The sequence below is a fragment of the Poecilia reticulata genome, chromosome 16 (assembly GCF_904066995.2).
Source record: "Poecilia reticulata chromosome 16, P_reticulata-male-v2, whole genome shotgun sequence".
In the NCBI taxonomy this organism is placed as follows: domain Eukaryota; kingdom Metazoa; phylum Chordata; class Actinopteri; order Cyprinodontiformes; family Poeciliidae; genus Poecilia; species Poecilia reticulata.
Window position 1 is genome coordinate 14167636 of NC_088845.1, and position 115398 is coordinate 14283033.

The 115398-nt window shown below is 39.5% G+C and overlaps 10 protein-coding genes across 21 annotated transcripts; 6 read left to right on the plus strand and 4 right to left on the minus strand.

The window, feature by feature from the left end:
• Positions 1–10618: 10618 nt before the first annotated feature.
• Positions 10619–16852, minus strand: sbk3 (SH3 domain binding kinase family, member 3). Its single transcript, XM_008431506.3, has 4 exons — positions 16327–16852; positions 13952–14099; positions 13416–13618; positions 10619–11632 (listed from the first exon to the last, which is right to left on the minus strand). The coding sequence occupies exons 1-4, from the start codon at positions 16330–16332 to the stop codon at positions 10844–10846; spliced, it is 1146 nt and encodes a 381-aa protein (XP_008429728.1). The 5' UTR covers positions 16333–16852; the 3' UTR covers positions 10619–10843.
• A 3344-nt stretch (positions 16853–20196) lies between these two features.
• On the plus strand, positions 20197–38349 carry epn1a (epsin 1a). Of its 6 annotated transcripts, none has more exons than XM_008431511.3 (13): positions 20197–20297; positions 26806–26968; positions 27176–27277; positions 27437–27595; positions 28064–28192; positions 28894–29014; positions 29097–29248; positions 29424–29495; positions 31479–31568; positions 32532–32811; positions 35102–35266; positions 35451–35693; positions 36454–38349. In XM_008431511.3, the coding sequence occupies exons 3-13, from the start codon at positions 27209–27211 to the stop codon at positions 36918–36920; spliced, it is 1947 nt and encodes a 648-aa protein (XP_008429733.1). In that variant the 5' UTR covers positions 20197–20297; positions 26806–26968; positions 27176–27208; the 3' UTR covers positions 36921–38349. The 6 variants fall into 6 exon arrangements, with proteins under 6 accessions (XP_008429733.1, XP_008429735.1, XP_017165138.1 ...); XM_008431513.3 differs by having other exon boundaries at positions 31479–31562; XM_008431512.3 differs by lacking the exon at positions 20197–20297 and adding an exon at positions 20379–20519.
• Positions 38166–45538, minus strand: foxj2 (forkhead box J2). The gene is made up of 10 exons (XM_008431516.3): positions 45251–45538; positions 44593–44938; positions 44430–44504; positions 44223–44324; positions 41939–42055; positions 41411–41855; positions 41119–41325; positions 40884–40985; positions 39991–40323; positions 38166–38725 (listed from the first exon to the last, which is right to left on the minus strand). The coding sequence occupies exons 2-10, from the start codon at positions 44908–44910 to the stop codon at positions 38616–38618; spliced, it is 1809 nt and encodes a 602-aa protein (XP_008429738.1). The 5' UTR covers positions 44911–44938; positions 45251–45538; the 3' UTR covers positions 38166–38615.
• Positions 45539–45708: 170 nt separating this feature from the next.
• On the minus strand, positions 45709–49898 carry isoc2 (isochorismatase domain containing 2). 2 transcript variants are annotated; one of them, XM_008431520.2, is made up of 7 exons: positions 49759–49898; positions 49464–49561; positions 48750–48874; positions 48364–48576; positions 48135–48205; positions 47933–48050; positions 45709–45861 (listed from the first exon to the last, which is right to left on the minus strand). In XM_008431520.2, coding segments are annotated over exons 2-7 (594 nt in total). In that variant the 5' UTR covers positions 49465–49561; positions 49759–49898; the 3' UTR covers positions 45709–45795. The 2 variants fall into 2 exon arrangements, with proteins under 2 accessions (XP_008429742.1, XP_008429743.1); XM_008431521.1 differs by having other exon boundaries at positions 49707–49791.
• atg12 (ATG12 autophagy related 12 homolog (S. cerevisiae)) lies at positions 49831–52960 on the plus strand. Its single transcript, XM_008431517.3, has 4 exons — positions 49831–49987; positions 51135–51271; positions 51375–51437; positions 52829–52960. Exons 1-4 carry the CDS (start codon positions 49831–49833, stop codon positions 52886–52888), a joined length of 417 nt encoding a protein of 138 aa, XP_008429739.1. The 3' UTR covers positions 52889–52960.
• Positions 52961–53043: 83 nt separating this feature from the next.
• LOC103478051 (germ cell-specific gene 1-like protein) lies at positions 53044–62405 on the plus strand. 2 transcript variants are annotated; one of them, XM_008431523.3, is made up of 7 exons: positions 53044–53733; positions 55222–56182; positions 59043–59225; positions 59343–59390; positions 59475–59627; positions 60596–60707; positions 60802–62405. In XM_008431523.3, the coding sequence occupies exons 2-7, from the start codon at positions 55987–55989 to the stop codon at positions 61172–61174; spliced, it is 1065 nt and encodes a 354-aa protein (XP_008429745.1). In that variant the 5' UTR covers positions 53044–53733; positions 55222–55986; the 3' UTR covers positions 61175–62405. The 2 variants fall into 2 exon arrangements, with proteins under 2 accessions (XP_008429745.1, XP_008429746.1); XM_008431524.3 differs by having other exon boundaries at positions 53044–53541.
• Positions 62406–63040: 635 nt separating this feature from the next.
• Positions 63041–67978, minus strand: rcvrn2 (recoverin 2). Its single transcript, XM_008431522.2, has 4 exons — positions 67870–67978; positions 67235–67771; positions 65425–65536; positions 63041–63623 (listed from the first exon to the last, which is right to left on the minus strand). The coding sequence occupies exons 2-4, from the start codon at positions 67613–67615 to the stop codon at positions 63535–63537; spliced, it is 582 nt and encodes a 193-aa protein (XP_008429744.1). The 5' UTR covers positions 67616–67771; positions 67870–67978; the 3' UTR covers positions 63041–63534.
• A 10997-nt stretch (positions 67979–78975) lies between these two features.
• On the plus strand, positions 78976–93269 carry LOC103478052 (C-Jun-amino-terminal kinase-interacting protein 4). Of its 2 annotated transcripts, none has more exons than XM_081597556.1 (28): positions 78976–79118; positions 80548–80920; positions 81025–81219; positions 82321–82441; positions 83311–83381; positions 83829–83893; positions 84229–84298; positions 84658–84827; positions 84980–85242; positions 85539–85596; positions 85921–86073; positions 86178–86220; positions 86329–86453; positions 86580–86633; positions 87448–87588; positions 88149–88281; positions 88401–88487; positions 88559–88606; positions 88728–88869; positions 89004–89046; positions 89146–89226; positions 89334–89401; positions 89487–89635; positions 90295–90466; positions 90617–90730; positions 90802–90900; positions 91180–91269; positions 92986–93269. In XM_081597556.1, the coding sequence occupies exons 2-28, from the start codon at positions 80822–80824 to the stop codon at positions 93033–93035; spliced, it is 2904 nt and encodes a 967-aa protein (XP_081453682.1). In that variant the 5' UTR covers positions 78976–79118; positions 80548–80821; the 3' UTR covers positions 93036–93269. The 2 variants fall into 2 exon arrangements, with proteins under 2 accessions (XP_081453682.1, XP_008429747.1); XM_008431525.2 differs by lacking the exon at positions 92986–93269 and adding an exon at positions 91353–92191 and having other exon boundaries at positions 78977–79118.
• Positions 93270–96224: 2955 nt separating this feature from the next.
• On the plus strand, positions 96225–102038 carry ccdc106a (coiled-coil domain containing 106a). Its single transcript, XM_008431526.3, has 8 exons — positions 96225–96369; positions 96806–96875; positions 98196–98294; positions 98390–98611; positions 98738–98794; positions 98914–99189; positions 99904–100062; positions 100151–102038. Exons 1-8 carry the CDS (start codon positions 96367–96369, stop codon positions 100465–100467), a joined length of 1203 nt encoding a protein of 400 aa, XP_008429748.2. The 5' UTR covers positions 96225–96366; the 3' UTR covers positions 100468–102038.
• A 605-nt stretch (positions 102039–102643) lies between these two features.
• u2af2a (U2 small nuclear RNA auxiliary factor 2a) lies at positions 102644–111839 on the plus strand. 4 transcript variants are annotated; one of them, XM_008431527.3, is made up of 12 exons: positions 102645–103227; positions 104386–104527; positions 105906–105941; positions 106202–106305; positions 106613–106764; positions 106874–106990; positions 107074–107230; positions 107347–107426; positions 107592–107714; positions 107796–107882; positions 108953–109201; positions 109946–111839. In XM_008431527.3, exons 1-12 carry the CDS (start codon positions 103179–103181, stop codon positions 110078–110080), a joined length of 1431 nt encoding a protein of 476 aa, XP_008429749.1. In that variant the 5' UTR covers positions 102645–103178; the 3' UTR covers positions 110081–111839. The 4 variants fall into 4 exon arrangements, with proteins under 4 accessions (XP_008429751.1, XP_008429749.1, XP_008429750.1 ...); XM_008431528.3 differs by having other exon boundaries at positions 107074–107212; XM_008431529.3 differs by lacking the exon at positions 105906–105941 and having other exon boundaries at positions 102644–103227.
• Positions 111840–115398: the final 3559 nt, after the last annotated feature.

Here is a 115398-nt window from a genome sequence, read left to right on the forward strand (position 1 = left end):
GAATAAGGGAAGTTTATTATTCTGATATTCGAATAAAGGGACCCAAAACATTGAGTCAAATGTTTTGGGTGTACCTTAAGCTTCTCACAGTAGTTTGCTGGAAACTTGGCTCATTCCTCCAGACAGAACTGGTGCAATTGAGTCGGGTTTGTAGGCCAACTTGCTCACATGTCTTTTTATGTTGCTGCTTTGGAGAAATGGCTTCTTTCTCTGAGTTCAGTGTGACATGATCTACAATATGTCGACTTATATTCATCAAGTAGCTGAAGTTTTTTTTTCAGCTGTCAGGATTGCACAATGTGTTTGTGTAAAAATAAAGACAAAAACATTGGTATATTTCCTATCCTGTGATTTACGTGGGGATTGAAAACCCCAAATACTTGTGGGTGGATGTTGCCTGTTTTTGTGATACTTTGCACAGACAGTAGGTGGAGCAATGCACATATAAAATATATCTTGCTTTAAGGACTAGTCCATTCATGTTCAGTAGTCTTGCAACTTCCACATTTACTGCATCTTTGAAAGGAAAAACAAGAAATGAAAAAGGTTTCACATGCATGCTCACACCATGATCATTTCAGTTTTCAAACTCAGTTCACGTCTGATTTGGCAAGTAGAGAAATCTCACAAACCTGACATGTGTGCCTTGGTTTCTGCTGAAGTTGAAATTGTTAATTTTTTTGTGCTTCTCTTTGAGTGAGTTTTAGCTCATGATTAAGGATGTTCCATAAATTAGATTTGAACAGAATACCTGTGTACTACTGATTGACCCAGTCAAGAAAATGCGCCAACAGATAACCTGTTTTGTTTTGTGTTGTTGAATTTAGCTATCTGAAATATCCCACAGCCTCTGTGACACCATCTTCAGTCTTGCTACTTGCTTAGAAATGAAGTCCTGTCATATAAATGAACCACTTGCGTTGCTTGTGATGGACGCCTGCTGTATATTGTACATGTGAATTAGGACCAAGGGTGAAAATTTCAGCACTCTGAATGTGATACAATACTTTTGCCATGATGTCACCATCTTAATGTTTTTTTCATACTTCCAATCGACACCTGAACATCTGGGAATTAAATTCTTTATGCACAGTGTGTGAGGGACGTCAGGGGGTTAAATTATTAGCTGAATTAATAAACAAAATAATAATAAAAAATGGATGGACCAGCAGTCATTTGGAGCCTCTCCAAGCATCGGGAATGCAGAGTTGTATTAAATCCTCATCAGCGCAGATTAAGTGCCTGCATAGTTTAGCATGACAGTAAGGCACAACACTGCTAGCCTGCCACAACATTAAAGTAGCACAATGTTGCAGCAGAACTCTGTCATTAACATGTTAAATAAACTCTAAGTAAGTCAAATTTATTTATTTCTCATTAATCACAGACAGTAAAATCACAAAATGCTCCACAAAGACAAAATAAAATCAAGAATATATGAGAATATTGTGGCAGCTTGTAGGAGCAGAAGGTCAAATTACCAGGACAGGCTATTTTCTTAAAACTTTTATAAAATATATGTTTTTATACGTGTTAAAACTGTCACTATGTGGTGACAGTGTGGTATAAGAGGAAAAAAATCGATCTTCTCCGTCTTCTCCCAATGCTCCCAGTGCTGATTTCAGGAATACACAGCTTAATCAGGAACAACCAAGCAGGAGGAGGGTGTTAGCGTTGTCAATCCTCCTTGTGTACAAGCTGCTCACCCTTTCCTTTGCTGCGCTACAGCTAGTTCACCATAACAGAGCCTGCCGTGAATGCTCAGGCTAGTTAGCGTACGCATCGATGTTGGCGAATAAACAGTTTTTCTGTAACGGTAAGTTGTTTCTCCACTAGTGGAGCCGAGCTACGAGACTGATTGATAACACTAAGACCTTTCCTCACTCTGATTGGTTCTTTTTGACCAGGAGCTCCTCCTAGCAATTGCAGCACCAGGAAGAGGTGGAGAAGTTAGATTTGTTTTCACTGATTATCTGTCTCATTTTGTACTGCCGTGACACAGTGACAGCTTTTACAACTATGCAAAAATCATATGTTTTGTAAAAGTTACATGGCTGTAAAATACTGCTTGAAAGCCATGTATCTCTGTAGTATTTAACAACTATGCTGTTTTAATGTGAGGCACACAAGTGTGACTGAGGTCTAAACATTTGGATAACCGCCCATCTCCTTTTCCTGTAAGAAGCATTTAAAGAAAATCAACATAAACAGTTGAGTTTGGACTGAAACTTTTAATTGTGCTAGTTACGTAACAGTGTGATAACCAGGCTTTCAATCAGTCCAGTGACATGTGAAGAGAACCATAGCTGAAGCACAGACACAACTGTCACAGGAACATGTTCTCCTCCTCTTGATCTGTGCAGGATGTATTTTCATGTTTATGCAAGTCAAGCCAAGAATTTCAAACAGCAAAGCTCATATTTGTTCACTTATTCCAATTACAATTCAGTTATATAATTTTTATCGGCCTTGCTTATTTGTGTTGGTAGGCTTGGCATGTTGTTTTTTTAAAACACTGGTGGAAATGACACCGTGCTTATACTGCATTTCTAGATGGTTCCTGATCCATCATAAGCCGTGATAAGTTCCTCTGTCACTAGCTGGAGCCTCCTGGAACGTCCTCTTCTTGAGTGGACAAGTAACCTCGGTGTGATGACGCGCAAAAGGCATCCGTAGAGCAGCGGCAGTGGTGGGGACACGTTGGTTTTATCTGCAGAACGTGGTGAAAACATTCATACCATTTGAAATATTTCGCATTTTGTCACGTAACATCCACAGGCTTGAATATATTTTATGAGGGTCTTATGTCATAGATCAACAGAGAATAGCTCGGAACTGTGAGTGAAAGGAAAAGTGTGGTGTTCGTTTTTTATTTGCCTGTCTGCATCAACAATTTGTGGAAACTACTTTTGCTGCAGTTACCTGTGCAAGTCTGTTAGAATAACTACCAGATTTTCAGATCCAGAAGGCAGATTTTTATTTTTTTTGTGTGCATTCTTCTTTCCCAAATAGCTCAAGCTCCGTTAGACTGGATAAAGGTCTATTTTTAAATCTTAATTTTGATCATTGTGACTTACAAATACGCTTTGATGTAAACCATCTGTTTATATCAGACTGAATTTTTAGTGGTATTCTCGTACAGGAAGGTGAACCTCTGGCCCAGACTCATGTTGTTTGCAGTCTCTTTCAAGTTTTTCTTCAGGCTTTCTTCCAGGATTGGCATCTATTTAGTTTTTCCAGTGTAAAGCTAGTTTGCTTGGCCACCATGTCATCATTGGTGGAAATGCTAACTAGCCTTAACATTCATTTCAGGCTCCTTTCTCGTGAACCAGCCGTAGCGTAGCAGAGAGCAAGGGGAGGATGTGAGTAGAGTCTACACAAGTGTGATTGACAGCGCAAAGACTCTCCTCCTGGTTCTGAGTGGTTGATGTATTTTTTGTCTCATGCTTCCATATGAGGGCATATTGGCAGTTTTAGTAACCATGTTTAAAACATTTTGTTCATAAAAGTTGCACTCTGCAGCTTTAACAAGAGAAAACTCACAATGATTGCAGGTGAAACAGGACATAAAAGCTCTGGAACGGCCAGAGCAATGGACATAACGAGGAAAATGAAGTAAGGAACCAGTGGAGGACAATGAGAACCAAGAGACTCATAAATGATGGAGAGGTGGACCTGAAAAAGCAACTAGACGGATCAGTCAGAGGAAAATGAAAACAACTGGATGAGAGTGTGTGCAGAGAGGAATCAGAAGATAGAGGACGGGAGTGAAAGGGAGGAAACAGCAGACTGAGCTGAGGGAAGGTGAATAATAAGTACAAAGAGCTGAACTGGGACTAGAAAAGGTAAAAATAAAAGGGGGAAAAATAACACTGTTCAAAGAGAAAATAAATCCAAAAGGCCAAAAAACAAAACTAATAATGTGAGACAGTTCATTGTTGCAAGGCACTGTATTAATATTGTTCTATTATTTTTTCTAACAAAGTGCTTAAACCACCATACATGTAAAATTAGCTGTTCTTTAAGCTTTTCAGGCGTCAATTCACACGATGATGAAAGCGAGTGTAAGGCCACAGTTTCTGACCTTTTGCCTGAGAAACCCGGGTACAGCTGCTGCGGGACGGAAACCTGATCCGATTGGCTTCTGTGGACTCGACCAATATAAATATTGCCACACATACCCCTGAAGTTTGGGACGACTTCGCTAGCACTGGCTTCTGCTCTGGCTGCTTGGCTCAAGGGGAACACACTCATCATCCCCTTGACATATTGGGGCTACGCTGAATCTGGGGACAGCCAGTGGGGGGGCTCTAACAAGGTCGACCGGCTGACGCCGATGACAGCTTGACAGATGGGGGCAGACTAAGCAAAAGGAAGGTTGAGCAGAGGCAGGTGGGGTGAATCGGATCAACGTGCCGGCCCGCTCAAGGCGCTTCCACGTGAGAAACAAAAGGAGCCGAGACGGGTCGAAGAGAGAGACGAGTAAATGAGGCAGGTGGGGCAGCTAGGATGGATCAAACACGCATACCAGATTGTAAACAGCAGATAATTTCCCTACTTGTTTATTAGTCTAAAGGCATGTCGGGATGCACGCCAGCGCCGCATGCATCTCAACCTGAACCATTCTCACCCTGACACACGCCTTAACTTCCTCCTCTCTTCTGTAGTCCTGACATTTAGTTTAATGAGGTGCAGGAGTTCTGGTAAACAAAACCAGAAATTATCCATAGCTGTTAACCTCTGCATTTGACTAATAACTGAGTAGTTTTCCAGTTGCATTTCTCGTTTTGCGTCACAAGCAGGTGGGTGACAAAGAAGCTTCCTGACATTTTTCCTACATCTACTGAAATCCCGTTTTGCTGCTCTCTGAGTGTCATTTTCACGAGAGGTCCATATGAGATTCTTTTTGCCAAAATAAGTTTCGTTTTTGACAATTGTTTGGCTATTTTTATTTGCATCCATTCTACTGTTCATCTAAAACAAGCAAAGCATGCTTAAATTATTTACATAAATTCATTAAAAGCCAAAGAGCCTAAAAAGCACGAACTTTTACGATTAAGTGTTCCTCACACCAGCACCATGAGATCAGAGTCCTGTTGACATTACAAAAATAAATGCGAGTGTCTTTGGTGTCCTGTTAAGATTGTGTGTCCCTCATATTTGCGGACCTGGAAGAACATCCAAAAGTAAACCAAGCCACCGCTGCCCAGCATGGGCTTTTTGTTAGAGCTCCAGCAGTCCGAGTGACCCTGTAGCTGACCCTGTTTCTCCTGTTTTCCTAATCCCAGGCACTGTCTGTCCTGCTGGCATTCCAGCAGATTTGCACCTCGATCAGCATCTTTGCGTTGGCTCTCTGTGGCCCCTGCGGCTGACAGCATGTGTTTCCACTCGTCAGGCCGTGCTCCTCCTTTTACTCCACAACTCGGTGTCACACGAGCCTTGTTCCTTCTCGTTTTTCTCAGAAAACAGAGTATCTGTTACGGTGACCGTCGATTTGGGAGGTGCATAGCACCGCAAGCGTACACCCAACTGTTAACTGGGTCACGTTTTGTTATGTAAACAGATTTTTTTTTTTTCCCCAATAATTTGTGGAATTTTATGAGATACAAAGTTGTGTATATTTTATTCCAGTTTTGGACTGGAATAAAAATGGTTTTATTACAAAAACAACTAAAAGTGTGGCATGCTTTCTGTATTCAACTCCTTTATTCTAATAACACAAACTTATTTCTAACCTTCAGAAATAAATTAGTAAACAAAGTCAGTCGACCTGTGAAAATTGATCTCATTATGAATCCAGCTGTTCTGTGAAAGACTCAGAGGTTTGTTAACATCATTAAGACCAAAGAACATGAAGAGAGAGGTTAGAAAGAGAAAGTTGTGGAAAGACTTAAAACTGTATTTTTTGTCCATCTTCCAGATTCTCAGGAGGGAAAATCTGACTGGACAAACATTAGTTGTGTAAAATGAAAGAAACTAAAGACATAACATGTGGAAGAAGATGCTATGATCAGATCACTATAGCATCAGACATGCTATGTGCCACACAAAACTAACTGAAGAAACCATCCCCAGCATAAAATATGGTGGTGGTGGCAGCATCATGCTCAGGTGAAACATCTCTTCAGCAGGGAGCAGGACAGCTGGTCAGAGCTGATAGAAAGTTGATGGAGTTAAATACTGGAGAATCCTGGGAGAAAACATGGCAGAGGTTGTAAAAGAATTGAGATTGAGGCACATTTTCACTTTTGCACATGAAGTAGGAGCTACAATAGAATAGGGTAGAGCAGAGCTCTGTAGATTCTCAACTAAATCCAGTTGAGAATCTACAGGAAAACCTGAAAATTGATGCTCACAGACACTTCATATCCAAACTTACTGAAGCTATTTTGCACATCAGAACGGACAAAGATGCCAAATGTGCAAGTCTTCATGAATCATGTTCCAGTTGACCTGCAGCTGTAGGTGAATGTTGTTTTTCAGATTTACCTCAGGCGTGGTAAAATGCACGCCAGAGCTGTCAGTTTATGATTTCTAATAGAATAGAGTAGAATCTGTTATTGTCTTACGGTGGGGAAAGGAAGGTGTAACAGGATCAAAGTGACATAAGCAGTAGATTCATAAAAGTTCACACAAAGGTAAAAGTACAGGTCCTTCTCAAAAAATTAGCATATTGTGATAAAGTTCATTATTTTCCATAATGTAATGATAAAAACTAAACTGTCATATATTTTAGATTCATTGCACACCAACTGAAATATTTCAGGTCTTTTATTGTTTTAATACTGATGATTTTGGCATACAGCTCATGGAAACCCAAAATCCCCGTCTCAAAAAATTTGCATATTTCATCCGGCCAATAAAAGAAATGTGTTTTAATACCAAAAAAGTCAACCTTCAAATAATTATGTTCAGTTATGCACTCAATACTTGGTCAGGAATCCTTTTGCAGCCTTCAGTGCGGCGTGACATGGAGGCAATCAGCCTGTGGCTCTGCTGAGGTGTTATGGAGCCCAGGATGCTTCGATAGCCTTAAGCTCATCCAGAGTGTTGGGTCTTGCATCTTTCAACTTTCTCTTCAAAATATCCCACAGATTTTCTATGGGGTTCAGGTCAGGAGAGTTGGCAGGCCAATTGAGCACAGTAACACCGTGGTCAGTAATACCAGTGGTTTTGGCTCTGTGAGCAGGTGCCAGGTTGTGCTGAAAAATGAAATCTTCATCTTCATAAAGCTTTTCAGCAGATGGAAGCATGAAGTGCTCCAAAACCTCCTGATAGCTGCTGCATTGACCCTGCCCTTGATGAAACACAGTGGACCAACACCAGCAGCTGACATGGCTCCCCAGACCATCACTGACTGTGGCTACTTGACACTGGACTTCTGGCCTTTTGGCATTTCCTTCTCCCCAGTCTTCCTCCAGACTCTGGCACCTTGATTTCAGAATGACATGCAAAATTTGCTTTCATCTGAAAAAAGTACTTTGGACCACTGAGCAACAGTCCAGTGCTGCTTCTCTGTAGCCCAGGTCAGGCGCTTCAGCCGCTGTTTCTGGTTCAAAAGTGTCTTGACTTTGACCTGGGGAATGCAGCACTTGTAGCCCATTTCCTGCACACGCCTGTGCACGGTGGCTCTGGATGTTTCTACTCCAGACTCAGTCTACTGCTTCCCCCAAGGTCTGGAATCAGCCCTTCTCCACAATCTTCCTCAGGGTCCGGTCACCTCTTCTGGTTGTGCAGCGTTTTCTGCCACACTTTTCCTTCCCACAGAGGTGCCTTGATACAGCACTCTGGGAACAGCCTATTGGTTCAGAAATGTCTTTCTGTGTCTTACCCTCTTGCTTGAGGGTGTCAATGATGGCCTTCTGGACAGCAGTCAGGTCAGCAGTCTGACCCATGATTGCGGTTTTGAGTAATGAACCAGGCTGGGAGTTTTTAAAAGCCTCAGGAATCTTTTGCAGGTGTTTAGAGTTACTTTGTTGATTCAGATAATTAGGTTAACTGCTCGTTCAGAGACCCTTTTCATGATATGCAAATTTTTTGAGACAGGAATTTTGGGTTTTCATGAGCTGTATGCCAAAATCATCAGTATTAAAACAATAAAAGTCCTGAAATATTTCAGTTGGTGTGCAATGAATCTAAAATATATGACAGTTTAATTTTTATTATTACATTATGGAAAATAATGAACTTTATCACAATATGCTAATTTTTTGAGAAGGACCTGTACATAAAACTATGAAAAACAAAATTATGAATAATATAGTGCACAGTACTGAGCAGTTATCAGAAATGTCATACTCTGATACAAGGAATGAGAAGAATAATTTTAAAAAAATTACAAAAATCTGCAGGTGGATTTGTGCATTTAAAGAAACAGACTGTTTACAATTTGTGAAACTAAAACTGTGCAAACACCAGCAAGGATGAAGGCACTTATTGAGTTTGTTGGGAGCGGTGATGGCCATAGAGCCTGACAGATGCTGGGAGGAAGGATATCTGCTGTCACTCCTTTTTGCACTTAGGATTTGTCACGCAATTTGTCACGGAAGGAGCTCATTTAAAATCATTTTAATTCCACTTCTCAAATATGCACCTCTTTGTGTCTATCATTTGAAGTACAATACACTGACATCTTTACACAAAATGTGTAAAGATCAGCTAACACACTGTTTTCAATGTTCACTCTGCACTTTAAAGACAGACCTGCAGAGGTTGAAGGTTTGAGAGGAAGACAACACACAGAAAGAAGGTCAGAGGCAAAATGTGAGAAACATCAAATATCTGTGTCAGAAAGAAAAGAAAATCTGCATAAGATCTGGAAGTTACAGCATAACAGAGGTCAAGGGAAGGGTGACGATTTGAGTATTCTACCAGATTGTGTTGCTGCAAGCTTCTGGACACCGAGAAGGCCTCGCTTCTGCATTCGCAGGCCTGCAGTGTGCAGATAGTCAGAGAAGTGATGATGTGCACACCGTGTGAAGAGACGGGCCTGAGATCTATTTATAAATCCATCTGGAGTGGCCCTTAGCAGGAGTTAGCAGACCTCATTGGCACACACACACACTGCACATTAACAGTTCCTACTAGCAGGGAACCACTCCAAACTGAAATGGTGATATTATTCACGTTGCTTAATGGAATGTAAGGCTAAATTTAATTCAGTTCCTTCTAAAGCAGTTAATCGTTTATTGTGTTTAGTGCCAAAATAATGTGGATTTGCAGCTAATATTCAAGCATGGCGAATGTGGGGTTTGCAAGAGTTCAAGTCATTCAATTTCTGTGTCTCTAAATGTTAGGATTTCAGCCAGCCTGTCTGTATTTATCACTCATTTTTTAAATCAAAATATCAAAAAGTGAAGTTTAACACAGGGGACTTTAAGCTTTGAAATGGATTGAAATAAGTATCTTGGCTGTTTGTTTACAGCTAGCTATGAATCACATTAGCAGCACACAGATTTGGACGAAACGCAAGATGGTAATAATATCATGCTGTATTGTTCACTCCAATTTTAGATGTGCCTTTGCTGTTGAGCTGCACCTGTTGCTCCATCAAATCCAAGATTTCACCAGCCTCCACCGATGTGCAGTTTGTAAGAAACTAGACTTTATGTTTTATCCATATACAGTATGTGCAAATATATATTTGATTCATTTATTGACCTGAAGATTAAATGTTAACACTGCTGTAGAAATGCTGAATTGTAGCAAAATGGTCCAGGGTTCGAATCCCAATCAAGGCTTTTCCGTGGGGTGCTTGCATGTTTTATTTCTGCAGAGTTCTTAGTTGCTCCCAAAATGCCCCTGCTTATTTATAACATCGAACATTTTCACATTTTGTCAGGTTGCAACTATAGTTCAAGGTTTTTTATTTGGATATGATGTGTTAGATCAACACAAAGTAGTGCACATCCCAGAAATGGAGTCAGTTGTTTGTAAAACCGCCAGGTTTGTGTATCTACAAATGGAAATCTTTGTTTTATGCAAAAGGGCACAAATTGAGTCATATTGGATGGAGATCATCTGTGATCATCAATTTAAAGTCTTGTCTTATACTTTTTATATCTTAGCTTTGACTAGGCCATTCTGGCAAATCAATATGCTTTGATCCACACTGTCCCTTTGCAACTTTCCATTCCCAAAATGTGCTTGTACTCAATGCATCAGCTCATCAACTCCGGCCAGCTGGCCTGAAGGGAATCGTTTCCACAGAATGATGCTGCCACCGTCATGAGTCACAGTGAAATAGTGTGTTGTGTCGGGTGATATGAGGTCCAATCGAAAAAAACTAAATGTTTCGCATGTAGATATAAAAATGCAATATTTTGATCTCATCTGACCAGATGAGCTGGGGTGCTCACTGCATGTTTGTGTGAAGCATTAAGAGGATTTCTTGTAGTTTTTTTTTCATCAGTTAAAGATCAGTGGAGTGCTCTACAAATACTTTTTTTTTTTATTGACAGACTCCCCTAACCGGAGCGGTGGATCTCTGCATCTCCTCCAGAGCTATTCTGTGCCTCTCGGCTGCTTCTTTGAATAACTCCACTGTGCAAAGGTTTATCCGAGTAGATCAACTGTGGTGGTTTATGATGAATATTGAGACCATGAAAGGTGAAAGAAATTCTTGAAGAATAATTTTTTATTAAAACGCTTTTACCAGAGCTGTTTGTACGCAACACAAAAGAGCTGATCATCTGACCAAATTCAAATCCTTCCTAGGCAATTCATTCACAAGAACACACACAAAACAAACCAACATTATTTATAGCAGTGAATGAAGGATATTTACAGACATGTGTAAAAAGCAGCACCTTGTACATTTGAATCGAAGCATCATCTACAAAACTCATCTCTCTCCTCTTCCTTCTCTGAGGAGCTCCTCCTCCACGCCTCCTCTTTCTCTTATGCTCCTGGCCTCCTTCTCGGCCTCCTCCGTCCTCCTCTGCTCCTCTCTCGCGGTCTCCATGAGCCAAGGCCCGCCCAGGTAGCTGAGGATCTCCTCCGGGCTCCCTCTCTGTCTGGGGTCGGGATGAAGAAGCTCCTTTAAAAGAGTCATCGCTAGCGGGCTGAGGCCCTCAAACTGTGAGGGAGGAGGGTTGCTTTTCTGCTTCTGCTCCATGATTTGGTAACTGTCAGCCTCCTGAATACACCCCGCTTCGTCCTCGTCTTTTTCAGCCTGGCGGTCAAACCACGCCTTGTATTTGCGGTAGCCGGGGTCGTCGTGCGTGCTCTCCTCCCAGGGGAAGCAGCCGGTCAGCAGGCAGTAGACGAGCACGCCAAGGGCCCAGCTGTCAATAGCGGGCTGCACTGTTACCCAGATGTCCTCCAGCTGCGCCTCCACCTCTTCCACCTCCATCCCCTCCCCGATCCTCCTCTCCATCTCTTTCTCAAGCGCCTTTTCGGGCTCGACCTCAGGGGTGCAAAACGGAGACTCGTACCAAACGGCTCGGACCGTGGTGCCGATGGCTCGGGTCAGGCCAAAGTCGCCCAGTTTGACCCAGCGACAGGACCTGTCGCACAGGAAGATGTTCTCGGGCTTGATGTCGCGGTGAACGAACCCCAGGGAGTGAAGATGTGTGACAGCGCCGCTCAGCTGGGACATCACCCTCTGGACGCAGTCCTCGTCCACACCGGCCTGAAGCACACAGAGCATCCTGATCATCTACTCTGCAAAATCTAATTAGTTCAAATTATGCAAACTCATTGTCTGACAAAAAAAAAATAAGCATAAGATTAATGGGTAAGAAAATCAAATTTATTTTAAGTAAGCAGTACTAAATCAAGTAATTCAACTGAGGAGGAAAAATAATAAGTACGTGTAACTTGTCCTCTTTATCTCCCTTTTTTTTTTTTTTAAATCGTGGTTTTATTGGCTCTCGTGACCTTTATTTGAGAGAGGTCAGATAAGAAAGTGGTTAATGAGAGAGAGGGAAGCCATGAGCCATCAGGCCGGGAATCGAACCTGTGACGGCCATGTGGAGGACTAAGGTATATTAGTCTATTAGTATATTATAAAAGGTATATATATATGTGGGTTGTGCTTTACTCCTGCACCACCACAACACTTTGTCCCACTTCACTGAATTACTAATTACATCAAATATTTGAAATACACAAAATATACAAAAGATATATAACTCTGGCTCCAGAAAAGAAAAGAAAAACTCAACTAAAGCATTTGTACTGGTCTTGGATTCATGTACTATTGAGTACTTTCCAATACAGAAAAAAAAAAAATCGCCACAATTATCAAAAACGTACTTTTTCTAAATGAATCCAGCTCAAGTAGAGCGAGTTAGAAAGACCTTTAAAACACAAATTCCACTAATAGTGACTGTTAATAGAAATTTGATAGCAACTTATTTGAGTCAACTTATTATTCTCAAATAAATAAAAGTTTGCATTTACAGTGTTCACTGTAAAACATTTGAAGGTGGTTTTACTGGAAACTGAAATCAACAAGAAAATTGCTTTGGTTTAAACTCAAAAACTAAAGTTCATAAAGTTGGTTTAGCAACAACAGATAGGGTCAGTATCTAAAACTTGCTAAACTTATTTGACTTAAAGGGTAGAAGGTCATAGACACAACTAAATGCAGCTACTCTAATCAGAGTAGCTGTCTGACATAAAAGTACAAAGACGTAAGAAGCAAAGAAAATATTAGCTACTTCAGTTGGTGATATTTTATTGACATTAAACCTCAGTTAAATGATTGTATTCCCTCTCTGTTATTTTGGGATCTGATGATTACACTAACAGATTTTACACATTATACTTTTTCCAGCTCTGTCATTGGCAACTGAGTAACATAATCTACACCCCCCAGACCGAACGGGACAGATAGCTGCCCAGTCCAAATAGGACAGGGTTAAAAGATTTCAGCTGCATGAGACTAGAGCCACAAAAAAAAAACAAAAAAAAACATGGAGAGCCTCTCTGATTAGCATTAGTTTGATTCTCACTACTCTTCCAAATGAGAACCACAGTGTTGAACTCACATGGGGGTTTTTTTCCTAGTATTTTGGCAAAACATGGACCTTTCTCCTCAAGGGTGGACGATAGTGATCTGACAAGTCTTGGAGCTCCTCAGCGGCGCCTCAGCGAGAATCAGATCTACGTCACTAGAGCAGCCGGTGACGCTCTTGGAAATCCCTGCTCACCTAAAGCAAGCTGTCCTTTGTCTTATCTGCTCTCTGCTGTGTTACTGGCAGAGGCACAAACACAAGAATAGGTGTACTGAGGGGGATCTTATCAGACTTGTCTCAAGTTTTTACTGGCATAATAAAGAACTCAGAGCGAGTGGATCAGCAGAGAAAACAGCTGATGTGCGGCGTAACCATGACGGCTGCTGTATGTCTTGCCGTGCAGATTTGGAAAATATGGATTTTTACGATATGTTCTCTGGGCTTCAAACTGACCTCTGACACAACAACGCTGTAGAGGTCCCCGTACAGACAGGCCTGCTGGGCAAAAACATAGTAGGACGGCGTGGAGAAGAAGATGCCAAGGGCCCTGGTCAGAGAGGGATGGGTGCAGTAAGCGAGGGAGAGGTTGTATTCCCGCAGGAAAGAGGTGAGCGAGGTGGACTTCCGCGGGAAGAACTTCAGAGCCATCGGAGTTCCTGGTGGGAATTAAAGCAATGTTGAAGGTTTTAAATTGAAGTGGACTATTTAAAACCTGTCATCATTTATGCATCGCAAGTGCTGCCCATCACTGACACTGTTAACAAATATAATCCCCCCTCCCGCCCCCCTCAGAGCAACTTTGCCTCACAGCTTTGCTCCAGCTGCTGCAACTCTACCCGGAGGAATGCTTCAGAGACATTCATTACAGTTACAGAAGCACTAAAGATTAAATGGACTCCAGCAAAGGCTGACCAAACACACATACTGTCTCAATTAGAGAGACAACAACCCCATGGCTGTACTTTACACTCTTACGGTCATGCACTGACCTCTCTTCCTGTGCAATGACAGCATGACCTTTCCATACGATCCCTCTCCCAGGAGCTTCAGCACCTGAAAGTGCTTCGACACCTTCAGACTGGGCAGGGACTGTGCTGACAGGAAACATAGCTCGTCGAGTTCCTTGGCTGCCTCGGCCTGGAGGGTCGCATGCAAACAGACACACAAATCCAGATTCTGTGTCAGAGCTGTGAGAGGGCGAGGATATGATTCTGTAGCATCCAGAGAAATTAGATCTACAGTTTGATCAGCATTTGATGATAGACAGTGTAAGAAAAATGAAGTGCGACTCCACGGCTGCACATTCTGGAGCACGGCACGAACCTGCAAACACGACAAGACCTGGGAAACATAAGTCTCACGTGTCTTATTGATTGCAAAGCAAAATCCTTATTCATTTCTCCGGCTGCAGGCTGAAAACGATCCCCGACTATAGCGCCTGGCAGAAAGATTAATGGAACATACTGTGTTATTTTATTCCTTTCCGCTAATCTAGTTGGATCTTCCCTGATGTTTACAATAGGCAAGACTAATTCCTGTCATGTCTCTTTAGGACAATCAGACCATTTGGCTCTGTCATTCAGCCGCTGCGTCCATCATCAGTCTTTGTCTCATCCCCGGTGGTTTCCTTTGAAGTAGAGCCTCCGCACAACATAAACCGGGTGTCAACAGCTTAGAAATCCAGCTTAACACAAAATATGAGGTGATCAAAGGTGGCTGGCATGTTTTTACTCGTGACCTTTCACATGTTGTGTAACCAAGCGACGAATCTTCAATACACCGTTGCTTATATAGCTGTGGAAATAATTATCGCCCAGGTATCAATCAGTAAGTCCCGTTTTAGCTCAATCGGTGCAATGAAGGTGGCTGCAGAAGAAGGTCAGTTGATGCAAAATGACACTGAAGGTTTACTTTGTGATTTCTGAGGAACCGTTCGAAACGAGTTGCTGGGCACAGCAAAAGTACTGAATATTGAAGTTTTTCAACATTGGAACCGCAGACTTCACTGCATCTTAAAGTTGGGATTATACATGAATGAAAATGAGTGTGAATTAGTAGAAGGAAAAGAGCACATGGTTTCCAATTTCTCTTTTTTTGTCCCAATTTACTCTGATGCTTCTAAATAACCTAAATAAACATTCAGAAGTCACTTGGTTAGTCAATAAGGTCCACCTGTGTGTTGAGGTTATGAAGAACGACTGGGACATTTTTTTTTTCCCCAAGTCTTTCTCTGGATTCTCAATTGGATTTAAGTCTGAAATTTGACTCACTAACACATAAATCAGCTTCAATTGTAGCTCTGGTGGTATGTTCAGGGTTGCTGTCTGTCCTTAGGGGGACATTACGGGGGACATGTCCTGTTTCTTCCTGTAAGGAGCCTCATCTATCTTTCCATCAACTTCAACCAGCTGCCACCACCATGCTCAATCACTTCAAATATCTATTAAAACACACTGAGCTTTGAGGTTTTAATGTGTCAAAATATAGAAAAGTTCAAGTAAAACTTTAACAAGAAACTGTACATCAGCTTTTTGTTACGTCAGAAGTAAATGAAAAGATCAGATGCAAAGCTTCAACCAGTTTGAGAGACAAATATCGCCTTGATATGATCAAATGTGCCAGGAATTATGCATCTCCCGAACGTTTTTCAGACTTTCAAGATGTTATAAAAACAATACTTTTACAACTTACTAATGGTTAGAAAGGAAAATATAAAACAGATACATGAGACTTAACTTTAAACAAGAATTTCAGATTGTGTTCATTTATTAATTCATATATTTAAACAGGCGTAGAATTAAACTGTTCTTGAATACATATCGATTTTAGATCATTTTCATCAAACTATAAATATGGGTTGGAGCTGTCTGCTTATATTGCATTCATCATTTGCTCTTTATTTCTTTCATAGCAGTAGAAAAAGTTGTTCTGTAACTTTTTGGTTGATTTAAAGTAGATCAAACTTTAGTTTGCAGCTCATTTTTGCTTTTGTATCTGAGCTGGTGCAGAATAAGCATACAGTTTTATGAGGAGGACTTATATTAGTTATTAAATGTATAATATTTGTCACCAATTAACAAGTGCTAAAGGATTTTAATACCATTCCTGATGGAGCTAGTGCTTTTAACACAGTTGGAAGAAGCATTAAACATCTAAAGCATCTAGCTGGAACATTAAAATACTTTTTGGTAGTAAGTAGCAATCAGCGCAACGCCTGCATGTTGTCTTGGTGCACAGCTGCAAAACCACTCTGCACAACGAACATGCATAGCAAAACACACATATATGCAAAATGTCTAATCTTTTTTGCATTAGTGTTTACACAGTTTGACACAAACAGACGAGAAGGATCTTTAATACTTACTGTCATTTCTGGTTCTCTGTTCAGGATCTTTGTTCAGATTGTCTCGACTATTTTCATCATCAAAACGAGACTTTTCTAACCTTTGTATTCAATGCTGGAAATATGTAGTACGTCTGCTGCTAAACTGGCATTTAAACTGGAATTAAAGCTTGTATTTTAGGCTTAGCTCTGTTGATCCACGCAGCTGCCTTGCAGATACGCTCTTAGATGTTTATGGAAACCCAGACATTGGCCGTGTGCATCTCCCCTGGGGATATACACAGTCCAAACTCTCCCTCTCTCTCTTTTCCCACTCCTGTGTCAAAACTCCCCTCCACCCACACACACACACACACACGCGGACACACACACACACTTTCTCTCCTGTGTTATTCTGGCAAACATACGACAACCAGCTACAAAGTATTCCAAACGTCTCCTTCACAGTCTCTGCTAGCCCCCCCTCCCACACTCACTGCGTTGCACTGATTTTACTGGATCCATCATCTTGCAGACCGTCTCCCGTTTTCCTTCATTCCAGCTGTCACTCACGTTGTGCCCTTCTGCACCCTGCCCCTCCTCCCTTATTTCCACGTCTCTTTACAACCTTGTCAGTAACTGTGTGTCAGTGAAATTCCCCATGCTGTCTAGGATTCCTGTTATAGTCAGCGGGTATGCTGGAATGGCTGGAAGAGGCCATCAAGCTAGTTCTCTGATCCCTGAATAATTACTGGGATTATGTTATAGCATGTAAACCTCTTTATTGCCTATTAGAGCAATCACTATTGATCATTTTCTTGTTTTTATTTATTAAATATTAATATCACAAGTATCTGTTTGTGTTTTTCTTTAGTATAATAATAATAGTTAAACTTTTTTTTATTTGTGATTAAAACGTAAATAAATGTGATGTATGTATGTAATAGTATGGGTCATGTGTATTTGTCATAATGGCTAAGATCATATACTGTTACAGAAACAGTGAATGAAATCAACAAAGATCAATTTACAGCCAGCAGCACTGAATAAACTGAATTTTAACAGTTTAAAACCAGAAACTAAATAGTCTTTCGAATGTGTTTCGTATTATTAAATAAATAAATTAAATAAATATTTTTTAGCCATGTATTAAAGCCTGTTTTATCTTATTTCTGCATTCATGTCATGACATTGTATCTTTATCAAGTCATCTTCAAGGAAAAGTTTTATACTTTTTGTTTTATACATTTGGTGTCAATTTCTATCTGTTTCTCTATTTCTTCCTTTATTATTTACTTTTTCTTCTTTTTTTTTGCATAAATCTTGCCTGTCTTTTTTGCATTTTGTTTGCATTTTATTTCCTGTCAGCTCAAACTGACGTGGCTAACAGCTGACAGCGTAAAACCCAGCTTTGTCAAACCCAACTTCATACTTAGTTAGCACCGGCTGCAGGTCAGACCTCTCCTGCAGCTCCCCACGGCTTTAACACCCACCTCTTCTTTCCGTCCACCCCGGTAAAGTTCACTCATACGTACAAGCTACAGTACTATTATTGCCACCGGCCTGACGGCTGCGCATTATGTAACCCAAACACAGGCTGCTATCACAGGAGTCTGTCTCTGCTCGGGTTTCTAGCAGCACGTCTGTGTGTGTTCATGTTCATGCTTGCACTATAGAGTCATTTGGCCCCTGTTGTGACAACCGGTCTTTACTGCTCCAAAACTAAACCCCACCTTTCCCCATTAATACAAGTTGAGCCGAACACAGTTGCTTCCATTCATGAAATCTGACATTTGTACTGATTATATAAATATACACACTGCACACAGATGGGTAATGAGTCACAGAGGGATTTCCACATCTATGCCACAAGGATTGTCTTTGTTGTCGGTCATAGAAGGTTATATAGTGTGGATATCTTTTCGCTTTTGTAACCAAAGTGTAATAAAGGGTTAAAAAATGCAAAATGTGTAACACGTGGGATGACTTTCCATAACACAAATCAGTTCAAACAAGATGTGGTGTCTCATTTTGTCTTTTGCATTTGAAATACGTTCACACACGTGCAAAAGTCAGGTCAACCCTTATTTCTTCACTTTTCTTGTTCATTTTTAAACTGGTGTAATAGGTAGTTTTTCTTAGGACTTTGGCTGCTTCCCACCTCACAGCAGTGATTTTTTTTTTTACTTCTAGTCTCAGCAGAGAAATTATTTTTAATTAGCTCTTTCCGTGTTGGTTTACAAGATGACTGTCAAAACGTCACATTTTGTCCCAATTTCCTTTGTGATACTGCTGAAAAATCTCAAAGACAACACATTACAACTGAGATCAAGTATTTTAGCCCAATCAAGGTAATTATCAAACAGCAATCTGGCACTATAGGTGACACCGCTGAAGAGAATCTCTCAAAATGTTCCCTCTATTCTAAGTCTCCTCGACTGGTTGGCACCCAGTTTTCCTGCATTTAATGATAGGATGACTGAAATGACGCTTTTTAATCCTGGTGGTCCCAGTTCTGCTCCCACTGAGCTCTCCTTCATCATCACCAGCCAATGCAATCATCAAATTCTGTTTTTTCATGTCATGCTCCTGACTAAAATTAAGTCTGTCTTGACAGAGAGAGACAGTAAATAAGTGCTTATATAACACCCTGTTGTAATTCTCTCTTAATTGGCATCAGCCCTTCTAGCTAGAACAAAATGCTGCTACAAGATTTTTAACTGAGAACACACAACTCCGGTTTTAGCCTCTTTTGATTGTCCATTCACAATGTGTTTTAAAATTCTTGTAATTGCTTTTAAGTGTTTAAATTACATTGTCACTTCCCCATGCTTTTTCTTCTTTATAGCCCGTCACCAGGCATGGAATCAAGGCTGTTCCTCCAAAATCAAGACCGACACCACACAGTTCTCTGCTACAGTGTTTTTTTGTTTTGTTTTGTTTTTTTTGTCTGTCCTCTCCAATTTCATGTTGCTGTTAAATTACAGCACTTTGTTCAGCTGTAATTGCTCTTTTGAAATGTGCTTTGGAAATAAAATGGTATGGTATGGTATGGTATGGTATGGTATGGTATGGTATGGTATGGTATGGTATGGTATGGTATGGTATGGTATGGTATGGTATGGTATGGTATGGTATGGTAAAATTGGTACAGTTCTGTACTTTTCTTGGGCCATGCTGAAATGTTTGCATCACTAAACATTCAGCAGAAGAAACAAAAGCATTCAGATTTGCTACATAAAAGGAGAGTCTTCATCCCAGATGCAGAACAGGAGTCCATGTTGTTCTGATTTAAAGGGCTCACGTTGCTTTTCTGGCGATCACTGACAGGAATCAGACAATCATGGTTTAATTTGAAGCTACAAGTAGCTGAACACTGCCCCTCTGTGGACGAATTGAGCTAATGCACTTCTGAAAAAAAAAATCAAAGATAACGGTGACACAATTTACGATGGTAATTTTGGCTGGATTTAATTAAATATGTGTCACTGTTGTTTATACGTGCATTTAGTCTTTTGTTTGTCTAGTGTTTTACTTGAGAAACTACTGAGGTTGGTCTGTTGATAAGTTTTCTTGTCTCTTGTCTCAAAAAACTGGAACCTTGAATTGATAAAGAAGAATAAACACAATGGAGTACACATTTATAGCAAAAACTGTAGTTTCTGTTTACTTTTTGACTTCATTATTATGTCAAAAACAATAAAGTCCAGGCTTTTCATATAAAATAAAGATGCAAAACAAACCAAAACAAAGAGGAGTTCTTAAGATCCTTACAAAGATTAATAATATTAGAAGTACCTTAATGTGACTTTGAAGACTACAGACTTGTGAGTAAATATTTGCGTAGTTCTGCTTTAGTACTTTAATTTTAGCGTGTTTTAAATAATACTGAATTATTCATGAGCTCTACTACCATAGCAGGAAAACACAGCGACAGGGGGTGCGGTCTTTCCTGTAGGCGAGAACGGAAGCGGAAATTCGGCCATCTCCTCGTACATTCAGGCTTCAACAGGGTCAGTTCACACTTCATTTATATATATATTGTCGTTTGTTGTCAACATTCCGTGTGATTTTGTGCTTTGGGTGAGGGTAGTCAACACTGTCCTGAAGCAGGACGTGTCTTTGCCATCTAAATCCCGTCCAGAGGGAGCAATTATGCTGCAAGTTGCGAACTAGCATTAGATGCTAGCCAGATAGCTAGCAGCAAGTGATTTCTTTATCAGTCAAACTGACAGGTAACCTTAACCCTTGTTTATAGAGAGGGGTAATTCACTGTCATGAGTGGGATAGCTATTTTTGCTCTATGTTCCGTTGCCTACTTATTAGGGCATTTTTGGTCCCGGCTTGTACATTTCATTTCCCTTAAAAAGCCAGACTATGGAGGGAAACTGCTAGTCAACAGTTTCGATTAGCTTTGTGGGAAGAGTTGCTTGCTTCGGGGACCGTTAGTGGGCTGGTTTATTTCACTCTTTCTTTGTTCAGCATAGAGACTCAGAGGTGCAGTAATGCTCGTTTAATGCGAGTTTATGCCCATGAACTTGATTATTGTTGCATTACCCATTACTAACCTCTCGTTAGCCTCTCAGCTTGGTTGCTGTGACAGGGAGCAAGTGTAGATGTGTGTGTGACTGGGCAACCAACCGTTGTTTGGTTTATCTCTGGGTACGTTTACTGGGCGGGGTACTTTATTACCTGATATAATGCACTGAAAGCAATAAAATGGTGCACGTTTAGCCTTAGCACGTTGCTCTCGATGAATTATATGAATTAAGCTTTAAAACAAAATCTGTTTATAGGCATGGTTTTGTAGTGCCAAACTTGAACTTTTCAAATGATGCATTCCTGTAATGTGGCAAGGTGTGGTGGTCACAGGTTAAGAAGTAGGGCAGCACAGCATGTAGCTTTTATTGTAATTGCAGTTGCAGTTTCAGCTTGGTTGATATTGATATCACAAAGGACAGCTTGGACCGTGTTAGAGAATGATGGGCACCAACAATTTTTACAAGATTGGTTGGTAGCGTTGTTACCTTGAAGCAAGTCCTGTCTGTCCTGTCCTGTGTTCAAGTCCTGAGAAGTCTTTCTCCTCTCCATGTAGTCCAGCTTCGTCCAAAACATAACTGTGAGGTTCCTTGGTCTCTCTAAATTGACATTGGGCATCAGTGTGTGCTGCCATGGTTGTTTGTCCTGGGTACCCGCAAGGATAAGTTTGTACACACAAGATAGATTGTTTTGACTAGACCAGCACAATGTATTAAATGTCAGTCACATTTCAATTTCATTATATGATGTGTCCCAACCACAGAGGACTATACTAGTTGCAATATTTGGTGGGCTACAAGATTATATGTGCCGTATGTTCAAACTGGGCTTGCCAGCAACCTATTCAGCCACTTTGATGAGTTTGAATTGTATTTTATGTTCACACGCCTGGTCTAGATATTTTTAGATCTTGATGTTGAAGCTTCATAGAGTGTTGTGGGGGATACTGGAGTGTTGGGAAAAATAATTGAGGAAAAAACCATTATCAAAATTGACAAAATAATAGTCAGCTATAATAATATACGATTCATTTTTGCAGCCCTAGTTCTGACCAGTTGTTGGAAGGTTTTAAAGACAACTATTAATCGTTATCGGCCAGTGAAAGCCATATTGGTGCATCTCTGACAATTGTTAATTGCCTTGATTTTATGTTCTGCATGGAAAGAATATATTTGATAATATTTCAGAGAAGCATTGAGGTGTTTTCTCATTAAGATAGCATATTGCCATGAAACTATTTTTTTATTCAATTCAAATATCAAATTATGTGAAGATGGAATTCATGTTATCTTTTTTTACCAGTTGTCTGCATAAGCTACTCACAATCTGTGTTTGCAGTGAACCCAAAGCCAACAGGCATTAACACTTTAATTATCACAATATTACTGTGGCAAAATTAAGTAACCACATTCTTTCCTTATATCATGTAGTCATTAGGGATGTGCAACATGTATTGTTATCACAATACTTATTGTGACAACTTCTTTGCAATCTTTTCTAGGTAACTGGTTGTGACTGCAGGTCACACAAATACTGCTTTTAAAAAACATACCCATTTTAAAATATGCGTCTTCAGGACACCACTTACATTAGGAAGTGTATTTTTTAACGCTTAACTGCATAGCCTCAGCATTTAATCATATTTTCAGACATGACTAATCGTTAGGGGTGCAACAGTATTATATTATCCACCAATCTTATTTACCTTTGCAGAAGTCTGAAAATGAACCTCTGTCCAGTTTTGTTAGGCTGTAAAAGACGACTGACTGTCAGACCTGCCCACCAGGTCACGTCTGCACATGTGCGGTTAGCAATAGTCACCTTTCCGTTGCCATCTTGGTGAACCTTATAACACTTGACAGTGTCTGCTATAGCTGTATAGTAGAGGGTAGTCTGTGTTGTTTTCTCCTTTTACAGTCTAGACAGCAACACACAGCTGCTCACAGACAGGCCTAATGGGCTTTAGGCTAATTATGTTCAGGAAATAATAAAAAAAAAGATGCTAGTTGTCTATGCTTTTTATCTTGCAGTTTTTCAAATGGTTAAAAAAATTTACTTTTCAAAAATCAATAGCTGCAACAAGCAGTGATTTTCACTCTGACTGGACATTATAAAACAGCCAACAGACTCAACATGATGTCACAAAAGCATTTTTAGTTTCTTGATATTGAAGGTATGATGGTTGCAACAAAGTTATGGTTTTAAACCATAACCAAGCACACATCAAGTTGTTTTAATTGTCACCTTCTCCATTTATAAGAGAGTATAAAGAGAAGGCAGAGGAGTTGTGATGATATACTAAATGTAGCACCGGCGGTGAATTTCCTCTTTGTTGCTTCTCTGTTTTACAGGTTTTTTTGGAAGCATACGTGCATTTCTTTAATAAGTTGTGGGCTATGTTGACTGAAATAGTAACTCTATGGCAATAAATAAAAAATAACAATGATGGATAAATTAAGTACAGGTGGCTGAGTAATCCTGAGTTTAGTCTACATTGAGTTTGGAAATGTACAGGAGCCTCATTTACATAACAACTTGGCATGAAATTAACAGCTAAAGTTTTCTGTCAATATTTGTGATATTTAATGCTGTAAAAAATCAACATCAGGTTACCAGGAAGTTGCTTCTCTGTAACGTCACTAGATTCAAGAGCCACAGTCTACCTGAAGGTAAAGGTATGAGCTAAAGAGAGTTAAAATATTGCCACCAGTGAATAAGATAAGTGAGTAAAAGGTTTGCTGTGCCTGTTGATCGTAAATGCAAAGTACGGGGGCAAAGTCTGTTGTTTCCTATGAAATACAGAACTTTTCCCTGCCATGTAATATCAGAATAAAGACTCAGTAGCTGTGAGATGAAGATCTGTGTATTGCTCTAGTAGGGAGCAGCAGTATTTGACTGTAGTCAATGTAACCTGATAGTTACTCAAGGTGTCAGGGACAGTGCTGACGTCTGACTGGGACACAAAGGACATGTTATGTCTCTTATCGTAGATTATTCTGGATAGATGAACTTTGTTATAGAGCTTCACTGATTTTTGCAACAGTAGTTTTGTGTGCAACTTTAAATATTAATTTCTTGTTCTGTACGACGTTGTTTTAACTTGCCAAAACCTTGTTTGAACCAAGTAAAGCGGGTTTTTTTGTATCAGATTTGATCTTTCCTGACCTCAAAAGCAAAGCGTCTCAGTAACTTATAAACCAACTCTAAAGAATATCAGGTCTTGTTTGAGAAAGCAGTTTAGTCTATACATCCTCTATCTATTTCAGTGAACATTTTGTAGAGACTACTCTGCATGTGTATTTGTGTCAAAGTGCAGCAGAATAACAAGGTTTTCCTAGAACATGAAGGAATATAAAGAACACCCTTGTGCCTTGGTTACCTGGCAATGCTTAGCTGCATAATTATAGGAAGATGTTCATTAAATTACTAGTTTGAAGGGAGTTAAGAGAGCAGCTGAGCACAGTATATATATTTTCACAGCACTTTGAAAAACATTAGTAAAAATCTGAATATGTTGTCAGGGAAATGACCACTGTAAGGGAGTTTTTAGAAAGTCTTTGGTTTCTTGCACTTTTTTGCTACTTTTTTGCCATAAGCTTTCTGATTCGTGAGAAACTGCAGATTGTGGCAGTGAAAGGATGCATCCGGTCAGCAACAACTGCTTGGCCTGCTCTGTTAGCAATATCGTACGTGCGATGTTCAGGAGTCGGTGTGGGATCGACCAATTATGGTGCAGATGTCATTCATTTGGTGTCATTAAGATAAGGCCTGATGTTTGTGTCCAACTTAGAGTCTGGCATCAATTTAGCATCCAGTCTAGAGCAGTGGAGTCCAAAGGTTAGATCTCAAGGGTCCCATTTATTGTTATACCCCGAAATGAAATCCAGAATAACTGTTTGCCTTGAAAAGTTCATTGTTGTTAATGAAGCTTGATGTATTTTACTCTGAATATAAATAAAGCTGTTCTGTGGAGACTTTTGTTTGAGAACATTAGTGATTGAATGGCATCATGAAGACAAAGGTCCCTCCAGATAAGTCGGGGATTAAGATGTAGAGACTATTTAAACTGGGTTAGGTTATAAAACAATACACCAACCTTTGAACATGGCAAAGAGCAAGTTTTGGTTCCATTTTCTAAAAGAGGAAAGACTGTGACACAGCTGCAAACTTACCAGGACATGTCCACCTACAAAAAGTACGACAGACTGGACAAGGAGATAAATATTCAGAAAAATCAGATAAGAAGCCCATGGTAACTTGACCTTTTTGGTTTACGTGCAAAACATTGTGTGTGGCAAAAAAAATTAAAAAAACTAAGACGACATGTTGGTGGGACTGTCATACTCTGGGAAGCACCGTCTTCTGCAGGAATAAGATCCTGGTTAGTTCAAGGGGAGGTGGGTGGAGCTAAACAGGGCAGTCCTGGAAAAACACATGTTAGAAGCTGGAAAGGATTGAGACTAGGGCAGGGTTCACCTTCCTGCAAGACAGCAACACTAAACATTCAGCTCGAGCTACGATAGAAGGCTGTTCAGGTGACACAGTCAAAATCCAGATTTAAATCCAGTTCAGAATCTAAACCAGGGCTTGAAACGTGCGTTCACAGATGATCCGTTTCCAGTCCGAATTGGCTTGAACTCTTTTGCAAAGAAGAATGGACAGAATGAATGTACGCTGCACTTTAAAGATTTTTGTTTGCGCAAACCGTATATCATCGTTTTCACTTCACTTCCCAATATAATCCATCAAAGCTTGTACTTGTAATGTGACGTTCAAGGGGTTTGAGAAATTTTGCACAGCAGTGTGGTAGGCAAATAAAGTGGACCAGAAAATAATTTTACCACTCGGTTTTTCTGTGTAGTGTAGTGACTGACATGTTTTAAAAATGTAATTCCTTTAAAACAATTCTGCACACTTTAACATCATTCTATTATCAACATATTAGGCTTATTTTAGGACAACAAACGCATATAATTCATTTATCTAGCTAAATGTGCTCTCTTGCTAAAAGCTCATGGGTTTCTGGTCATTTGCAGGGAATGTAGTGATAAGGGGTATTATTACCTGGAGTTAAACAAATAGGTTGGTTGCAGAGTTCAAAGTTCAGATAATTATCAAACTGACTGAAGCACACAATGTTTTGTACTTTTACTTTCATGTACCAGTACACCTCTAGGTACTTATTGCTTACATCTTAATCTGCATTTACTTTTAAGAAAATCTTTGTGTTTTATCTGTCAAATTGATTTTAAACTGCCTTTTAAACTTAGTTTGCAAATAGTGCAAACAGTAGATCTAAATGTAGGTATTTGTGTTATTGATTATGTGTTTTAGCATTTCATTTTTAGTAGCTTATTACTGTATTCTTCATACCTTGTGTGTATATCTATTTTAGCTATCAATAACCTGGGTTCTATTAAAGGTCCTAAAAGTCCTATTGCATCGATAGGCGTGGGTGGTAAACAAAAGTGTGGACAAATTCATAATAATAATCTACAAGAAGCATATTTGGACTCTGTTTTAAAGATTTCAGTGAAATGTGTTGATTCTTTTACGTTGACTTTGATGGTAAAATGTTGAACTGGTAAAACTAGAAATAACAATTGGTTAATGTTTTGTATTTCTTGAAATGGTTAAAACTTCAGTTCATTCTGCAAGGCAATGCTCCAACAAATGTTAGATTTTTCTTCATTTTAGTTTCCACTTCTTTTTAAGAATTGTGAATTGACTGTTTTTTTATTGCTGACAATTAGGGAAAATTTATCTCCTCTGGAGCAGAATATTTGAACTAAACGAAGAAATCTTTCTTTCTCTGTTGACCATGTGTGGGTCAGGAACAAATCATGTGATGTTCTCAAGATGAATATGTGCTTTGTATTCTATAATGGTTATTTAAAGTTAGTTATGACATAAGATCTTCCCTGTTTGTGCTGCATATCTTTTACTCACTTCACTTCAGTTTTCATTTTTATTTTCCTGCAGTTTCCGTCGTCCATCATCTGTGGTTTTCAGACCCAATGTCGTCACGGGAAGAAAAAGATAAACTGAGACAAAACGCTCCATGAATGAGTGGTGGCCAAGGTTGAGAAACAGAAGTTTACAAAGAGGGAGACCCTTTCTTCACTTCACTTCTTGAGAAACAGATGTATGTGGTCTTTTGTTCTGTTGAAGACAAATTTTCATACAAATGCTGTCTTGGATTATGTCCATTTTAAGATCTGCCAATCTTTCTGTCTCTTACATATTTCGACGATCATTTTCTCTCTTCTTCCTTTTTGCTGTTGGATATTATTTAAAAATATGTTGCCTTATCATCTTTAATCTTTTAAATCTTGCATATCTTTATGTGCAGATTGATACTGAAGTCTGTGGCTAGACAGTTGCCATGTCGACCTCTTCGCTACGGCGACAAGTAAAGAACATCGTCCACAACTATTCAGAGGCTGAAATCAAGGTTACATTTTTTCGCTTTATCTGGTTTTTCTTTTTGTTTTTTCCCTTCAGTTGAGGCTATCCTGCATTCGTTATTTTGTGTGCATTAGACATGTATGCAGTCACACAGACCTTGAGTAGAGGGCAATTTAAGTTTATCCCCTCCTGTGCTGTTATCCAGGTTAGAGAGGCAACATCCAATGACCCATGGGGCCCCAGCAGCTCTCTTATGTCAGAGATAGCAGATCTGACCTACAATGTTGTGGCCTTCTCAGAAATCATGAGCATGGTGTGGAAACGACTAAATGACCATGGAAAGAACTGGAGACATGTATACAAGGTATGCAACGTCATGTTAAAGATAGTAATCATCTTAAGTCTCATTTGGAGATTCACCAGTTAAAAACTAGAGGCCAGCATCTGATTGCTTACTTTCCCAAAGATTTGACCTGTTGGTCGTCATTTGATCTGGTTCTGACGTCTAATAAGAACGCATGCGAGCAGCATTCAAATGTACCTGCCTTATTGGTTGATAGTCATTTGTTTTAGGAGTAGAGGAAATGCCACAGCATGTGCAAGACAACAGTTACAGTAATCACAGGTTTTGCTATTCTATAAGACAAAGTGATAGCAGTTAAGATTGTAAGTTCAGTTTTGTATATACATTTTGACCTTTCACTCCCTTTTTAACTTTATCACTGGTGTTTGTAAATGTGTTTTTTTTTTTTTTTTTTTTTTTTTTTTTTTGGATATGAAGCATCTTTTGTTCCGTTACCTTTTTGTCTTTATGCTTTTTTCCCTTTATCAGGCTATGACTCTTATGGAGTATCTGATCAAGACAGGCTCAGAGCGCGTAGCTCAACAGTGTCGGGAAAACATTTATGCAGTCCAGACCCTGAAGGATTTTCAGTACATAGACAGGGACGGCAAAGACCAGGTAACCAAACATGACCATCCTCGCAAAGCTGAAAAGAAAAGTTGACATGTTTGATCTCCTTTTGTTGACTGCAGGCAAACTTTGACTTGCTTCTTGGTTCATTGAAGGGCAGTTTGTGCTATATTGTTTCTGACCTCTCTCACAACCTCACATAGCCAGTTGGTTGCTGGTAATGAGTAATTTAGAAAAGTTAATGATTTAGAGTGCAACTATTGTATTAGGCAAAAAAAATCTTGTTTTACATAAAATTGTATGTTTTACATACATGAGAATTTTTCTGAAATGTTCATTTGTTTCAGTAACTCACTTTACTGCAGTAAAACACATACAGATTAATTACAGACACTGACATTTGCAAGCCTTTACTTCTGTTAATCATGCTGATTTTCTGCTTACAGCTATTGAAAACATGCCGTTTAAGATTAGAATATTACAACAGACCAATAAAAAGAGGCATTTGTGACACAGATGATTGGTTGGTTAAATGTATGTTTAAAAAGTGTTGAAGGTTATTTTCTGTCTGAAAAACCAAAATCCCAATCCAATACAACTGAAGTCTGAGCGTTTTGCCATTTTATCGTGATACGGCCACAAAGTCTGTCTACTTTTCCATATACAGTCAAGATGTTGGCACTTTTTGCATCCATCTAATCAATGTCAAGGTAACAAACACCTTTCATCTGTGCCTTTAATTTGTCCAGGGCCTGAATGTGAGAGAGAAAGCTAAGCAGCTGGTGACGTTGTTAAAAGATGAAGAGAAACTAAGAGAAGAAAGGATCCACGCCCTTAAAACCAAAGAGAAAATGGCACAGACCACCAGTGGTGAGACAGCTGAATTAGATACAAATAAGCCACTCCTGAATGAGGGAATCGTTTCATCGTTGCGTATTTGTCTCTCCTGCAGCCTCATCGGCCCCCTCAGCGCCCAGCCTTGGGGGCAGCTTGTCCATGGGCTCTCATTCTGGAGATCCTGACCAAGCATGGCCACAAAGCTCTGGAGAGGAAGACCTGCAGCTTCAGTTGGCGCTGGCCATGAGTAAAGAGGAGGCAGAGCAGGTAACTTAGCGTGGTTCAACCCGACCAGACGGGGTTCTTTACGCTGCGCTCTACCTAACCTGTTTCCAGTTGCAACACAGGAGCAGCAGCACACACAAAGGAATATTAAGGATCGTGTTCCCTGCTGCTGTACACCTAGCTTTGCTCTCACAATTTAACTGCTGACCTCCCCCAGACTAGCGCGGACCCTCTGGAGGATGCAGAGCTTCGCTATGCAATCACACTCAGCAAAGAGATTCACCAAAAGGTCAGGGGCAAGGAGTGTGCTGAGCTGACTGGGGAGCCAGTCATCAACTATTTGTCTTTCTGTCAGATGGAATTTCTCCACTCAATGCTAAATATTGATTAATCAAGAAAATGAATTAATGCTCATGTGATTTGTGGCATTTTGCTGCCTACACACATTTTCATCAGACTATCAAAATTCTATTGAGATAACTCAGTTTGCTGTTGCTTTCTGTTTTTACAGCGCGTGCATTCATAGAGTACATGTAAAGACCTGATTCCAATCATTTTAATGAGATGCAGTGCTTTCAAAAAGTGTTTACCCCTTTTATAACTTCTGTTTTTGCTTTTTTGCCACTCTTAAATGCTTCAAACCTATTTTATGTCAGACATAACCAGAGTAAAAAAAATGCAGTTTTGAACTGATCTTAGAAATGAAAGAAAAAAGCTTTCCGAATCAGCTTAGTACTATGTGAAAAAGTTCCTCTAAAACCAATAAAAAGCTGTATCGATGACTGCTAGAACTGACAATTAGTCTTATACATTTTCAGCTGCCAGGAGAGTTGTTAACACGATTGGTGCTGTATCATCTAAAGTGGATTATGCTTGTTGTGATCAGCATTGGTTTTGGCCCTGGAACTTTGCTTGAAGTGACATCTTATTGTCATAAACACTGACCTTAGCTGAAGCAAACAAAGCCTAGAGTTCTTGAGTTATTTTGTGTAAAGTCGTTGATACGTTCTTAGAATAATTTTTATTGGCCGGTGACTCTTTGGAAGGCTAACGGTGGTTCACAAGAGTCTCGAAGCCTTAAAACAGCTTGCTAATCCTTTCCAGACTGAAAGGTGTCAGTGATTTGTTTCTTTTGCTCCACATGTGTTTTCAGGTCCTGTTTGAGTGGTTTCTTGACCTTTCTACAGGTCAGGTAATAATCAGGCCTGGATGTGACTAGTGACATTCAACCGCAAAATGTGACTAAGTGTTTTTGTCTCAAACAGAGCCGAGTTGGTTTGGATAGTTTTGTTTTATTTTTTCATTTAAATGAAATAACTGCTTTAAAACCGGTTTGATCTGATGCTTTTAAATACAACAAACAAGCAAAACCAGAATAGATCTGTGAAGGGGAAATGCATTTTCACTGCACTGTATATTAAACATGAGCTTTCAAGCAGTTGATCAACCATGATTAAAGTGTTATATATGCATGGCAGAGACAAATATTTTTCCATAATAATAACCTAAGCGTGGATTGTAAGTATTGATCCCTCTTCCTTCCAGCATGCATCTAACTGTTGCGTTGGTTTCAAATAAGCTTCTTCTGTCCTGCTGCACTTTTTGTGAAGTTGACACCTTTGTTGCTGTTTGTGTGCAAAACAATTTGTCTGATCAATGGTTAAATCATGTATGTAGCTTATTACTAATGCTATAAGAGCTTTAAGGAGATTTTGGACATGATTTCATTGTTGTTTTTACTTAAAGTTGTTTTAAGTGGAAAGTGTTTGATACGGTCCATTTATTCAGGGTTTAGTTGTTCCGCTGTGTTATAACCAGTCTTTCATGTAATACTGTAGCATGAGAGATAGCATTTTGTAAGAATGTCTTATGCTCATATGCAGGCTGTTGGATGTTAATAGTTGGGTACATTTCTCTTCTGTTAGCTATATCATAGAGTAAATTTTAAAGAGTCTCGACTTTATTCAGCCTGTTCCTGGTAAGATTGCCAAGCAGGAGCAACGTAAGCAAGTACAACACATGCATAACTATCCTGCAGCTAGGATATTCTGGAAAACACAGTTCTGGTTTGGCTGATTGAAGCGCATAAACTCTGATCATTCATGGTCTTTAGGATTATTTTTATTATTATTATTATTTTTTAGGATTATTTTTCACAAATTCAGATTTCTTCTGTTGAGTTGTAAATGGATCAAGTGTCTGATTTCATGTTGTTTTATTAAGTTACTAACATCAGTCTGTGTGTGTGCATGTGTGTGTGTGCGATTGGCAGGAGGAGCGGCTGCGGAGAGGCGACGACCTGAGACTGCAGATGGCCATTGAGGAGAGCAAGAGAGAGAAACCAAAACCAGAAGATGTGCGTGTCAGTATACTGACCTGTATAGCCATACAGTTTTGCATCTCTCAATTAGAAACCTTTGTTTTTGGTGGACATAATAACCATTGATATATTAAATGTCCTCCAAACAAATTCAAACCTTTACATTACAAAAATTCTAAATCTTACAAAGTATTTCTGGTTTAGTTTCTCATGAAAATAAGGCAAAACTAACAAACAAGATATACGAGCTTGTTTAGAGTCAATAATACTTTCTACTTAAAACAAGCTTCTATATCTTGCTGGAAAGTTACCTGAAAGGTAGTATACTTGAACTAGACCAAAAGTACTAGCTAAGATTTTGTGTTTTTGCTGTTTCAGCGTTTTCACTTTTTTTTTTACCAGTTCAAACAAAAACTTTAATATATTTATTTGTGATTTTTGTGACTGACAGGTTTGTGATTTTCAAAATGTTTTAGTAATAAAAATCTGATGAGTGCTGATCCCTAATTAACATCCCCAAATCACTGAATTAGTAAATGGAGACCAGCTGTGTTTAATTAAAGCCTCAGAAAGAGAGCACTTTAGTGAATAAACGACACCATGAAGGCCAAGAAATACAGCAGATAAATCGAGGTTAAAAAGTTGTGAAGACATTTAGATCAAGCTTATTTTATAGAACTATGTCACAGGATTTGAACATGTCACGGAGCTCTATTCAGTTTATTTTATGAAATCAGAGAGCATGCTTTGCAAACCCACAAAAATATGGCCATTATCCCAAGTTGATAGGCTTTAATCAGAGAAGCAACCAAGAGTCCCATGGCTTTTCGGATGAAGTATGTGGGTATAATGTGGGTGGAGTGGCTTCAAGCCCACATTCCATGTTGGGTCCTTAGAGTTGATCATGAAGCGTAAAGAACAGAGCAAAAGGACGATCTGAAAGCGGTGTAAGTTTCACATCCTATCGCTGTAGTAACATTATTCCATTTTCTGTTCCCTGTTCAGAGTGCGCTCATGGAGCTGAGTGCAGTGGACCCCTGGGGGGCTCCTGCTAACGCCACTGTGAGCTCTGCCGGCCCCTCCCCTCCCCTCACACTGTCCGGCCCCTCCGCCTCCGGTCCATGGGGTCCAGCCCCCGCAGATCCATGGGGAGTAGCTTCGCCCACGTCCCCTACAAGCACTGACCCCTGGGGTGGAGGAACCGCGCCCACTGTAGCCCCTCCTCCAGACCCCTGGGGGGAGACATCCCACAAGGTTAACAACGTCGACCCCTGGGGAAACTCAGGTACGCTGCCACAGCTCTTGGTTGTTGTCACATCAGCTCAGTGGATAAAGGTCAGAGCTTTAAAACAGAAGTCTGTTTCTGACTCGAAGAGGATGTGAACGCCAAAACCTTTGCTTGTTTCAAACCTCATATTCTCTGTTCAAAATGTGTGTATTTACATCCAGTCATGTCATAATCCTTTCATAATTGATCTTCTCATCCACCTAAGGGGCGTTTCGACCGCAGGAACCTTTTCCAGGAACCAGAGTCTTTACTGGGGTCCTTCCTTTACGTGCCCAGGAAGTTAAACAGAGTTCTGGGGTAAAAAACAGCCCTGCTAGAGGTGTAGCACATTAAGACTGCTCTGAAGCCTCAGGGTGGGGTTTGTGGTGGAGGGTTCTCTACACATTTCTAATTGGTTGAGTGTTCTCAGCATTTTGCTTCTGCCTTTCTGTCTCAGGCATCTCAACTGCAGGTCATTCTGTTCTCTTAATGTCAAATTGTAGCAGAGAACCTTGAGTTTTTTTTCTGCAAAAGAAACATTTAGGCAGCTCCAATCTGCTGAGGAAACGACTCTCAGTGGCAGCTCCAGCTACAGTACAAACTTTTAAGACTAACGGGAGAAAACATGAAATCAGAACAATAAAAGGCTGCTTCACAAAAGGTTGAACTATGAGGAACTACGGAAATCGCTTTAAGCTCAGCTGAAGTGATTATCTGTGCACCAGGTTTAAAACGAGACCTCTCCAAAGAGCAAAGAAACATTTAGCTCAGAACAGTCGCATTTAAATACGCAAAACAACCACATATTGATTACAACTTGAAGCATGAAAACACTGATGCACGCTGCCTCTGTGAGTGTGTTCATTTTATGCAGCCCTTTTCTGTCCTCTGGGTGAGAGTACAAACATACACAGTTCATCCCTGCAGGTTCGGTGCTCTGTCAGCACAAGTGTTTCGTCTACAAATATGCTGCAAATACTCATGAAACGTTCAGACGACCCTCTAGTATGGATGCTTGAAAAGCGCTGCAGTCTGAAGCTCCCCCTGCTGACTTTCTTCAGTTTTGACCTGCAGAGAGGAAAAGACTCTGACAAAAATATCAGGAAAAAGTAACAAAATGAAGCTTTGTTTGTTTGTTTATAGTTAAGCCCAAGGTAATTCACATCTCTGGCAGATTTGTGCTGACTGAAATGGACCAGGGTTTTTACAAAATACCAGTAGAAACATGCAAAAAAAAATCTGCAATTCATTTGTTCTAATGGCAGTACATTGAGGGTGTAAAGATCTTATTTTAGATGAAAACGGATAAAACATTTTTTAAAATATTGCTCCGTTGATAAATGTCTGTCTCAATAGCTGTCAGAAACAAATTTACTGTTGGAATGATAATTATTAAGATTAGCTGTAATTTAGGGCCTTAATGTTTGAGGTTGCTTCCTGCCGTCTTCATAACTGAGCCAAATGAAAGATGTTAAAATTGGACCAATTTTGAGTTCTCGACAGAGCTTTTGTTGCAGCAATTTGAATAAACTGAAGGCTTAATATTTAATATTTCTGATGATGATAAAGAACTGATATATGGAGGTCAAAGAATTAACTCCAAGAAACTTGATGAATGCATGATTTAAGCTGCGTGTCCTGGTGAAAGATGACACCAAGTTTCTTTACAATATTGTTGGAGGGCTAATTAATGCCAACCAGAGCAAGTGACTGAGCACTTTGAAGTTAAATGTGGAAAGTTAAACGTCATCCAGGTTTGTTTTCCAGAGACGCCTGACTGGATTCATCAGGCTTTCTGGGTAAATATGGACGAGAATCAACAGCATAAGAGTGGACATAAAGTAATAAAAATATGGGTCATATCAGGGCAGCTTTGGTCGAAACTCCCCTCTGTGTGCTTTGGTTTTGTCTGAAAAAAAAGCAGGCATGTTGAGTCCGTTCTCCCTCTGTGTCTAAACCAGGGACTTTTATCCTCTTGTTTCTACTCAGGGACTGGCTGCGTCTCAAATGGAGCACTGTCTCTTCTGTTGCCCGTTTTTTGGCTTCTATTTTTTATTTTTAAATGTTTGAGGTTGCTTCCTGCTGTCTCTCCTTCACCTCCACTGAGCTCGAATTGAGTCACAGCAACAAATGCAGCTGACCTCTTCTGACCTCAGTCAGGACGTTTGTGGGGTGGAGAGGTTAAGGAGAGAGAAGTGCTTCTGTTTGAACCCGGCTCAGCTTCCACCTCCCTCCATGCTGTGGGTCGTTACCTGTATGGTGTTGTGTTAACCCCTCCCTCCCCTGCATCTCCCCTCCTCCCCTGTAGCCGTGACCCCACCCAGTGCTGACCCCTGGGGCTCCCCAGTGCCACCCAGCACGTCCTCCTCAGGGGGACCGGTGGACCCCTGGGCAAAGGATGGGCCTGTCCCCGCCTCTGACCCTATCACCTCCGACATCTGGAGTGGCTCCGCCAAACACACTAATGGCACAGGTACATTCACACCTGAACCTACACGGACTCACACACACACACTCAGGTGCAGAATCTCAGTAACCCCACCCACATTTCACCCTCTTGTAGTGTGTGTGAGTGTGATTCATTACATTCAGCTTGCTTTGTTTTTGTGCGTCTCGTTTACACACACACGCACACACGCCTCCCTTTTCACTCTCAGGGGATCCAGAGCGAAGAGGCTCTTCAACAACGGGCTGCGACAGCACGGGCTCGCCGGTGCCCTTTGACCTGTCGTCACTCGGCTCTTCGCTCCCCGTCCGAAAGACTCCGGAGTCGTTTCTCGGCCCCAATGCGGCGCTCGTTGACCTCGATTCCCTGGTGTCGTCAAAACCCAAACCCAAACAGCCGCCACCTCCTTCCATCTCGGCCTCTTCGTCGAACAACCCCTTCCTTCAGAACACAGGTGAGAAACCAGCTGCACCACAGGCGCGTCTCAGATCAATATGCTCTTTATCTCTCGTTTCAGAAAGTCGAGCTTGTATATTCAGGTTGTTCGCAGATCCTTAAAAAGTCTGAAATTATCGTATCTAAAATTAAGGCTTTAAAGTGTACTTTTGAAAAGATTTTTCTTGACAATCCTCTCAAGATTGCAGTTATCCTTGCTCCTGGCAAACCTTTTCCTTCCACTAAACTTCTTCCTGTTAACAACCAGCGTCTTCAGGAAGACTTTGAATCCTTGTACAGAAATGCAAGTCACTTTTTTCTGTTAAGATGCTACAATATTTAGATGTGTTAATCCACCACTTATTAAATTTAGGAATATGTCCAGCTGATAAATCGGCCTTGATTTTTGTAATTGTATGGGGATCAACGATTGGCCAATACTTACATGTGAAGCCCATCTTTTCCATCTGCCTCTGCAAAGGTCTAAAAATCAACCACTGTCCTCTTTGGCTCTCCAGTGAGACGTTTGACTGTTTGTAACAACAGTCACCTCACTGTTACCAACTCAGTGACTGTCTTTTTATATTTAGCAACATTACTAAATATAAAAATGGTCTGTAATGTAAACCTGTAAATCAAAATCAGCAGGTCGAGCATCTTAATGATTGGTAATCGGTGATCAGCCAGAAATCTGCAATCGCTGCACCCCTATTTAAAGAATTTTCTGGTTGAATATTGCAGACTTTGTTAATAATAAACCTGTTATCTCTGCACTGCAGGCTCGTCTCCTGTCCCCGGCATGGCCGTGACTCCAGGCAGCACCATCTCCAGCAGAGGCGTTTCACCAACACCCGTCTCTTCCAACCCGTTCGGCGTGGCCCCATCCATGACCTCAATCTCCCCCCAGCCTTCGTCCCTCGGCCTGAGCGGCCTGCGTACCAGTCCTGTGCCTCCCAATCCCATGCTGGGCATGGTCCAACCAGGAATGGGTCTGGGGCCGATGAGCGTAGGAATGGGGCCCCCCGGGATGGGCCTGGGCATGATGCAAGCCAGCCCTATGGGGATGCCGTTCAGCGGGCTTTCCCCGATGGGACCCCCGGGCTCTGCCCTCTTGGGGCCCGGAGCTATGCCGCCTCCTCAGCAGATTTTGGGTGGGCCCACAGGAGCAGGAGGAATGATGGGAGCAGGAGGCTCCATGGGTGGCGGAGGAACGGCGGGAGCAAGCACCAATCCGTTTCTTCTTTGAGGACGTGTCACCACTACTTTGCTCACCTTTCTGCCTCAGCTGTCGTACCTGCTTCCCCCTTCATTCATTCATTCATTCATTCATCGACACCCCCCAAAACCCTCCCAACACCAGATTTATCCACAAAGAAAAACGTCTACATTAAAAAGAACAAAAATTTTGTTTATTTTCCTTTAAAGGCATAATTTCATTTCAGATTATTCTTCCATTTTTTTTTGTCCCTTTCATTTCAAAATTTATGTCAAATAGAAGTATTTATTTCCAATCTGTTTCTGTTCTGTACTTTCTGTTTCTGTCCAGTCTTTTGTTGGGTTGTGATGAACGGTGAGTCAGTGAGAGCAGGGAGTTTTTTTTTCTTTTTTCTTTTTTCCCAGTAGTGTCACTCTCTACTCATAGTACTACTGCACACGAGAGGGAGCCGGAGGAAGAGGTCACACAGCCACTAACGAACTGAGCAGAGAAACTGTCGTACCTGCTGCCTCTTCCTCCCTCTGTCCCTCCGTCTAGAGCGAAGACAAACACTGAATCACTGAAATGAAACGAGTGCATGAAGGATGATTTTTAAACGGAGCCCCAGACTGAGATAAAAAAAAAAAAACCTGCATTAACATTTCGGTCACAATGTGGTCAAACTGTTTCAACCAGTTCACTTTTAATTTAATTTAATGTTAAGTGTAATTTATTTTTTTTTTCCAATACCTGGGAACAAATAAACAAGGAAGATCATGCGATGATGCCATTTAAATCAGATGCTTATATATATTTTTTTCTTTCCCTACTGTTGTAGAAAAAAAAAAAAAGTTCTGACATGTGGTCTGATGGCAGGAAAAACAAAACCGAGTGTGTGTTTGCGGCCGAGGGCGAATGAGAACACAAATGCTTATTTATCAGATGCCAGTTTTGTGTTTGTTTCAGTACTTTGTCCCATTTCTCCTCGTGTCTGATCTCATTTCAGCGAGACTGAATGGAAAAAAAAAAAAAAAAAAAAGCATTTCTGAAAAGGATCACCTGTGATGATATGTAAGGTTGGATTTTAAATGAGGTATTTTATGGGTCATGTGATTTCTCTGCCAATCTTTTATTTTGAATCACCTATTTCAGCTGGGATGCCTGGAGTTCAGGCGGCCCAAAGCAACACTGTCCTCGTGTTTCATCCCCTTTTTTTTCTTTGTAAAGGGAGTTTCAGCCGATGCTTCTTCAAAGAGACAATTATTTTGTTGAGTGAACGGAGACAACACAGGGACATGAAGACATGCTCCATACTGCTCTTTTAATTTAGCTGGATGAATTTATTATTTTATATCAAGAGAAGTATCTTTTATTGGGTAAGTTTGACTTTTGTGTGGTGTCAACTGTGAACATTCACATTTGAAAAGAAAAATGGAGAGAAAAAAATACAGAAATTTATGAAATAAAACAAAAACAGGGAGTGTGTGTGACTGTTTTTCATGACTTCTGTATTTTTTGGGAGGAAAAAAAATCAAACATATGAAGCCACTTTCCCACAAAAGCTAAACAATACAATATTGCAGCCTATGACTTTAAATGAAGACAAACATAAAACTCTTGAGATTCAGTCATTAGTGATGAACCTGATCCCAGACTTGCTGTCAGGGGAATCAGGAAGTGAAGTTTTTTGCTGAAATATTTGTTTGTTTTTTTTGTTTTTTTTTATCCATCATAAGGAAACGAGGCTCAAAGGATGAGAGAGTCCCAGTCAAAGTCATCCTGGAACTCCTCACTGTTGCTGTGCAGGTTCTTCAGAATAGGACGCTGTCGTGGCGCCACAGGCTGAGGATGGATCCCTGCCGAGACGCAAAAGGGAAACATGAACTGAAAGTTTAGACCTCAAAGGAAGTGAGAGATTAAAAAAAAAAAGATTTCTAATTAACTTCCCATTTTCAATTGTCGCAGTGACAAACTGCCTTTCAGGTTTCACAAGGCCAAAATAGCAAAAGGGATGGATGCATTAACACTTCCAGAAACCTTCAAAAAGTTAATTCATTTGGGCAATTCGATGTCATTTCACACATTTTGATGCATTTATTTCTTTTCAAATAATGAGTCAGTTGATGAAAACCTCAAACACTGTTTCTCAGAAACTGGGCAGATTAAAAAATATGTATATTTAATACAGTTATGGAGAAGACTGCCAGATTCAGCAACGCCACAAAAAGGTAAGATGGATTTATCCAAGGATATTAGGAGAAAGTTGAGTGGAAGAAAACAATATGGAAGAAAGCAGAGTTATAAACATCTCCCCTTTCTTTGCAACATTGAAATTTGAAAAAATTGGTAAATAATTAAAGGTTCATGTGTTCACGCTGTGCGTATTTAAAACATACTTGATCAGTCATACACTAAATGGCTACACTTTGTGTATTTCCTTGAGGGGTAAAATGCTAAAGCTCATGGAGACATATAAACATAAAGTGTCCTTAAAATGAACGATGTTCATAATCCAAAATATTTTTCCAAAAAAGTGCAACACCTTCTAACCTTTTGCTCTTTATAGTATTGAGTTGGAGTGAAAGTGTAGATTCTCTTCATTCTGTTGGAATTTTACAGTGAATACAACTTAAATTATACATTGACCGAAGGAAAAAATCTGCCTGTGTTTGGATCTATGAACTGCTTACGAAGAGTAATGTGGGAGTGAGAATGGTTTGTTGGGAAAGGTTTGTAACTCTTGAGTCCTTAGCAACAGCATAGCAACACGGTTCGGATATATTTTTGTCAACAATTTTCTTAAAACAAATTGTAATTTTAGACCAAAAGGTAAAATATGTTTGGCGTAATTGATTGATAGCTTGAATAACTTCTCCATCTGAAAATATATGGAAGTACTTTGGTTTCAAAGACCACATCGACTGAGAAGGTTCTTTATATTGGAAAATTTTCTGAATAAAAGTTAGGAAATGTGTGAAGTCTGAATGGTTGAAATAGGAAGAGAGGGAAAAAAAAGCAAATGTTTTACATTATGTGTGTAAAAAAAAAAAAAAAAAGGTGATAAAAGGTCAAGATTTCCTTGAAGTTTCCCTAAAATCAGTTTAAAATGCCTGCTGCTCACCAGCTGCGTTCGCCAGATGTGGTCTCTGTAGAGCGGGCCCCTGCATGGGTGGGGGTCTCCGGGGTAGCTGTGTGCCATTGGTGGGAGGCAGAGTGCTGGGGTAGGGCAGGGGAGAGGGGTGAGTGAGGCTGGTGAGGGTCGGAGGAGGGTTGGACGTCAGCGGCGAGGGCTGCAGGAAGTGAGGTGCACCGTGGGTGACTGGGGAGTTGTTTCCAGGGCTGATCATGCCTTTCTGAGAAAAGAAGCGGTTCAGAGAGTCGCAGAGGGAGGTGAAGAGGCCGGGGTCGAGGGCCCAGTCGCACAGCTCAGCCTGCTTCATGCTCTCCAGCAGGTCTGGGACGCAGAAAATAAAGACGCCTTTGTTAAAATACAGAAGATCCGGTGACTTTTACCTCAATAAGTACAACGAAGCCTTTGATTCAATTTCTGAAATGAATCGACTGTTCATAACAGAAAGGAATAATCTATAAAATCTCATATCCTGTATTCAGTTATGTATACTTGAATCACCATTGGGGGGGGAGAGAGTACTTCAAGGAATAGTTTTACTATAACCTGCATTATAGCATCATTGCTCTTACTTGAGTAAAATGTGTAAGTACTCTCCTCACCTCTGGCCATAATCACCAAATTAACATAAATAAACTCTTTAAACTTACTGCTGTATGTGATGCTCTATGCGTTCAGTTTATGAAATGAATTACAAAAAAAATATCCTTTTAATTACATCTTGATTGGTGTCAGGGAAACAGGAAGTGGGCATTGACAAGAGAACATTTGGAGGCAGATGTCCTAGAACCTCATTATGTAACTCAAAACCTCTTCCATGACAAGAGGGGACAAAAATGTTGTGAACTGGCCCTTTACATCCGATTGTGGCGAGCAGCACAGACCTGGGTGACTGGACAGGTCTATGTTTGCCCAGTCCAGATTGCTGGCGATGCGGAAGCTCTCCTTCAGCGAATCTGTGTTGCTGAACCAATCTGCTGGCACCGCTGCAGGGGAGAAGGGAGGCAAGAAGGGGGGGTAAACGTTTAAAAAAAATGTAAATACTTTTTGTTTTAGTCACGTTGCAGGTTTTATTGCCGGTAGATAATCTCTGGGTCGAGATGTTAACGTGAGACTCACTGAGTTGCGAAACGCGCTCTGACTCTGCGGGGTGTGGAGCCTGCACGGCCGCCGCGGCTGCTGCGGCCGGTGGACCTGCAACCGGTTGCTGACCTGCAACTGGCGGTGCAGTCAGCGCAGGCACGGGGTGAGGGGAGAACGGCGGCAGCGTTGGGGTGTGAAGAGGAGTAGTGTCGTTACTGGGAACAAGCAGGGGAGCGATGTCCGCTTCAAGGGAAAAGAAAACAAGTGATTCCTCCGAGTCGCTCGTGTGTGTGGCGGTTGTGCGTCTTGAACGGGCCTGCATACTCACAGATGGAGCCTCCCCTCTCACGCATCGTCTTGAAAAGGGACTTGAAGGAGGCGTACAGGTCCGGTATGTTCAGATCCTCGAAGGAGAAGCGCAGAGGAGGGTCGGCGGTGTGGTGCCCCGAAGCCGCTGCCGGAGGTGGGGCTGCGGCGGGGCAGGAGGAGCTGGGAACGGACACGCTGCAAATGGGCGTAGAGCTGGAAGTGCAGGAAAAAGTGGGAACGGGTAGAGGACCCGAGTTGGCGGGAAAGGACAGGGCTGAGTTAGAGTAAGAGGGAGCAGCTGCAGACGCTGCAGGGACAGAAAAGGTGGAGCCGGGCGGGAGGGGAGGAGGGAAGGAATTGATGGATGACATGGGGGCTGCTGGCGGGAGCTCAGCTGATTGGGAAACAGATAAATGGGAGCCAGGCAGAGCGGAGGCATGGGCTGACATGTAGGGCGACGGTTCCTGCGAAGACGAAGATTAGACTTCTAAGTAAAACCCGTCAAACGTGGCTGTAATATTAGCTGGGAGGGAGTGAGTGAGTCTACCTCGTGTGGGGGAGGAGACGGAGGGCGCTGGGTGGGTCTGACTGGGGACGCGTTGAACTGCAGGTCCAGGTGGGGAGAGGGCCCTCTCACCGCTGCCGCCTTTGCAGGTGGAGGAATCTGTACAAAAGCACAGAATAAGCCTTTAAAGCATTGACAAGAAGAGGAAATCCCACAGGAATGCAGCATTACGGCAAGCACAGAGCGAAACAAAAACAACAACAGAGTCGAGTCTGCGCTCCGGTCCTACACCCACGCTCTGAACGCACAGCAGAAAACTGTGACTAACCTCCAAAACCTGTTCACAGGCCGACGATCTCACATTAAAAAAGCACAGGAATATTATTTCACACTAGGAAAAGTGAAGGAAAAGCTCTTAAAGTGCATCTCTGAGAAGCAGTGAGTGTCACCAGACACAGACACACACCTGCAGTTTTTTTACTAAAGTCTCATAAGTTTTAAATCAAAAGAAAATGTTTCTTTTGCCTGATTTTATTCCGTAATTTGTTCTTCATAAAAATTACCTTCAGTATGTCCTCTAAAATATCAATATTCTGCATGACTTTGTATTGTGATCTGTCTGATGACGCAATTTTTAAGTATTTGAGTGACCTTTGCACCAAATACTTTTTTTACTCTAACTGGAGTGATTTCTACGTTTTACTCTTACTTGAGTAAAACCGTGTTGAAGTAGCGCTACTCTTACATGAGTAAATTTTTTTAGCTCATCATCAGTGTCAAGTAAAATTGTACAATTATCCCAGTCCAAGAAGGAAGCTACACAAAGACTGAGCCCTGCTATCTATTTCAGCCACTTGTTTCCAGGACCTTCTAGTCATGATCCATATCTATTGACCACAGGCGAAGGTCGGAACAAAGACGGACCGGTAAACTGAGAGGTTCACTAATTAACTCAGCTCTATTTCACCACAACAGACTGTAGCAGCGTCCGCATTACAGCGGACGAACAATCAACCTGTTAATGCAATTCCCGCTACCAGGTACAGTGACCCAGGCCCTCTGATACTTTGAGGCAGAGGCTGACCTCTGACCCAATGGGAGCAGTTCGCCTTCCTCTGGTTAAGAGCAGTGACTGCAGGATTAGAGACGACGGTCTCTTTTCAGACCGTGACGTGATGAAGGGGTTTGAGTTCAGGGTTCAGACTCACAACTGCTCACCACTGAGCACCTGGTAGTTGAGAGTTTAAACCAGTAAAATTTATTTATTTTTTTGTTCTTATCTTGGTGAATAGATGAAGTAGTCTCCCTTTAAATGATTAGATCGTCACTCAACTTTTCAGCCTGGGAAGAAGGAAGACTTGAATAGGAAGTGAGTGCGACTCCTTGGTCTGCAAAGTCTGTCCATATAAGCATATAACCATATAAGCTTTATCTTGTGTGTGCAAAAGTCTTGAGTCAGTTTTCTGAGATGGTAATCATAAACGTTCTTTAGTCTTTGGCTTTTTTACTCATATAATTAAGCAAAAATAAAACAACTACTGCATTTATTCCTTTATATGTGACCACATCTTGAACCAGAAGGCAGCTGAATGGCATCGTAGCCACAGAAACACTAGAGGACTAAACTAGACTCAGAAAAGAAAAACAATGAAAGACCTTCACGAAGCCTTTTGAAACCTGAGCAGAAAAATAAAGGATTTTGTTCCACTTTTAACACATCTATGAAATTGGTCTGCAAAACACGAGCAATTAAAAAGGTCTTTCAATTTAATGGTATTGGTTAAAAAAAGACATTCCAAATCATTGTGGGTTTCTGTAAGGTCTTACGGACGCAGGTGTCAAACTCAAGGCCCGGGGGCCGAATCTGGCCCGTGGGATCTTTTAATGTGGCCCACTTAGAATCCGGAGTCACATTAAGAACCACATATAGAAGCCTTCAAAAACAGTTTTGTGCTTAATAATTTTTTTTTCAATCAAATCAAAAGTAGTTTCAATTTCTTTTGTGCCAAATGACATCAACATGAAAATATGTTTAATACGGTCTAATTTTAAGCAGTAGTCATCAAATGTTATTTCTTAATATGCTATGTTTGATAATAAGTGCGTTGTTAACACATCATGGCACAACCGGCCCTTTGAGAACATTCATGGTCTTGATACGACCCAAATAAAAATGTGTTTGACACCCCTGTGATAATGGGCTTGGCAAAGAAAGGTTTAGACATTATTACAGCCCAAAAATGAAAAAAAAAAAAAAAAAAAATTATATAAATGTATGAATAAAACATGAGTAATGTATGGATGGAATAATTAAGATCAACCATACATGCTGAAGCTCCTCTTCCTCTTCCTCCTCAGGATAGGGGCGCTTTGGAGCCCGTGCGGGACTCATGGACTCTGGAGGCCCATCCATCGTCCAATAGGAGCCCTGGAAACACAGGATTAGTTTGTTTTTTTTTCAAACCCATTTCTTTATCCAATAAGATGAACATTCCAACATAAGCATGCTAAGCGACAGCATCGAAGAGCCCACCTTGCCGGGGTCATTCTGTGGCCGAGGAACTTTCCTGAAGCATTTGTTCAGGGACAGATTGTGTCTGATGGAGTTCTGTTGAGATCAAGAGGATTCAAGTTATAGCCAATACAGTTATGATAATGTTACACTTTAGTATCACGTGTACAGAGGCAGAGCTTGCCTTCCATCCTCGGCCGGCTCGGCTGTAATAAGGGAAAGTGTTGCTTATCCAGGTGTAGATGTCGTTCAAGCTCAGCTTCCTCTCTGGTGCAGCTGCTATCGCCATGGCTATGAGGGTGGCGTAGCTGTGGGGGGGTTTCCCTTTACAGTTTGATGGCGAGGGGCTCGGCACTGACGGCACAAAGTCGCCCCTCTCCCTCCCTCTGTCTCTCCTTCTCTCCCTCTCCCCTCCTCTCTCTTTCCCCGAGCGCAGGCTGCTGACTCCCAGTTTGGGCAGCCAGTCAATGCTGGTGAGACTGGAGTCCAAGTCAGAAGACATTTCTTTTCTTATTTCTTCTGTCCAGGATCTGGAGGACCAAAGCACACAGAACTGGATTAACATTCCCTACAAAGTTTTTAGTTTTGTTTTGAACAAACAGTGACCGGTCCCAGAGGAGATGCCCGTCAGCCTGAACTATGAGCGACTCGGCTGCTCTGTTCCTGTTCGTCCTGCCAGCGTCTCTTACAAAACAGTTTAGCTCACACACAAGACACACTGTGCCGCTCTGAGAACTTTTCCACCAACAAGCAAAGACACGGCGAGCGTATGCAATCATGCAAGCGTTCCACCTCCACCTCTGCTTGTTGTTTTTTGAAAGGAGAAGGCCGACTTTGCTTACCTTTCTTTGGTCACTCGAGGCCCAGGGCCTTGAGAAGTGTTAATATTTTATGCTGTCATCAGCCGTGCACGTCTGCTGTCAAACTGGCGCCTTCTCTCCACCGTCGGATCTCCCTCCTCAGCGCAGCAGCGTCCTCTGGGAAACCGATCCCACCTTCCGTTTGAGAAAGTTTGTGTAACTTTGAAGAAATATACACAAAATACTAATCGGAGAGCTTCCTTTTTCTCTCTTTCTGCCCTTCCCCTCCCTTTCTGACTTTACCAGAAAGACGTCACTCACTCCTCCCCCGGTGTGAGCTCACTTTCTGCTCCCGCCTCTGGGAGAAGGTCCCTCCTCCCGGGCCCGTCAGGTTTGCATTGCAAAGAAACACGTGAACTTTCCACCACACCAAGTCAACACATCACATATGTGGAGGTCGGGCAGAATGAGACAAGGACAAAAACCACAGGACAGAGGGGTTAAAGCAAAAGCAACGCTTTATTGAAGTCCCTGTGTTAAAAGGCAGAGGGTTGTACAGTGGAACGCAGCAACATGAGGTGATCTCTCTACAGAGCGCTGAAGAAGGCGAGGAGGCCGGTGTCAGGAGACGGCTGGGCCAGGAGCTTCTGGATCTGCCAACAAAGATCAACATTTGTTATTTGAACATAGTCATAAATAATCCAGCTTGTATATATATATATAAAAAATTGTCTAAAGAAATATTGAAACTGTTATTCTCTGGATATTGATTTTTCAGTTTTTAGTTTTTACGTATCAGGAGATCAAAGATCTCTCCATTACCAGGCTGTAAAATGACCATTAAGTGTAAAAAAAACCCCACCGTCCTCTTACTTATTAAGCAAAGATGAAGTAAATGTAGAAAAGCAGTGAGTGAAAACCTCAACTGCTTATTACATTTAGCAGCAGTCACTTGCAGGAGTTGTTTTCTATTGGATTTTTTTAGGGTTAATCTCTCACATTCTCAAGGAGGAATCTTTGGTCTCTTCCTGTTTATGTAACAGGAAGAGACATAAACAGGTTTCAATCATGCAAGTTTGATTGAAACTTGCATGACCCAGTTACAATCAAGCTTTAGCTGAAGGAGCGATGACCTCAGATTTGACTCCAGAATACATGGAGAGTTTATGGATGGAGAGTTTATGGATGACTCAATGACTGTCCAGGTCATGATGATATGGGCAAAATAAGCCCATATCATCATACCTCCACCACTGTGCTTATAAGTTGATATAAAGCTTTTGAGCTTATGTTCTGTGTTTGGATTTTTTTCGACATCCTCATTTTGGTCTCAGCTGACCCAAAAACATAGTTTCAGAACTCTTGTTGTTCAATGAGATGCAACTTTGCAAACCTCTTATTTAACAGTAAAGATGTTTTTTACCGGCAATCCTGCCAAGTAAGCCACTCTTTTTTTATCTTTACTGTCATAAACAATTAGCAAAAGTCTATAAGTGTGATGTGGAGCTCGTGGGTTTTTACAATCTTTATGCTCCAAATGGCTAAATATCTACCTTTTATAGATAGAGCTACAGAGGTTTTTTTTTTCTTTATGTGGCTTTTCCATTATAGTTTTGTTTTTGTCTGATATCTTTGGGATCTGTTGTGTGCTTTTTATGGACTCAAAGTTTGATTTAAATAACTTTGGATCCTAGTAAAGACCAAAGAAATCTTAATATGTCCTGATGAATAAAAGTCCAGAATTGAAACAATTTGCACTTTGTTCATATCGTGGCTTTATAAACTGAATTTAATATGAACTGGTGAGAACACATCTCATCATACATTCACTGACTTTCTATTGATCCTAATATCAGTTTTAGTTTTTTCTTGTTTAGGGTAGAGATCACTAATGAGCAGCTCCATAAACCATCCACTGTGGCTCTTAACTTTGGTCAAAAATGCTAAAGAATTAGTGTTTTACATGGTAAAGCTAATTTTTAAAATCCAGTTTTCGTGTAATATATGAAAGGATTTTCCATTAAGAATGACACTAGTAGTGTAAGGACGAACATTGTTTTCTGGCTGCAAAGTATGTGGGTCTTTTTTAAATTTTTAAAGTTTAGGCTCCCTTGAGAAATAAGGTCAGTTTCTTTTTGTGTAAAAGTTTGATGATTTTCTTTATCTTAAAACTTAAAAAATTTTGTTTTCTCATTAAAAAAAAAAACAACAAAAAAAACTTACTAAAGTAGATTTTGTTACAATAATCCAATTTGTTTCATGTAGCTTTTTTGGGGGGTCTAAACAAATTTTCTTTTGCTGGAAAAAAGACAAAAATGGCTCTCAAGGTTGTAAAAGGCTGCTGCCCCCAGTTTAGAGTTTTACATAGTTTAGCTTTGATTTGTTTATCTGCTCTTAACATTTACACACATTGAAAGCCATATAATCCTCCATTCAGTTTATTTTTGTGGATATCCTTCGGTCCAAACAAAAACTGAATTTTGTCCATTTTGGTGACTTCCTGAAATTAATCATTTAACTGACACGTCATTTTTTTTGTCCTGACATTTGATTTACACAGACCTAAAGTAGCTTTAGTGTTTTCACGCAAGTTTTTCTCTTTTTTTTTTATCCTTTATTCCTATTCTTTTGCATGCTGGATACGATTTCTTTGAATGAAGTTATACATTAATATCCAGCTGTTTGGCTTAAATGTGAAGCATGATGAGCAGATGTAATCAGGACCTCCTTAAAGTTGGGGTGCTTGGCGTCCTGAACGAGCTGCAGCAGGACGGCCTCTGTGGTGGTGAGGTAAGCCCCGCTTTGCTTCATTCGGGACAAAGCGAACAACCGATCCGTCTGGCTGCGGAGTGAAGCATAAGGATTAGACTAAATATTGTTTGCAAATACAGAATGCAAGTGGAAAAAAAGTTAAATCGACAGATACCTCCTGGAGGAAACGGCATCAGCCACAATATGGACCTCCATTCCCTTCTCAATAAGGTCATATGTAGTACACTGAGCAAAAGGTAAGGAGGGAAGAATTTTTAATACTTGAATCTAAAAATATAACTGGCATAATCATTCCTTTCAGGTAGGTTTCATCATTATCAACATTAACAATAAGCCTAACGTCCGTAGTCTAAATATGATGCACAAACAAAAATATTAATTACAGCAATGCAGGCATGTGCTTCTATTCCACACAGGATGGCTTGTTTAGGGTTCCCCAGAGTCTTTAGCTCCTTCTCCACTTCTTCTATCATCATAGTGAAAGAGGTCTTAGCATGAGCGGTCAGATCCCCTGCCCCCAGCTCCGGCACGGTGGGTCCCAGGCCTTTTGGGTACTGCTCTGTCAAGATGGTGGGGATGCCCAGAATACGACTGGCCTGCAGGAGCAGTTCAAGGTTAGAGGCGACACATGACTACAAATTAACAAAAAATAACAGCAATAACTCTTTGAAGAATTATGAATTAACAACAACGTTTAATTTCCCTTTGGGATCAATAAATTACTTTTGAATTTGAATTGAACTAAAATGAGTAGATGAGTATTAACGACCTGGAGGACCCGGGCTGCGTTGCTAACGATGTTGGTGAACTGGAAGATGTTTGGTCTGAACTTCTCCTGCATGTCACACAGCAAGAGGACAGCATCCTTGGTGGAGAGCCTTCCTACGTTTGCCACTGCAACAAAGACATCGCAAACTAAGAAATATAACATCTGGCAACAGCATCAGTTCACAACCAAACAAATGTCAGGGTATTTGTTGGAAGTGTACATGTTGAGGCAGCATGAAGTAGTGTATAGCTGTGAAATGAAAGGAAAATCGTTCAAAATGTTCATGTTTTAATTTTTCAGATAAAAATCTAATAAGCACTTGTATTTGGTCCCCCTGAGTTAATACTTTCTAGAAGCATCTGTGGCTCTAGTTGCAGCTGCAGCAACCCTTTTGGATTTCTATCAGTTTGTACATTCAGAGACTGACAGTTTTGCTCTGTTTATGTTCATAAGCAGAAATGTTCTCAGTCAGCTCTGAGAAAAGACTTATACCAAAATTAATGCAAGGTCGTAGTTCTTGTTCTACAAAGTAGCCACGTGTAGCTGTCTGCAAATATTGTTTTTAAAGAACTAAATACTATAGTTTTTAACTCAAATACTGTGTGTATAACTTTTGATTTTTTTTTTCAGTGCGTCATTGCATAACCAAAGAAAAGAAGCGACAAAAGAGCAGCTGTGATCCTAAAATGACTTATCAAAGGTAATGTGACTTACTGTTTCTGTCCTGATGTGAGCAGAATGAGTGGCAGGTTCAAGGGGACAGTAAAAACATTAACTACCAGGTTAAAGTATTATTTCCCCTGTGACGCGTCCTGAAGGGAAATATTTACAAATTAGTTGCAAGGAAAAGTGGAAGAAATTGAACGCTGAACATAAATAGCCGATAATGCTAACCGAAGAATGAAAAACGTCTGTAAAACAGACATGTAACATACAAATAAAATATCCGAAACTAACCACGATTATCGGGGAAATACACGGAACACCGAGACTCTACAATAAGCCCCACCTTTTCAAATAATAATGGCAAATAGAATTGCCTATTGCTCAGATTGACGTCTCTTTCAACCAATAGCAGGGAATGTTTTCTGCAACTAGGTTTGCTGAGCTGAGTGAAACCATAGTACAGAGTTGTCCGCTAAAGATGTCCGACAATGCTGAGTCTCCAACAGAAACACAGAAAGAAGAACTACATTCACCGTCAGAAAACTCCGCGACTAGTGAAGAGAAGAAAAAAAGTAAGAATGCCGAACAGATTTGACGCGAGTTACAAACAAGTGCTTATTTGTTTTTGATGTCTTGCTAATGCTAACGGAAGTGTTTTTCGAGTGGATGACGTAGATGATAATTGAAAGAAGTTTCAACCAATAGGAAGAATGCATTTATACTGTTCAGCCAATGAGCTGCGATATTTTAAACACGTGACAATTTTAGTTGAGGAGGAAAGCTAATGCTATTGCTAGTAAAGGCATAGCATTTAGTTCTCCATATTCTGTAAATATAACGTTGGATTTGTATTTCTTTGTATACTTCCAATGTAGTTTATGGCAGTTTATATGATCTTAATATTTCCTGTATGTACGTAATGTCATAATTTGTAAAATAAGATTAAAAACGTCCTGTTCTGGGTGGCTCCTCATCAATGTATTGAACACTGACATACTTTTCCTCATTCTTGTCAGCCCTTAACATAGGACTGACAATCCTGTATTTATGGTTGTCAGTTCTAAATACCTCTATAGCTGTCGTCGGCTGTGGTATTTATTTCCAATTACATAGTGATTGGTCTAATTTCAATCAATTTCGCAATGAAGTATTTAAAGGGGAAAAAAAGACATATATAGCAGTGGTGCCCAAAGTCGGACCTCGAGGGCCGTCATCCTGCATGTTTTAGTTCTCTCCCTGGTTTAACGCACCTGGATTCAATGATGGCTTATTAGAAGGCCTAAGAAGAACATTGACATGCTGAGAAGGTTGTTTCTACCACCAGAGAGAGAACAAAAACATGTAAGATGCCGGCCCTTGAGGACCGACCTTGGTCACCCCTGATAGTAGGGCTCTTGAGTGTCTGCAGCAGGGGTGGCCAAGTCCAGTCCTTGAGAGCTGACGTCCTGCAACTTTTAGATGCATCTCTGCTCCAACAACCCTGAATCAAATGGCTAAATTCATTCACCACCAGCCATTCAGCCCTGCAGAGACCTAGTAACAAACTGTTCTTTTCCTTCAGGTGTGTTGGAGAAGGGATGCAAGTTGACATCCACCCCTAAACATTACTGGCCTTGCAGGGGTGTTTCCTGCTTTTCCCCGTCATACGTTTCTCGTAAACACTGTGTTGCAACAGAAACTGGTTTCATTAGATGTTTTTTTTTCTTTCTACTTTTGCAGTTGATGTGCTGTTGAAGGCTGTGGGAGACACTCCTATAATGAAAACAAAGAAGTGGGCAGTGGACAGGGGGAGGACGGTACAGTCCCTCGCTCAGTTCATTTCTCGCTTCCTCAAACTTGATGCCAACGAACAACTGGTGAGGATGAACTTTCTATTTGGAAATATATTTGGAAAAATTTGTAAGAAATCGACTGCTTCTGCTCTGTGAAGTCCTCACTCAGGCTGTTTGCTTTTTTCAGTTCATTTATGTTCATCAGTCATTTGCACCATCGCCAGATCAGGAAGTGGGAGTCCTCTTTGATGTGAGTTTATAAACGCATATAATACATTATTGTGGTATTTTTAACGTTTAACTTTAAATATATTTTATTGAAACAGAATACATGCAGCTAATTTCTTTATTCTTTTTCTATAGAACATTACAATATATAAACAAACAGTACCTCAGCAGAAGGATTTTTATTTCTCCTGTTTATTTAAAGTGTTTGGTAATATTCTGATTTACAATTAGGATATTGTAGAAAATATTGCAATCATTGCAGAGTGGGATTCCAGAGAGAAAAAAATTAAAATAATTTATAGATGCAGTACTTTCTGATTTTTATTGGAGTTGCGGTCTGGCTGCAGGGAGGAAACTGTGACGGATTATTGTGGCCATTGTAGATCAGGAAAAAAAATTATGTAGCCATGAAGAAGTACATTTTTGCCAGAATTTCCATATTAACATATTTATAAGAAAATATATATATATATATATATATATATATATATATATATTTTCTGATGCCAAGTCACAAGTTTTCAAGAAATGATAGTTTTCCTTGAATAAAGACATAAATTAACTGTATTAAGACAAAGATATTCTCTGACGTTGTAAAGTCAGACATTTGTAAGGGTGAAATTAATGTCGTTTGGAAAAAATTGACTACTCTGATTATTTTTTTTGAATGTACAATGACCCTAATACTCTGTGGTAGAAAACTGAATAAAAGAGGCAAATAAATGAATAAATAAAAAATAGGTTTCAGCTTAAAAAAGAAATTACCCCCATAGACTTTTTAAAATATTTTAACATTTTTTATTTTTTATTTTACAAAGAATTTACACAACATACTTATACACATTTTTTTTTTTACTTTGCGTATTTTGCTGGAACTCTTTTCACTTTGACATTAATGGGGGTTTTTTTGTCAAAAAAGCAGCATTTTGTTGGTCATGGTTTATTTAATAAAAAGTAATAAAAAGTATAAAGCATCCAAGTGGGTGAAAGTTTTGTAGGCAGTGCTCATTTCCCTCTTTTGGCCCTTCAGTATCAGTACAATGACAGAATCCCACTTTTCTGAGTTGACCAGCAGAGGGCGCTTGAAGAGGGACACTTTATAGACCAAAGCTTAAAATCCTCAGCCGGTTCTTTCAGAAGGTGACAGGGAAGGAACAAAAACACAAAGGAGCATTGATTTCCCCTTTCAGCTGCTAAACGTGTTCTTTTTCTCTCAGATATTCAAATTCAAAAATACTTTATTACTCCCAAAGGGAAATTAAATGTTGTTGTAGCTCATTAATTCCGATTCTTCAAAGAGTTTTTGAAGATGGTGATTCTTTACATTTTCATTGACATACAGTTTTGTTATTTTTTTTTAATTCTCTGTCACTGATCTTATTTTGCATTTGTCTTTTCCTCTGTCTCTCCTAGTGCTTCGGCAGCGACGGGAAGCTAGTTCTGCATTATTGTAAATCTCAAGCATGGGGTTAACTTCTTCTTTCGATATTTACTGTCTTTCATTTTGTATGTAAATACACTGTAAATAAATAATTGTAAACATTTTTCTACGGCCTAGTTTCTGTTTTCTTCCAACAGAAGTAAATGCTGATTATTTTCATTCGGTTTGGGACATATTCAGAAAGATTAAAAAAGCTTAAGTCTGGACTGTTTACTGCAGGTGTTTATAACAAATGTTCAAGTCAACGGTGCTTTAATTAGTCACTGGGTTTAGGGGGTAAATCATCTTAATTATTTTCCCTAGTAAAGTCATTTGCAAACTGCTTTCTGTAGTTACTTAGGTCATCCTTCAAACAAAAAAAAATCAAGTGAAGGAATCTGTAAGATGGCAAACACTTTCTCACAGTGCTGTAACTCAGAAACTCAGGCTGGTGATTAAGTTGTGACAGACGTTTAGAAAGGAAGCACCTCTGAAATTAGACCAACATGAAGAGAGGAGGCACCACAGCAACAGATGGATGCGGCGGGATTATGCAAGTCAGGATGCGTATGTGGCATAAACTCCAGAGAAAGGGAGTAGATTGGTGATTGGCGTGGAGGCAGATGCGCTGTCTCTCCATCGGCTCACATCTACGTCCATCCGCTGGACCGGAGGCTTCACAGGAGAGGAGAGTGGAGCCGGGGAGGTAAGCAACAGCGAGGGTCAGTAACTGAGGCGATAGATGAAGAGTGTTACAGAGGCAGTTCACCATGGAGGATTTAAGTTTAAGTTCCTAAGGAGCTTTTTGATCAAGAAATCTTTAACAAGAAGAGTCCAAGAAGTGACGGATTAAGTTTTTTCTTTTTTTTTTTATATCAAGAAGCAAAAACGATTTTGGGTAGGTACATTTAACATTAGAAAAATATGTACTAAATCATTAAGAAATTACTGTTATAGACTTTTTGTTTTTGAGGGAGGAGGAGCATCTTAAAGCATTCTAAAAAAAAAAAAAAAGAAGTTACACCTATTGGTAGATTTCTCATAATTCCTCAAATTGTATTCAGTTATAAATGCAAATATAAATTTAATGATGTCTTATCAAGACAAGAAGCCATGTCTATTTATTTTTCTCACCAATCTTAAGATGAATGATTTAAAATTATTCACTTTAAATGGTAGACATAAAGCTAGAAATAAACCACTTGAATGCTTGATTTTAATAAAAATTACTTTATAGAGACAAAAAAGAATAAACTTCTTTTTTTTGTACACAAAAGATTTGCTCTTAGGATTTAAGCTGTTACCAATCATAAGCTCATGTCTTCATTCAGTCAAGCCACTAAAAAAAAGCATCACCTGCACCTCCTGTAGTTTGTCAGCTGTGCTAGTGAAGGAGAGGCCAAGCCCAGTCCTCAGTAACTACTATCCTGCAACTTTCAAATGGACCCTTGCTTCAGCACACATGAATCAAATGGGTTCAACTCTGCAGAGACCTGATGACAAATCATTTATTACATTTTGGTGTGTTGGAGCAGGGAAAAGTTTCAGCAAAGCAGCTCTTGAGGCCTGAACTTGGCCACCCCAGTCATTGTATATTACTTAATTTTTAAATAGCCTCTTACCAGTTGGACAGGTACTAATATTGCTGAAACATTTTCACATTTTGCTGCAAACCTTTGTATATTTTGTTGGGATCTTAAGTGAAAAACCCAGAGTAGTGCTAAATTGTGAAATGGACCGTGCATTGGGGTTCAAAGCTTCTTACATATAAAAAATTGAAAAGTGTGACGCACTATGCTCACGAGTCAATTGGTAGGACCATACTTGTAGCTACAAGTATTTTCTGGTAGATCTCTACATGCTCTGCACTCCTAGAGATGAAAATCGTAACCTGCTACTCTGCAGAATATCTCATGCTAGGTTGGATCTCAAGCATCTGTGAACAGATATTTAGAATCTTGTCCCAGAATTTTAGCTTGTCAGCAATGGCTGTCAGAGTAAATATGCATTTCAAATTTTATTCATAAATAATTTTGAATGATATATAATGTTTTCCTTTCATAATTAGGCACAATTATTACATAAAATCCCAATAAGACATATAAAAGCTGTGTTATGTGATGAAGCTGTGACGAATATAAACACTTCTGCAAGGCACAATAAATGTTTTAAAGTACTTAAAAGGCTTGTGTAACATTTATTGAAGCAGTGTTTTATTTTAGCTGAGCACAGCAGAACTACAACTGCTGCAATAAAGCATTAGTAGCTGCTAAGTGTCCCCACTGCACATCTTGGACTGTGTTTCAGCCAATGAAATAGTCTTGATTAACGGTGCTAAATTTAATTAATTATTTTTTTGTTTGTTTACCGTTTTCTTTCCTTTCAGGGGCCGTGGACTGACAGAGAGGCCCTGCTAGAGAGACAACATGGTCACACTAAAATACAACTAACACAGAGAGATTAAAGCAGATTTCCCAAGATTATCTTGAGGGGGAAAAAAGGCGTTTAAATCTGTGTCTCATCCATAGAGTCACAAAAAAGAAATATTTTGTAATGTGCCCTGGTGTCTAGTCCTAAAATTTCAGCTGGAGCCACCTTAGGAGGCATAATGATATTATTGACAGTCAAGTCACTTCATAAAATCTTCCCATAAACAAGTAAAGGAGTTGTTTTTTTTTTTCTTTTGAGCTGAAAGAGCATTCATCAAGGATAAATGTTGCCATATGTTGTTAATGTTTCTTGACAGATAAAGAAGCCTACTTAGCTTGCAGAATGTATTATATAACACTAAAGTCCCCTTTGCCTTTCTGATGCTGCCCAGTCACTGATCTAATACCACCTCAGACAGAAGTTAAGGTCAGGGGATTTCTGGACACTTCAGTTCCCAAGAAGACCAGTAAAAACTTGCTCTTTCTTTACATATGAATCAGCCTCAGAGTATCTTATTCTGCTGCCGACTCCTTTTTGAAATCACAGATGTTGCCATCTAGCTCTGCTTGCTGTGTTTGTTCATCTGTCAGGTCAGATAAAGCATCGGCCCCGACCTGTCCGATCTGTTACTGCCCCTCTCCTACTTGCCTTTAATTCCTCTGTGTTGTGTCCACCTTTTGCTGTCCCATCTCCCCCTGCCTCCCTCCTCCGTCTCGTGGCCATGCTCGAGCGTCTGTCCCGCCGCTCTCGATCCATGCTTTCCCTGACGTTAACCTCTTTGGCTCTGGCCCTGTCCATCCTGGCTCTCTGCACCTCCTACTGGTGTGAGGGCACCCACAAGGTGGTCAAGCCTCTCTGCCTGTCGCCTGTCAAAATGAAGAACTGTGGTCAGAACAACAGTGAGCCTTACACAACAGGTAATAGATGCTGCACATATTGTTTTATTGTGTTATTAAATGTAATGTGTGTTGCAGCTTTCATTGATATTATAGGAATGCAGGCAGTTTCTAACAGATATTTAAGCAAAAAAAACTTTGTGACAGTTTTACATCATTTTCCTACTTTAACACAAAAGCAACAAAAACAGATGTATTAAATTATCCACTAACATTTCATGAATCCTTTAATTTATTTTCTAGTCCATAAAACACTTCACATTTATGTTTAAATGTTTAAAGGGAATCCATTATGCAAAATTGTTTTTTTTCTTTTTTTTTTTACTTCTATTTGGGTCTCAACTGCTTCTAAAAACAGCCCAAGCATAAGAAAGAAAAAAAGAAATCCATTCAGCTGTTTTCTGGCAATAAGTTAATGTTTTTTGGTGTCTGGAAAATGAGCTGTTTCAAAAACCTCCCGTCACCTAGCAACCAAAGCCGCTCCAGCATGTTTGGTCAGCTGGTTTTACCTCTGTGTGTGCTGCTGGAAAAGACACATGTTCTGCTGTTGACTTACCATTCAGAAGCTTGCTGCATTCTTGTTGGTTGCGCAGGAGGCTCTACTTTTGCTTTTCAAAGATGTACTGTTGTATTGTTGCACATCTGTTTGCAGCCATTTTCACGTGTGAGCATAATCGTTGAGTTGGGGTGGGGGGCGTGGCCAGCAGCAATCTATTTGGATTTAAAGTGACAGATGTTCCTTTCAGAACGAGCTGATCTGAAAGGAGCTCAAAACGGACAGAACTGACCAGAATCTAATCTCATTAGCTAAAAATGATTTTGTGCAAAATGTAATGAACTTTTGTGTAGCTCAACCTATCCCAAAACACACAATCAAACATAGATCAATAAATACAGGAATAGACTGATTAAACACAGGTTGTATTGGTAACAAATTTCATACTAAGTATATAATTAAATTTTGACTTTATGACTTATTGTTTGCTCAAAATATCATTCATCCATGTATCAATCCATCTTTTTATTGTTCCCATTACTGAACACTTTGAGATTTTGCAATGTGAAGTGCATTGCAAATGAAAGTATATATATATATATTTTTTTTTATGTCTCTTCAGTCATGATTCAAATTCAATGAAAAAGCTTCAAGAAAGTACAGTTCATGTTTGAGTATCTGTGTTAAATGAGATCCTCCGAAAGCTTTTCATAAATGCCTGACCCGGAGTTATTCACCAAAAACCCTCATCTTGAATTTCAGATCAGCTTATTGAGTGGTGATGAACTTTTGATGAATCTGTCTGTCTTTAAACCACCTCTGCGTAACAAGCTGTACCTCGAAATAATCCGGATAGATCATCGGTCCTGTACAGACAGTGATTTTTCTCGTTTTAATCTCTTTTGTCAGAAGGTGAGTTCCAGGGCGGGGTTAATTGGGATTTAGTAAAAGTCTTCGGGTTGTGATGACGCTTTCTAAACATTTACTTGTCCACTGAGGGCACGATGATGCCGCCTGCTCTCAGTGGTTTGTGTTAAGCTTGATCCACAATGAGATTACTTTGATCACTACTTGTTTTATTTGTGTAGAGAGATCTGCCTTTATTGACGCACACCGTTATGAAAACCTCTTCAGAAAAGGCACATGGCGCAATGAAGTACGAGTTAACAGGGATGCATGTGACTGCGTTGTTCATGTGGATGCTTGGATAAGTTACAGTTGTTATGTCTTTAGGTGTTTCTGTGTTGTTTGGACAGAGTTATTGGGAGGGTTTTCATGGGACTTTGGTTGTTGTTGTAGATCTTGAGATGCCTTGTATCCCTGTCCCTTGAGGTATTTTTGGGTACCAAAGACTGTTTTGAAAGCTAGCTGGATGTGCAATATGAGCATGCTGTGTCCTCATCCCCATCAGAAGGTCGAATTTGTTCCTGATTCAAGGTGGACTCCACCAAACTGCCCCTCGTTACCAATCCTCTATGGTAACGAGGGGCCTTCTTTGAGCGGAGGACTTCGTTTGAAAACTTTGGAGTCTTGCCTTTGCTTCTAGCAGATTATTTGTTGGTTCTTCAGGCCATGTCCTTCAATGTGGACTGGAGTGGTTCACGAAAAAGTACAAAGTTATCTCAGTCAGAAGTCATGGTTCTTAGCTACAAACACGTGAACCTCTTTCTCTGAATTGTGGTCTCTGCCTTAAGCGAAAGAGTTCAAGTCCCTTGGTGCCACAAATAAATAACACAACATAACATCACATTACAATATAACAAATATAAGCAGATGAAAAACTTTTGCAAATCAAATTTGTTTAATATGAAACTTATACTCAAAGTAGGATGTAATAATAAATGTCAGAACAGTGTAAACTATTTGCAGTTTATAGGTGTTTACTGTTCTTGTTCTATCTCCAAATGTCCCAGAAGGCTCAGCAGAGAGAAAATAACATTCAATGCTCATGTATAAACAAGAAGTCTCACTTTAACATAAAGTATAGGTGTGTCTGATTTTTGCTTGTTCTTCATTCAGTGAAGGTACTCGGAGTGGGCAGAGTATCCAGACATTTTATTCAAGAGTATCGATACTTCGTAATCATTTTACTTAAGTAAAAGTAAAATATGCAGTAAAGCTGTAAAACTTCAGTAAAATCTGTTGTTGCTCGATTTTTTTTTAAGTGTTGCTGAGGAATGAATGTTTTGACTTTTTTAGCATGACAGTTTTTCTCCATTAGTTTGCTGTTTATGTGTCCAAATGTAGAGTATGGTCAAGATAATATGACCTTTATTTTACCATGCTGCACCTAAAAGATTAGGAAGATAGATTCTTTATGAGGTGCAAATGCTAACAAGGTGGAAAAGTAAACCTAAAAAGCTTAATTTGTCTCCTGTCACACAGAGAGCCCCACACAAAACCCTTTCAACCGCACATTGTCTCCGGCCAGAAGAGATGAGCTGGACAAGATCAGACAAAGACAACTGGCCAATGCTGTACACTACATCTGGGAGACAGGGGAGGACAAGTTTGCCTTCAGATATTTCCACACAGGCTTCTGGGAAAGCTGTGAAAAGCAGAATGATGGTGAGACCAAGACGCACATTTTGGCCAAGTCATATTAGCTCATCTTGTAGAGTGAAGCTGGTGTGTTAGCTGTTAAAGATCTTTATGATCATCTAAGTCTGCACATGCTGTCGGCAGGAGAGGTGTGTCGCAGCTTTATCGACTTAACTCCAGGCGAAACACAAGGTGAGCGGTGTTATAGAAATTTATTTCATGCAATATATGCCGTTTCATCTAATACTTCTTTACATTTGTTCCCACATGTTGCAGGTGTGCTTTGGCTGTCGGTTATTTCTGAGTTTACATATATCGGCCTGCTGGGGATGGGCTTCTTACTGATGTGCCTGGAAGTCATGTGCTCCCACAAAGAGATGCACGCACTAAAAATCAATGCCTTCGCAGCTATTTGTACTGTGCTATCAGGTGGGGGTGCAGCTTGGATTACAGCGCCAACCTCAAGTGTTGGACCCTGGTAAAGATGTGGAAACAGTCTTGAAATAAATTCCTCTTTTGCCGCAGGAAGATAATCTCACACTGAAATTTTCAGAGAAGTGCAACACTTGAGGAGGAAGGAAGTAAAAGAATCTGCAAAACTCCACTTTAGAAAATCACTGCCATCTTAGGGTCGCCAATCTGCTTAACCACTGGACACTACTTACGTGCCAACTTGATTATTTAGGACACATAACAGGGAAAAGCCTCTATTATCACACTATCACAATTTTAGTTTGATAAAAGCTACTGAGCTAGTGCAACGGGCTTTGATCAAATGAGAGTAAAACCGCTGTCACATTGATTCATATTTGCCATGTAAGGCCTACTGGAGACAGGAAATTTGTTTACCATCAAAAGTTGTGTCACTTTGAGATGTGGGTTTTGTCACTTTTGTTGGATTAGAGACGTTGGTCGTTTGGGATTAAGAGCGTAGACTTTACAGTGTTCTTCTGTGTCTGGATGGGATACTATACTTTGGTCATGATGTCACTGTTTTGTTGAACTTCAGGCCACTTGGAGGTGACATTTTAACGCTATAGAAATGCTCCAAAGTGCTCAAGTAATTATTAGCTCAATCAGTTGCAAAGTGGGTCAAGCTTTAGCTTTGCTTAAATTTTTCATGCTCTGCCACGCGAAGAAGGTGAGAGTTATTAACGTGTCGTTGCTGCAATATTTCAGTTGCAGCTGCTTTATCTGATGATCCTTCAGCAGTGGCATACATGTACAATAGAGTACCACAAAGTTAACAATGAAATCACTGCCTGAATTCAGTGAGAGGTTGTGTTACTGCAGTTAAACATGAATTTATTTGGAGGCTTTTTGCACACCTTTTCCCTGGGCACTGTAGTGTTTGAACGGCAGTCCTAGTTTTTCATTTTGGTTTGCTTCCTGCGTAGGTCTTCTTGGGATGGTAGCACATATGATGTTCACCACAGTATTTCAGATGACAGTCATCGTGGGCCCTAAAGACTGGAGGCCTCAGTCCTGGGATTACGGCTGGTCGTTTGCGTATGTTGCTGCTAATCAAAAACAGAATTCAAACTCAAAGTTATATACGTGCTCTAAAGTTTTTGGTCGCTTATCTTTGAATCGTATTTTTCAGTCTTGCCTGGGTATCCTTTAGCTGCTGCATGGGGGCTGCTGTCGTCACACTCAACTCCTACACCAAGACCATCATTGAGATCCGCCGCAGGCAAAGACTCCGCTTGGACGAAGCAAGAGCCGCTGCTCGGGCCCCGTCGTACGACGAGGTGGTTCCAGGAGGAGGGCTGTACTCCGTCAGCGGCCTGCTGCACTGTCCGGATGGGATGATCGACGTGGCATGGGCCCCGAATGGCAGCGTGGTCGGAGTGGGAAATGGGGACGTGCCGACACTGGTTTTAGTGGGAGGCTGTGGCCCGGAGGGGTGTGAGGACTGCGAGCGTGAGAGGGACCAGATGGGCGTGGCCTTGGATCGGATTGATTCACCTTGTTAAGGAGGGCCAGCTATTCACATAAACTGAAAGGGGGAAAAAAAAAAAGAAATGAAAAATAAAACACTGCATTGTTGCAGTGATCAGAGATGCTGGTTTGCTTTGACTTTTGATTCCTTGGAACACATTTATGAGTGTTCCAATGAAATTGCTAAACAGAAGTGGAAAGTGGGTGTTGAATCGAGTCACCAGCTGATTTAAAATGGAGGCTCCTTGCATTATGACTTGCACTGAGAGAAACATCCAACCTTCACTCTGCATCAGCCTGTGATGTCTGCTGTGTGACTGCAAGTAGCAACTGACTGCTTGTTACCAAGATTCAGTTATATTTGGAGTTTGAAAAGGTCTATCGTTGCAGTAGACCGCTCCCAGTTCTTAAGTTTTGACACAAAGATGCTTAATAAGATGGTTAATAAACAAAGAAAAGATGCTGCAATAGAGGCAGCAGCTGACAAAAGGAAGCAGTGGAAAATGATTCCACCATAAATATCCCATTTTAATTGTATTAAGTTATTGTTTCTTCATATTCAAAAAAAGACTTAAGTGGGTCTCACAGGCTGTAAATGACGCCCACTCAGTTAACTCATATCAAGACGTGAAGACTTTGAAGCATGCACCGCATGCAAATCTGCATGTTATGTGTTTCTGTGCCTGATGATAGCAAAGCAAATGTATGTTTCTACATGTAAAAATGCTCAAATGTTTACCTTACTTTATTGGTTACAATGGACACCCATCCATTCGCAGCTCAGTGTTGGCAAATTCACATATTCGCAAATATTTTGTGGAATGTGACTCAAAATTATTAGTGGAATTAACTTTTTGCTGCGTAATATTAAAGATATTAAAAAACAGAGATTGGGAAGATAAAACACCTAGGCACAGTACCACCTGACACTACTGGATGATGTTTGCAAAGTAGTCAATCCTTGTCGCTGATTGGCTGAACTCCTAAGAGCGGAAACATGGAATACTGAAAATATTTGTTTTTGTGAACGTGCCAAGATTGTTCTGACTGTGTGCTTTAATGCATATTTTGGAATATTTGGAGTTTGAACAATTAAAATACGCGATTATAAGCATTTTAGAGAGGAACTCAAATATTTGCAGATTTAGGTGATTTTGGCACCAGCGGTCCGCTACATACCTTAAAGTCAGCAATTTATGTCACACTTTTGTCTCAACAGTATATAGAATATTTTACATTCTATATATATAAACTTGATTCTTGTTTTCTCGGCGTCTGCTTTATCTGATGACAAACGTATGTTAAATGATGAACCTTCAACCAAAAGAGCCACCAAATACAGTTTTTGTGTGAAGATGAGCAGACAGATCCACAGAGATAAAATGATTACAGAGATTTTGGGAAAAGTCTGCTCTCATGTTGAACAGAAGATTATGTGTAAACCATTAATCCTGAGTTGGACGGAGCAGAGAAGAGACATGCCGAGGGGACAGAGAGGAGCCAGTTGTTGGGGGTCAGAATGAAAGTTGGAAAGAAATTCTGTCAGACTCTTCAAAAAGAGACCGACTGCATGCACTCTGGTCCCAGCTTCACCGTAACGTCAAATAAATCCAGGTTTTACACACGTGCTTGCAAAACTTACTGAGTTTAACAAAAGATTATGTAGGCATTAATTCACAGAGCTAGATAAAATGGCCTAAATGTACCTTCAATATCTGTAGGTTACACTTTTGAGATTATCCAGGATTTACTGTTGGGGATTATACAATTGAAAACTAAAAGAAAAAAAAAAAACTAAAGCGCCATTTTTGTCGGCCACAAGAATAATGGCATAAAGTAAGTTTCTGGGTCAAAAAGGAGATTAGTGGAACAGATAAATAAATTGATTTCCAAACAACAGATGTATGAGAAAACCTTTAATTTATTGTTCAGTGAATAAAGTACAACACTTCAGAGCTAAAATCTCAATCAAGATATTTCAAGTCTGTAAAAAAAAAACTACTAACAATTAGGTTTTGTATTCCTAACATGTTGTTCTGCAGAACCAATTTATTTTTTTAAATACTTTTAAAATTCACCAGTAGTACAATATAGCCGATGCATACTGCTATTGTAACTCCATTAGCTTATATGTAGTTATGATGTTTTTGGGGGACTGTGATAATTATTCCATAACTTGCTTATACTAGGTTCTGTTATATTGAAATTTGTTCACAGACAGTAAAACCACAAAAAAAAAAAATCAAAAACTTTCTTTAAAGTTACAATGGAGCAGAAATGAGTATTTACAAAGACGGACGAGTGACGTGAACGACAGCGTCTGATGGGAGGAGGAGAAAACGTACAGGAGCTTCAGAAGTGAAAGACAGGAAGAGAGGGAAAAGTAGGAAGAACTTCATTGTTTCGGGGGTTCGTACTGAATGAGACGCATTGCATTCTCGTTTTCAATCACTCCCTTGATGAACTCTCCTTCAGCCAGTCGCTCTGTGATGGAGTGAAAAAAAGAACGTGGAAGAAAACAGTGAACAGAGGAATGAAAGAGAAGCACAGAGAAGGTTGAATAAGGACTCTATAAATCCGCTCTTATCTCTTGCATTTGTCAGAGAGACAGTTGCATGCAATGATAGTGTCACTTAAGGTTTTGCATGACTAAGGGATTTTACACGCATAATGAAGGTCTTATGGTTTAAGTGTGGATGTTCTCCAAGTGGATCTACGTCAGGTTATTTTCATTTATTTTAAATAATAAATTCAAGGTGGGTTTTTTTGTTTTTACATCAATTTAAGAAACCAAGTATTCCTAAAACTGTATATGTTTTCAATTATAGAATATCTTTATTTTTTTATGCAAAATAAATCTTTCAGAAAGCTGAACAGGATGAGTATTTTAAATCACTTTTGGTTTAACATGTTTTACTTCGTATACATATAACTTGACAACTCAAGCAACTAAGTTTTAAGAGCAAAAAATAAATCTGCTCTTATTCTTAAAACAGATATGTCTTAGTTACATGTAAAAAAAAAAAGTAAAATAAGCATCATGTTCAATCTATTTTATATAGAGCAAAAATATTTTTAGGAATTAAATCTAGAAGATTTTATACAAAAAAACTAAATATTTCATATGAGATAAATATATTATTAAAAACATAAAAGTATTAGTTGTAAATGTACAAATATTAGAAACTAATTAAAGTTTGAAATAAGTCATAAAATTAGTTTTTAACAATCAGAAAAAAAAATTTTTATTTGTAACATTGATTTTGTGTGCAGTAAAGCCTTTTAAATCTACGAATAGCCATACAAATTGTAATCTACAAGTATAGTAAAACAGGCTTTGTAAATGTAAAATATTTGACTAATTTGTTTTGTTTGTTTCCCCATACTTTAAACCACAGAACCATTATACATGTAGCGAACATATGTATGAAGCAAAACTTTATTAAGCACAAGATGTTTCTAAGCAGTCCAACTACAAAAATTGTAACTGTGATGTAAAAGACAAAATGTTTTATAAAAATGTGTCAGATAATCTAGTTTAAGAAAAACTTTTAAAATGACACACTGCAGGGGCCTGAGTTATATGTGTCAGAATCCAAAATGTAATGAAATATATAACAGTTTCAACCCTCCTGAGCATTTACTTTCACCAAAAAAGTGTAAAACTTAATATAGTTTTGAATATTATATATTTATGTAGTTTTAAAACACAGCTCACATCAAAAAATAATTACAATGAATCTATTTAAAAACTTTTCTTGAGATTGTTAATTATTTATTGTTGTTTTTTTTGCTTTTAATTTAATAAATTTTGAGGAAACATGAATGTAGATAATACTTTGAAGGCAAATAACATTTTTATTTTTTAAATAATTACAACAAAACAAGATCGTGCTAAATTATTTTGTTTTTCTACAAAATCCTCACGAGTAGACATTTTGCAAATGTAGTTTTTATTACTTTAAGGGAATTAGTTCAGTTTATTAGTTCAATTCAGAAATTCAGATTATTTTTTTTAGAGAAAAATGTTGATCAAAGTAATATTTTCTCTTTGTCACTAAACTCTTACAGCTTTATTTAAAATACACTGAACCTCACTTAAACAGAAAATCATAATTATTTTAGAAGGACAATTTTTAATTTAATGCCACAGCAAACCCAATGTATAAAAGATTACAAATGTGTTTTAATATGGAGCAAAAACTGTGAAAGATTTTTATTTCTAAAAATGCCCCTTGCTGAACATTGCAGGGGTAGAACGTGGCGTTCGTGTGACGCCTCTCACCATTGTCTTTCTTGTCAAAGTAAGCCCACAGCTTGTTGGCTCTCTTCTCGGGTGTGTTCTCATCCTCTGGGAGCTTCTTCTGCTCGTCCTCGGGGATCAGCTTAAAGATGGCCTGAGAGGCGGGGGTTGGGTGGAGAAAAAGAAAAACAGGATGAAAGTACCACCACACTCCTCCTCAGCTGCACTGAACATGCACAAATCACAGAAATGAGTGAAAAACGATGCATGTCGAGTTGTGAACGCTTTAGAAAACTAAATAAATTCACGTTGTTTGTTTGTGCCGTGAGTTTGAGTCTTTGGTTTCAAATTTCCCCTACAGCAGATATTCTGGAAGAATTTAAATAAAATTTAAAAAAAATTCTATACAAAAACAAAAGTTTGCAGCTCATGTCAAAAATAATGACAAGTCCTCAACTGAAGAGTGCAAACCAGTCAATCTGCAACGAGCCACTTAGAGTGAAGGGGGCTGAAAAAGACTAAAACTCTGTGTACTTCAGGTTCAGGTCTTTAAATGTGTGTCCCACTTAGAGAGGATGCTCTCATCTCCCAACATTTAAGACACATAGATTAACATGGATTAGTGCCAAGACTCAATCTGCCAACCAAAGGACCGTAAAGTCAACTCTTTCTCTTACTGCACTTTACATCAGCCTCGCTGCACCGATCATGTGGTCTGCATAGCGCAAATAGTGTAGTTAGAAGACGTGGCTATCTATTCATAATCTTGTTATCTCCGTCTAGATAACAAGGTTGTGAGGATGCAGTCATTTATAAACATAGAAAGGAGCTGTGCCAAAGCGGCTTATCGAGCTCAAATAAAGTCTGCTGTTTATGGCATTTATTCTGCCCAGATGAGGCGTTTGTTTCGTCTTTAATTTCAAATCCAAATTAAAACCAGGTTTTTAAGAAAATTGTTGAATATAGTTTTTGTTCCTAGACAAGTATTTTTTTTATTTTTTTTAAATTCAAGACAGACTTGAAAATAATCTGTTGTTCAAGGCTGCTTCTTAGTTTTGTTAATAATTTCTATAAGTTTCTTTGAGTCTTGCAAAAGTTTTTAAAATGCAGCTATTTCACATAGTGACGGTAAACATGACTCTTTGTTGGACTGAAGCCAGTTGGCCAGGACATAAATCCCATTACAATTCAAGCTGGATTCTCGGCTGATCTTCCTAAACCTCTTACAAATCTGTATCATTTGTCTTAAAACAGAATATGCAGACTGATGCTATGAAAACAATGTGTGGTATTTGGCTTGGTGCAGCAGAGTCCAACACCTGTCAAGTAAAAGATTAGACCAAAGATGATTGACGGTCTCCCTATCAGAGGTAGAGCTTGAAAACACCCCCCTTGCTACTGTCTGACTCTGTCTCTACTGTCTGATGGCTAAACCAATAATCAGAGAGATTATCAGGAGGTCAAAATGACAAGCTAATTGGAATGACAATCAAGACTCAGACCTACATGCGATGACAAGGGTTGATTATTTCCATTTGTAGGCAACAACAGCTATGATGGATCAAACAGAAGACAAGCAAAACGAGAAAACCCAAGCTACTCAAAGTTTACATTTAACAAGCACGTAATGTAAAATGTTAATCCCTTAAGTCTCACTGTCACAAAACTAATGTAAAACTGTTGAGTTGGATTACATAATACCAGCTAGAACTCACAATTTGAGAGTTGTCTAATAACCAGTTTGAGAGAGAAGTAAACAGGGAGCCAGGTTTTCTCCTAGCACACACAGTGGTCATCTCTAAGCGAAGCCAGCCTTCCTAGTACATCGACCCTTCTCTAAAGCTGACCTCACCTGGCAGATTTCCTTCACCTCCGACTTGTTTATGTACCCATTTTTGTCCACGTCGAACAAAGAGAAGGCCCACTCAAGTTTCCTGGTGGTCTTCCCGCTGGAGGTCATGTGCAGGGCAATGATATACTCCTTGAAGTCTAACGTGCCGTCGTCGTTGGTGTCGAAGGAGCGGAACACATGCCGTGCGTAGCACTTGGCATCGGTTTCGGGGAAGAACCGGGTGTAGATCTCCTCAAACTCCTCCGGCGAGATGCGTCCCGTGGGACACTGCTTCTGAAAGTTCTCATACCACTGGCAGATTTCCATCTCCGTGAATTTGGTGGTGAGCTTGAGATCCTCCAGGATCTCCTTCGATATCGCGCTGCTGGTGGCATTTCCCATGGCAGTTGCTTTCAGACTCTTGGTCAGCTGTCAGTTTTGTGCTTCTTCTCTCAGTCCTTCAGATGCTTTTTCTCTCTCTTGTCCAAAACAACTGACTCGAAATGTGTTTTCTCTCACTTGTTTGAGTTTTCTTGATGTCAAATGCCAAACAGAGTCCTGCAAGACATTGTAGATATGCCGTACAGATATTTACAATTCCATCTACTACATAAGTACCATTATGGTGTTGATCGAAGCTGCACAGAAAGTCTTACCTGGGGTTTGAGTGAGCAGCAGATAATGGCTGAACAACTGACTGTTTGTCTCGACTGCCGAACGGTAAGAGATAAGGATGGTGAAGGGAAACACCCCTCCAGGAGGTGACTAGGTTAATTCTGTTAATGCGGGATTTAGAGTGGATGAGTGTTTGACCAAAATGAACCCACTATCCTAATGATCTCTGTTAGATCTGGAAATCTAGAAGGATCTACAACATCCACAAGAGTTCAAAGTGATGCCATGTGTTACCGCACCCAAGAAGTTATTTAAGAGCCCAAGGTTTTGTCTTGTTGTTGCAAAGAAGTTGGATGTTTTGACATGTCTGCCACATAATATCATTAACAGATCTAGAGAATAAGAAGGAACTTAATGACACACGGAACGAGGCTGAAAACCGATGCTAGATGGCTGTTGATTTGTGGATGTTACAGCAGGATCTCTGCATTTTCTGGTTTTGTGCCCTAGAATAGCAAAACCAGTAAATGGGTGTAGACCAGGACTCCCAACCCAGCCTGAGTGCCTCATCACCCACAATCAAGGCTCACATCACCAACCACATCTTCATGGACTGTTTTCTAGTTTACCCACTTCATTTTATCCTGACAGAATGAGCTAAGAACTACTCCTGAACATTATTGCTGGTCATCAGCGCTTTGCACCATCAGATTATCTCTAAATTTATGCTTTTTGGCAATGCGAACGGAGAAATATTTACAGCATAAACAAGGTACAGAAAAGCAGCTGGTCTCTAATTAGACTGAGGGGAAGTGGAAAACAGTCCCGAGGCCTGACAAATAATCCATCTATCCAATTTCCAAAATACGCTTTGCTCTGATCTTGACTGCTGTCGTCCAAAAGGTGGCATACTCTCAACTCCATCACATGAATACTTGCTCCCCACAACCAGTTCACCAGTTATCCTAACAAGCACTTCTTTAACTCTGGGAGAAAGCCAGATTACCTGGTGAAACCCAAACAGACACAGTGACAAAACAGAGGCATCACACAGAAAGGCTTAAGCCAACATTTGAACCTGTGACATTCCTGCTGTGAGGAATCTAATGTGTGTTAAAGTTTTATTTTTCAATCATGATTCTTCTTAAATGAAGAGTAGAGAAACTATCTGGATCAGGTACAATAAAGCTTAATGATAGTGGTGTCTGTAAAACATTCAATTATGAAAACTAACATTACAATGATGTGATGGTAACATTGGTTAAGAGTAGTGCATACTAGAGGTGTGCCGATCGATCGGCCACCGATCATAATCGGCCGATTTCCGTGAAAAAGTGTATGATCGGTGATCGCCGATCACCGTCTCTTGTTGCCGATCACACAAACTGATCACCTGCATCTGTTGAATCGCTGCTACGCGCTACAGGTAGTAATATTTCACAGACGGAGCGCCGCTTCTGCTCCACCTGGTAATGAACTCTCACACCGAACCTCTGCTTAAAGCTGCAGCATCTAACTTAAGAAAATACATTTTACATACGTATTAAAACTTTTGCTGTCCTAACATGAGACAAACAATCTCTGAAAAAATAATCGACCTCCTCTGCCTCCTCCCTTTTCTGCATAATTACTCCGCTCAGTCAGAAACAGCCAATCAGAACTAGCAGTAATCAGCTAGCCGCCATGCTATCAGGAAGTTTTCATTCAGTAACTCTGGATTGTTTATTGTAATGGAACCTGTATTTGCCTTTGAATGTTAAGTTTTATACTTGAAACTTTTGGCAATGTTGAGAGGTTTTATTTTGACTTTATTGCATTATTTAGCCTCTTCAGGGCCTTCATATGTTTTCAGTCTGTTAGAGATAGTATTACCAATAGCAGGACAATTTGCACAATGCCTGTTTTATTTTTTTTCTTGGAAAAAATTATTGTCTAAATTAAGGTGAATTCATGGTTCCTTTTTTCACATAATGTAACCGGTAGTGCTTGTGATTAAAAAAATTCTAATTATGTGATCGGTATCGGTGATCGGCCCTCATGGGTGATCAGAATCGGAATTGGCAGGAAAAAACCTGATTGGCACATCTCTAGTGCATACTGCCATCAAATATCTTCTTCATTTAAGTTTTCAATGCCAAGGTGCAGCTACCTGTGCAGTTCAAAAGTATTCACAAACTTCAATGTTTTTTATTGGGATTCTAAGTGATTGACTATTACAAAGAAGGTAGTGAATATCTAAAATAAAATATATATATATATACACAGTTTTAAAATCTGTTGTATCTGATGCCTCCTAAACTGATAATAAAATCCAGAAGCCACATAACTTGTTAGCAGATTTCACCTCTAATTTAGCTTAGCGTAAATAAAGTTGTTTTGTGAATGTCTCAGAGGCTTGTTGGTGAACATTAGTGAACATCAGCACCTTGAAGACCAGGCAGATAGTTCAGGAAAGTTGCAGAGAAGCTTTAGATAGAGATTTAGATAATAAAACAATACCCCAGGCACTAAACATATCCAGCACCCAGAAATTGGAAGACTAATACAAATACCTACTAAGATATAGTTGCTCATAAAAATGTACAGGCCAGGCAACGAGAGCTTTAATCAGATCTTTCTGTGAAAGAAAGCAATCAAAAGTCCAGGTTTCAGTTTGCTGCATATAGAGAGCAGCAACGTGGAAGAAGGTGCTATGATGAAACCAAAATTAAGCCTTTTGATCTGCATACAAAACGTTGTGAATAGACAAAAACCTACAATGACTACACACCACCCTGAACACACTACCCCCATGGGACAACATGGTGGTGGCAGAATTATGCTATGGCAATGACTTTCTTCATCTGAGGAATGGAAGCGAGCCAAAAATGGATGGAAGCCATTTTTAGACTAGAGTTTTAGTCTAAAAATGTTAGTGTGTTAGAGTGTCCCAGTCAAAGTCCAGATCTAAATCCAATTGAGAATATGTGGCAAAGACTGGAAATTGACACTCACATATGCTCTCCATTCTATCTGATTGAAGATATTTCCTGAAGAACAATGGGCAAAATTTTCAAAGTTCAACTGTGACCTGCCCCACAGTGAAACATAGTGGTGGCAGCATTATTCTGTGGGGATGCATTTCCGCAGGAGGAACAAGAAAATCTGACATAATGAAATAAAAAATACACAGAAGACTAGGGTTGTAGTGAAGTATGATGAAAAAATAATGCATATTGTGTTTTTTTCCAATACTGTGCTAAATTGCTGTACTTGCAGCCCAGGCCAGTCACACTCAATCTTTTCTTTTTACTACATTATAACATAAAATATAATAGAGAGCCAAACAGCATTAGAATCCATCAAGAAACAATTTTTTTTCTTAAACAAGAGAAAATGCTTTATTTATTCAGTTTTGTCATTTAATACATTGCAAAGATGTTGAATTAGAAATAGATCTTTTTGTACGACACAATTCCTAAGCTTTAACATTTACTTTCTCTTCATGCTGTTTTTGAAATATGTGCAGATTCCTGCTTTGTGACTCTAAAATAATTACAGACACTGTAGCATCATGTCTCTATTACCAGGGTGATAAATTACAATTTAGAACCCATAATTTAGAACCCTCAGTTTACAAGCACTTGAGTCCCACAAAATCTCAAACTTAATCTACAGCTCATAAACCGACTGACAGCCGACATGCAACTGGACGAACTGTGAATCAGCCTCAGGCAACGTTTCAAAGCTAGCCTTAAGGTCCTCAGCATCCTGTATGCCAATTCAGCGAGCTCTGCCACCTAAATCCAGACAACCATCTGTCCAGTCAGTTTGACTCTCTGGCTCACCTCTAACTCCAATCCCACCTACACCCCTCAAATTACAGACAGTGCGACTGACGTCCTTCCTGTCCTACATGAGCAACTATGGCGCCCGTTTTAGTCTGAGCTGTCTGTCTTCCAGTTGGATTTACTGAAGTGAGCTGGATGCTGGAATGCGATCTCTGATTTTCCTACAGTCTAAAATTACGTTTGTGGCAGCAGCATGGCAAATCATTTTACATTCACTGGTGAAAACAACTTTACACAACAATTTAACAGAGTGCAAATGCGCTGTTTTTAGCTTGTATTTTCAACCAGATTGAGAAGACACCACACTTACAGTGATTTAATTGACCATCAGGAGGGCGGCCATCTTTGATACATTTGCTACATCAGATTTGAGTCAGATAACGATATCATGTGATCCTAATTGTTGATTTAAGACTAATCCCAAATGAAAACTGTGGAGTGCTATGCTACACGTAAAAAAAACAACAACAAAAACCGAGATAAAAATATTAAAGTACAGCAATATGCGAAAGTATAGCTACCCTAAAAACCATACTTTTGGTTTTGATGGGTGTTTTTCTCCAGGAATATGCTGAGAGCAACTATTGGATTACTCCTGCCCTGTCCTCTACCATTAGCCAATTACCATCATCCTGTAAGTGCTACAGCCAAAAGAATTACCCCCCTCCTCTCACACAAAACAATCCCTAACATGTGACCTGAACTATAGCATGGACTAATTGCCAGTGCTAAAACGGGCAAAGATTTGCGGCTACTTTTAAAATGCTTTTTTTTTCCAACTGTGATGATGCATGCAACATTTAGGATATAGCTTACGTCTTAGCAGAAGCGACTCACGCCAGCAGGCAAGGTGGTGTAATTATTTTTTAAATCAATGTGTTTTTTATTATTAAAATGAATATATGCTGATTCTGCAAGGTGTGTACATAAATCGCACATGTTCAAGTTTATAGGGAGTGAACGTCAAACTGAGAACACCTAAGGAGATCTATTTGGCTCATGGCAACAACCTTATTGGCTGGGCAGGATTATACCCTATTAATGGACTGTGCTGAGCTTTACTTGTGCTACAGTTTCAGCGGTGAAATGTCAGCCTGAAATCTGCATTACTCCGTTTTGCTCAGGTGTTTCCATACTCTCGCCAGGAGCTTATATGCCATATTATTTTGGCCTTCTATAGACATATTTGAATTGTCCTTTTTTTTCATTCTTTTTAAGCACAAAATGCATACGTTTGTGGCACCAGCTTCAATTACTTTTTAAAACAAGAGTTGGGTGACCAAGTTTGAATTTATTTATTAAGCAGTAATGATGGTTCTAGAATGTATTTTATCCTGACAAGGTTAAAGCCAATTAGCTTCTCGATAGTAGAGCTGGTGGTAACTGTTTGACGGCATAAAAAGGATTTGTTTGACAACATTCACTGGATTGATTAATACTCCTAACAATGGGAAGACCTAAGTAGCATAGTGGCTTTAATCAAGTTAGGAGAGTGATTTGGAGCTCGATCGATCGATCGATCCATCGATCCATCGATCCATCCATCCATCCATCCATCCATCCATCCATCCATCCATCCATCCATCCATCCATCCATCCATCCATCCATCCATCCATCCATTAGCTGTACACCCTTGTCCCTAATGGGGTTGGGAGGTGATGGTGCCTATCTCCAGTGAACGTTCCGGGCGAGAGGCGGGGTCACCCTGGACAGGTCGCCAGTCTGTCACAGGGCAACACAGAGACAGACAGGACAAAAAACCATGGACAAACACACTCACACCTAGAGAGAATTTAGAGAGACCAGTTAACTTGACAGTCATGTTTTCGGACTGTGGGAGGAAGCCGGAGTACTCGGAGAAAACCCACACATGCACAGGGAGAACATGCAAACTCCATGCAGAAATACCCCAGGCCGGGAATCAAACCCAAGGCAACAGTGCTACCAACTGTGCCACTGTGCAGCCCGTGATTTACAGCTGTCACTAAATAACTGCAGATTCCAAGATCGTCATACCAAAGAATAAGTTATTTTGGATCTGCAACTCCTATGAGACTAACAGGAATGAAGGCGCAAACTCACCTTGATAAAAATAAATTTCATATATATGAACAGAACTGGAACATTGGTGCACCATGTTAGTCTTTAGGGAAGTCTTTTTTTCCCATCCCCATCAAATAAGACTTACATAAATAAAGGTTAAGACTTGTGGGCGTCTGGCAAGCAAGATTATTTCATATATCCTAATGACCTAACAGTCAGTTATATAGCTCACCTGAGCTACAAATGAACTACAAATCCCATAATGCAACACAACAGCTACTCCACGCTGTTGATTGTGGTGCCTGCCTTTAAGCTGCTCAAACGCTTTGCATGTGTGGTCACTCCACATGCAAAGAACATTTTTAGAAAATGACAACATCTGTGAGTGTCCACAGCTCAAACAGTGCCAAGTGCAACATAAAATGACTTATGATATATGATATATGTTGATGTAAAAAACTTATTGCTACATTTCTTTATTTATTATATCGTATTCTGCTTTTCCTATACACATAATATACCAAACATATTCCAAAGAATAAGTTTAATCATTATACCAAACACATTCATTTAGTATGATCATCTTGTCCACCTAACTCTGACACATTTCTCTTTATTTCCCTGTAGTTGTAAATCACATTAAAACGTATAAATTTGATCCTACTTAAAACTGCTTCGATTTGTCTTGAATTAATAATGGGAACAAATGGAATTTTTAAAAGAAAATATTATCCAGATCCCCCTTCTCCCTTAACACTTGAGAGGAGTTTTAGATGTATTGTTGGAATATCTGTATGTCAACTATTGGCGTAAAAGGCAGAGTGAGAATGCTGAGCTGGACAATGCTTTGGGAAAAGAAAACTTCTTTCTTAACCAATACAATGCCTTGGTTGGACCTGACTCGTATCTTAAGCTGAAAGAAAAAGAAAAAGAGGAAGGGAGTTGTTTCTAGATAAATATCTGTTAATGGGTCATAATGACAGGTAATGACAGACGAGAGCTTCCTAGGAAAACAAGGAAGTAGAGGAATAAACAAACTACAGCTACAATCTTGATTACTTTGTCCACAGTTTTGTCCAAGAACCCAAGTAGGGAATATTTGTGCAGACTTGGGGCTTGGAGAGAACATCGGCAGCAGCAACCGCAGGCTTTCATTTATTACTAGTCTATATATTAAAAGTATTTTTAGTGTTAATTATATGGGAACTTTATCGCGTAGCTTCCACTGACTTCTGCACTCCCAGATCAACACTGAGGTAAGTAGAGATTAGCTTTTTATGGACTATAAAACTTAGCTGTTTCCTTAAGATTTTTTTATTATTATTATTTTGGGTCTGGATTTTGGAATAATAAAAAAAAAGTGAGTTTCCAGATTAACTAACTCACACTTCTCAACTGAAACCAATACATCAAGAAAATGTAAAGCCAGAATTAAGATTTGGACATTTAAGTGTTTGCATTTTTATTAATTAAGTAGCATCAGATCTCAATTAAAGCTCGAGATGTTTTCTTTTTGTTCTCGCATTTTTTTTTTTAAATCTACCAAAAATGTAAATGTTAGTTGAGTTCCAAGATGTCTGAAGAATGCCAAATACGTTTGTCCACCGTCTCAACAAATGTTACAAAAGCAGCAGTAAAGAATAACAATCTACTTCATATTATTAATTTACTTTAAACATTTTCTCTTATATTTAAAAGGCATATTATAGCTTTAAGAAAGAGCCATAACTCTCACCTGTGAACGCAAACAATAATATGCACTTACAGTTTCTTCCAAAATTATTGACACCTCTTAGGCCTTTCATATCTTGTTATAACCAAACATCATTTAATTTATTGTAATTTGATGCGATGAACCAACACAAAGTAATTTTTACTTGTGTACTGGAAGGAAAATGACTCAAGGTTTTCAGATTTTTGACAAATATTTGAATTCAGACCTTTTTAGTGTGATACCCTTAAACAAAATCCAGTGCATCCAGTTACCTCCAGAAGTCCCCTATTTGGCTAAATGAGTCCTGATTTGTATACTTTAATCTCTGTAGGAATAAAGCTTCTGTGAAGGCTTTATTCCTACTGAGACCATTATGGAGACCAAGGAACACAGCAGGTATAAAGTTGTGAAGAAGTTTAAAGCAGCGCTAGGTTATAAATAAAACATATCCCACAATTCGGACGTCTCAAAGATAACAGTTTGATCCATCGGCTTAGTGGGAACAGTGCTGCAAAACTGGATTGAACTTTTTTTATTTATTTTATTATGTATACTGTACACCATTGTACCTTTGAGGCAGGTTTCTTTTGAAAAATGTTATCCCAAAAAATAAAGACTAAGTAAAAACTTCAAGTTAGTGTAGGAGCATTAATCAAAAAAGCAGCCATGGCATCTCAGGAGGAACTGCAGAGATCCACAGTTCAGGTAGAAGAGTCTGCCAAAAGGACAGATATTAATTGGGCATTTCACAAATATGGTCCACATAGAAGATTGAAAGAAGTTATGTTCCCACTTGCATCTTGCCAGGTCATGTAAAGTGCAGTTTGAAGAAATGTAAGCAGAAATTGAAAAGAGAAAAGTGGATAAGAAGTTGTTTTTTACATGACTCTGCTTTGTGAAATAGGTGCAGGACAGAAGAAGAGGTTCCAGTGAGATCCATCTCATCTGCCTTGAAATTGATTAAAAAAAAAAAAAATCAGCCATGGCAGCCAAGATGGAGACCCTCAATCCTTCAGCTTTACCAGATATTCCTCCAAACGTCTCCTACCAATGTCAGCCTGAAACTGTTACCTTTTCAAGTGGAGTGGTCTCGGTGGCGGGCATCACTGTGGTGACTGGGGGCGTTGAACTCTCTTGTAGGTCCTGCATCCTGGCCTTCGGCTTTTGGGGAACTCTCATCGGATTGAGCTGCTTGGCCGTGGGGCTCTGGGACCAGCTGGCTCAGCTTAAAGACAGGACCTCAACCTTGCTGGGCTTTGGACTGGTGATACTTGTGTTCAGTTTTTTGGTGATGGCCAGCGTGCTCATATTTCACCTCCTGACGAAGAAGAAGAGAGGCATCAGACGAGAAGAAAAAAGGGAAGGAAACCAAGTTTTGGTTGAGGAAGGTGAAGTTATAAAAAAAGTCACTGTATAAAGCAGCACTTTGGCGGAAATTGTTGTGAGCTTATCAAATTCCTCTGTGTAATTTTCCTGCTCCAAATATGGAGCATTTTTAACACACATTAGCAGCACACCACACTTCCTGTTTGGTCATATAGGCAGCTCTGCCTTTGCCACCCAGATCCTACACTTATCTCACTGGGAAGTCAAAATAAACACAAAACGATACTCTGTTGTTGTTCTGATAAACTCTATAGAGGTTTTATAAATCTCAACAAATTTATATTAACCTTTGCTTTGGCCAATTTAAGTATTTTAGATTAAAAGACGCAATTAAATACAGTCCAGAGTTCTTAAGTGAGTTTAATTTGCCAACAATATTGCAAAGCCATTTGCTTATCACAGTGGCGGCCAATTCCCATGAAAACATTTTGCAGATCAGTAATACAAAAGTTGTTCAGGCTGCACCTAAAATAATAACTTAACTGCTGATGACACCCCAATATAGCTGCACTGCTTTCATACTAATTAAACATATACATTTATTTTACTCAATTTTAATTTTATTTACTTTAAGGTCATGTTAAACAGAAAATATAAAATATTTTTAATGCATAAAAGGGTTTGTTATTTGCATGGAATAAAATAGTTAGAATTTGTGTTTAGTCCTATTTCACAATATGATGGTATCTTATGCAGTATTGCATTTTGTTGTGTAAGACTTTAAGCACTTCCTGCTGCAAACTCGAATTATAGTGTGTTATAAACTTAAAACAGTTCTTCTTTTTCCTTGTGAGAACGCCAGCTATGTTGTGTTTGGAAACGTCACATGTAAAATGTTCTCCACAACAATGGCACCAAATATGGAGTAGGCAATGAATTATCTGATATGTTCATTTGTTTTTACATTTGCTTTAAGATTTTTATTTGTCTGTCTAAAACAATGTTCTTTTTTATACCTCATTATGTTTAGGTTTATAAAGTTTTAAAGAATATTTCTTCTGAGTTGCACATTTTTAATCATTGGTTAAATTTTTTTACAATGCAAAAGCTTATGTATCAGTATAGAGACAAAAAAAGAATGAAGATGTTATAATGTAATGTATGATATACAGTATAAATTTGTCAAAGCATGTACGAGTGATGTAACAGTAAAATGTCAGAATGAAGGTAAAAGTGTGGTCTTTAGCATTCATTTAACATCTAGATTGTGATGTTTAAATTCTTAACCTTAGCATTACTTAAAAAAACTTATGTGGATGGGTTTGAATTTGGCGATTTGGAGCAATGCACAGTAACCCCACAGGACTGAGCAAGGCAAATGGTCTGTGGGTCTGTACATCTAATCAATGATAGTGATTGATTTTTAAAACAAAAATCAAATTATCAGCTTATCGGTAAATATAATTAACACTAGTAAAACTTTAAGTATATTCTTTCTGTAAAAGTTTGCATATTAAAGTCGAGATAATATACTCTGCACCATATTTGTCACTAAAAGAAACAAATTTTCAATTAGAAACAGTTCTTTCTCTTTAAAAGGAAAATAATTGTTAAAACAATATAAAGACAATACTCGTATATAATGAATTTCTTAACATTAATTAAAACTAAATATCTTTCATCGTTTAAATCATGGCAAAAAGCAGAAGTTAGAAGTTACATGCAGCAAGGAGATTGTCAGATAAAAAATGCGCTGGTATCGCCCCCTGCTGGAGGAAAAACAAACTTCATCTTCTAATTTGCAGTGGATGTTTCTTCACATTCTATATGTATAGTAATATATATTTTGCTAAATTGTTTTATAGAGACTTTAAGTGTGATGTAATGTTGAAAATTTTGCAAAAATAACGCTACAGAGCTCCTTACTGAGACACACATTCAAAATTGCACACACCTGAATATTTGCACCAGCGCCGTTCCAACTGAACATGACACGGGAAAACTCGTTTATTCTCATGCATGTAAGATATTTCAGCAGGTATGAGGCTTGGGAAGGCTTCACCAGGATCACCTGACAACCCGCTGTAACCTACTCAAGTCACGTGTCATCGTTCAAGTTTCAGGAAACCTTTTTTTTCTTTCCGAAAACAAAACTACACATATCCCGCCCCTTTTCCAATCCCATTGGATACGGGCCACAGTGTCGGGGCTCTGATTGGACAGTCAGAAGACATGTCTGCGCACGTAAAATATTGGACAACAACCCCCTTCTTTAAACTGGTTTCAGAAATTGATACCGTCTCCGACGAAAACGCACGAAACAGCTGAGTGATATTCGTTTGTAGAGTAAAAATCAACCCAGAATCGTCGGTGGAGGTAAGTTTGTTGTTAGACAACTGAACATGATAGCCACAGGGCTAGTTTTCTGGCCAACTGACAACTTTGTAAACTTGCTGCCAACGGTCTTCAAGGTGTCCACTGTCAGTCACTTTATTTATTTATACAGGCTGGCAAGACATTAGATATTCAGACTGGGCTTATTTATGCCCTTATTTTAATAACTAATAATGTTAATAACACGAGTCTTTTGCTGGATGCAACCTGTTGCTGATCTATTTGCATTTAAAATTAATCTTATAAAGTTCTGAAATCTGTTTGTGGCTATATTTCACAGAAGAAGGCATGATAATTGGGTTGGTATAGTTACACAAATCCCATTCGTTGGTTGATTTACGTTTATGTTTTTTAAAATGATTTCTGTCCTTTTTTACTTATGCTACTCAGTTTTAATTCAAACCTGCATTAATCCTTCATCTTTGTCAACATTAAACTCAAAAGGTAATCGTCTATATTCATGAATTTATTTAGGGAATATTGCCTTCTTTATTTCATTTTTTGCATCAATTATAGTTTCTGAATCCATGAAAAAACATGTCTAATCAGAGCTATTGGCTAACAACTTGGCATGCAGTAGATCCTCAGCGTAAAGATCAATTTCTCATGTTCTACAGAAGCTAGTGTGTAATATATTTCTGTCATAAATGTTACAAGGAATAAAAGTAATAATAATAATAGGGATGAGTGTGTTACTTAAAAAAAGTAAAACAAATTATTGCTTAGGCTGTCCATCATGCCCTTGTTTGCCAGGTTTGCTGTATAATTCAACTGTAAATAGCAAGTCCTCAGTTTCCCCAACACCTTCAGCGCCATCATTATTCTCAGTTCAAACCCACCCATTTTGTCGCTATGTACTTTAAGCAAGGTATATCAGTTTATTCCTCTGTGTTGTTTGGTATTTTTGTTAAATTATGAAAATAAATGCAAAATTCTCAGTCACAATTGAACACGCTGCTAATGCATTTCCGAAGACTACATGCTACGTCCTACTCTCAGATTTTGGGCCTAATCTCGATATACCAGCAGACTCTCATGAACCACGAAAGATTAGGACCCCTGATGAACCAGTAATTTCTTTGAGAGACCTGCTGTGAGGACGAAGAAGGTCCTGGGTTCGAATCCCAGCCTGAAATCCTTATGCATGGGGTTTGCATGTTCTCTTGCTTTATAAAAGACAGATATTTCACTGATCATCTCTAATAATATTGTTTGAAAAGAATTGCTGTAATTTATTTTACCAAACGGGACTCAGATATTTACGTAATAAAGTAAAACAGAACTTAAAATGGTAGTAAAATACAAGCATTCTAACTGTCTAGTGGTCATGAAACCAAAGAGATTTATTATTTACAAGTTGTAATATAAAGAAAAGCACTAATCACTTTATGTTTTTTGTTTGTTTTTTCAGGATGGGCTCTGAAACTCCTTCAGCCACCATGCAGAGTTTGCTGGCAGGCCTCTGAGAGGATGCTCCATTTACTGGTCTGCAAACAAACCTAATGCTGTGAAAAATGGGTGGTGCCAGTGTTAACAGAAATGTCAGAGAGCTAGCTAGACTAGTTCTATTAGTTGACAAGGAAGTCCACTCCTTTGCCACAGAATTGTAAGAAATTACTGTTGGCCTCAAATTTGGAGGACGTTTTTGTAGTAAATTATACCGAATTTCAAAAACTAAGAAGCCGATGGACTACAGCGAGAAAGTGCTGTGTGGAACGGGGGAGGTGGAGCTGGATCCAAACATTGTGAGTGAGGAGGCAGGAAAACTTTATGCAGAACTACAAGTAAGTATTGTCTTTTTTTTTTCTTAGTGTAAATGTGAGTAAAAATATTATTTGGATGTGGTGAAACACCTGGGCTCTCTTTCTGCTGCTTTACCCTTCCATAGAATGTTATTGAGACTCATGGTGAAGGTGTGGTGGAGTCCCTGGTGCCCACGTTCGTGTGGGTTTTGGAGGGACTGGCTAACTGCAAGGCCCAGCTGAGAGAAAGAGAGGAGGAGGCAGAGAGGGAGAAAGCTGAGCGAGAGGAGCTGCTGGAGAGATACCAAGCAGAGAAAGCTCTGAGGAAGGAAAGTCAGGAGGTGAGAACTGATCCAGCATTAAGTAGCAGATTGATTCATTTAGCTGGGAAATGAAACTTCTCATATTCAAGTGTCCTGATTCCTGACAAAGGCGTGTAGCATTTTTAAACTGCAACAGATTACCACCAACTTGCATAAAATGTACATACAGCTAAAACCAGAAGTTTATACACCGAATAAAAAGACAGTTTACTTTTTCTTTTTTTCACTGTATGAATTAAATCAGACCAAGCTTTTCTTGTTTTAGATCAGTTATGATCACTAAAATTATTTCTATTTGCTAGAGGCCACAATAATGAAGGAACGAATATGTCCGATTTATTTAATAATGTCTAAAAAAATAAGTTTACATACAGAATGATTACCATCTCTGAGTTAACACATCTGAAACATGATGCCTTCTTCTTTGATATGATGGGAAAGTCAAGTGTTTTAGTCTGAAATGTGCAAATCTCCCCTAAAAGAAAATCTTATGACTTTGTGAAGATTGTGGCTCAATCTGGAGTCATTTTGTACAGTGAAACATGTCCTGTACTAACATGGGCTGAAAGGCCACTCTAACTAAAGGGATAACCTCAAGCATAGTTTGCAACTATGTGGTCATAAAGTGGCTTAAGGACAATAAAGTCAATGTTTTGGCATGGCCACCAAAGCCTGATTTCAATCCTAGAGAGAATTTGTGGGAGAACGAGGTGACCTACAAGCCTGACCCAGTTCCACCAGTTCTGTCTGGAGGAATGGACCAGAACTCCAACAAATTATTGCGAGAAGCTTGAGAAACAAACACCCAAGTCATTCAGTTCAAAGGTAACGCTATCAAATCCTGAAGAAATGCATGTAGACTTCTAATTTTGAAGAGATGAATAATTCTGACTTTCTTTCTCTTATGGTTGCGGCATTAACACATTTTTTAATGCTAACTTTCGTAAAACAAGAGAGGTTTGGTCTGATTTAAGTTCAGACAGTGAAACAAAAAGGCTTGTGTCTTTTTATTCTGTGTAGGTAAACTTCTGGATTAAACTGTATATAAGATTTTTTTTTTTAATCCAAAAAAATGAACTTTTCTATATCCCTGAGCTGTTAAATGTTTGTTTCTTTTAGAAATATCTAGAACTGGACGATCAATTCGAACAAGAGAGGCGAGCCATGAGGGGAAGAGAAAAGGATAGAGAGATGCGGGAGAGAGGTCTGGAGAAGAAAGCAAGACAACAAGCTGATCAATGTGAGTTTCTGAGTAGTAAAGAATATACATTTAAGTAAATCCATATTTCCAGAGTTTATCAGTTTTAATTTTTCCACGCAGGCTATAAAAATTCCTGTCTTTTATGTAGTAAAAAACAAAGACTAAACTAGTCATTGATCTATAATTCATGCAGCTCAGAGGAAAAAAAATTTAAAAATTTGTACAGGTTTGTGCATCCATTGACGGAGGGAAGTTGAGGTTCTTCTACGTCTGTAGCTTTCTACCAGAAGTTTGAACGTTTTGTGCTAACAGTGACTCGTGTTTGAAACTATTCACAGTTCTCTTTACCTAGCCCAGTTCCAGCAGCTGCAAAGCATGATGCTGCCATCACTATGCCTTTCTGTGGTTATGTTGCTCTTTGGGAAATATGTTCTTGTTTTGTTGGGTGTTTTTTGGACCAAATATACTCTTTTTGAATTATGGATAAAAGTTTAACATCAGTTTCAACACATGATGTGTAGCTCATTTTCTGCGAGACGTTTGGTAAGAAAGGGCTTCCATCTTTTCACCTTGCCCTATCACTGAGACACGAGGAACACATCCAGGGCTTGACAGAACATCCTCCAGCTCCTTTAATATTCCTGTGCTCCTCTTGACACACACACACCATCAGTTCTCTGGTTTCTTCCAAAGTCATGCAGGTTGGTTTAATAGGCCTAAATTGCCCTCAGGTGTGTGTGTGTGTGTGTGTGTTTGCACGCTGCTGGAATGAACTCCTGTTTCTCTGTGGCCCTGCTGGGATAAAATGCAAATTGGTTGAAAATTAGTGGTAAACCACACGTTTAGACTGTATCTCCATTTATTTTGACTTGAAAGACATCCTAACAGTGCCTTCTGTTTCCTTGCAGTGGTGGCCTTGGAGGAGCAAAAGACAAACCTTTCCAGAGAGCTGAGTACACTGAGAAATGCTCACAACAAGGTCAGATACTCCTCTGCAGCCCAAACATTCTCAATCCTGAACAGAAGTGTGTAAGCGATAATTAAAGACTAAAATGTAATGCCAATACGGAGATCCTAGGGATTTGTACAAATTGTTGTTCAGACTTGAGCTGGTTTCAGTTTTTAAACATTTTTAGTAAAATGAAACGCACAACAGATCAAATTGGACAAGATAAAGGATAAAAGTATGTCTGTGAAATTACATGATCATCATTTTTAATGTATATATATTTTTTTACCAGAACAGTTACTAATCTTTTATTTTAGGTTGTCAAAATAACATTCTGCCCCAGATAAATAATACTGTTAAAATATAAAATTTTCTTTTGTTTACTTTGTTTACCTTCAGTTTAACATGGTACCATTTTTATCCCCTGTTAAGGAAAATATGTGTTGTTTCTAATGTCATTCATTATCTCTCCTTTAGTTGACTAACTCGTATCGAGAACTTCTGGAGAAAAGGAAGGAGTCTGAAAGGGATTCTCCCTTAAGGTGATTTACAGCTCTCTTTTCTTGAAACTCTACTTATTCGGCTCAGTTTCCTATGCAGGAAAACTATAAATTATCCATGGTGGAAGATTTTGTGTGACCCACATGAAGGTTCTAAGATTATTGAGCTTTTCTAAGTGTCAAACCAGCCTGCTGTTTCTGCCTGGACTGTAACAGTGCCTCTATTTACCTCCTAAGATATTAACAGTAGGAAAGAGTCTTGTAAATGTTTAGGTTTGGTTGTAGATGCTGTAAATGAGTCACGAATCATAAGATGATTATTTCTGTTACTTAAGAAGGAGTTTTTTGTAACATCTTCTCTACATGTTTGGACTTAGAAACCATGTGCGTCCCAAGAATGCAGAATTCCCATCTCAAGTGTTATCCGGATCCAGTGTTAACGAAAAAGTGAGTACGACTTTTTTTTCACTGCGGCTACAGCTGCAAGTCTGAAATCGAAAATCTTTACCCATTTTATTTTTGACAAAATAACCCCAGCCCAGTAAGGTTTTAAAATGTTTGTCCTCACCTGTGTTGTGTAATGTTCTCTAACAAACCTCCAAGGCCTTCAGAGAACGGCTGGATTTTTACTAAGACTAAAGTACATAAAGGGCGACTAGGTTTACTAATTTGGGAAATTCTCAAGTTGTGCTTCTCTTTATTTAGGGGTGTTAAAGCAAAAGGGTGTAAATATTTTTGAAAAGTATCTTTTGTTTTACTCCATTCTTATAAGCTGAATCGGTGCTTGTTGTTGGGTTTTTTTGCAGATTATTAGGAGACCACACTCAAACTCTGGCCCACCAGCCCTGAAAGCTCTAGAAGTCAAGGAAGAAAAAGTGTTTGATGTTGCTGAAAAACCTGCGACGGATCAGTTCGTCGCCGACATCATAAGCTCCACGCCTGAGCTGACACAGTTTCACAGCAGTGTGAAAGCAAGGTAATCCTACACCATAAATTGGCTGATAAACTTCTGGGATTTGGATGGAGAGCTTGTGAGTGACTGTAATTATTAACTAAGGCAGAGTTCACTTCAGCGTACCAATTTCTTTTGAGAACATCTGGCTCTTCATGATTTGACTTCCCATTCAGCACCCCTGACAAATCTAAAACCGATGAGCAACTAACTGATGAACTGGAGGACGAGTTGAGGAACTTGGATGAGCTTCAGGCGGAAGAAGTGAAAGGAGACGAGGTGGAGGAAAAGAACCAGAAGGATGGGGAGGAAGGAGAGGAGGTGGATGAAGAGGACTGCATCGAGTGGGACCTTCGCAACACAGACTCTGTATTCTCCGAACTGTCAGAACTGAGTCGAGATTATTTGGAGAGTGTAGACCGAGGGGCCAGCATCAGAAGTAAGTGAGCTTTCATCGATGCTATTGTGATATCTCCCCCAGTTATTCTTTTTTTGAGTTCATGATAACAGAAATAAATATAGCTAACAAAAAAGTTTTTTTTTTTTTTCTCGTTACAGAGATTGTGGCATTGGCTCAATCTTGGTAACAGAGTTTTTTAATTCCTATTAAAGGGCATTTGCACAGTTTAGCTGTTTACGTCTTGGTCATGAAAACACAGATTAAAGTCATACCACTACTTGCTGTCACCAACAAGTGTTTTTAGACAAAAAGTTCTGCTTCTTTTCTCTGTGTAGGCAGTGCAGACCAGTTTGAGGAGATTCTCACCCAGTTTGAAGAACTGAAAGTCCTCCAGTGAGTCTTACATTTACATGCGGTTTTCGTTTGCTGTGGCCTACTAGTGTTTTTTTTTTTTCTTTTTAAGTGTATTTTCAGGTTTCCTGGCATGTGGGTTTGTTGCTTCTGTATATACACTAGTTACACAGAACAGAAGGGAAGTGTGTAGATTTACTGTATATCTCAACCATCATTTAAACATTAAGGAGAACGTTAGGGGTGTGTGCACGCAAATGTTTAGAGCAAAAAAAGAACCTATTTCCTGGTTCCTTAAGCAGTCTTGTAAGCATCAAATTTGCTTTCTTAAGTATGGGGGGAAAAAAATAAATATTCTGTCTGCAGTGAGTCAGTTGAAGCTGCTCGTAAGGCACTGATATCCCGGGTGGTTGAGCTGACCGACGATCGCTCTGCCCTCGCCCTGGAAGTGGCGACTCTTCAGGAAACTGTGGCGCATGTAGAGGGACGGCTAAAGGAGAAGGAAGAGGAAATTAAGAGGTGTGGATTGCATTTCTACATATTTAATTGATCTCAAAACAGACAATTTTTTTTTCTTTTCACCTGAATATATCCTTTTCCTCTTTGATCACTGCTTGTCGTAGATTACGGAGAGAACTGGAAACATGCCGGCCTGAGGATCCTGATGTAAGGAATTATTCCAGTTTTAAGAAGAATTGATTTTTGAATTTAGTAACTATTGACTGTGAATTCTGACCTTTTTAAATCAAATATTAAATCCATGCTTCCCTTCAGAATGGATGCACATCCATGCGTCCGTTCTCTCGCTCTGAAATGGCTCGTGTGGTCATGGAGAAGAACCAGTACAAGCAGCGTCTGTTTGAGCTGCAGGAGGCTCTGAGACACAGTCAGACGATGAGGTAGTTTTAGTCTGTCTCTACGTTTTTTTTTTTGTTTTTTTTTTAGGAATTTCCTAAAGCTATTTGCATATTTATTATATTGATTTATTCCCCTTGCACTGGATTCTTTTTTATTGTTTTTCCTAGAGCAACAAAGGTGGATAAGCTTACAGAGGACAAAAAATCAAGTGTTTGGAAAAAGTAAGTACAATTGCCTATCTATTTATTTAAACATTTTTCTTACCCATAATTTTCTTCACATAAATTACAGTTTAGTTGAAGAATTGAGCTCTGTAATAGCAAAGCAGACTTTGCTCCCATGCATACCTGTCTGGTCAGTAATTAAAGCGAGCTGTAAATGTGTACTGGTAATAAAAAACTAAATATAAATAAAAGAAATACTACAATACAGACTCATAAATCATGCCAATAATAAAACATTGCCTTTCTGCATGCTTTGATATTTGCAAAATGTTAAATATGCTGCTCAGAATATGAGATAAAATATTCTGTTTAATGCATGATGAGTTGTACCTTAGGGACACGCTTTTGATAAACAATGTTTCAATACATCACTCTTTAGTCAAATCACACTGTAAACATAATTATTTTAGTTAAAACAAGCAAGCTTATTCTTAGTCATAAACATATTATTTTACTGTCTAATTATTTGGCATTACCAAATATTACTAAATAGTTTCTTATTTATAGAGCAATTTGTCTAAAGTCAAATGTAACACAAAAGCTTCATGGGAAATGCCTTCTGTCAATTCAGGGCCATCCCTGATAAACAAAATACTCACATTTGCATAAACTCATCCTTAAGACATGGCTTGTAGTTTAAGCAGCAACACAACAGAGGGGTTTCATTTTCAGACTTGTAACCAATTGTTGAATAAACCTTTGCTGCCATAGTTGCTTTTACAGTACAACTAAAGTGAAACCACTTTGGCAGTAGATGCTGATGTTACTTTTATTAATTTTATCAACTGGTTCATATTTTCTGTTTATTCAGATTCAACCGCTTGTTTGGCCTGTCCAAGGAGCCTTTGGTTCCTGCTCCGACTTCCCCGTTGGTTCTGCCAGCTTCCTCACCACTGAGCCGCTCTCCTCAGGGGCCTTCACAGCTACCAACAATTAATAAAACCCAGGCTGAGTGAGCACGTTTTCCTGTTCTTAGCTGATTTATTTTTTTTACAGTGAATGTTAACTCTTGCATACTTTTGCATAAAATGTTAGGAAAATCTTAAACATCCTGTGCAATTTAAACATTTTAGTTTTAAAATTGTTTGAATGAACAAGCAGTGGACATTGTAAGAGGAATAAATCACTTAAGTAAATTGTGACGTACAAAACATTTGCTTTTTTAAAATTCATTAATACAATAATCTTCTAGTGTAATGATGCCTTAATTGGTATTAATATTAGTATTTTTACTCAAATAATATTAACAATTAGCACAGTGAAGCTTGGACGTTTATTTTCTTGGAAATGTAGAATTTTGTCTTGCCTAAGAGATTTCCAGATGGCTGACAGCAACTTTGCTGTAATCTGTTTAGCCTTTCTGTTATCTGCTGAAAGTCTTGATCTCTCTTGCAGCCTTAACCACAGAATGTAGAGAGAGAGTATAAAAAACACACTTGTTTTAAATTATTCCACATTTTTAATCAATAAAATCTGTGTAAATGTCAAGTGGTTAAAATCCTTTTTCTCCAGATCTGCTGCTCCTGCTGGAGTTTCTCCGCGCGCCCGGAGGAGGGAATTCTACAGAGACATCCGCTCCCATGTTTGGGGAACTCTAGGAAAGCGACACATACATGGCTGGAGTTTGCCACTGGCAAACACTCAGGTACTCCTCAGGCTGCCGTTTCACTATTTGCTTCCTACCTGCCTACCATTAATGCTGCTTAAAAATTGCGGGAAATTACACAAGCGCTAATGCATGAGGATTAAATGTGATTACTCCAGGAGTCTGGTGAGCCCGTTCCAGAGCCTAAAGATGTGCCCGTCTTAGTTCAACTCAGACTCTTGGACCAAAGGGACTCCACCGCCAAGGTAAACTCCCAAATGTTAACATCACACCTTTTGGAGTGAAACTATCTTCTGACTTCATTTTTCCTGTGCAGCTCAACTGTGCTGTTGCAGTCACACCTGAGATCTCAGGAGAAGCCACAGTAAGTTTGTTTAATGCGTCTTCTAATGACTCCTCTCCACCCGGTCATGATTAACACCGCCTAAGCACAAGTCTGCTCATGCCGCTCATGTGTCCACGTTGTGTCATCCCTGCCCTGCCAGTGTTCTGTGTGGGTTGTTTCGGGTCCTGCCTCGTGCAGTGAAATCACGGTGATTGACCCAGCACGGTCCAACACAGTACTGGATCAGTTCAGCCTCCCTCCCACAGCCCCTGCCCTCTGCGTCTGTGCTGTACCCCCCACAGGTCAGTCCTGCATCAAATGGCTGCAGCGTCTTTGTTTTATTTTTTTTCTCTATTGATTTAATGTTTTGCTGAAATCGCTTGGAAATGACTCGCCGTTTTCCTTTGACACGTTCTGGTTGGTTTTGTTTTGTCAGAAAACTCGGCAGGGACTGTGTGGATTGGAACTCAGGAAGGAAGGTAGCATTGGCTGAGAAAGCAGATCTCTTCCACATGAAACACGTTTTCTTGACCCTCATACACAGCTCCTTTCCTTCATCTCCTGTCTTTGTTTTGCAGTATTCTAGTACATCCAGCTTCTGCAGGAAGGAGGCGATGTGTGCAGTCAGTATGCCTCACAGAGGGTGTGCATTCTCTAGTGTGAGTACGGTCTGCTCTGTGTTTACATATTGGATTTTAAAAACTTATCCACAGATATTCCCCCCCATACTAAAAGTAGTCTACATTATGTTGACTCAACTTTACAGGTACTCCAACAATCAGGTTATTGCTGGTTTAGCTGATGGTACTCTGGCATTTTTCTCTCAAACTTCAGGTAATCGGCATATTGGCTTCTCATGTTTTGCGGTATTAATGTTCAGCGACAGAAACGATGAGATGTTGTGCGTTTGGATCCACAGACGGATGGAATCTGCAGTCGCACTCCGTGATGCCTCTTGGAGTAAACCCTTTGCAGCCCATTCGCTGCTGCCTCGTAAAAGGCGCTCGTCTGTGGGTTGGATACTGGAACAAAGTTTATATCATAGACACTGACAACAAGAAAGTAGAGGTGAGAAACGGAAATGTTCTCTAAAATATGGTGCTGACTGTCTTATAAAACCTGTATCGACTTTTTTAAGTGTTTTTCAATTTTAAATGTAATCATCTTAGAACCAGGATCTCACTATTTATTTTAATTTGAAACCATCTACATAATTGGATTATGTTTGTTTGATTTAATTATTAATTTTGAGATTCATATTAGACAATGCATGACATCCTTAGACTGTAGCACTGTGGCTATATATATATATTCTTTTTATTCGAATAAATATTTACACCATCATGCAGAACACACTTGATGCTTCACAAGAAGAACTTCATTTCATCACGTTTGGATCATCTTCCAAACATTTTCAAATATACCAGCTCAATATTAGGGTGGCTTCCTGTCAAGATTAGCTAGAAGGTCTGCAGTAATATTGATTCGGTGCTGAGCTTGTTTCTGAGGAATCATTTCAGCCATGGCAGTTATCCAAAACTCTCATAACTAAGATGATTCCTCAGAAACAGGATCAGCACTGGATGGAAAAAGAAGCCAAAGTGCAAGAAAGGAACTTTGAAACAAGGGATGATTCAAGACTTTTGCACTTCTGACTTCCGTGTGCATATGTATTTAAACTTGCTGTATTTGTATTTGCCATCTTTATTTCTCATCTTTCTTCCCAGCAAGTATTTTCCGTATCGGAGCGCAGTGAACAGCAGGTCCGTTTCCTGTGTGCTGGAGGAAGTGGGGTTTGGACGTCCTGCAGACTTGACCCAATCATCAGGCTGTTTGACTGGACTACTGGGCGACCGCTGCAGGAAGTCGACTTCACATCTTTGGTCACTAAAACACTAGGTGCTTAAACTGTGCTTTTTTTTTTCTCATGACCCTTCCAGTTTTACTGAAACAGTGTTACATTTATTTGTCATCAGTTTGTTTTCTTTTAATTTGCGACCAACTCCATTTAGTTTATGGCTTTTTTTCACATTCCTGTTTGTGTTGCAGGTCAGCCCTTCTTGACGCTCTCGCCTCTCCAGATCTCCTCCCTCTCCATCATCTCTGGCCGTCTGTGGGTGGGCACCGGTGGTGGCGCCATTTTCTCCATCCCCCTGTCAATAAGTATGTCAAAATGATTCCATTTAATATCATTAGAAATGTGCTCTGGTATTAAGGGAACCAATTGTCCACAGCGTCGGAGGATATTTCCATCCCATACTGCTCCACTACATCAGTCCAGCTGTCATATCACGGACACAGACAAGCAGTTCGATTCATCATTGCTGCTCCTGGTAAGAAATTAAGAGCTGTTACTATAATGTAGTACATTTTTATTTTCTTTCTTTAAATAAATGTCAATTTATTGCAATCTTAAAGGCTAGAGTGTTCTAAAATTATGACACCAGATTAAAATCTAGCTATATTTTCAGGAATATAAGCAGAACACTGTCTGATCAACTTTTCAGACCATAAAAACAATAAATTCACTAACCTAATGACAGAAATCTACTTTTAATGTCTGTAAATATACATTTTTTTAATAACATGAGCATCCCGTCTTGTCCTTACAGGCTGTTTGATCACGTCTCCTGGCAGCAGCCATGTTACCACTGCTCAGCTCATCCTCAGCGGAGGAGAGGGCTACATCAACTTCCGAATAGGTGAGTTCAGTTTGAACACTAAATGGTGAGTGAGGAGCGCAGCCAACGCTTCCATAAACGCTGAACAAAACTAACCTTTTCAGGAGACGACGCAAGCGATGAGTCGACTGAGGTGTCTCAGTCGACGCCCCAGCGGTCTGAACGTAGTCACATGATCATCTGGCAGATTCCCGGCCCTTCTGTGCCCAACCCTTCGCTCTGAATGTCCAGCTCCTGAATCATGTCGGATGTAAACGAGCATTTACAGCACCAGAGCCTCCTCTCAACGGTGCACTGATCTGAACAGAAATCTCACAGTGGCAACAAAAAGCCTTTGAGATGTGATTTTTTTTTTTGTATATTTCTAAGTCCTGTACGTTGTTTGTTTGACTAGATTATGTCTTTCTATGTGCCTTCATCTGATTTTTATACCCAGTCTGTATTTTTCATCGGTTATCAATTTTTGTTTTAATCTGATAAACTTTTGCACAAGCGATGAATTCAGGTTCACAAACACTGAGATCTCCAGTAGAACAATCCTCCATCCTTGGATCATGAAGCTTGGTTTATCTTGGTTTGCATAACTTCACTGGCATACTGGATGCGGGTTTGTTTCTTCTTTAAGCATAAAGACAATCATGTCAGAATCTTTTGACGCTGCATTCAAACTGGGAACTTGATGTGTGGTCTTGTGTCCTGGGACAGGTATCAAATCCTGCCTCTTAAGTCCAAGTGGAGTAATTGCAACAACTTGCACATTATAAATGCGTCTGTGTAAAATGTTCTCTTGAATCTCTTTAAGAAATTATTTATTTTTCCTGTTGTTTGCCTAATGAATCAAAGTGTTTCATGTGATTTCTTAGTGCTTGTAAAATAAGGGAGAGATGTTCTTTAAAGTGTCGTGTACAGTATTAGTGTGGCATTACAAGTTTAAGCAAACGTATCACAGAAGCCTCCTTTTTTTTTTCTTTTTTTTTTTTTCTTGGACAGACTAAAGTATAGGTTCTCAATCAAATCTTGCAGCATTGGTCATTTTTTATGTTATTGTGTAAATCTCTATCCAGATTCATGTCACTAAATTAAAATGTATTTAAAAAACCAAATCAGTTAAGGTAAAACACACAATGCTATATTTCAAGTCTTTATTTCTGATGATAGCTTCCAGCTTAAGCATGTTTAAAAATTTGCGACTCTGGAAATTACAATATTACTTTCAACTGCTTTAGATGTAGATTTTTTGTTGTTATTATTATTTACTGACTTGACATTGTTTTCCAGTAGAGAGTTGATAACACATTTGGCAAAAAGGGTAAGCCACTAAAAAGAAGCTGGCTGTTCAGACTGCTTTGTAGTAATGTAAAGTTCAGTGGAAGGAAAAAGTGTAGTAGGTACACAAGCAGTAGGGATAACCAGAGCTTATTTTCAGGTCTCCCTTGAAAGAGTTTCTTGAGCATTTGGTGTGGTGGGTATTTTCCAGGCATGTTGTGCCATTTTATAGCACAAAGTCAAATTTAAAAAAATTTATATTTATGACTTTGAGAGAAAAAAACATGAATGAAACACTTTTTTTTAGTGTGAAGATCCTCAGATGATTTGGGGTTCCATATCATCTGCTGGTGTTTTTTATTGTATGTCTTATTAAAAACAAAACAAAAGAAGTCCATAATCTGTTACAGGAACTGTTAGAGCACGCTTCCCTTTACTGACGAGCTTGATGAGGATGTTTTCATTTCCCAGCAGAACCTTGGACCTGCCCAGACTGCCACAAGCATCAATACCAGCTTTAATGATCATGGTGTTGCTATACTTGATTGACATGCAAACTGGTCTGACCTGAACCCCAATCTAGAGCATTGGCTACCAAACCTGTTCCTCAAGTACCCCTGCCCTGCATGTTGAGATGAGATGAGTCTCTGCTCCAGCACACCTGATCCAAATGATCGCCTCTGCAAACACCAAATGCTGTGGAAACCTTTTTATCCACCATCCATTTAAGTCAGGTGTTTGGAAGCAAGGAAACATTTAAACGATGCAGGGCAGGGGTACTTGAGGACCAGGACTGGGAACCATTGCTCCAGGGGATCGTCAAGTGGAAGATGAGGACACCAGACGCAGCAATGCAGACAAACTGGAGGCCACTATTAAAGCAACTTGTGGTTCTTTAACGTATTAGCTGACCCAAAGGGTTTGGGTTTTCATCGAGTGAGACCCATAATCATCAAAAATAAGTAGCAATAAATATATATTGAAATATATTACTCTATTTACAACGAATATATGTGAGCATAACTTTTTGAACAGATTTACTGAAATTAACTTTTTGAGGACGTTTTAAATTATTGAGCTATACCTGTAGCAAAGAATAACTTAACGAGGCAGCTGAGAAAAGACATTCATTGATAGTTTTAATATCAAAGACTACATAAACTAGTGCATGTGTGCATACTTAATCAAAACATACATATTCTGTAAAGGTTGACGGGCCTTTTTCTAATCAAAAAACCGACAGAAGGAAAAGCCCTGAATTCTGCTTTTGTTTCAAGTCATTTGGCTCAACAAGACTCAAAACCAGGCCGATGCCTCCACCGTTTAACTGGGACTGCTGCGCAGCGTGGGGAGCCTCATCCTCCGGCTGACCGAGCGAGCCAGTCGGTCCATAGCAGAACCCATCCGTCCACGCGGGTCTTTTTGTAAATGCAGACCTTCGATGTTGCCGCTATACCAAAGCACCCAGCCGGCCATGGAAAACAGCACCAACAGAGCTCCGGAGTACACCAGCAGATCCCCAAAGTCTTCGCCCTGGATCTCTAGGGAAGCGAAGACGCCTACCAGCAGGGACGTCGCACCCAGCACGTCCATCACCACGGCAAACACCAGAGCGAGCTTACAATGGGACAACCCGTCATACTTCTGTCCCATGGCTGGGCTGAAAGAGAAGGACGAGCTTATTTAGACATCAGTGTTGTGTATCATGCTGGCTGTTCACACTTGTGAGCTCTTGCTCATCGTATAAAAATGGGTGGTCTTGTCCTGCATCCTACAACACCCCAACATCTTTGGCGGAGATGTGTAAACAGACAAGAAATGAATCCAGCTTTTAATCAAATTACATTTATCCATCAAGGAAACAATTCCACATTTATTTTGAACAAAAATCACTGATGCTACACTGATCCTAACCCCTGTTATTAATGCTTTGGTTTTTGCTTTGTTTTGTGTCTTTCTATAGCACCCTGACCTGGTTCTCTCCTGTATGCAACGAGGAGCTTTTACAAGCGAAACCCTATTGCAAAGATATGTAACATAACATAAAGTAGCTACCCAAAAAAATGAGGAAAGCAGTGGCACCAGTAGTTGTGTCACAAAAATCATTAAAACAACATTAAAAAAATAATAATAATTAAAAGTTAAAAGTGAGTTTGGATTTTGAATCGGTTTAATTTGGTTTGAGCTTGTCGATACAGAAACAACTCACAACAAATGTCTCCTCTGGTGAACTTTAACTACAAATGCGACTGAAAAACATCATTATTACATGATCTGAAAGGAAGCATAATGAGATTCTCTATTAACGAGATAAAGGTAAAAATACAAAAGAAATGTGATCATAAAAAACTGCAGGACATGTGTCGTAACTCTGAATGTCGTTTTAGCACATGCTTACTCTGGTCTGGCCAAAACAGTTACCACACCTGTCCTGATAAGTCATCACATTTTATTTTGAAAGTAAGCTTAAAACGAAACCTCATTTGAAAGATTTTAATTGTTGTTTTTTTTTAGAAAAGATTAATCACTTACCGATTTGTTAGGAAGGCGAATGTTTGGTATTAAAAGAAGTAAATCCGGACCAAGATCGTATGTTGTCCGCCTCTCTGTGTCTTGTGTGGGAGAAACCAGCCGCCGAAACCTGACACCTTGTCACCTGTTTAACCTGTCCGGCAGTTTTACCCAACAACGCCAACAACAAAGGGCACAGCACAGCTGGGATCTTCCTCTTTCACATTCTAAAATTGTGTCATTGAATTCTTTACGTAAACTTAGTAGCAATACGGTTAAGTAAACACTTGTCAAATAATGTACAGTTATTTAAGATAATATGACAGAGCGGAAAAATAATGTACATTTTTTTGAGAGTGTTGAAGTTAGCATTTGATTCAGCTGTTCACTAAAGGTCTATTCCACTGAATTTCATGAACTCGTGACCAACGTCGATCTCTAGAAGAGGTGCAGTTTCATACACCTCAAACTATGTTCGTTCTTTCACCATAAGACAAATAAAGGTGGACATGAAAACATGAAATATAAACAATGTATCGCAAACACTCATCTATAGCCAGTGACACAACTTGGTGAATCAGTTTTAGTACTGATATTTAGATGGTGTCAGAAAATAAGAAATTATGCAGTTTCTGGTTTTTGCTTCTCTTTTTCTGTGAAGTGATGCTTTTATTATTATAAACATGAACAAAAATAAATCATGCCAAACTTTAATAAGTTGTATTTTCAAACGAAAGAAGACGTGTTTAAACTGGACTTATTTTAAGAGGTAAAGAGGTAAAAAACAAACAAAAAAAACACTTGATTTTTTGTTTTGTTTTCACAATTTGAATGACTTTTACAATTCATAAAACGGAAAACAGTAATGACCATAAAATCACTTGGTACGAGTTTAACTGTTCTGACTCTTTAGATTTCGATCTATAGCGAGTTAAAGGTAAGATTTTTACTTTTAGAGTGAAATAACCCTTTACTCTGAAGGACATACTCGGAATCTACAAATCTGATGCTAACTTCAGCGATGTTGCTTTTTACCAACATTTATCCAACGAAGTATAACTTGTATTTCATCTCGTTTCATTTTTTTATCGGCTTGTCTTTCAATATAAACTAAATCCAAATATATGAATGCTCACTACATAAAACCTTTTGTAAATGTTTTCTCACTAGCATATAAACCGTCAGTCAACAGCCGGAAATGACGTCACTCGGTGCTGAAAAAAATATGCTGTAATTGTTATTGTTAGCTTGTTAGCTAGCAGACGAACCCCTGAAATGGCGATATGACTGAGTAATAACGGCTTATTACATATGCACCACTAAGTTATAACTAATCCTAAAATGGTACGTACCAGTTTCTACGGTATATATTTAAAGCAGATAGATTTTTTTAGAGCAAGAATGACGGAATTAAAGTACTTATTGTGTATAAAAAACGAAATGGTGATTATAGTCTGGCTACATTTTCTGGGCTAACAGGCTAAACCTTGTTTTGAGCTAACTCCTTTCTCCTTTCTTCAAGACGCTTCAGACATATATTTCCCAAACATTTAATCCGTGTGAAAGAATTTTTGTTTCATCGAATTTAATTAGTTCTGATTTTTTTGTCCATCTAGACAAAAAAAAAAGGACACAGGTGAAGGTTCCTCCGTGAACAGAGGTTTAGAAATATTGTCTCTATTTTTAATATATAATTAAAAATTAAGCTTCATGTTTTCTGCATGTGTATTTGTGACTTGTTAACATTATTTTCGGTTCACTTAACTTTTGTCTGTGGCAGATGGAGGACGGTAACAGGAGTGACGGACCTTCCACATCAAAGAGCCATGTAGGCTCTTTTCACCTGCAGAGTAAGGTCTTAGTTGTTTTAAAGTCCGTATCTAAATCACTGTTATCACTGAAGGGAGCAGAAAAACAGATGGTTCCAGTAATACGTACCCAATATAGACAAACTATCCTACTTTTGAAAATTTCTCCCTCACTTGTGATCTTTTTGTCTGATTTTAAAATGCAGACTAGTTGTTGAAAAATGTTACGGACATGTGATAGTATTTATTTAGCGCTTTGTGAAAAGATTGCCATCATCTAATAACCAGGTAAACCATACATAGTTTCCTAACTACAGAAAGTACACTTCAGCACACCTGAGCACAGTGAAAATTTCCTAGTGGGAAATGTAGATACAACTTGGATATTTCTGAATAAAATGGATCAGTTCTTCAGATGTAACTAATTAGTGGCAATTACTTTTTAATGCTGCTTACACACAAAGTTAGAGTTTATTTCTCTCCTGTAGGAGAGATTTGTTTGTTACACTGCACAGAGACATTGCACTCTTCCATAACATCACAAAGATAATAAATAGAGGACTAATGGATTAATAAAGACGTCAAAACTAATGTTTAAAATAAGTGGACAATGAGTAGAAATAACATAACAATCACAAATGAACTCAAAACCCATTGGAACAAAACCCACGCTCCTCTAACAACTAGACAAAATTAGTGAAGAACTAAACTGTGGAATTAGTTATCTAAGTAGTTTTGTATTCTGGACACGGTCACCTTCTGCTCTTTGTTCATTGATATCTGTTGCTGATAAAAGAAGCAATTGGTTATGCACGGGACTGGTTTTATTTAGATTTCTTTTGAAATGCATGAAGAAAGAGTTGGTTGAGAATTTCTAACCCTTCAGCAAAAAAGATTACAACTAAAGTCTTTGAAGATCCCCAACTGCTGCTTTTCATTCCATAAAGGTTGCTAAGAGACTCACAGAGTACAAGGATGCTTTCAGCATAACCCAGTTTTCCTTGGACTTGCACATTAGTCATACATCTTGTGGAGCTGGGTCAGCAAACTCCTATATGATTATTTTACAGCTTAGCATTTCAAAAGGAGAAGTCACTGTAGAGTTGCAAAATATACCTCTTGACTACTGTAAGTCTTTAACCACAGATGTATTAAAGTATTGGGAAAAGTAATTGTATATATATTGTACTAAAAAGCAACTCTAAATCAGCAACTGATTCTCCAAAACACTTTGGCTCAAGGGAAGTGAGGGAAATTGGCAACAATTTGCTTTAGATTGCAACCTTGTAGTTAATTGCTGCAAGTAAATGTGATTATCCTGCTTTAGATCATAATATATTTAATGATTTTGCCTTTTTTCAGCTCCAAAAAGCGAGGACACCTATGAGATTGCCATTCCCTTTGAAGAGAACAACTTTGAGCAGCAGGGATTCTTCAACCAGAGCGATCAGAACTTTGACGGTAAAAGTCACGCGATGCATTTGCTGTCACCTGTCACGGCTCTTGTTTTGTGGTGCAGCACCTGTGAACACTGGAGCCCTTCTTGTCATCCTCAGAACCAGCCTCGAGTGCGGGCCCGTCTACAGTCAGCAACTCGTACATGGTGATCAACAACCTGCGCACCCAGCTCCAGATCTCTGTGGAGAAAAACTCATGGCTGCAGAAAAGAATCGAGGATCTGGAGGAGGAGCGGGACTTCCTACGGTGCCAGCTGGACCGCTTCATCTTTTCCACGAAGAGCCAGGGACCGGAGCAGGGTCAGAGTCAGTACAGTAACGGTGAGGAAAGACTCTTGCCATCTGAAAACACTGTCAATAATCAGATTAATGTTGAAACGTTGTTGAAGCGGTTCTTTTTTTAAAATAAAAATAAGAATTTCCCTTTTTGTGTTTTGCTTAAATCAGGATATGAATCTAGGCGATTCAACTGGAGGGCAAGAAGAGAGGAAGACCGTCCCGCTGGTAAAAAAAAATAAAAAAAAATCACTTATGCTTTTTGATTCCAGCTTGTGGGGCTGTTTGTTTATTTATTACATTTTCATGATCACTAAGTCGTACTTTCTTTTTTTTTTTTTTTATAGAACAGCAGAAAGCAGACCAACAGCATTTCCCTCAGCGCCAGTTTGTCCAGCGAAGACCTGGTCCTCCCACTATGGTGCCTTCCAAAAACCACGTCTCCAATCCAATATCCTCTCAGCTCTCTAATATGAATGCTTTGTACAACACAACACAATCGCAGGCCCTTTTGCAAGGCCACAGTCACAGCACCTCAAGTACAACAGGCAGTGGCAGCAACAACAAAAACAGCAATGCTGCGAGATCATCCTTAAACCAGCTGAGTGGACGCAATATCCCAGGTAATGAAAATGAAATTATGTATCTGCTTATTTGATTTAATGAGGAAGTTATTAAATCAGCATCTCTTTTTTCTGACTTTCGAGACTTGCACTAGAAAGCTAAAAGGTACATGTGTTACGTTAACATTAACGTATGTAAATAAAATGAAAGAAGTCAAGAGTAATATGACACAGACAAAAAGTCTAGTTTAAGAATAGCAATTCTGCCCTTCACTGACAGGGAAGAATGAGGAAAAAAAATCAGTTTCAGGCTGTCAGAGATGAAGATGTGGCTAAGTTTGAAAAAAAGTGGTCATTCAGTCAGTAATATAAATACTGATGGATAAGGTGTTTATGCCAGGAGTAATGGAGAAAATCAAGCCAAAAGCATGTCATTTAAACATCAATTGCAAACATCTGTAAGTATTAAGCATTTATAGATTTTGTTCCGTTAGAAGCCTGAAAAAGCAGATAAAAAATCCGGAAAATCAAACCATACTTCTGTATATTACTTCTTAACATCTTCAGAAAAATGTGATTATATTCATCTGCAAACACTGCGCTGTCTAAAAACAGAGCATACCTTCTAAACAATCCCAAAGCCGCATAATATCGCCGAGGCGGTTTAGCAGCAGCCATTGTATTATAGTGTTACTTTAATGAAGTCGGTGTGTCTCATACATGTGTCCTATGCCTACTGGGTTTTGTGAAGCAAATTATTTTTCACCCTTACAGATTCCCTCTCACTGCTGGGAGAATCTGATGAGTTCTTGGAGGAGGACGGCTTCATCGAGGAGGACGAAGGGGACGATGTACTGTCAGAGGCAATTAGCGCCAACAGGCAGCAGTTAAAGAGGAGGCGAGTCCTCCGAGCGCCGCGAGAGCGACAGAGAGGTGACGCGGAGATCCTGAAAATAAGAGACTCCGAATTTCATTGTCATTCCGGCTGCGGCTAACTCTGCTCTGTTTTTCTCTTTGTCAGTGAAAGACGCCGCAGGAGTGCTTTTTCGCTACAAGAAGATTCTCCTGACGTACCAGCGCCTCAAAAACATGACCAAGGCCTTCCAAATCCACGGTGTTGACCGCAACACCGTGGCCTCCACCACGCCCATCGCCGAGCTGCATCTCGTGGCCCCCGAGAAAGTGGCCGAAGTGGGAGAGTTTGACTCCTCCAAGGAGAAGCTGCTGGATTACGCCCGACGCTGCTACCTCGCCCTGGACGAAGAGACGCTCAGCAGAGTGCAGGCGCTGAAGAAAAATAACCTGCTGCTGCCCATATCGTACCGATTCAGGCACTGAGGGGAGAAGGAAATACGAAGGGAGAATTTCTCCTTGGCACAGACGGTAGAGGTGAAGTCAGAAGAGGCTAATTACCTCCTAATGCAGAAAAACACTTTTTATTACATCTAATCTTTCCACGTTTCTGTTTTTTTTTTTTTTTTTTAAATACAATTTATATGTATTATCATTTGACAGATCCTTGCTAACATGAAAATGATTGATGTCAGCTGTATAGTGGAGGTAGAGACAAGGGGATTCTTTTGAAATGAAATTAAGTGTTTCTGCAATCACAGAGGACTGTAATTATGGTAGTTCTTCAGTCATTTTTTTCTTCATTTGTGTTTTGCAAAGACATTTTTTTTATCCTGATCTGCTGGAGGGCAGGAATTCAAACACTACTTTAGATGACTGCAGTTTGTTAAATATTCAAATTTATATCACTTTGTTTGTATTCTGCTTTGACACAATCCCGTAAGTGTACTAACTTCCAGTGTGTAATTTTTTTTTTTTAGTTGTGACTCATTTTTGGAATATTTTGAACAAATTATGCCCTTTTCAGAATGATTTTCATTGCTTTCTTTTTACCGTGACTGTATTTAGTGTCATTTTTATTTGCCTTACTGGATTTTTGTATGATCCACGTTTAGAAAAGCTCCATATTTTGTTGCAGTCCTCCATATTTAAAGATGAGGAGAACAATCATTAAATTAGAAATTAGAAACATTTCGAAAGGATAGGTTAGTCTCAAACCTTTGGTGCCGGGGCACCAAATGTCGATCAACAAGTCACTGGTTTTATCGCTAACCTTGCATTTTGTCTCAGAAATGTTGGTCGTTTTTATTTATTCTTACCACTGGTAACACCAGTTGCACCTCTGCCTAGTTTTAATGCTGCATTTCTTTCTTTCTTCAAAGGATTCCAAGCAACTTTTGTATATGTCTTCTACCAAGTTACCATAAATGTAACCTCCTACGCTTCTGGTATTAGGAATCTTGTATTGCATTGTGAAAATAGCACAGTTTTATATTTTATGGCTCTGAGCTATTCCACTACATAACACTATGAGGTTTTTTTGTAATACTGTGTAGGTTTTGGTTCCTTGTAAAAACAAACAAAAAAAAAAAGTTCTGTGGAAACAGCTAAAAATTGTCAGCAGAAACAGAGGAACTGTTCTTTACAACATGTGCATGTAAAAAGAGCGTTTGTGATCTGTTGTGCGTTCTTCAAATTTCAAAGCAGGTGATTGTAATTTGCTATGAAATGCAACTATTTTGGCAGTGAAGGCAATTATTTAGGATTTTGTTCTACAGCAGAATCATACTGTGTAACCATGAGTCCATGAGTAAACAATTCAAGAGCAATAAGGGAGCTGCAAAGTTACCCGAGATTCCTGCCCGTTCACACATTTCCACCTGGGACAGTTTCTACTTGCAGCATGAGTCAAATGGCAGTAAAGCATTTGAATTCAAATAAAAACAACATTTTATTCTGTAACCTTCAAAAAACAAATCTCTCCGATGAGTGCTGATGTTTCATTAAGAAATTGTGTTAATAGAAGTGAAATAAACTGTTTGTTTTCCCCCCACTAACTGATGTCTCATTTTCTTTACGGTATTGATGTCAGTAACTGTGTTTGATGTTTGAAACAAAGCGATTTCCTCTGACTTTTTGTTCATGTTTTTAGTCTTACTCATGATGGATGACAAATGTGGAACTACTTCAGTTTTCTACTCCCAAGATTTCATTTTGGGGGCCCTCTTATTTAACATCTCATCTGTTGCTTAATGTCTTCATCATATAAAACATTTTGAATTTTCTAGAAGCCAGACTGATTCTAGTCAGTCAGCTGAAAGCACGAATTCATTCATCCACTATATCGGTGGTTCGAACTGTGGTGGTGGTGTAATGGTGAGTGAGGGATACATTAGCACACATTGGGCTAACTGAACACCGTTTGAGTATCACTACCATCCTCGGATGTTGCTGATTATTGTTTCCATTCATACATGCACGCAGGATTGTGCAGTATTCTAGAATAGCCGTGTTTCTTTTTCATATAAAGAAATACTTTAACTAAAAAAGTTATTTCTTCTTATATCACTTTCTCTTTAGAGAACGGACAATTAGAAGACTAGTTTAATCTTCGCTTTTATTCTGACTCGGTTATTACTGGTAATCTGGATGAGCGGAAACCCCACAGTCATCAACTTCCGATGTCAGGGGCTGCCTGGGAGACGGAGCAGAAAAAGCGGGCATAGCGAAACCTTTATTGTTTTGTATAACGTTTAAACTTCGGAAGGCGCTGATTTCTGGCTTACAAAGTCAAATAACATCACTTTGTAGGTCTGTGGCCCTTTGGGACTTGTATCTAGCTCGTGAAAGTGTCTCATTCATTCGTCCGTAGTGTGTGTTGCAGCAGGCCTATTCTTCTGGACTTTGCTACAAGCTAGTCGGCTAACGTTAGCAGGCTAACGAGCACGTTTTTCTTTCTCAATCATTCATGTCTGTTACGTTGTAAAATACACACCACAACGCTTTATGCGTATGTTGGTTATTCATTTTTGGTAAATCCGTCGTGAAATTATCCACTCGTCAAAGCTAATTCGTCGAAGCTATTTCAAGCTAACCGCTTGTGTTTAAAAGTGTAGCTCACTTCGTTGCTAGCTGAAGCTAGCCACCGCCGACTGAACAACGCAGTCCCAGAGAGCGTAACAGGCTTCCACCCAGAGATGTCGGACTACGACGAGTTTGAGAGACAGTTGTCTGAAAACAAGCAAGGTAAATAAATTAGCCGCACATCAATAACTAAACAACAGGTTTGTGGGTCAGATTTAAACCGCCGCCATCATTTTATCCAATCGTGGATGTGTCTATTTGCAGGGACGCTGAAAGGCTCTTTAGTGTCACACAGTCTCAAAACCCCTCAAGTGTGATGTCGTTGCACCATTGTTCTTAAATTAACTAGAGTAGTTCACTGTAGGTTATACAGATTAGTGAGCAAAATGGAAACTGGACAGCGGTACTTTTTTAAAACTTCGATGTACACCGTGGGTTTCCTAATGCCTGGCATCCATCCGCTTCAGCTGCGTAGTGTACAGTGAATATTTATGTGCCCCTTACCTTCTATCCCTATTAATTTTGGATTTAAAAAAAAAAATCAGCCGACCACGCCTTTAACATCAGGCCCAAAACAAGCTACTCACAGGGTGCATAGTATTAAATTTTCTTTATAATTTTCTATATCTGATTAAGTATGAAAAATTGCAAATTTATTCAAATGGCAAAACTGTACACATTTAGGTAGCGCTGTAGATTTTTATAGTGATTTATGTTAAAATGACATCTTTCCACTAACTATCACTCCTGGTGTTTATAATTTTAGTAAGCATATTAGCAAACTTTAAGAGTTTATTTCGAAACAATGTCATCTGAAAGGGTTGAATATTTTGCAAATATTACCAAGTTGGAAAATAAATGAAGGAGTGGTTTCTTGTTCTAAAGAATTTTATCTCATTAAACCAGAACAAATTATGTTCTGGTTTAAACAAGTAATGCAACAGTAAAATGGCAGCACCTGAAATAACTAATATGATACTTTATTTATCCCTCAGTGTGTGAACTTAAGTGTAGCCACAGGAGAGGGACAGGTAAATGGAAGGACACGCTTAGCATAAGCAGCAATAATAATAATGATAATAATAATAAAAGTTGTACAGCAGTGACAAAAAATGCAATGCAAGAATAATAAAAAACAAAAAACATTCGGCCAAGACTAAATAGCAGATATTGATTCTAGGTCTATTTTCTCTTTAGTATTCATCAGAGGTGAGTTAAAAATATTGAGAAGGTGACCTTTTGCCTTGGAAAGTTAACTTTATATCCTATTCCAAAAATATAAAGCAGTCCTACTGGTTTACAAGCTCTTTATTTCCACAGCGGAAAGGGACAAAGAGAACCGCCACCACCGCCGCTCCTCGTCCCGCAGCCGCAGCAGAGAGAGGAAACGGAGGAGCAGAGACAGGGACAGACGCAGCAGGGACCGCCGTGGAGACAGTAAGGAGCGAAGACACAGGCGCAGGTCAGTATGGACGTTCAGCAGCGTCAACAGGCTGATAAACTCCCGTCACCTTATGAACTCTGCAGCTGAACTGCTGTGAGGATTGATTCACTTGACCAAATCAAGCAATTTAAGTTGTGCATCTGCACATTCCTGGCTTTTAATTGGATCTAGAAATATTAAAAGGTGTATTATTAATCAACTATTATACTTGTGATTACTTTCCCAAGCCCTTTGCTCCAGATTCTTAGTTTTGTACACCAAGCAGACTTAGTATAAAAGACTTTCAACACCCAAAGCAACAACTTACACCTTTGTTTTTGAATATTGAATATCTGTTCTCCTGAAAATATTGCACAGTTTAAATTATTGAGCTGTTCAGGTCAAAAATATTAGCTGCCAGTTGTTTGCATGGATTTTTTCACAGATGTAAATCCTAGTGTTCTTACACAGCCCCTGTCATCCAGAGGCAGCAGATCCATCTACTGTAAAAGGAGATGCAGCCATCAGATTTGTGGCTGATGCCATTCACCAGTTTCCCCCTAAAGTTTATCCGATTCTGACTGATTCCTTTTTTTTTTTTTTTTTTTAATGTTTCAGGTTTCGTGATCATTAATATTTGAGTCCAAGAGATGAAGATTATTTTCATTTGTGTATCAAAGTATGTGACTCTAACCTATTTAACGGTTTTATTTTATTTTATTTAAGGTCAAAATAAAGAGTCTGCTGTTTGCAGATTTGCTTACAGACAAAGTTTTTCACCTTTGGTTCATTTATTGAGCAGCTGAAAAATGTTTGGTTGATAAAGGGACAATTGACTGATTTTGATCACTGTAATGGTGATTGAATTACTTTATTCCATTCTTTAAACAAACATCTGTTGATCATTAATATCTTTATCAGACTGCAGGAAACAAGATGTTAAAAGTAATGAAAAGATTGACGGTTTAAACATGTACTCTCTCTCTTTGTTTTTTTTTATTATCTTGAATCAAGTTTGCCTGTTGTTTCCACCTTGTACACACACATTTTAGACTATTGTATCGAGATTGAGTTGATAGTTCAAATACCTGAACCAGGGGAAGAATTTGCTTGTTGGGTCCAGACAAACAAATGCCAACAAGCCCTCTTTTATTCCCATTCACATATGTGGGATTGGGATTTGCATGCGACCTCTGGGAAAAGATCCCACATGTGTTACCTCCCACTTTAAAAACACACCTGCATCACACCCCTTCTGATGTAAAATAGGAGCTAACTTCTCAGACTGTTGCAAAATCCTGCAACAGTCGGATCTGGTGAGTGCGAGGGTGAGAAGGGCTCAGCTTTTGTGACGTGTCAATGTAAACAGTTAAATTGATGTTAAGAGAAATGTCAATCCCTTCCAATGTCATTTCAGCTCACCATCCAGCTACCCCCAAGACAAAGCTGGAAGGTAATACAGCAAACTAACACAAAGCTGGTTTGTGCATTGTTGCAACAACTGCAATTGTCTGTGTTCAGACAGTTTGTACTGTTTTATTCAAGTAACTGAGAAGGGGGTCCAGTGTTGTATTTTTTTTAATGGATGCAAATTGTCAATAGGTTGTTGTTTTTGTATATTTCAGAAAATACAACCTAGTGTCCGCTTTGTTAGCGGAAAGTTTAGTTGAATTTCAATATTTTAATAACATTCACCTTAATTCTGTTCAACAGCCGTTCTCCCCACCGTGAGAAGAAGAAGAAGGTGAAGAAGTACTGGGATGTTCCTCCACCGGGTTTTGAACACATCACTCCCATGCAGTACAAAGCCATGCAAGGTATCATTTGCCTCCATCTATTTGTGATGAGCATCAATAATCAGTCAAACTTGCTTCCTTAATAAAATAGGACTCTAAAGTCAGGGTTCCTGCACGGTTTGGACAAACCGAGAGATGTATTACGAATTTTAAGATCTAGTTAATGTGGAAAAATACAGCAGTAGGATATACTTCACTGTCCTGTTGTCTAGTCATGGCATCCATCTGTCCACATGTTTGTCCATCATTCACCAAACATTGATGAAATGGTGAGATGTAATTAAAAAAAAGTGTCTAGGTTTTTAAACACTTTTTCTTTCTCTCCCAGCGGCCGGACAGATCCCAGCCACGGCCCTGCTGCCCACCATGACCCCGGATGGCCTGGCTGTTACTCCCACCCCGGTGCCTGTGGTGGGCAGTCAGATGACCCGGCAGGCTCGCCGCCTCTATGTGGGCAACATCCCATTTGGCATCACAGAGGTGAAAACTCCTTCTTAATTAAGCATTTTTGTGGCAACACATTTACGCTTTAAATAAACTATGAAAAGTTCGAACTAATTTACTGATCTTTTCCCTCCTTTCAATGCAGGAATCTATGATGGACTTTTTTAACGCTCAGATGCGTTTGGGGGGTCTGACTCAGGCCCCTGGGAATCCTGTGCTTGCAGTGCAGATCAACCAGGATAAGAACTTTGCCTTCCTGGAGGTAGGGACGTATCACAGGGACCATCGCTTGTGATCACGATGTAAAAATCAATTTGTGTTTGATGACATCGCTTTTCTGTGCAGTTTCGTTCTGTGGATGAAACAACACAGGCGATGGCCTTTGATGGCATCATCTTTCAAGGCCAGAGCCTGAAAATCCGCCGCCCGCACGATTACCAGCCCCTGCCTGGCATGAGCGAGAACCCCAGTGTCTATGTGCCGGGTACACAGACAATTAATGGTTTTTAACCTCAGTTGCTTGTCACATTTCATTAATATTCATAAAATTCTCCACATAGCCGTGGCCTGTAATCATCTGATGTGATGTTTTTGCTTCCATCCTTGAACATGATGCAGGTGTGGTGTCCACAGTGGTGCCAGATTCGGCTCACAAGCTCTTTATAGGTGGTTTGCCAAACTACCTGAATGATGACCAGGTCAGTGTTTTGTTTTTGTGCCTCTAACTTGGGATACAAGCCATAATATAACATGTTTTTCAATGTTCACAAGCCGTTAAATGTTAGAAATTAACCAAATGCAAGCTAACAGATCATATATTTATAAGCAACATGACTCAGTGTAGGAACTTTGTGTTTTTCTAGGTGAAGGAACTGCTGACATCATTTGGGCCGCTGAAGGCCTTTAATCTGGTGAAAGACAGCGCCACAGGCCTGTCTAAAGGATACGCTTTCTGTGAATATGTTGACGTCAACTTGAATGATCAGGTAATTGGTCGCAACAGAGGAAAATGTTCATCAGTGGAGCTCGTTTCAGGAGGGTGTACATAATCGTTGGTATCTTTGCAGGCTATCGCCGGGCTGAACGGCATGCAGCTGGGAGACAAGAAGCTCCTGGTGCAGAGAGCCAGCGTGGGCTCCAAGAACGCCACTCTGGTGAGTTTCCAGCTGCTGGCAGCAGGATAGTATGAACCTCGATGCTAAAGCTCAAACACGTTCCTGTTAAGTTTTCTCCAGTTTGTCCCCTTTTAACAGTGACAGCAAATGAAAGTGGGAATCTTTTCTTTTCAGTGAAGTTTTGTGTTTTCAGATAGAAACAGCGTTTGTCCCACCAAACTTTATTGTAGCGGTTTTGTTTTAAGAGTAAAACTCTTAAAAGATTTCTGATCTACATGAGTTTTACTCTGAATTTTTGTCAGAATGGATTTGTCATGTCACCCATTTATTTTTATAAACAGTTTCAAATACCTTTATTGGTGTTGGCGACTGCTCTTTACAGTCCTGTCATGCATTTCAGTGCACTGTTGAAAACGCCCACCAGTGTTTCTATGCAGAGCTACAAACGGCATTTATAAATGCATTTGGAAATGACAAATGTGGAGAAAAGCAGCTCTGTATGTTTTGGACTACATTCATTATGCAACAGGCAAATAAACCAAACATTTTTGTATAGCCTTTTTAAAAAAAATAAGAAAAAATCTTATTTTGATGTTCATAATAGTAGGGAAGAATACATCACTGTTTCTTTTAAATAGTGCATATACTGCAGTGTTTTCCCTCTAAGCCTGGTTTTGTTTCATCACAGATAATAGTTTTCTCTTAGTTTGTGGAAATTATGTTGCTAAACTGTAAAATAAAAACCCAAAATATAAATATACACAAGCTGACTTGCAAGTTAAGTCATGCAGTTTTCATAAACATTGTTAGGCAATGCATGAAACTCACACCCTTGACCTCCTAAAATGCAGATTTCTGTTCTAGTGTAGTAATGAGAAAGTGAGTGAACAGTACATTACTCGCCTTTCAGCTACGGTGTTTTTTTAAAGGACATTTAATAGTGATCATGTCGTCGTTTATCCTCTAGTGCAGAACAGAATATGGTGGGGTGGCTGTAAATATGACATGTCACATTGGTTGTTGATGTAGACGTTCTGCATGCTTAAAGCAATCTGATTCCTAATAAATGTAACCTTTTTTGCAATCTGCGCGTTTTTTTTCTCTTCCAGACAACCATAAACCAGACGCCTGTGACGCTGCAGGTCCCGGGTCTGAACAGCTCTGTGACTCAGATGGGCGGCCTGCCCACTGAAGTGCTGTGTCTGATGAACATGGTGGCCCCAGAGGAGCTCCTGGACGACGAAGAATATGAGGAGATCGTGGAAGACGTGAGGGAGGAGTGCAGCAAGTACGGCCAAGTCAAGAGCATCGAGATACCTCGCCCTGTGGACGGCCTGGAGGTGCCGGGGACCGGCAAGGTAGGCGGTGTTCGAAGTCCAGACTTGAACATTTCTGCATTTAGTCACGTTACAACCAGATACTTAGTTTGGATTTTATGTGATGGATCAACACAAAATAGTGTGAGGTCGAGAGAAAAAGATCTCAGAATGTTTCAAATGTGAAAGATGTGGCATGTATTTGATTTTAAAAGTGTTAGTCATGCATCTAAAATGAAGGCCAAAAAAAGGCTTAAATTCTTTTTTTTTTAAATACAAGTTTTCCTTAAATACAGAACTATTCAATCTTAAACCTATGCAGATTTAAAAAAAAAAAAATTTCCCCACGAAAATTTTCTGTCAGGCTTAATTTGAGTCGCCTGCACACATCTTTATTGCGTTCTGTGACTCGAGGCGGTTGAGGCTTCCAGTAACTAGCTGCTAATATCCTCTTGATAGCTAGCTAGCTAGCTTTATTTCGTCTTTTTTGGGTCAGTGTAAATTTATCACTAATTTATTGTCTTTTGTACATTTCTGTTGTGATACGGGGTGACTTTATTTACACACACCAGAGTAAAGAGGGCTGAAACATATGCTTGCCTCAAAGTTTTTATTAGTAAAAGTCTGAGTATTTCCGTTTCTCTTTACCTTCATGCACAACTTTAAAAATACTGCATGAGGATTGCAGCATGACAAAATATGAGAAAGCTCAAGGAAGATGAATATTTGTGGCAAGTCGTGGTCTGTTCTGTCACCAGACTTCAGTGTTTTGTGTTTTTTTTCCAGATCTTTGTGGAGTTCACTTCAGTTTTTGACTCCCAGAAGGCCATGCAGGGGCTGACAGGAAGGAAGTTTGCCAACAGGGTGGTTGTGACAAAATACTGCGATCCAGATGCTTATCACCGCCGGGACTTCTGGTAGATGGGGTGGTGGGTAACAGCTTGGAGGGGTGGGGGGGAGGAAGGGATGGTAATGTTATGTAAATTGCCCGTTTCCAGACCAGCCCTGGCAGTAATTTGGTTGAGCAACATTTCAGGTAGATCTTTGACTTTTAATCATTTGACGAATGACTTCTGTGATATCCAGTTTATTGTTTGAGATCTACATGACATGTCCAGCTGTTAAAACCTATATTTGTGATCGTAAGGGAAGAAGGTCGGGGTTTATAATGAATGCATAACAGAGCTAGGTTTGGGTACTAGTTGCGTAGCTGGGTGGGTGGGTGGGTGGTTAAGGCCATGAAGATTTTTGAGAAATGTGTGTATTAAAAAGGGCCAGGGGGCGGGGTTTACAGTTTTGTTTTTTTTCTTTTTATACTTTGTCCGACCCGAGTGTCAGCTTTGAGAGACAGTTGGGAGGGAGGGGAACTCCTTACTTTAAAGGTTTGTATTTAAATGGAGTAAGCCTGTTTTAATTAAATTCAAAAGGAGATGCCGTACAGAACGACTAGACAATTCTGATTGAAAAGAGTAGAGGATAAAAAAAATAATTGGGGAGTACGTGTTTGTGAAAGGGAGATGAAGCAGAAGACGAAGGGCATTTTCGGTTGATTTAATGTAGATACACGGTAGCCGTAACAACGTCCACCTGTTTTGTCATCACCATTGGAGAGGAAAGTTGTTTTATTTCTGTTATCTCTTCATGTTCCTTCGTTTGATCACTCTGCTGCCCCTCCGTCTGATTGGACTGTCTGAATGTCGGCTGTAATCGTTCTGATATGTGCGTAGCTTTTCTGATTTGAGCTGTAATATCACCTTGTATTCAATCTGCAAAGTAACACAAACCGCTGAAAGAAAAATTTCCATGATTCCATTTGCATTTTTTGTTTTCCTTCCTGTAACTTTTCATGCCCAGGTTTTGTTTTGTGAACAGCTCTTCACATTTTGACCCTGATTCAGATTAAGACGAAACCAAGGAAAGGAAAGCAGGTTTCTATTCAGTGAGGGAGGAGGGGATGCATCTCATCTTTTACCAGCAAGCCTTAACCTTATTCAATCAATTCGCTTTGGAGAGAAATTTGGCTTGCCCCTCTTTCAGTGATGTCTGTGCTTTCATACGTGTCACAATCTTGTACCCTGGACAGCTCGGTTTTCTTCTTGGATGTTAAATGTGTTGGATCCAGTACGTTTTTGTGCAACATCTCACCTTCTTTGACAAGACCAAATAAAACACATGACTAAAATCCCACGGCTCATGTTGTCCTGCAGAATGAAACCAAATTCAGCTGTTTTATGTCTGTCAGCAGATTTGTCGAATTAATAATCCACTTATTGGCCGGCGCTGGCCGGCCAATAATCGGCCGGCCAATAATCGTTGCAACCTGCTGTATTCCCCAACCAACTAATTTCTATCACTCCCCCCCAGTCCTTTCACTTTCATTCCCGAAGGACCATGTTTCACACTGTACGGGCTTGATAATAAACTTTCATTTCATATTTACGGCTCCGCGAGATGGCGCTTAAGAGTGTGACGGAAATAACACTTTTGAAATGTTACTCCTTACTTTTTCAAAATCTTCTGTGTCTGTGTCGATTTTTTTTCTTTTTTTCTTCTTAAAACAAACGTGATTTCTTAAATGATTTAAACCTATTAAAAAAAAAAGCAGCATCTAGTTTGTACAAGCAGTCTTTTGTTTGTCCAGTTTGTTTCCAAATGTTGATTAAAAGCTGAATTTACATGACTGCTGCCTTTTTTTTTCCTCTCCCTTTTATCGTGCACCCTCATGTTTGGCTCAAAGCTAGAAAAGTCTGGGGTCTTCATTCAGTTGATGACATCATTTAAAAACATCCTTGTACTTAACAGTAATGTCCAAGTGATGGCGCTATTTCACAGGCACAGCTGGTGAAATTAGTATTTATGTAATGTTTTTTTTTTTTTTTTTTTTTAGGTTTTGAGTATTTATCTTTATTTTAGCACTTAAAGATAAAATTTATCTTGCTGAGAAAATTTACATTTAAATAGGTCAAACATTGTTGGAAAAGTTTAGAAAAATGCCCATTATGAATAAAATTAAAAGTGTTTATCTTTATTTTTTGTTATAACTTTATTGCTTTATCCAGGGGTCGCCAAACGTTTTCCTTTGAGGGCCACATAACTTTTTCCTTCTCTGGTGGGGGGCCGGAATCAGTTTGTAACAGAAAAATGTGACGATTGCAGGAGTGCCTAAATGTAAAAATGTATTGTTTTCCAGAAAGCACAATCAAATAACCCTCTCTGGGTTCTTCACTGAAAAAAATCCAGGAAGGATTATAGTCATATCTTCCGAACTATGAGCCGCACCGGACTATAAACCACAACCCCAAAGTTGTTTTTTAAAAACCAGTAAACATACACATATAAGCCGCAGTTATCTCTGCCGCTCCAGGTTTTCCACAACGATGCAGCAGCAGCAGAGGGGGGCGGACACCCAACATTTGAGTCATAACAGGTCAATTGTATATCACATTTATTACGTTGAAAAAGAAAACGTTGCCAAGATTAGATTTAACAGAACTGATAGGGTAGTTTCCGAACAGTAACAGTGAAAGTGGAACCAAATTTTTTATTACCGCGGACCCGTCAAGACTTGGAAATTTTGTTGCGGCCCGGGGGGAGAGGGGAAAGAGGGCGATGAACAGTCAGATAAGGCTTCTGCATGTTGGTGTTCCCACTAAATACTGAATATGCCCTATTTCTTGGCCCTTTTATCGCAGCCTGTGGGTTTTTTTCCCTGACTGGGAACGAGAAAACAACCTGTTGAATGTGACAGCCAATCAAAAAGCGCGGTGACGTAAGAACAGAGGGGAATCCCAAACAGCTGACATATCGCGCAACTGAGAGTCCGGTGGATATCGGAGATGATATGTGGAAATGTTTATTATTAAATCTAAAGGTCATTATTATGTTTATTCAGTTAATGTTAACTATGAAAAAACATTCACCTCCAAATCATAGTGCAGCAAATAGAGCGGCTGCTCGTCGTCTTTTATCTACCGCCTTTTCTTTTCGTTACGTCTTTTATCTCTTAAAATGACTCCACACAAACTATCACTATTGCTTCTACATAGTCATCCGTGTTTGGTTATTCTAAATTCCCGCTATGTTGGGGTTTTTACTGAATTATCCTCTGGAATCGAGATGTTCCTGACTGGAATGTGTTCATGTTGCTCCTGCCTTGGACACACAAACCGATCGAACCTGTTGAACTTTTATCAGCTCTGTGGTCACAGAGGTTTGGAGAATCGGCAAACAATTCTTAAATCTTTCCGTCTAAACCAGACTTAAGACTCACAAGCTCTACTCATCTCCTCTCGACCACTGCCCAAACGCTCCGACTCTGGTCGCTATGGTAACGTTTACATATCCCTTCAAAATAGAAGCCACAAAAACGAACATTTTACTTTCCTGAAAATTTTAACTCACGATAATGACTAACGGGAGCCCTGAGCTTGTTATTCTGCAACGAGACGGTCCCATCTGGGAGTGATGATGGGAGACAACACCCAGCTGTATTGATTGAGCACAGCTGCTTGGTCTCTATGTGGCGAAGCAGTTTGAAGCTTCATTGCCTCATTAGCAGCCGGTCGCCGCATGTTACGCAGAGCGGGGTTGTAATGTGGGACTCACCTACCGGTCCGGGATAAATCCATTCTCCTGCCTCTTCTCTGGGCCTTTTCCCTTTGCAAAGAAACTTTCCAAAGACATCTGATCTGTTTCTTACTCATTTTGCTGCTTGTGATTCACTTCCTACTAAAGAGCCCCCTGGTGGTTGAAACAAAATCCACATATAAACGGCTTATAGTCCGGAAAATTTGGTAAATGGAAAAAAAATCTGAATGCTCTCTGGTATTGTTCAGGGGGCCGGACCAAATGTGGTTTAAACGCTCTTCACATTTCCACTTTTAGGCCTGTTATTTGGGCACAAATTGCACACATGTAGAAATAATGGTCTTAAAATTTTTTTTTTTTTAAATGTTTAACATTTAGATAACCTAAATCTAAATTACGTTATCTTTTTCCATAAGGTCATGTAATATTTGCAGCTCCAATATGAGTTTTATTTAGCTGGGCTAAGGGTAGAAATGCCTCTTTTGATCGTAAAGGTTGCAGACGCGTCTTCTAGTTATCAGCATCAAACATCCTTAAATTTCATGGGTTTTCTTTTGAGCCATCAAATTCTTTTAATCGCCAAATGTTTTGCTTCACCCTCAAATTACATGTTAGGCTATATCAGTAAATATATTTCAAAGACAAAGTTACATTTCTAACTTCAATATTTGGTCCATCAGTACAGCATTTAAATATTATTTGAGCCAAAACAGGCCAGACTAATTTAGTTGGTTTCAATCACACACTGAAATGATCATCTAATGATGAATTTGCAACTACAGTTTGGGTTAAATATACCTTCACCACGGCGACAAACAGAGGAAATGCGTTTAATCAATAACGAATCAGTGACTTTAAATTTTGGCTAATGCAACTGGTGCATTTTCTAGTTCATTTGCATCCTAAATACGTGGAAATGTTACAAATTAAAAATAATTTTAAATCTGCTCCTCATGAACCTTCAAACATACTTTAGTTATGTATAAGTGGAAGTAGACATTTACACTGACTGGATAGCTGAGTGCTGTTGGCGCCCCCTGTTGACCGGTGTCCCAGTTGGCTTGTGATTTGTGCTGGTCAGCTTTATTTGAAAACCAACAGTCTTTTCTACTAACATCTTTTTTTTGTTTGTTTTTTTAACCAGTGCTTCCTAATCTTGTTGGAGTTGGTGCATTCTTTTCAAATGATGTAGGCTGAGCACCCTTTTTTGCGTTATTGTTGTCTGTACCTATTTATAAATCGCCTACACAAAGATAATTAAATCTCCCATTCGCTGCCTAACGGCTGGCGTACGGACACATTCTTAGCCAGCAGTAATGAAAGCCATAAGGAGCATCCTGACTTACTCAATAGGGAGTTCGTGTAAAACAGTTATAGTAAAGCAGCAATGCTCTGACATGGAATAATGGCCTGTGTCAGCTCTATACCACCCATCTTCATCCGCATGGCTACACTCCACTGCACTAGACCCAGAGGCAGGGTCTGTGATGCAGCACTCTGTGCCCGGCTGCTCCCTGAGGACGGAGCTGGAGCATCAGAGCTTTCATGCATCCGAAACCTTTTACACACCAGAGCTCGTATGCACAAAAAAAAAAAAAAAAAAAAAAAAACCTTGACACAGCCACACCTACAGACCCGGAGACTCCTCTGAC

Bases quoted from the DNA above. Each gene is read 5' to 3' on its own strand.
- foxj2 (XM_008431516.3), bottom strand. From the start codon at position 44,910: ATGTCTTCTGACTTGGACTCCAGTCTCACCAGCATTGACTGGCTGCCC. The intron at 44,325-44,429 runs GTGGGCTCTTCG...CTGTGTTTCCAG, and splicing joins CACAGAATGACCCCGGCAAG to GGCTCCTATTGGACGATGGA. The intron at 38,726-39,990 runs GTGAGCAGCAGG...GCGTCTCGGCAG, and splicing joins ACATCTGGCGAACGCAGCTG to GGATCCATCCTCAGCCTGTG.
- ccdc106a (XM_008431526.3), top strand. The intron at 98,612-98,737 runs GTGAGGAAAGAC...TGCTTAAATCAG, and splicing joins TCAGAGTCAGTACAGTAACG to GATATGAATCTAGGCGATTC. The intron at 100,063-100,150 runs GTGACGCGGAGA...TCTCTTTGTCAG, and splicing joins GCCGCGAGAGCGACAGAGAG to TGAAAGACGCCGCAGGAGTG.
- LOC103478052 (XM_008431525.2), top strand. From the start codon at position 80,822: ATGGACTACAGCGAGAAAGTGCTGTGTGGAACGGGGGAGGTGGAGCTG. The intron at 82,442-83,310 runs GTGAGTTTCTGA...GTTTCCTTGCAG, and splicing joins AAGACAACAAGCTGATCAAT to TGGTGGCCTTGGAGGAGCAA. The intron at 84,828-84,979 runs GTAATCCTACAC...CTTCCCATTCAG, and splicing joins CACAGCAGTGTGAAAGCAAG to CACCCCTGACAAATCTAAAA.
- LOC103478051 (XM_008431523.3), top strand. From the start codon at position 55,987: ATGCTCGAGCGTCTGTCCCGCCGCTCTCGATCCATGCTTTCCCTGACG. The intron at 59,226-59,342 runs GTGAGACCAAGA...TGCTGTCGGCAG, and splicing joins CTGTGAAAAGCAGAATGATG to GAGAGGTGTGTCGCAGCTTT. The intron at 59,391-59,474 runs GTGAGCGGTGTT...CACATGTTGCAG, and splicing joins AACTCCAGGCGAAACACAAG to GTGTGCTTTGGCTGTCGGTT.
- epn1a (XM_008431511.3), top strand. From the start codon at position 27,209: ATGTCGACCTCTTCGCTACGGCGACAAGTAAAGAACATCGTCCACAAC. The intron at 28,193-28,893 runs GTAACCAAACAT...TAATTTGTCCAG, and splicing joins ACAGGGACGGCAAAGACCAG to GGCCTGAATGTGAGAGAGAA. The intron at 32,812-35,101 runs GTACGCTGCCAC...CCTCCCCTGTAG, and splicing joins CGACCCCTGGGGAAACTCAG to CCGTGACCCCACCCAGTGCT.
- atg12 (XM_008431517.3), top strand. From the start codon at position 49,831: ATGTTTTCTGCAACTAGGTTTGCTGAGCTGAGTGAAACCATAGTACAG. The intron at 51,272-51,374 runs GTGAGGATGAAC...TGCTTTTTTCAG, and splicing joins TTGATGCCAACGAACAACTG to TTCATTTATGTTCATCAGTC. The intron at 51,438-52,828 runs GTGAGTTTATAA...TGTCTCTCCTAG, and splicing joins AAGTGGGAGTCCTCTTTGAT to TGCTTCGGCAGCGACGGGAA.
- sbk3 (XM_008431506.3), bottom strand. The intron at 13,619-13,951 runs GTCAGTGCATGA...AATTCCCACCAG, and splicing joins GTCATTGCACAGGAAGAGAG to GAACTCCGATGGCTCTGAAG. The intron at 11,633-13,415 runs GTCAGTTTGAAG...TGTGTGCTTCAG, and splicing joins ACAGCGTTGTTGTGTCAGAG to GCCGGTGTGGACGAGGACTG.
- isoc2 (XM_008431520.2), bottom strand. The intron at 48,577-48,749 runs GTCGTTAATACT...CTGCTCCTGCAG, and splicing joins ACGCAGCCCGGGTCCTCCAG to GCCAGTCGTATTCTGGGCAT. The intron at 48,206-48,363 runs GTAATTAATATT...CCTTTTGCTCAG, and splicing joins AAGCACATGCCTGCATTGCT to TGTACTACATATGACCTTAT.
- u2af2a (XM_008431527.3), top strand. From the start codon at position 103,179: ATGTCGGACTACGACGAGTTTGAGAGACAGTTGTCTGAAAACAAGCAA. The intron at 103,228-104,385 runs GTAAATAAATTA...TTATTTCCACAG, and splicing joins GTTGTCTGAAAACAAGCAAG to CGGAAAGGGACAAAGAGAAC. The intron at 104,528-105,905 runs GTCAGTATGGAC...ATGTCATTTCAG, and splicing joins GAGCGAAGACACAGGCGCAG to CTCACCATCCAGCTACCCCC.
- rcvrn2 (XM_008431522.2), bottom strand. From the start codon at position 67,615: ATGGGAAATGCCACCAGCAGCGCGATATCGAAGGAGATCCTGGAGGAT. The intron at 65,537-67,234 runs GTGAGGTCAGCT...CCCGCCTCTCAG, and splicing joins AGGTGAAGGAAATCTGCCAG to GCCATCTTTAAGCTGATCCC. The intron at 63,624-65,424 runs GTGAGAGGCGTC...ACTCCATCACAG, and splicing joins CTTTGACAAGAAAGACAATG to AGCGACTGGCTGAAGGAGAG.